Below are 135195 nucleotides of genomic sequence, written 5' to 3'. Positions count from 1 at the left end.
AGCTTGTTGGGTGCATACAGGATAAACAGCGAGTCAGATTTTCTGACTCCAGCCGTCCTGGAAACATATATTTTCAGGGCCCTGACAACGTCTAGCAACTTGGAGTCCTCCAAGTCCCTAGTAGCCGCAGGCACCACAATAGGCTGGTTCAGATGAAACGCTGACACCACCTTAGGGAGAAACTGTGGACGAGTCCTCAATTCTGCCCTATCCATATGGAAAATCAGATAAGGGCTTTTACATGATAAAGCCGCCAATTCTGACACGCGCCTGGCTGAAGCCAAGGCCAATAACATGACCACTTTCCACGTGAGATATTTCAGATCCACGGTTTTTAGTGGCTCAAACCAATGTGATTTTAAGAAACTCAATACCACGTTGAGATCCCAAGGTGCCACAGGAGGCACAAACGGGGGCTGAATATGCAGCACTCCTTTCACAAATGTCTGAACTTCAGGTACTGAAGCTAGTTCTTTTTGAAAGAAAATCGACAGAGCCGAGATCTGTACTTTAATGGAGCCTAGTTTTAGGCCCATATTCACTCCTGCTTGCAGGAAATGCAGAAAACGACCTAGTTGAAATTCCTCTGTTGGGGCCCTTTCGGCCTCGCACCATGCAACATATTTCCGCCATATGCGGTGATAATGATTTGCCGTAACATCTTTCCTGGCTTTAATAAGCGTAGGAATGACTTCCTCCGGAATGCCTTTTTCCTTCAGGATCCGGCGTTCAACCGCCATGCCGTCAAACGCAGCCGCGGTAAGTCTCGGAACAGACAGGGCCCCTGCTGTAGCAGGTCTTGTCTGAGCGGCAGAGGCCACGGGTCCTCTGAGATCATCTCTTGAAGTTCCGGGTACCACGCTCGTCTTGGCCAATCCGGAACCACGAGAATTGTGTTTACTCTTCGCTTTCTTATTATTCTCAATACCTTTGGTATGAGAGGCAGAGGAGGAAACACATAAACCGACTGGTACACCCACGGTGTCACTAGAGCGTCCACAGCTATCGCCTGAGGGTCCCTTGACCTGGCGCAATATCTTTTTAACTTTTTGTTGAGGCGGGACGCCATCATGTCCACCTGTGGTTTTTCCCAACGGTTTACCAGCATCTGGAAGACTTCTGGATGAAGTCCCCACTCTCCCGGGTGGAGGTCGTGTCTGCTGAGGAAGTCTGCTTCCCAGTTGTCCACTCCCGGAATGAACACTGCTGACAGTGCTAGTACATGATTCTCCGCCCATCGGAGAATTCTTGTGGCTTCTGCCATTGCCATCCTGCTTCTTGTGCCGCCCTGTCGATTTACATGGGCGACTGCCGTGATGTTGTCTGACTGGATCAGCACCGGCTGGTGTAGGAGCAGGGATTTTGCTTGACTTAGGGCATTGTAAATGGCCCTTAGTTCCAGAATATTTATGTGAAGGGAAGTCTCCTGACTCGACCATAGTCCTTGGAAGTTTCTTCCCCGTGTGACTGCCCCCCAGCCTCGAAGGCTGGCATCCGTGGTCACCAGGACCCAGTCCTGTATGCCGAACCTGCGGCCCTCTAGAAGATGGGCACTCTGCAGCCACCACAGTAGAGACACCCTGGTTCTTGGAGACAGGGTTATTAAGCGATGCATCTGAAGATGCGATCCGGACCATTTGTCCAACAGGTCCCACTGAAAGATTCTGGCATGGAACCTGCCGAAGGGAATTGCTTCGTAATGATAAAGCTAAATATTTATCGTATATAAAACACTTTAAGAGGTCTAAGAACACTGTACGCTATCTACGTAAGAAGTACCGTAAGGGTACGCAAGTTGTGTAGCGATCGCTCAACCGTAGTCGAGACGCTCAAGCGTCACGTTCGCTTACGGCTCAGTGATCACAGGCAGGCACGCTATTGGCTGCCGACTAACGTAATGATTCGCTATAGCGTAGCGTACGCTCGGGACCACGAGGAGATCACCAGCGGTGCAGATTTGGTGCTTACAACGTTTAAAACCTTTATATCTATACCTTTAACAATGAGATACACAGTATACCTTAGTGTAGAGACAGAGTGTAAGTGCAACCTGGTGTAACCTGATTAACTACAAAGCTGTTTGAGCGTCACCGACGCTCTGAGAATACTTAGCCCTATAAAGAATACACAGATACCTGGGCTTAGGGTCCAAAACCTATTATGTATTATAACTATTATACTTGCAAAAGGAATCACAGTACAAATGATACACTACAATATAACATAAACCAACTAACCAGATAACTACACGGGAAATACAATACAATACAATTAAAGGAAACTACGAGAGAAAGAGTAGGGAGAGAGAGAGAGAGAGATGGCTCACAGTAAGACAATATGATTACGGAGAAAACTTACGCACAAGGGGAACGATCGCATGCGCCTCGATATCCAGCTCCCGATTATCAGCAATGAGAACCGTTGAAGAGAGTGAAGTTGGATATGGTCGGCTCGCCTATTTATGCCCCACACACAATGCAATTCAATGGTCCCTACAATCTTATTGTTCATTGGACACAGGAATTCGGCTTTGCATTATAACAAAAGGTCATAGGTTGATTCATACAGGTGGGCTGTGACTATTTCCAACAGCTCAGGTGGGAGGGAAACTGGGTTTCCCGCCGCATGGGTAATAAAGTGCAAATAAAGTAAATGTTCATAAACTTCTTATGTCCATAACTATTCGCACGAGCGATTGATCTGCTTCAAACCAACACCGGAATATTTCTAATTAAATATTCTTCCGATGGATACCAAACACTACTGTATGACCCCTGTTAGACCCTTCGTACAATACAAAGAGGAATCTCTCCGTTCAGGAACATGCTATGTTAACCAAACTTTCAGAATCTATCAAAGGGACCATGATCTATAAAATACATTATTACTGAAAATATGTTACGATTGAGTCGCACGCTACAACCACATAAACTCTACCGTAAATACGCATACCGTGCGCCTGCGGGTGTCCGCGACTGTGAGTATGCGCACGTACGGGAGAGCGTACGCATGCGCAGCACGGACCTGTGTGAGGTGCAAATATGGTAGTGTGCATAGAGATATTTTTCTGACTTTGACAGTCCACCCTTTGGCAGTCAATAATAACTGCCACTTCCTGAAAACATTTCAAAAAGGAGAAAAATATATGTTAGGGGTTAATTCATTTTCATGGTTGGGTAAGGGAGGAGAGAGGAGTAGGTGTGAAGAGGGTATGACCTAGTGAGATAGCAGAAGCATGTGTGTATGAATCCGTGTTTGGGGGGTCATGTATCATCGTGCCGTACGTGTTGTAAATTAAGCTTCGAGGTATTGCGAAGTATACATTTGAATTCCTTCTTATCCCGTGGTACGGGTCTGTGGATGGGCTGTCAAACTTTACCGAGCTCTTTTCGGATTTTGAACAAAATGGGGAGCACATTTTTAGTTGATGATACATGAATGGGGGAATATGTGATTGCTGATATCTGTGCCTGTATTCCCTATACTATGTGTGTCATTACCTGAGGGTTGTAGAAATGAAGAAAAGACATAATTATGGTAAATGCGGTGGTATTCTATGTCAGGTTAATGTACATCTGTCGGTTGAAGTTTTGTTCGGTATCAGTTGAAAGTCGTCTTCTTTGCGCTGTGTTGCCCATTAGGTGTGAGCAAAAAGCTTTGTCAATGCCATTAGATTTACAAAAAATGTTGGGCTAGCGTAAGTTTAAGAATTCTAGGGAAACTGGGGATCCATGGCAAAGTTCATCAAATGTCCGTATCTACAGTGGTCAAAACTTCTTCTGTGGTCAATCCGTTGTCTGTATAGCGTCTCGTCAACTTCCTCGTCCAAGGGGGTCTTTTTATCTTGGAGAAAAGCAGAAAAACAGGTGAAAGAAACGGACCGTATAATCGCATTTTCATTACATCATTGTTTCTATCATTGGGTCATAAATCAAATCCAGGTTAATTACAGTTTCCTCACTCCTCAAACTCATTACCCTGGTACGATGTTTGCACTCCATTAAAGCCTGACCGCATCTAAATATCAATCCAATCGATATGACAACACCTAAGATACATAGGAGAAACTTCCCAACATCCATTATGACTCCTTGAGCCCAGTCTCCCAAACCGGAGAACCAATTTCGCGGGTTCAACCATGACACCCAACCAGTCAGCTCATTACCTACAGCAGCAAGAGTGAGATTGTGTTTTCGGCGAAATTCCCACTTCAATTGGAGAATATCGTCCATCTTTTGGTCTATGACCTCGACCGGATCCTCGGTGCTATTCGTGATATACGTGCAACACTTCACGCCGTACTGTGTTGCTAATGTAACACAATATCCGCCTGTCACTGCTGTGAGGTAATTAAGAACCATTCTATGCTGCACCAGTTCTGTTTTATAAGCTTGAAGTTCCCTTCCAGTATATCTAAACGTGTCATCATACATTTCAGTGATATTATCTAACAAATTTGCGAGCGCCGATATGTATTTATAATTTAGCACTCCTCTAGCGGTGTGGGTGAAATCTAACGCGATTAAGAATTGAATCCCGGTGGATTCACTTATCAGATCAGAGGCCGGATGCTCTGTCTTCTCTATCAGGTGCCTTTTAACAACGTGCTCGTAATGGGTGTGAGTATAAGGAGCTTGGGCACCACGATGTATGTCTTTCATTTTATCATGTGTTACAGTCATTACTTCAGGCAATACTTTTCCAATATAACACAATCCTTCAGAGTTTGGGGCAAGCCACTTGTACGCCTTTCTCCCGCATATGAAATATGCGTCATCGGGGAGAACATATGGGACGGAGAAGGACATAACCATATTACACACCTTCCAGGTGAACTCTCCTAACCCTAATTCTTCCATCTGCTTAATACACGTATCAGGTTGTATGATATGTGCACAGTATCCTGGTGATACTTCTCCAACTCTCGTAATCCTATTTCCTAAGGTGTACCTATACCGGAAAGATTTTCCTCTACTGGCTATGTGGCGTACAAGCTCTGTATCTGTAGGCATTCTATCTGCTCTATGCGAAAAGGTCATGGTGTGGTTACTCCATGACACTTCCCAATTTCCCGGCTTTCTGGGATTAGAGATGTTGAAACATAATAGGGACCTATCCACATGGTATTGGTGGAGCTTCAAACTAGGAGGGCTGGAGATATTAAACCTCCTGTCCACCGGTCTCCCACCATTTAACTCAAGTACCTCCCCTATCGTTAAAGGAAATGGTACTAGCCCTGATTTGCTATGACCTTGAGGTACTTGAGAGCATACCCAACAATCTGTTTTGTTTAACACATTACCCACTAAGGAGTGATAGTCACTCAATGGATGCCGGTCCATATGGATATTAAAACTGGATTGGCATTTCTTAATGCACCCATCTTCAATGACATTGTTACAGAGCCTACAGATACAGTTTTCCTCAGCTAACAATCCGTCACAATTCCTTCTATGGTCAATGCTATCGGATCGTTTTCTGATACTCGCCTTTGCTTGTTGGTTAGGTTGATCTTGGAAAACTACGCCTCCATCTTTATCATCAGAACTCATTCCAGAACCTCTATCGACCTCCATGGTACTCTCGCCGGAACAGACTGCTCTGGTCAACATCATGGTCAACAGGAAAATCCGGATCACAGTCTCTTGGGGCAAGTCCATCTTATAGGAGGAAACGGAGAAGAATGAGAAGGAGGAAAAAGAAATTTGAGGGAGAGGGGATGGGAAGTGGAGGAAAACAATAAAAGGGAGTGGGGAGTCGACAACAGCTCTCGGTCTTCAAGGCTCAGGTGCCGCCTCAGTCCTCCTGGAACAGACACTCCAGTGATACAACCTCTACCGTCTGTTCCTTATCACGGGACTTCTCTGGATCAGCAACCTTCTTGCAGTGGGATGAATGGACCCAAGTCTCTCTCTCAGCAACCTTCAATGCTGTAGTGCTAGTCAATAAGACCTGGTATGGTCCTTCCCATCTGTCAATAAGGCAACCTGAGCGTAGAAAATTCCGTATCATTACATAATCCCCAGGTTCAATGTCATGACAATTACTATCAGGTAGATCAGGAATCACCAACTTCAGATTATCATTTTGATTCCTTAACTGTTTACTCATGTTAATCAAGTACTTTATAGTTACTTCATTGTTACATTTCAAATCATCCTGAGGGTTAATCATGACATGCGGTTGTCGACCAAACAAGATTTCAAAGGGAGACAGATTAAGGGGGGACCTGGGAGTGGTTCTGATACTGTACAATACAATGGGTAAAGCTTCTGGCCATGTCAATCCTGTCTCTGCCATCACTTTACTCAATTTATTTTTAATAGTGCTGTTCACTCTTTCGACCTTCGCACTCGCCTGTGGACGGTACGGAGTGTGCAGCTTGCTATCAATTCCCATCAAGTTACACATTCCTTGAAAGACATCACCTGTAAAATGGGTACCCCTATCACTTTCGATTATTCTAGGGATACCATATCTACATACAAATTCCTGCACAATTTTCTTAGCAGTAAACATAGCGGTATTTGTAGCCGCAGGAAATGCTTCGACCCAATTTGAGAAAACATCTATACAAACAAGTACATATTTCAAATTCCGACAAGGGGGTAATTGTATAAAGTCAATTTGTATTACCTGGAAAGGGCCGCCGGCAGGTGGGATATGGGATGGTTCTGTAGGTATTGCCTTTCCAATATTCTTTCTCAAACAGGTAAGGCATGACCTTGCTCTTTTACTCGCATGAGAGGAGAATCCTGGGGCGCACCAATATGCTCTCACCAATTTGCACATCCCCTCCTTGCCTAGATGAGTCAGCCCGTGAGCTGCTTCAGCCAGACATGGAAGATATGCTCTGGGGGCCACTGGTTTACCATGTCCATCCGTCCAGAGTCCTGAGGACTCCTGGCCACATCCCTTTGCCTTCCAGACTGCCCTTTCCTGTGTGGAACACAAATTTTGCATTTCACACAACTTCTGTGTGTTAATGGTATTAAATACCATCAATTGTGTGGTGTCTGTCTGTATGGGGGTAGCAGCTGCTAACTTAGCAGCTTCGTCTGCTCGGCTGTTACCAAGTGATACCGGGTCTTGGCTATATGTGTGTGCTTTACATTTGATAACAGCCACTCTGTCGGGTTCCTGTATCGCTGTTAGAAGCCTTTTTATGTGAGCTGCATGCGCTACCGGTGTACCAGCTGCCGTCATGAAATTTCTGAGGCGCCATAGGGCTCCGAAATCATGGACTACCCCGAATGCGTATCTAGAATCGGTGTAGATATTGGCTGACTTACCCTTAGCCAATTCACATGCTCTGGTTAGGGCGACCAGTTCAGCAACCTGGGCTGAGTGAGGTGGGCCTAGCGGTTCCGCTTCTATGGTGTCTTGGTCATCTACGACTGCGTATCCAGTACACAAGTCTCCCGAGTCTGACTGTCTATGACAACTACCGTCCGTGTAGAACGTGAGTTCTGCATCTTCCAGTGGGTTGTCACTGATGTCAGGCCTTGCGGTAAAATTTTGGGTCAAATATTCCATACAATCATGTGTATCTTCCTTTATATTAAATCCTCCTTCCCCATCACTCTCACCTTCCACCCTTTGTGCCTGACCAGGCACACCTGGGAGATACGTTGCAGGATTTAATGCACTGCATCTCCTTATGGTGATGTTTACGGGGGCCATTAGTGCCAATTCCCATCTTGTAAACCTCGCTGATGAGACGTGTCTGGTTTGGGCAGAATTCAATAAGGCTGATACTGCATGTGGCGTATGGATTGTGAGGTTGTGGCCTAGCACGACATCTTCGCTTTTTGTCACTAGCAATGCTATCGCAGCAACGCTTCGCAAGCATGTGGGGAGGGATCGCGCTACCGTGTCTAGCTGAGCGCTGTAGTATGCAACTGGCCTGCTGGCATCACCGTGTTTTTGGGTTAGTACACCTGCCGCGCAACCAGCACTTTCTGTTCCGTATAGTTCAAAGGGTTTCCCATAGTCTGGCATACCTAGTGCTGGTGCCTGTGTTAGGCACTGTTTGAGTCTCTCAAATGCTGTTTCGGACTCGTCTGTATGCGAAATCCTATCAGGTTTGTTTGAGGAGACCATTTCCTGCAAAGGTAACGCCAAAATGGAAAACCCTGGGATCCAATTACGGCAATACCCACACATTCCTAAAAACGTTCTTATCTGTTGCTGGGTTTGTGGCAGAGTCATGTCTCTAATTGCTTGGATTCTATCAGCGGTCAGGTGTCTCAGTCCTTGTGTTAGACAGTGTCCCAAATATTTTACCTTAGTTTGGCATAATTGTAACTTGTCTTTGGACACCTTGTGTCCTGTGTCTGAAAGATGAAACAGGAGCTGTTTCGTATCCTTCAGAGATGCTTCCAGTGAATCTGAACACAGCAGTAAATCGTCCACATACTGTATCAATACTGATCCACTGTCTGGTTGGAAAGACTGTAAACAATCATGCAAAGCCTGAGAAAATATACTTGGACTATCTATGAAACCTTGGGGTAATCGAGTCCACGTGTATTGGACTCCTCTGTATGTAAATGCAAACAAATATTGGCTGTCAGGGTGCAGAGGTACCGAAAAGAAAGCGGAGCAGAGGTCAATAACAGTGAAAAATTTGGCAGTGGGAGGGATTTGCATTAGGATGACAGCTGGATTTGGCACTACGGGGAACTGACTCTCAACTATTTTGTTAATCCCCCTTAGATCCTGCACTAGTCTGTAACCCCTCCCCCCACTCTTTTTCACAGGGAAGATGGGACTATTAGCAGTGCTGGACGTTCTTACCAGAATGCCCTGTTGTAGCAAGCGCTCTATTACTGGGTAAACTCCTAACTCCACCTCTGGCTTCAGAGGGTACTGTGGGATTTTTGGAGCTATCCTACCATCTTTTACTTGTACAACTACTGGAGCTACGTTTGCCATTAATCCAGTGTCTTGTCCGTCTTTTGTCCAAAGTGACTCTGGTATCTGAGATGTCATCTCTTCTATTTGGGATGGATTCCTATTTGTCATAATGGTATGTGACATTAATTTTGATGGGGAGTCTAACATGTCTCGCACTTCCTGAGCGTGTTTCTCAGGTATGTCCAAGAATACACCTTCAGGAGTACAATAAATGACGCACCCCATTTTACACAGTAAGTCTCTTCCCAGGAGATTGGTTGGTGCCGATGCAGCCAGCAAAAAGGAATGCTTGGTATGCAAAGGCCCTATTGTAATCTCGGCTGGTTTGCTAACAGGGTAGTGCTGGACTACTCCTGTTACTCCCATGGCTGGAATTGTCCTACCAGTGGTTCTCATGCCCACTGTCGAATTTATCACTGACTTGGCCGCCCCTGTGTCTACAAGAAAGTTTAAAGTTTTACCAGCTACATTAATTGCGATCTCGGGTTCACTTCCAAGGTTGGCAATTAATTTTACTGGCTGCAGATTACAGGTATGGCCACACCCCTATTGGGTATGGTGACCTTCCTGAATCCCGCTGGCAGCAACTACTTGTGAGGGAGTTAGCTGGGAACTACCAGAGGCATGCCAGTCTCTGTTCGGGGGATATCTTTTTGTTTCCCCTGTATGTGGCTCATAACTCCGTTTCTGTGGACCCCGATCCCAATGTCGTGTGTCGTGTCGTTGTCTAGGGGGTTGGTATGAGTTTCGTGGATTCTTTACTCTACAATCTCGTGCCATGTGTCCCTGTTTGTGACAAGAATAACAGGTAACCATACTTGACTTACCCACAGGATTTGGTGATACAAACAAAGGCTGCCTTGTGGTCAGAGCCTGTATACTTACTGACATTAATTTATCACCTTGTTGTTCCCTGTGTCTGGTGATGTTTCTATCGTGATCAATAGCAGCCTCTCTCAAAGTAGCCACAGACAGACCTCGCCAACATGGTTGTGTGGTCTGTACCCTAGTCTTCAATGACTCTTTTAAACCATCCATCAGTACCGATACTGCTACTTCCCGATGGTTTGTGTCTGTTTTAATGTCCTCTATGCCTGTGTATTTTGCCATTTCTAATAATGCTCTGTGAAAATACTCTGCAGCTGTCTCTGACTCCTTCTGTTTAATGGAGAATATCTTATTCCATTTAGCTACTGCTGGGAAATACTCTTTTAACTGCAAGTTTATTCTTTTCACATTATCTTGGTTGTACACATCTGTAAGAGGTACATGATGATCTAGTCCGCAATCAGCTAAAAATTGAGTTGCGTCGACATTTGAGGGTAAACATGCTCTCAGCAATATCTGCCAGTCTTTATTGTTGGGCTCTACAGTGTTACCTAAGTCTCTGATGTATTTTTGACTGGCAACTAAATCTTTTCTAGGGTCAGGAAATTCAGACACTATGGTCCTTAATTCCATTCGGGAAAATGGAGTGTACATGGCAATGTTCCTAATGGGAGTGGCTCCTGATGTGTCTGTTTTCCCATTTGGCACTGCTATTACTCTAACAGGTGTAATTCTAACAACCTCATTCTGTGTAGATTCTACAGGCTGTGGTGAAATAGTCTCAGCATAATGCATGGTGCCGTACTTACCAGTTGATACGACCTCACCTATCCCTCCGCTAGGGGCCTTTACTAATCTCGTGGGTGGAGCTGTGCCTACTGTGGTCTCTGCTATGGTGGCTGCTAGAGAGAGCGCTGAAATCGTTGCCGATTCGTCCTCTTGATCACACTCCTGAGGAAAGTTCAAAACAGGGTACAACTTGCACGGGTTAATACTTGCATGGGTTAATGGGTTAACATTATCATTAACATTTACACAGTTACTAAGTGATTTTGTGTTACACCTTAGTGCGTCTTTCTCCGCAATCAACTTCTCTCCTGATATGTATGGTGGCGGTGGGGCCGTGGCAATCAGTTTTCTGTTAGAGCCAGATCCCGCCGCCTGAGCCAAACCTCTCTGTATCTCACCTTCCTGTTGCCACAACTGTAAATAATCATAATGCTGGATTCGTCTCTTTGTTGATTTTATGAGACATATCCTCCTCCTTAAATTTTGTAACACTTCTGAGCTGAAGCTCCCTACTCTTGGGAATTTCTCCCCGTCATGTACAGTCATTCTCTCCCATTCATCACATAAAGTTTCTGTGTGACTTCCGTATTTCTCACACATTATATACCTGGCCGACCCAATTGGTCGGACCACTGAATCAACCCGAACCGAGGTTGATCGCCCCCTACCTGAACAAGTGGCCCCCATAGTTCGAAAGTGTTGCTTTATTTAGCCAACTCTTACGCAAAACCAAATGTCCAAAATAGGCTGACGGTGGCGGTTTACCGAGTACCCCACTCACTCGCCCACGCCGACCAATACGACCTGATCACACCGATATGGTGCTGGCGTACTCGACCTAGGGCCCCTGCGACCTGAACCTCTATTTACTGGAACCTGCGAGGGTTATCCGAAGAACACTTACTCTTTCCAGTAACTATTGGTTGCTGGATAGTTCCTGAGTGAGCAGCAAACTTCCCTTAAAATAAAAAAAATTACACAAATCACGTTAGAGTGTACAAATAGCGTTTGTGACCCCTTTACTCTAATGGTATTAGGTCAGATTACTAACTAGTGTACACAATTACGTGCGGTCCAATCGTTCAGTACACAAACAACTAAGCTTATGTACGGAAAGACCAATGGAATCGAAAATTACGGCTGCGAATTCCTTCAGCCAGAGCTTATATGGCCTATATGGGTGTTGCACCAACCCTTTTCGGTGTTGTGCCTGTGAACTGTATAGCGGACTTCCTTGTCGGCTGTACCTGGACCTCCTGGTCTGCTATGACCTCCTGGTCTTGTTACAGTATGACCTCCTGGTCTGCTATACTCTAATGCTCAAAATTGTATATTTAACCAGGGATGCCTCCCTAGCCACCGTGCACGTCACTTACACGCATGTACCTCACGAGTACTCGACTTTTCTTGTGGTTCAACCTTTAAAATTGTAAAAACACTCACTCATCACATGTACACTTTTGTTTCTATTTCTATTTCTGCGCAGAAATTTTTCTTTAGATCAGGTGTGTTACCAATTAGGAGCAGGATCTGTTAATTAAATTTCGGACACCCAAAAATAGACTTGCGTTATTTCTCGCCTCGCGTTATTTATCGCTTTGTGTTAAAAAAATCAACTTATCGTGACTTGAGCTACGTGGGCGTAACCGGACGCTCCGTTGCGTAATATACGCTGCGTGCGTCGGCCTTTGGATTGCGTATGCAAGTCTTTGTTATAGACACGTATACGCAAAGCAAAGATCCACCGTAACACAATTTATACTTTTATCAATGTAGATGATCCTTGATCATCTACCACACAACACACTGACTTCGCCTTATCTCCCAGGCAAAACTGTGTGTTTGTCTATCCTTTAACTATGTTATCTATTCTTAAACTATGAAATAACGGCAACTCTCTTTTAGCACTTTTATCAACTATAAAACTGGCAGACAGGAGAGTGATATACGAAAATGAAAAAGAAAAAGAAATGCAGATATATATATGTGTGCGTGCGTGTGTACGCAAGACAGAAAGATAAACAGTTTTAAAAGGCACTAGCGTTTTGTTCTTACCTCCAGTTCCCGGATTCCTTCAGCACTCTTTACTTAAGCGAAGCAGACGCTTATCCTGTCAGCACTACGAGGGATACAACCTCCCGCCCTTTGCTGAGGGATAATGTCTGCTGATCTACCTAGTGCAGATATGTGAAGGACGGGCGAGCCTCCAATTGATAAAGCTAAATATTTATCGTATATAAAACACTTTAAGAGGTCTAAGAACACTGTACGCTATCTACGTAAGAAGTACCGTAAGGGTACGCAAGTTGTGTAGCGATCGCTCAACCGTAGTCGAGACGCTCAAGCGTCACGTTCGCTTACGGCTCAGTGATCACAGGCAGGCACGCTATTGGCTGCCGACTAACGTAATGATTCGCTATAGCGTAGCGTACGCTCGGGACCACGAGGAGATCACCAGCGGTGCAGACGCTTACAACGTTTAAAACCTTTATATCTATACCTTTAACAATGAGATACACAGTATACCTTAGTGTAGAGACAGAGTGTAAGTGCAACCTGGTGTAACCTGATTAACTACAAAGCTGTTTGAGCGTCACCGACGCTCGGAGAATACTTAACCCTATAAAGAATACACAGATACCTGGGCTTAGGGTCCAAAACCTATTATGTATTATAACTATTATACTTGCAAAAGGAATCACAGTACAAATGATACACTACAATATAACATAAACCAACTAACCAGATAACTACACGGGAAATACAATACAATACAATTAAAGGAAACTATGAGAGAAAGAGTAGGGAGAGAGAGAGAGAGAGATGGCTCACAGTAAGACAATATGATTACGGAGAAAACTTACGCACAAGGGGAATGATCGCATGCGCCTCGATATCCAGCTCCCGATTATCAGCAATGAGAACCGTTGAAGAGAGTGAAGTTGGATATGGTCGGCTCGCCTATTTATGCCCCACACACAATGCAATTCAATGGTCCCTACAATCTTATTGTTCATTGGACACAGGAATTCGGCTTCGCATTATAACAAAAGGTCATAGGTTGATTCATACAGGTGGGCTGTGACTATTTCCAACAGCTCAGGTGGGAGGGAAACTGGGTTTCCCGCCGCATGGGTAATAAAGTGCAAATAAAGTAAATGTTCATAAACTTCTTATGTCCATAACTATTCGCACGAGCGATTGATCTGCTTCAAACCAACACCGGAATATTTCTAATTAAATATTCTTCCGATGGATACCAAACACTACTGTATGACCCCTGTTAGACCCTTCGTACAATACAAAGAGGAATCTCTCCGTTCAGGAACATGCTATGTTAACCAAACTTTCAGAATCTATCAAAGGGACCATGATCTATAAAATACATTATTACTGAAAATATGTTACGATTGAGTCGCACGCTACAACCACATAAACTCTACCGTAAATACGCATACCGTGCGCCTGCGGGTGTCCGCGACTGTGAGTATGCGCACGTACGGGAGAGCGTACGCATGCGCAGCACGGACCTGTGTGAGGTGCAAATATGGTAGTGTGCATAGAGATATTTTTCTGACTTTGACAGTAAGAAGCTACCATCTTTCCCAGGACCCGCGTGCAGTGATGCACCGATACCTGTGTTGGTTTCAGGAGGTCTCTGACTAGAGATGACAACTCCCTGGCTTTCTCCTCCGGGAGAAACACTTTTTTTCTGGACTGTATCCAGAATCATACCCAGGAACAGTAGACGTGTCATCGGAACCAGCTGTGACTTTGGGATATTCAGAATCCAGCCGTGCTGGTGCAGCACTTCCTGAGATAGTGCTACTCCCACCAACAACTGTTCCTTGGACCTCGCCTTTATTAGGAGATCGTCCAAGTACGGGATAATTAAAACTCCCTTTTTTCGAAGGAGTATCATCATTTCCGCCATAACCTTGGTAAATACCCTCGGTGCCGTGGACAGTCCAAACGGCAGCGTCTGGAATTGGTAATGGCAATCCTGTACCACAAATCTGAGGTACTCCTGGTGAGGATGGTAAATGGGGACATGCAAGTAAGCATCCTTGATGTCCAGGGATACCATGTAATCCCCCTCCTCCAGGCTTGCAATAACCGCCCTGAGCGATTCCATCTTGAACTTAAATTTTTTTATGTATGTGTTCAAGGATTTCAAATTTAGAATGGGTCTCACCGAACCGTCCGGTTTCGGTACCACAAATAGTGTGGAATAGTAACCCCGGCCTTGTTGAAGTAGGGGTACCTTGATTATCATCTGCTGGGAATACAGCTTGCGAATTGCCGCTAGCACCGCCTCCCTGTCCGAGGGAGCAATCGGCAAGGCAGATTTTAGGAACCGGTGGGGTGGAGACGCCTCGAATTCCAGTTTGTACCCTTGAGATACTATTTGAAAGATCCAGGGATCCACCTGCGAGCGAGCCCACTGATCGCTGAAATTCTTGAGGCGGCCCCCCACCGTACCTGGCTCCGCCTGTGGAGCCCCACCGTCATGCGGCGGACTTGGAAGAAGAAGCGGGGGAGGACTTTTGCTCCTGGGAACCTGATGTTTGTTGCAGCCTTTTTCCCCTGCCTCTGGACAGAAAAGACCCGCCTTTTCCACGCTTGTTTTTCTGGGTCCGAAAGGACTGAACCTGATAAAACGGCGCCATCTTAGGCTGTGAGGGGACATGGGGTAAAAATGCTGACTTCCCAGACGTTGCTGTGGAAACTAGGTCCGAGAGACCATCCCCAAATAATTCCTCACCCTTATAAGGCAAAACTTCCATGTGCCTTTTAGAATCTGCATCTCCTGTCCACTGGCGAGTCCATAAGCCTCTCCTAGCAGAAATGGACAATGCACTTACTTTTGATGCCAGCCGGCAGATTTCCCTCTGTGCATCTCTCATATATAAGACTGAGTCTTTGATATGGTCTATGGTTAACAGGATCGTGTCTCTGTCTAGTGTGTCAATATTCTCTGACAGTTTATCTGACCACGCAGCGGCAGCACTGCACATCCATGCTGACGCAATAGCTGGCCTAAGTATAATGCCTGAGTGTGTGTATACAGACTTCAGGATCGTCTCCTGCTTTCTATCAGCAGGTTCCTTGAGGGCGGCCGTATCCGGAGACGGTAGTGCCACCTTTTTAGACAAACGTGTGAACGCTTTATCTAACCTAGGGGGTGTTTCCCAACGTGACCTATCCTCTGGCGGGAAAGGGAACGCCATTAGTACCTTCTTAGGAATTACCAATTTTTTATCAGGGAAAGCCCACGCTTCTTCACACACTTCATTTAATTCATCTGATGGGGGAAAAACTACGGGTAGTTTTTTCTCCCCAAACATAATACCCTTTTTAGTGGTACCTGTATTTATATCAGAAATGTGTAACACCTCTTTCATTGCCTCAATCATGCAGTGAATGGCCTTAGTGGGCATCAGGTTAGACTCATCGTCATCGACACTGGTGTCAGTATCAGTGTCGACATCTGCGTCTGCGGTCTGATGTAGCGGGCGTTTCAGAGCCCCCGATGACCTTTGAGACGCCTGGACAGGCACGAGCTGAGAAGTCGGCTGTCCCACATTTGGCATGTCGGCAAATTTCTTATGTAAAGAGTCTATACGTGCACTCATTTCTTTCCATAAGCACATCCACTCAGGTGTCTGCCCCCCAGGGGGTGACATCCCTCCTAAAGGCATCTGCTCCGTCTCCACCTCATTATCCTCATCAAACATGTCGACACAGCCGTACCGACACACCGCACACACACAGGGAATGCTCTAACAGAGGACAGGACCCACAAAAGCCCTTTGGGGGGACAGAGTGAGAGTATGCCAGCACACACCAGAGCGCTATATAATGCAGGGACTAACTGAGTTATGTCCCCTATAGCTGCTTTTTCTATATAATTGTATACTGCGCCTAAATTTAGTGCCCCCCCCCTCTCTTTTTTACCCTTTTCTGTAGTGTAGACTGCAGGGGAGAGCCAGGGAGCTTCCTTCCAGCGGAGCTGTGAGGGAGAAATGGCGCCAGTGTGCTGAAGGAGATAGCTCCGCCCCTTTTCCGCGGCCTATTCTCCCGCTTTTTTCTATATTCTGGCAGGGGTATTTTCCACATATATAGCCTCTGGGGCTATATATTGTGGTATTTTTGCCAGCCAAGGTGTATTTATTGCTTCTCAGGGCGCCCCCCCCCCCCCAGCGCCCTGCACCCTCAGTGACCGGAGTGTGAAGTGTGTGTGAGGAGCAATGGCGCACAGCTGCAGTGCTGTGCGCTACCTTGGTGAAGACTGATGTCTTCTGCCGCCGATTTTCCGGACCTCTTCTTGCTTCTGGCTCTGTAAGGGGGACGGCGGCGCGGCTCCGGGACCGAACACCAAGGACTGGGCCTGCGGTCGATCCCTCTGGAGCTAATGGTGTCCAGTAACCTAAGAAGCCCAAGCTGGCTGCAAGCAGGCAGGTTCGCTTCTTCTCCCCTTAGTCCCTCGCTGCAGTGAGCCTGTTGCCAGCAGGTCTCACTGAAAATAAAAAACCTAATTTCTATACTTTCTCTCTAAAGGCTCAGGAGAGCCCCTAGTGTGCATCCAACCTCGGCCGGGCACAAAATCTAACTGAGGCTTGGAGGAGGGTCATAGTGGGAGGAGCCAGTGCACACCAGGTAGTCATAAATCTTTCTAGAGTGCCCAGCCTCCTTCGGAGCCCGCTATTCCCCATGGTCCTTACGGAGTTACCAGCATCCACTAGGACGTCAGAGAAACAAAAAACAAAAAACAACACAAATGTGTAGTATTGCCTTACATTTTCCAGTCTATTAATTATCATCTACATGGAGGAAGGTCTGTACGCAATGCAATGTTTTGGCAATGGAGGGATTATCCACAGACTGCGAATGTGCCAAGTTACTTTAGAGATGATTAGCAATTCCGTAGCGTAAAAATCTGCAGCTGCGTAGGCAAGTGAGTGCAAACATCAATTAGGCCACTGCCTCCGGATCAATAGGGCAATGCATCGGGGTAATTTCAGCACTTTGGGGGACATTTACTAAGCAGTGATAAGAGTGGATAAGTGAGCCAGTGGAGTTGTTTCCCCATCAACCAATCAGCAGCTCTGTATAATTTTATACTATGCAAATTATAGATGTTACTTCAGTGCTGATTGGTTGCCATGGGCAACTTCTCCACTGGCTCACTTCTCCGCTCTTATCACTGCTTAGTAAATGTCCCCCTTAGTGCTTAAAATAAATTTGCATCCATCGTGGCCACGCATTGCAGATTTGGCCACCAAGCCAAACCAGACCAAAGGTGGCAATCCTACCTTGGCCCGGTCACTCAAGTTCCCTGTAGGCAGAAAAGGAGGGACAGCGTCAGAGGAGGGGGAGGGGCTTCCCATTACAGGGTACAGTACTGCCCCCTGCAGTGCACCATGGAAGGTGAAAGGGATCATGGAGCTGCCGCCACAGTCCCCTCTCAGAGAGAACTACCCAGCCTGTGAGGTATGGGGGCATTATGATGTATTGCCCCATACAGTGTGTCTTGTGTAGCTGTATATGAGTCGGTGTATATGTGTGTGTCCATGTATATACAAGTGTCTGTGTAACTGTACCTGTATATGCGTTTGTGTATACAGGGGCATAGAGCGCCACGCTGGGTCATGGTAATGAATGTGGGTCGTGGCCTAAAAAGGGGTTGTGCCCATGCCCCTTAAAAATAATAGAGTTTTAAAAATAATCGGCTGATGCTCCACAGGGGGCGCCATTCTATTGCAGATTGGACAGGAGGGCGCACAGGAGAGGGCACCCACTTCCTAGCTTGCTTGTGGAAAGCGGGTCCATCCTCCTTGGCCGTCGTCATCTTCCCAGTGATATCCGGGAAGATGACGCATGTGCACTAGAGCAAAGACTCTTGCACAGTGCCTGTATAGGCTGACTCAGGAGCAAGGGGGTGGGGCAGCGGACCTGCTCCGCCCCTCCTGGTGCCACAGTGTGTATAGGTGTGTGTGTATATACAAGTTTCTGTGTAAATACAATACTGTGCAAAAGTTTTAGGCAGGTGTGGAAAATATGCTGAAAAGAATACTTTCAAAAATAGAAGTATTAATACTGTAGTTTATTTTTAACAATTAACAAAATGCAAAGTGAATGAACAGAAGAGAAATCTAAATCAAATCATTATTTGGTGTGACCTCCCTTTCTCTTCAAAACAGCATCAATTCTTCTAGGTACACTCGCACGCAGATTCTGAAGGAACCCGGCAGGGAGGTTGTTCCAAACATCTTGGAGAAGTATCCACAGACCTTCTGTGGATGTAGGCTTGCTCAAATCCTTCTCTATATATGAATTACATATGAATACTACTCATTCATACCGGCCAACTTTTAATGTTTCTAAATCGGGACACTCGGCGTGGCGTAGCCGCGTGCGTCCCGAAAAGGGGGCGTGACCTCTTATGGGAAGGGGTGTGGCTATGACCGAGTGGGCGTGGCCATGCACAGAGGGTCAATTTTAGTCATTTTGGGGGCGTGCCCAGCGCTCCTTGAGCAGCCCCCCGCTCACTCCCTGCACTGTGGGAGTGTGTGCTCACTCCCTGATGCTGTGCGTTGTAGGTCCTGTAGAAAGTCTGTTATTCCCTGGGGTATCCAGATGATAGGTTGAACATTAATAGTCGACAGGTGCAAATGGTCGACACAGCTTCTTTTCCCCCCCAACTTTGTCATACTTTACCATCCACATAGACTACAATTGGGAATAGTAACATATGCTGAGCGCAGCGGTAGAGGAGTGAGGCGCCTTGCCGGAAGCTCGCTCGCCATGTGAGGGGATGCGGTGCACTAATTGGGGTTCCATGTGCTGTGACGGTGAAAACGTCACCAACAAAAATGGAAAAAAGCTGTGCGGACCATTTGTCATGTTGACCGTTTCCAGTGTCGACCTTTGCCATTTCGACCAATAGTGGTTGATCTAATACATAAAAGGAAACGGTCGGTGTAATGGGAATGGATTAGAATGGTTATGTGTAAATCCCTCCGGGATAAGGGACCCCTGACGTCACAAGCACATGACACACAACAGGGGGAAGAGCAGGGTCCGAACATGGGAGCCCAAATGTTTCCCCCGTGGGCTCACTAAGCTCGCCACGCTTCAGGAACGGTGGCTCATTCCGCTCCGCACGCCACCTGGTGTACTTCCCTTTCCCCAATGCCCGTCCTTCCCGCAGCCTAAACCTAACCCTCCTCGGTGGTGCCTAAGCCTAATGGGTGACTGCCGGCCGGGATCCTGGTGATGAGCAACCCTACGCCGGGATCCCGGCCACAGAATGCCGGTGTGGGCTCGGTGCGCTTGCCACAGATTCTATTCCCACTCTATTTGGGTTGTAGACACCCACGAGTGGGAATAGTCCCTGTTAGATGATAACCGCTAGAGCTCCACTGGCCGCACATGGTGGGGGTTACCCAGGCGTCGGCCCAAAAGTAGGGACACTGTGTCAGCCCATAAAGACAAAGGAGATTCCTGACACGGGATACGGTCATTAGGTCGACCACACTTTGGTCGACAGTCTTTTTTATGTCGACATAATGACCATGTCGACCAATAGTGGTCGCCCTTAAGACTCATACCCCCTGACACCAGGGGACGAGACTCTATAGCAACAGGAAGCAAACAGCAGCTATCAGGGAACAACAGGGCTCTGCCAGGCAAGGCATGCTGGTACTTGCAGTGCCACTCTATGTACACAATCATCATACCGGCCAGGTGTCTCTGCTCTCTGGCTCAGCCACTGCTGCTGCTGTGAACTCAGTTCCCGCCAGGACCTGCTCAGCAGCCTCAACTTTCCCGAGCACACTACAAGTGTCTGACCCGGTGCCGCCCCCTAGTGCACACAGCATGCGTTCCACCGCCCGCCGCCATCTTTTCCTCCTGCATCCCACCATGACTTGTACTGTTCAGCCGCTTCAGCGCCGGTGATTGGATCGGGTTAGACGCCGCTGGGGCCGGGCCAATAGGATCAGTTATTTTCTGAAGGAGGCGGGAGCTAGCCGATTCCAGGCCAATAGGAGCAGAAAGGGGCGTTTTCGGCCAGCGCCATTGGGTGCCTGCGTCGTAGGTTTGGGAATACCAAATACAAACTGTAGTGGGCGGGGCTGGCGCCAGAGCGGGGCTTGCTGGGCGGGGCTGGGTGCCTGATGTCACCCGCGGTCCGCAGTGATGAGGCTGCGGAGATCCTCGCGGTCTGTGCCGCTGCTGCCTGCAATGTCACCAGTGCGCAGTACAGAGCACACTGACTGAGAGAACAGCTGACATGTGACTGACTCTGACTGAAGTGCTGGTGTTGCCCGTAGCAACCAATCAGCTTCTGTCATTTTCTAGGATGCAATAGAGGAATGATAGAATATGATTGGTTGCTATGGGCAACGTCGTCACTTTTTCATTTTTAGAAGTTGTAGTAAATGTACCCCTCTGTCTCCAGTTACAGACCATAGGGCGCTGTATCTGTGCAACACACTCACCTGCATTTCCCATAGGCCTGGACCAGCTGTTACACGCTTCAAGTGTATATTAAAAAAACGAAACCATCCTGCGCTAGTCTTCATGCGCCGTACGAAAAGCTTAGCAAATGCCGGTCAGCTGCAAAGCCGTTCACAACTCACTCACCATCTAATGATTATTCCAGTCTGTGCGCAGCCCAGGACTTACTCCTACACTGCGATCGGGGCCAGAGCTAACGTCACACACCTGCCCTGAAAACGCTTGAGCACGTCTGCGTTTTTCCTGACACGCCTAGAAAATGGCTAGTTACCACCCCCCCAAACGCCCGCTTTCTGTCACTCAGCCTGCGTACGCCTAGCGATAGAAAAAAAGTGCAGGATGTTTTTGCAGTTTGGCCTCACGTCTGCGCATTACGATCCATACGCATGCGCAGTCCCAAGATAATCAGCCGCTGTGCAATTTCGCAGCGGTGTGTTCTTAGTTTTCCATAGACATAGGCGTGTCACTTCAGACGTCCCCCCTCCACCGCATTATGGTCTACTCTCTTCCTCCCCGTTCAGGTCATAAGACTGCTCACCTGTGCGGCCTAGGTGAGCAGGGATGTCCGGAGTGGCACCCCCGTGTCGGCATCTGCGTACGCCTATGTCCATAGACTATTTCAGGGTATCCAACTTCGAGTTCCAGGAATTATTGCAGTATGGTTTAGTACTAAGAAAGATTTTAGTTACACAAAACCATGTGTGAGTGGAATTACCTATAAGCCTGTTGCAGCGGCTGCAGAGTGATAATACCTGTGTTCACCTTCATATGTAGATGACAGAGCAGACAAGAGGCAACGATACCACAAGCCGAGGGCTCCTGGACAGCTTGGCTGCATAGGACTTTTCCCCTACCACCTAGATTCTGCTCTCAGTCACCACAAGCATCAGGCCCCAGAGACACCGGAAGGTGACTATACACACGGGAGCGGGGATAATGTCGCTGTCACTGTGTATTGTGAGAACGTGTCCATGGTGCTTTCTGTGTTGGAATGATGTGTAGTATTTCTAAGCATGAGTCTGACTTTCTGTAGCTGTACACATGAATGCACACCCACCGTGGAGGCCGCCATTGTGTGACAGGAAGTAATATTCATGAGAATACAGCCGTCCGCTCACTAGAAGCCAGTAGCGTTATAGATAGTTTGGCACGACGATGATATAGACCAAAAATCAAAACCAAGACTGCGCACATCTCTCCTTACAGCTAGGATGGCGTTATCTCTGTGGGGTATTTGGTGTAGTCATGGCCACGAATGGCTGTGCACCGCACATGTCTAGATCTCGGCCTTAGGACCAGCAATGCCCATGTTTTCTTACCATGGTGCGCCATCAATGGCACAAGCACTTTCCATCGATCACAAAACATTGATGGTTGCAAAACCATCGATGGCAGATTGCCATCCCTGTTATGGCGTCCTCCTCTCTCATCCTCGTATACTGGGTACTATTGTTATACTATGGGGCAGATACAATGAGCTGCGGGGTTTCCATCTCCCCCTCTGTGCGGCTTCTGAAGTGTATGTAACAGGTAATTTGGTGGCACTATATATACAGTAATAGGAGCTCTCAGGTGCTTTTTTGCTTGCCATTTTGCTGTTTGAGGCAGAGTGCTTTGTACGTCGAGTGCTATGTATTTTGCGTACAGTGATCTTGAGTTTGCAACTCAGTACTTGTGATGACCCTCAGTAATAGTCTTTGTACAGTCCTCAGCAGTTCTGTTTCCTTTGTGTTTATCCAATGCCGCAGTTGTGACCAGTGTCCATATTGCTTTGCACAAAATAGGTTGTGATTTTGAATAGAACAGGCATATATAAACCAGTCTTCTTTTTTTATTTTTTTTATTTCCTTGCTTGTTAATAGTAGGTCTTAATTGTCTTCGGGCAATAGTACCACAAATGGCTGCGAGTAGTACACCTACTCTGTTTACTGTATTTCCTCACTGAATAAATTACCATGCAGTCTTAAATCTCCTTATTCTACCTTGTACCTATTTATACATCTCAATATTAAATAACCTTATACCAGTTTAACCCATATAAAGGCGTTTCCTATCCTACCTATATTTTGACTAATAATGCTATTTAAAATGATTTGACATGTCTATGGCAACATCCTATCAATACAATAAATGAATACAATTTTGCTTCAAACAGATATTAATTATCATTTAGGAATGGCTTTGACTATATCTAATTCCATCCAGTATCATTTTATATGCTGCCATGTGCATATACAGTGACCCTGTTATGCTACAAATAATTCTCTTTGACTTGTTACAGTCTTTACTAAGATAATTATTCATCCCACTTAATAATCTGTACCATCCTGTATTAGATATTTAATTACTTTTGAAGCTTTGACGAAGGAAGCATAGGTAGTATCTACTGTGTAATATAAAAAAAACACCAAAATATTTACAAGGTATATAATACAATGATATAAAAAAAAATATATATATATCAGACAAATGTTTACATATATTTGATTAAGGTATATAAAGGGATGAGACAGTTCTGTATAATCACAGTGATGAGATGTGTTGTACACTGTTGTGGGTGTGTACATGTAGTTTGAAAGACAAGTAATGATTACTGTGATGAGAAGGTTAATGAAAACCATCCCCTTTCTTGTGAAACTGGAAAAATTTCATCTGTCCATATATCAGTCTTTAGGGATGTTACGTAGATTCTGCTGGATTGCAGCGATGAAAGGGTTAATGGAGACATTTTCCCTTGTAAATTGGAGTCTTTTATCCTTCATCATACAGGTTGCCGGGTTTACTACGATTCAAACAAAAAGACATGCAATGAATATCATGGCTATTTACATACTGATTCAGTATTGCTTGCTATGCATTCTGTCCTGTCTGCCGTTTTGTTATCAGGTACAGAATTTACAGATCTATGGTGGTCATTCCGAGTTGTTCGCTCGGTAAATTTAATCGCATCGCAGCGATTTTCCGCTTAGTGCGCATGCGCAATGTCCGCACTGCGACTGCGCCAACTAAATTTGCTAAGAAGTTAGGATTTTTACTCACGGCTCTTTCTTCGCTCAGGCGATCGTAGTGTGATTGACAGGAAGTGGGTGTTTCTGGGCGGAAACAGGCCGTTTTATGGGCGTGTGGGAAAAAACGATACAGTTTCTGGGAAAAACGCGGGAGTGGCTGGAGAAACGGAGGAGTGTCTGGGCGAACTCTGGGTGTGTTTATGACGTCAAACCAGGAACGACAAGCACTGAACTGATCGCAGATGCCGAGTAAGTCTCGAGCTACTCAGAAACTGCACAGAGATGTCTTATCGCAATATTGCGAATCTTTCGTTCGCAATTTTACTATGCTAAGATTCACTTCCAGTAGGCGGCGGCTTAGCGTGTGCAATGCTGCTAAAAGCAGCTTGCGAGCGAACAACTCGGAATGAGGGCCCATGTTATAAAGATTTAATAGCTAGCAATTCTTTCCTTTCTGTAGTATTGTCTGTCATTGACAGCACAATTGTAGCTGCCGATATGATGCAGGTTCAAGTTGGAAACTGTGGCTGTTGGAACATCAAATCAAACAATGGCTACATTCATACTTGCCTACTTTTGAATAGGCATTTCAGGGTGATTGTGAAAGTAACACCTATCAGTGCGGGCGTGCGCTGCTACATCTGAGAGGCGTGTCATGAAAATGACTTACATCCAAATGTAAATGAGCCCCAAAGTTTGTATACTGTATATGTATATACTGTAAGTGGCCATGAGAAACTTTATATAAAATGCATGTTGCCATAAAGATCAGTGGGGCAGATGTATTAACCTGGAGAAGGCATAAGGAAGTGATAAACCAGTGATAAGTGCAAGGTGATAAACGCACCAGCCAATCAGATCCTAACTGCTAATTTACATGTGGGAGCTGATTGACTGGTGCCTTTACCACCTTGCACTTATCACTGGTTTATCACTTCCTTATGCCTTCTCCAGGTTAATACATCTGCCCCATTATATTGTGCCTTATAACAAATACAGGGAAAGGGCACTGATGATCCCATTTGAATGTATGGGGTATGGGTCGTTGGGTCGACAGTCATTAGGTTGACAGGTCAAAAGGTCGACATGAGTTTTTTTTTACTTTTTTGGGTGTCGTTTTCTTTGTAAAGTGATGGGGAACCCCAATAAGTGCACCGTGTCCCCTCGCTTCGCTCGCCGTACTTCAGGTACGGTTCCTCGCTCCGCTACCGCTGCGCTTGGCACAGTTTACCATTCACAATTGTAGTCCACGTGGATCAGAAAGAATGAAAAAGTCCCCCCCAAAAAAACTCATGTCGACCTTTTGAACTGTTGACCTATTACATGTCGCCCTAATGCATGTCGACCAATAGTGGTTGACTGAATGACTGTCGACCTAAGTGGTGTCGCCCTAATGACTGTATCCCAATGCATGTATCTCTGATTTATTCCCCCCGCCCCCATAGAATATAACAGCTGTATAATGGGGATAAGGTGCAATCAGGGAGATTGCTGGTCTAGTCAGGGAGTGAGGGAGATTGCTGATATTTCAGGGAGTCTCCTGCAGAATGAGGGAGGGTAGGTAACTATGCTACATTGGATCTAACAAGTAAAGGAATTATACTACCATATTCACTTGTGACCATACTCCCTTGTGACGCAGCCTGGGCCCAGACTGTTTCCAACCATAGCGTTTGCTGCTTGGCGTGGCTCCTTAGTCTGGAAGAATCTTGGAGCTTCTGAAAAATATTCTTGTGGGGGGAGAAACTTGTTAGACTTTGCCAAATATGTTTTGTAGGTCCCAGGGCCTTCTGTTTGTCCATACTTTTGATAAAATGGTTCTGGCACCAGTGCATAAAAACATTCTCATCCTGGTGATCCTTTTTGTCATCGTTAATTGGTGTGTGGTTTGCAGAATGACATTCTGCATGCGGTCTCTCTGAGAGCCTGCAAACATTTGCACCATCACTAGATGTCTCTGAGTGTTGTGTGGGGGTTACAAAAGTTTGGGAACTTTGTTTGTAAACATGCATTCCTGAATTAATTTTATGGATTTTCCCTTTAAACATGTTTCCAGGTGAATACATATCAGGGTTTCAACTCTGGTTACCATTGGATTTTTCACCATGGAGAACTCTTCCACCGCTGTGTGCACTGTACTGCTGCTATCAGTGTTTAAGTCTGCTGACAATTCACCTTTGCCTAAGGGCATAACAAATTCTTTATTTACATTGGGAACTCTGAGAGTGTATTCAGCAGAATACTCATAATCTGAGTTACAATGATCTTCCCCCTTGCTAGAAACAGTATAGGGGACATCTCCTATTGCTCCTACATTTGTTGCATTGATGTGCTGTTTGTTGATAGACACATCCTGCACATTGCTACTTTCTTCATTTACCACAGAGGCTGTTCTGCTTGTGGTCTGTGTGGCCATAACAGACTCCATGCGCTGCACATTGATGCAGTCCTGCAACATGTAACTTTTATTCATTTTAGGAATCCTGTAGACAGTGTCTCACATACTACACTATTTCTGTTAGGTGGTTCCATAACCTCAGCTTGCTTGCTGGATGTTATCTCTTCATGAGAGATCTTGACAATTTGATTACAAACTGCCAGACTTTTTGCTTTTGACTTAATCTTTTTCTGTTTATTTTCCTGTTTAAGGGACTTAAATAATGAATGCATTTTTGCATTAATGGTCAGGCACGCCTTACGAAGACGTGAACCTGATTCTTCTATACATTTCTGTTTGGCTTCTAAAGCCGCAGTTCTGCGCATTTTTCCTAATGCTGCTGCAACTTTTTGCATATTTAACATTGCAATGCTAAATTTATATATTCTTTGTTTTTAGTACTGAAGGTATCCTCTCCTTAAGATTGACCGGTGTCTTAAGGTTAAACTCTAATACCTGGTACATTTATACATTTATTTGGAAATACCGGTACTGATTTCCACTGTGCACATTTTCTATTCTAGGCCTTTAAATTCTTTACTTGTAACCTATTCCACTGTGATCTTGTAAACTGCCAGCAGGCTTACAGCCATTGGTGCTGCTTCCTAATAGATATTATGTTAGTTAAAATAACGTATATTGCACTAACACATTTATCCTAGGTTATACAGAATACAAAATGACATTACACAATGGTAATAAATTTTCATAGATACATCCCCACCGTGATTCTGCAGATTTGGTAGCCAGCTTATAGCATTTGCTACTCCTCATAAATATTATAATCAGATAATCAGATTCAGTAATAACAAGTCCAATTCGTGGTCGCCAATATTGATTTATTGATTTATTTATTTACAGGCAGATCAAATCGTACAGAATAAGATATACACAGTAGTGATATATATATTTCTCTAACGTCCTAAGTGGATGCTGGGGACTCCGTAAGGACCATGGGGAATAGCGGCTCCGCAGGAGACTGGGCACATCTAAAGAAAGCTTTAGGACTAACTGGTGTGCACTGGCTCCTCCCCCTATGACCCTCCTCCAAGCCTCAGTTAGATTTCTGTGCCCGACGAGAAGGGTGCACACTAGGGGCTCTCCTGAGCTTCTTAGTGAAAGTTTTAGTTTAGGTTTGTTATTTTCAGTGAGACCTGCTGGCAACAGGCTCACTGCATCGAGGGACTAAGGGGAGAAGAAGCGAACTCACCTGAGTGCAGAGTGGATTGGGCTTCTTGGCTACTGGACATTAGCTCCAGAGGGACGATCACAGGCCCAGCCTGGATGGGTCCCGGAGCCGCGCCGCCGGCCCCCTTACAGAGCCAGAAGAGCGAAGAGGTCCGGAAAAATCGGCGGCAGAAGACGTTCCTGTCTTCAATAAGGTAGCGCACAGCACTGCAGCTGTGCGCCATTGCTCTCAGCACACTTCATACTCCGGTCACTGAGGGTGCAGGGCGCTGGGGGGGGCGCCCTGAGACGCAATAAAACATGATAAAAATACCTTACATGGCAAAAAATACATCACATATAGCTCCTGGGCTATATGGATGCATTTAACCCCTGCCAGAATATACAGAAAAACGGGAGATAAGGCCGCCGAAAAGGGGGCGGAGCCTATCTCCTCAGCACACTGGCGCCATTTTCCCTCACAGCTCAGTTGGAGGGAAGCTCCCTGGCTCTTCCCTGCAGTCACTACACTACAGAAAGGGTTAAAAAAAGAGAGGGGGGCACTAATTAGGCGCAGTATTAAAACATACAGCAGCTATAAGGGGAAAAACACTTATATAAGGTTATCCCTGTATATATATATAGCGCTCTGGTGTGTGCTGGCATACTCTCCCTCTGTCTCCCCAAAGGGCTAGTGGGGTCCTGTCCTCTATCAGAGCATTCCCTGTGTGTGTGCTGTGTGTCGGTACGTTTGTGTCGACATGTATGAGGAGAAAAATGATGTGGAGACGGAGCAGAGTGTCTGTAACAGTGATGTCACCACCTAGGGGGTCGACACCTGAGTGGATGTACTGTTGAAAATTACGTGACAGTGTCAGCTCTGGTTAAAAAAAAAAAACAGTGGTTGACATGAGACAGCCGGCTACTCAGTTTGTGCCTGTCCAGACGTCTCATAGGCCGTCAGGGGCTCTAAAGCGCCCGTTACCTCAGATGGCAGATACAGACGCCGACACGGATACTGACTCCTGTGTCGACGGTGAAGAGACAACCGTGATTTCCAGTAGGGCCACACGTTACATGATTGAGACAATGGAAAATGTTTTATACATTTCTGATAATACGAGTACCACCAAAAAGGGGTATTATGTTCGGTGAGGGAAAAACTACCTGTAGTTTTCCTGAATCTGAGAAATAAAATGAGGTGTGTGATGATGCGTGGGTTTCCCCCCGATAACAATTGATAATTTCTTAAAAAGTATTGGCTGTAGACCCTTTCCCGCCAGAGGTTAGGGTGCGTTGGGAAACACCCCCTAGGGGGGATAAGGCGCTCACACGCTTGTAAGAACAAGGGCTCTACCCTCTCATGAGATGGCCGCCCTTAAGGATCCTGCTGATAGAAAGCAGGAGGGTATCCAAAAATGTATTCACACACATACTGGTGTTATACTGCGACCAGCAATCGCCTCAGCCTGGAGGTGCAGTGCTGGGTTGGCATGGTCGGATTCCCTGACTGGAAATATTGATATCCTAGATAAGGATAGTATATTATTGCCTATAGAGCATTTAAAAGATGCATTTCTATATATGCATGATGCACAGCGGAATATTTGCCGACTGGCATCAAGTATAAGTGCGTTGTCCAATTCTACCAGTAAAATGGTCAGGTGATGCGGATTCCAAACGGCATTTGGAAGTATTGCCTTTGAAAGGGGACATTTGGGGTCGGTCTTTTAGACCTGGTGGCCACGGCAACAACTGGGAAATCCACGTTTGTACCCCAGGTCGCCTCTCAAAATAAGACGCCGTATTATCAGGCGCAGTCCTTTGTTGGCAAGCGGACAAAAGGTTCCTCTTTTCTGCTCGTGACAGAGGGAGAGGAAAAAGGCTGAAGAGATTACCCAGTTCCCAGGAACAGAAATCCTTTCCCGCCTCTGCAAAAGCCCTCAGTATGACGCTAGGGCCTTACAAGCTCAGGCACGGTGGGGGCCCGTTCTCAATGAATTTCAGTGCGCAGTGGGCTCACTCGCAAGTAGACCCCTGGATCCTTCAGGTAATATCTCAAGGGTACATATTGAAATTCGAGACGTCTCCCCCTCGCCGTTTCCAAAAGTCGGCTTTACCGACGTCTCCTTCTGACAGGGAGGCAGTTTTGGAAGCCATTCACAAGCTGTATTCCCAGCAGGTGATAATCAAGGTACCCCTCCTGCAATAGGGAACGGGGTATTATTCCACACTATTGTGGTACCGAAGCCAGACGGCCCGGTGAGACCGATTCTAAATCTAAAATCTTTGAACACTTACATACAGAGGTTCAAATTCAAGATTGAGTCACTCAGAGCAGTGATTGCGAACCTGGAAGAAGGGGACTACATGATGTCTCGGGACATCAAGGATGCTTACCTTCATGTCAAAATTTACCCTTCTCACCAAGGGTACCTCAGGTTATGGTACAGAACTGTCACTATCAGTTCAGACGCTGCCGTAGGGATGGTCCACGGCACCCCGGGTCTTTACCAAGGTAATGGCCGAAATGATATCCCTTCGAAGGAAGGGAATTTTAGTTATCCCTTACTTGGACGATTCCCTGATAAGGGTAAGATCCAGGGAACAGTTGGAAGTCGGTGTAGCACTATCTCAGGTAGTGTTGCGGCAGCACGATTGGATTCTCAATATTCCAAAATCGCAGCTGGTTCCGACGACTTGTCTTCTGTTTCCTAGGGATGTTCCTGGACACAGTCCAGAAAAAAGGTGTTTCTCCCGGAAGAGAAAGCCAGGGAGTTATCCGAGCTAGTCAGGAACCTCCTAAAACCGAACCAAGTCTCAGTGCATCAATGCACAAGGGTTCTGGGTAAAAATGGTGGCTTCCTACGAAGCAATCCCATTCGTTAGATTCCACGCAAGAACTTTCCAGTGGAACCTACTGGACAAATGGTCCGGGTCGCATTTTCAGATGCATCAGCGGATAACCCTGTCACCAAGGACAAGGGTATCCATCATGTGGTGGTTGCAGAGTGCTCATCTTCTAGAGGGCCGCAGATTCGGCATTCAGGACTGGGTCCTGGTGACCACGGATGCCAGCCTGCGAGGCTGGGGAGCAGTCACACAGGGAAGGAATATCCAGGGCTTAGGGTCAAGCCTGGATACATCACTTCACATAAATATCCTGAAGCTAAGGGGGCATTTACAATGCTCTAAGCTTAGCAAGACCTCTGCTTCAAGGTCAGCCGGTGTTGATCCAGTCGGACAACATCATGGCAGTCACCCACGTAAACAGACAGGGTGGCACAAGACGCAGGAGGGCAATGGCAGAAGCTGCAGGGATTCTTCGCTGGGCGGAAAATCATGTGATAGCACTGTCAACAGTATTCATTCCGGGAGTGGACAACTGGGAATCAGACTTCCTCAGCACGACCTCCACCCGGGAGAGTGGGGACTTCACCCAGAAGTCGTCCACATGATTAAAAAACTCGACAGGTATTGCGCCAGGTCAAGAGACCCTCAGGCAATAGTTGTAGACGCTCTGGTAACACCGTGGGTGTACCAGTCAGTGTATGTGTTCCCTCCTCTGCCTCTCATACCCAAGGTACTGAGATTGATAAGATGGAGAGGAGTAAGCTCTATATTCGTGGCTCCGGATTGGCCAAGAAGGACTTGGTAACCGGAACTTCAAGAGATGCTCACGGAGGATCCGTGGCCTCTACCTCTAAGAAGGGACCTGCTCCAGCAAGGACCCTGTCTGTTCCAAGACTTACCGCGGCTGCGTTTGACGGCATGGCGGTTGAACGCCGGATCCTGAAGGAAAAAAGGCATTCCGGATGAAGTCATCCCTATCCTGATCAAAGCCAGGAAGGATGTAACCGCAAAAACATTATCACCGCAATTGGCGAAAATATGTTGCGTGGTGCGAGGCCAGTAAGGCCCGACGGAGGAAATTCAACTGGGTCGATTCCTACATTTCCTGCAAACAGGAGTGTCTATGGGCCTGAAATTGGGGTCCATTAAGGTTCAAATTTTCGGCCCTGTCAATTTTCTTCCAAAAAGAACTAGCTTCAGTCCCTGAAGTTCAGACGTTTGTAAAAGGGGTACTGCATATACAGCCTCCTTTTGTGCCTCCAGTGGCACTTTGGGATCTCAATGTAGTTTTGGGTTCCAAAAGTCACATTGGTTTGAACCACTTAAATCTGTGGAGTTAAAATATCTCACATGGAAAGTGGTCATGCTGTTGGCCCTGGCCTGGGCCAGGCGCGTGTCAGAATTGGCGGCTTTATCCTGAAAAAGCCCTTATCTGATTTTCCATTCGGACAGGGCGGAATTGAGGACTCGTACTCAGTTTCTCCCCAAGGTGGTTTCAGCGTCTCACCTGAACCAGCCTATTGGTGGTGCCTGCGGCTACTAGGGACTTGGAGGCCTCCAAGTTGCTAGACATTGTCAGTGCCCTGAAAATATATGTTTCCAGGACGGCTGGAGTCAGGAAATCTGACTCGCTGTTTATCCTGTGTGCACCCAACAAGCTGGGTGCTCCTGCTTCTAAGCAGACTATTGCTCGTTGGATTTGTAGTACAATTCAGCTTGCACATTCTGTGGCAGGCCTGCCACAGCCAAAAATCTGTAAATGCCCACTCCACAAGGAAGGTGGGCTCATCTTGGGCGGCTGCCCGAGGGGTCTCGGCTTTACAACTTTGCCGAGCAGCTACTTGGTCAGGAGCAAATACGTTTGTAAAATTCTACAAAATTGATATCCTGGCTGAGGAGGACCTGGAGTTCTCTCATTTGGTGCTGCAGAGTCATCCGCACTCTCCCGCCCGTTTGGGAGCTTTGGTATAATCCCCATGGTCCTTACGGAGTCCCCAGCATCCACTTAGGACGTTAGAGAAAATAAGAATTTACTTACCGATAATTCTATTTCTTATAGTCCGTAGTGGATGCTGGGCGCCCATCCCAAGTGCGGATTGTCTGCAATACTTGTACATAGTTATTGTTACAAAAATCGGGTTATTATTGTTGTGAGCCATCTTTCAGAGGCTCCTCTGTTATCATGCTGTTAACTGGGTTCAGATCACAGGTTATACGGTGTGATTGGTGTGGCTGGTATGAGTCTTACCCGGGATTCAAAATCCTTCCTTATTGTGTACGCTCGTCCGGGCACAGTATCCTAACTGAGGCTTGGAGGAGGGTCATAGGGGGAGGAGCCAGTGCACACCAGTTAGTCCTAAAGCTTTCTTTAGATGTGCCCAGTCTCCTACGGAGCCGCTATTCCCCATGGTCCTTACGGAGTCCCCAGCATCCACTACGGACTATGAGAAATAGAATTATCGGTAAGTAAATTCTTATTATATACTAATTATTTATCTAATGCTTCCTTCGTTATATAACATAAAACAACATGACATAAGTTTCACAAACAGTTTAAATTGCTAACATAAAGTGTATACTTGCAAGTTAAAGATTGCCATCCCAAGAATCATTCCTTCTGCATCTTCTCCATGACTTCTCCTCCTCCTGACTGACTTCCTTCCTTCTCTCCTTCTCCTTCTAACCCCTAACTATCAGACCTACCTCTTTTTATCCTATATTTTACCAATTCAAATTATCATATTCTCACAGTTTCCAATGGAATAGATAATTATAGGTTTGTCAGATTCCAAGGTGTAATAACACGTTCTCTGCTCCAAGTTGGATATTCTGCTCAAGCAGGTATGGTGCCATAAAACGTGTCCTTTCTTTATACTGTACATCAAAGACCTTCCTTTGGTTATTTGAAGTGTAACAATATTTGTTTGCCTGAAGCATGTTTTATCAATGGATGTGATATCTTTTCGTAGTAGTTAATTTATGGTCCCTAGCTTTAACCTCTACTGGACAATTGACCAGCTAGTTTTATAATTGCCAGAGGTATTACAAATCTTGATTCTGATCTAAATGTACACCTGTGGATTCCAGTGTCCATTTGATTGTAAATGCATTCTTTGTTATACGGTGACCTCTCTAGCCTTATTTATGGCTAGAGCAGAATAAACCTGTTCCCTACACTATGTTTTACCATCTTGCAGTAAAACACAAATATACAGTTAAATATATAAACACATATACAAACCTAATTTCTTAAATCAGCTACACATTACCTCATACATTCAAACTTATTTCATATCTATTCCTTACTATATATATCCAGTATACTGTTCACTATGGTTATATCGCCTATTTATAATGAATTATATTTTGATTCAGACAACATCCATTACCCATACATTATATTGAGTGCGGACAATTACCTATATGTCAACAAGTGCCATATACTGTGACTGGGAATACCCATATGTACTATGTAGCGTTACTATACTCACAGCACTAGATCAGGGTCTGGCCGCAGCCTCGCACCATAATCCTCTCTCTGGGTGATTCACATTTCCCCAAATTATTCCTGAGGCTGATTACAGACATGAGGCGCATTCCCTAACACTGCGCATAGAAGTATTTCATCCATACTGATATTTTGGGGCCATAAAAGGAACTAGAAATACTACTGGCTGATTTTCATGTCATATATAGTAAATTGGAGACTATACTGCTACCTTTATTATGTATAATTGTATAAGAAAAATCTAGTGCTATTTTGACACTGATAGTAGTGATGAGCGGGTTCGGTTTTACTCGGTTTTACTCGGTTCTCAAAACGGCATCTTATTGGCTCACGGATGTCACGTGTTTTGAATAGCCAATAAGATTCGGTTTTGAGAACCGAGTAAAACCGAATCCGCTCATCACTAGTAATACTACCTACTTTTACATGAGCTGAGTAACATTTTCAAAGAAACGCGGGTACTTGAGTACTGATATTACTATGAGATCTGAGGGACATCCTGACACCCCGATTTATGACACATTACGCCATGAAATGTGTGGTCCTCTCTGACTGTTCAGGTGGATAGAAAATAACCATGTGACACAGCCAGTACCAGCGATGTAATAATCACATATATCATAGAGAAACACAACGGCACATATTGTTCTTTATTTAATTTTTTTTCTGTGACAATTCTCCACCATCACTTTGGGGATCCTGGCGTCGGCATGGTGACCGCTGGGATCCCGAGCAGTGGTCACGTGACCGCATCCCCTTCTTACACAGTCTAGTTTATAAGGATTACAGTGATAGATCCTATGTGCTAATGGGGAAGCCGCCTCCTACGAAGCGCCCAAATTCCTTACCAACCCATTTGCAGTTAGGAGGGGGCATTTCCTGACTTTATGGGACAGGACCCAGGCATATGACCAGGACTTGCACAATACAGGCATCATTTCTCTCGGAAGCCGCTCTCATGTTCTTCCGGGGTGAGGCGGGAGCGGAATCTGAAAGACTTTTGCTATCAGCACTAACACTAATGTATCATATCTGTGTGTATGCAGCAAATAAAATAAGAGGGGATTTTGTCATGTTTTGATCAAAATATTTAAGCTTGCAGCCCACGTCAAAGGACCCCAATTTTCAGTAAGTCACTACCCTAGCATGTATGCTCAGCACCCCATTACATTGCAGTTACTTGTACTCACCTCCCAGATACAGAGGGGAACATCTATACAGGGCTGGCCTGTGAGCTACATCCAACTCGGCCTATTATAACCATCACTGACAGCTGCCATGACAGCACTGTGCAAAACATCGGTGTTACCCATATTGTACATGGCACCAGCTATGTGCCAATATTAATGCTCTATATGGCTACATAACAGACTTCTGCTTTTGGCACTGACACTAATATACTGCAAATCTTTCTGTATGTAGTGAATAAAATAGAGGGGGCTCTGTTATATTTTGATCAAAACATTTAAGCTTGCAGCCCACGTCAAGGGACCCCAATTTTCTGCAAGTCCCTCCCCTCCTCCCCTAGCATGACACCGAGATGGAAACGGCCACCAGTGTTCTACTTGGCGCGTGCCTTCCGCGCTTTCTTCACAGGTGTGCGAGCAGCCGTATCGCCAGGTGCACCAGCATCGGTCTGCGGTCTTTTAGTTCCTATAATACACAAGTATCAGTTAGAAACGCAGCAAGTGTACTGTGCGAGGTGATCCTCCTATGCAGGGATGTTCTGTGTTTTATCACTGCTCAGTACATACGGTGATATATTATATATAATCATGCAGTCAGGCCACTGGTGTCTGATTGTTAGGGTTGCTCACACCAAGCACTGTCTATATGTAACGTTATAATGTGATGTAATGACAAATGGGTGTATGCCGCCTGTCCCCACTCCCTCACCCAACGTCAGTGGTGTGATGTGTACAGGGCGCTTCCTGTGCTGATTGGGGCCTGTGTGCATTATTTGGATTCCCTCCCCCGGCAGTGTATCAGGATATTGCGGGTGGGCGGAGCATATGAAGAAGCGCTATTTTCCTTACCTTGGCGGGGCGGCTCCATCACTTTGTGGATTTCTCCACCGCACACCTGTTCATGTAGCGCCCACCATTCAGAAGTCATAGATGGGGCGCGGTTCACCATCTTCTTGCGGTATAGAAGACAGCGATCACACTGCCACCAGTGGGTCTTCAGCGCATCCTCTTCCTCATAGAAGTCGAGGTAGATCTAATCAGATAGTAGAAATATAATAATGTATAATCCCAGAAGCTAGCGTTCCCTCCTCTCCTCCCACAAAACTGGCCCCTTAATGGCTGATTATATACTTACAGTAACATTAGCGCCGGTCAGGTAGTTGATCCGCTCCATCTCCTTCACAAATTCCTCGCCGTGCGCAGAGGTGTCCTGTATCTCTGACACATACAGGTACGCATGGATCATCTCATGCAGCAGACACTGTAACACACACAGCAATGAGCCGGTTATAGTAACACTGACACACACATCACACACAGTTACTGTGTTACACTGACTGAGGTTTATGTCTCCAGGTGTGAGCTGCACCAGATCAGCAGAGACAAACCCTGCACCATGTACTGCTACATCATTGCTGGAAAAGTACCTTCTGCTCCCATTATATCATTCCGCTACTTCCTCAGTCTCAGTGTTATTAGTCACACTGGTTCCAAATGTTGGGACCCCTAGATATTGTCCCCCCCGGAGACATTTCCTCATGTCCCTCGGTGCACGCAGGGTGCAGGAATAACCCTGTTTCACACTGCTACATATATTGCTGCAATAACTGCACTCAGGCGCACACGCCATCACCTCATCACACGTTCTTCTAGCAACAGGTTGGCGCACAGACACAGCCTATAGTACCTCTACTGTTGTCCTCCTGGGCATCTGCTCCAGGATGGGTCTGCTCAACCTGATGCGGCACGGGCCCCCGAACTGCTTCTGCTTCTTGCAGACTCCGGCCATCCTGGTGAGAAAACACAGATCACACATGAGGAACATCCCTGGTCTGATACAGTTCCATACAAGGAGGTGAGACGCCCCAATTAAGGGAAGGCGCTTCCATTAGTGGGAACATGTCCGTTATACACACCCTAAATAGGTGTCACTGACTGTGGCTCAAAGAATAATTGCCCCATCCTGCACCCACTATAGATACGCCAGTGAGTTTTAGTTTTTAATAATACATCCAAATGTTGATTAAGTGCTGTCATTGATTAGATGTAACTAACGTTCTGAAGACCATCTAAATAAATTGTTATCTGGACTGTGACCGTAAGCTTATTATACTATAAATGTCATCACAGTGTCAGGTGATAATAGTGTATATCTTAGCAGGAATATCATAATAAATTGATCTGACAGTCGCCATACTCACGTCTTCAGCTTATTGCTCCACTCAACGGGTACGTCAGCCAACTTCCCTTGGAAGAAAGCGTCATTGTACTCCGTGAAGAGCTCTTGGATGTCGGGGTTGGGATCGATGGTCTCCCAAGCTTCATCCACAATAGATAAATTCTCTGTGAAATCACTGAAATCATCAGTACTCTCATCAGTGCAATCCTGCACTCCCAGTCTATCGCAGGCCTCCATCTTCCTCCGTTGCCTAGAACTGAGTGCTTGGTAACTGTCAGGTGCTGGGCATGTAAGCCACAGCGCACGTGTCACAATGGCGCCTGTCTATGTGTCACAATGGCTGGGTGCATGGTGCTTGTGTCACAATGGCTGGCTGCATGATGGCTGGGATGTTACTAATAACATACAGAGAGGGGATAGGTGCAAGTAAGGTAATTCCTATCCAGATACAGGATGATTTGCCACCAGCGGTCATCTGACGTGTAAGGATAGGAATTAGCTAATGTTCTTATATGGGGGAAGATTTATTGAACCTTGGAGAGAGATAAAGTACCAACTAATCAGCTCCTAACTGTCATTTCTCTGACGTCCTAGTGGATGCTGGGAACTCCGTAAGGACCATGGGGAATAGCGGCTCCGCAGGAGACTGGGCACAAAAGTAAAAGCTTTAGGACTACCTGGTGTGCACTGGCTCCTCCCCCTATGACCCTCCTCCAAGCCTCAGTTAGATTTTTGTGCCCGAACGAGAAGGGTGCACACTAGGTGGCTCTCCTGAGCTGCTTAGTGAAAAAGTTTTAGTATAGTTTTTTTATTTTCAGTGAGTCCTGCTGGCAACAGGTTCACTGCACCGAGGGACTAAGGGGAGAAGAAGCGAACTCACCTGCGTGCAGAGTGGATTGGGCTTCTTAGGCTACTGGACATTAGCTCCAGAGGGACGATCACAGGCCCAGCCATGGATGGGTCCCAGAGCCGCGCCGCCGGCCCCCTTACAGAGCCAGAAGACAGAAGAGGTCCGGGAAATCGGCGGCAGAAGACGTCCTGACTTCAATAAGGTAGCGCACAGCACCGCAGCTGTGCGCCATTGCTCTCAGCACACTTCACACTCCGGTCACTGAGGGTGCAGGGCGCTGGGGGGGGCGCCCTGAGACGCAATAAAAACACCTTAGATGGCGAAAAATACATCACATATAGCTCCTGGGCTATATGGATGCATTTAACCCCTGCCAGTTTTTCCTTAAAAAAGCGGGAGAAAGGCCGCCGAGAAGGTGGCGGAGCCTATCTCCTCAGCACACTGGCGCCATTTTCCCTCACAGCTCCGCTGGAAGGACGTCTCCCTGACTCTCCCCTGCAGTCCTGCACTACAGAAACAGGGTAAAACAAGAGAGGGGGGGCACTAATTTGGCAGATTAATCAATACAGCAGCTATATAAGGGAAAAACACTTATATAAGGTTATCCCTGTATATATATAGCGCTCTGGTGTGTGCTGGCAAACTCTCCCTCTGTCTCCTCAAAGGGCTAGTGGGGTCCTGTCCTCTATCAGAGCATTCCCTGTGTGTGTGCTGTGTGTCGGTACGTTGTGTCGACATGTATGAGGAGGAAAATGGTATGGAGACGGAGCAATTGCCTGTAATAGTGATGTCACCCCCTAGGGAGTCGACACCTGACTGGATGGTTTTATGGAAGGAAGTACGTGATAGCGTCAGCACTTTACAAAAGACTGTTGACGACATGAGACAGCCGGCAAATCAGTTAGTACCTGCCCAGGCGTCTCAAACACCGTCAGGGGCTCTAAAGCGCCCGTTACCTCAGACACGGACACTGACTCCAGTGTCGACGGTGAGGAAACAAACGTATTTTCCAGTAGGGCCACACGTTACATGATCACGGCAATGAAGGAGGTTTTGAACATTTCTGATACTACAAGTACCACAAAAAAGGGTATTATGTGGGGTGTGAAAAAACTACCTGTAGTTTTTCCAGAATCAGATGAATTAAATGAGGTGTGTGATGAAGCGTGGGTTTCCCCCGATAAAAAACTGCTAATTTCTAAAAAATTATTGGCATTATACCCTTTCCCGCCAGAGGTTAGGGCGCGTTGGGAAACACCCCCTAGGGTAGATAAGGCGCTCACACGCTTATCAAAACAAGTGGCGTTACCGTCTCCTGATACGGCCGCCCTCAAGGAGCCAGCTGGAAAATATCCCAAAAAAGTATATACACAGATACTGGTGTTATACTGCGACCAGCAATCGCCTCAGCCTGGATGTGCAGTGCTGGGGTGGCTTGGTCGGATTCCCTGACTGAAAATATTGATACCCTGGACAGGGACAGTATATTATTGACTATAGAGCATTTAAAGGATGCATTTCTATATATGCGAGATGCACAGAGGGATATTTGCACTCTGGCATCAAGAGTAAGTGCGCTGTCCATTTCTGCCAGAAGAGGGTTATGGACGCGACAGTGGTCAGGTGATGCGGATTCCAAACGGCATATGGAAGTATTGCCGTATAAAGGGGAGGAGTTATTTGGGGTCGGTCTATCGGACCTGGTGGCCACGGCAACGGCTGGGAAATCCACCTTGTTTTTACCCCAGGTCACCTCTCAGCAAAAAAAGACACCGTCTTTTCAGGCTCAGTCCTTTCGTCCCCATAAGGGCAAGCGGGCAAACGGCCACTCATATCTGCCCCGGGGCAGAGGAAGGGGAAAAAGACTGCAGCAGGCAGCCTCTTCCCAGGAACAGAAGCCCTCCCCCGCTTCTGCCAAGTCCTCAGCATGACGCTGGGGCCTTACAAGCGGACTCAGGTACGGTGGGGGGTCGTCTCAAGAATTTCAGCGCGCAGTGGGCTCACTCGCAAGTGGACCCCTGGATCCTGCAGGTAGTATCTCAGGGGTACAAATTGGAATTCGAGACGTCTCCCCCTCGCCGGTTCCTGAAGTCTGCTTTACCAACGTCTCCCTCCGACAGGGAGGCGGTATTGGAAGCCATTCACAAGCTGTATTCCCAGCAGGTGATAATCAAGGTACCCCTCCTACAACAGGGAAAGGGGTATCATTCCACGCTGTTTGTGGTACCGAAGCCGGACGGCTCGGTGAGACCTATTTTAAATCTGAAATCCTTGAACACTTACATACAAAGGTTCAAATTCAAGATGGAGTCACTCAGAGCAGTGATAGCGAACCTGGAAGAAGGGGACTATATGGTGTCTCTGGACATCAAGGATGCTTACCTCCATGTCCCAATTTGCCCTTCTCACCAAGGGTACCTCAGGTTTGTGGTACAGAACTGTCACTATCAGTTTCAGACGCTGCCGTTTGGATTGTCCATGGCACCCCGGGTCTTTACCAAGGTAATGGCCGAAATGATGATTCTTCTTCGAAGAAAAGGCGTCTTAATTATCCCTTACTTGGACGATCTCCTGATAAGGGCAAGGTCCAGGGAACAGTTAGAGGTCGGAGTAGCACTATCTCAAGTAGTACTACGACAGCACGGGTGGATTCTAAATATTCCAAAATCGCAGCTGATTCCGACGACACGTCTGCTGTTCCTAGGGATGATTCTGGACACAGTCCAGAAAAAGGTGTTTCTCCCGGAGGAGAAAGCCAGGGAGTTATCCGAGCTAGTCAGGAACCTCCTAAAACCAGGCCAAGTGTCAGTGCATCAATGCACAAGGGTCCTGGGAAAAATGGTGGCTTCTTACGAAGCGATTCCATTCGGCAGATTCCACGCAAGAACTTTTCAGTGGGATCTGCTGGACAAATGGTCCGGATTGCATCTTCAGATGCATCAGCGGATAACCCTGTCTCCAAGGACAAGGGTGTCTCTCCTGTGGTGGTTGCAGAGTGCTCATCTTCTAGAGGGCCGCAGATTCGGCATTCAGGACTGGGTCCTGGTGACCACGGATGCCAGCCTGAGAGGCTGGGGAGCAGTCACACAGGGAAAAAATTTCCAGGGCTTGTGGTCAAGCATGGAAACGTCATTTCACATAAATATTCTGGAACTAAGGGCCATTTACAATGCCCTAAGTCAAGCAAGGCCTCTGCTTCAGGGTCAGCCGGTCAGGAGCGGCTCTTGCCCCGGGCAAGCAGTACTTTTGCCCGGGGCGCCGCATCTACGAGGGCGCTGCCGCATCCTAACGGGCGCCATGTTATTTTCTGATCAGTGACTGAGCACAGCGCAATCAGCGCTGACCGATCCTCCCTCCCGCCCACTTTCCCATGATGCATTGCGCACGGTGCGCGATGACGTCAGCGCGCACCGCATCGAGGAACAAAGGAAGGAGCGCTGATAAAAGCATGCTGCGGCTGGCTTGAGGTGAGAGGCAGGCGGCACAGCACGGCACGATCAGGGAGGCACAGTGACAGCACGGCACGATCAGGGAGGCGGGCGGTGGCGGGCTTTGCAGCGTCAGCGGGCTTTGTCAGCGGTCTTTGCAGCACTAATCAGCGGCAGGCGGAACAGCACTGGCACAGCATGATCAGGGCGGCTTGTTCATTCACTGCCCCCGGCCCCTGACTTTTAACAAGTTCCAGATTATGATGCATGATCATTTATGGCAAAACTGCAAGCCAGGTGAGGAAACAGTGATAATATGAAGTACTTTTCTTCTATTAAATCTCATCTTTGTGTGAGCTATATATTTATTTACCTCTGCCACCACCACTGGGACTCTGTTCCATGTAACAACTACTACTTTGAGCTCCTAATTTCTACTGTACAACACAACATACCCATATTATCTTTACATTTCTCATTGTCTCTGCTCTCTGCTCAGTTAATATGGGGGGACCTGGTGTTTATAGCAACAGGAACAACTGAGAGGGGCTGTTGAGGAGGTAATACAATGCCAGCCGCCCTCTGACACTGTCTGGCTAGTGTGACATAAGGCACAGGTGTAATAGGAAACTGCAGCGAGAGTAACTGCAAGCATGATGCTGCAGGGCGGCGATGCCAGCATTCACAATGATAGGGCACCCTTACTATGGAGAAGTCACTCTGCACTAGGGAGGCCAATCCCGGGATTGGGAGGATCCCAGGATTTGGGCCCAAAAATGCAGCGATTTGACTTTGATTCTCACTGGATTACATTGCTCATGTGCGGGATGCTAGGTGATACTACTTACTAATATTAGGCGGGCTCTGGTTGGCTGGCGGCCGGTGCTTCATTTGAAATGCCGCCGCGTTTAGTGTGTCTATGGTTGCCGCCCGCCTAATAGTAAGTATTATTACTTACACCCAGTCAGTGCTCCCTACAGCCTTTCTCCCGCACCGCGACCTACACCCACCCTCCCTCTGTGCAGTCAGTGCTCCCTACAGCCTTCCTACCAATTCTCCCGCACTGCTACCTACCCACTCCCTCCCGAGGCCCCCGCCGCTACCTACACCCTCCCTCCCGAGGCCCGTACTGCTACCTACATCCTCCCTCCCAATGCCCGCACTGCTACCTACACCCTCCCTCCCGAGGCCCGCACTGCTACCTACACCCTCCCTCCAGCGCTGCTCCCTACAACCTTCACTGATCCCTACTGCAATCCCGAATCCCAGGATTGGAAAAACGGCCTGGGATTGGCCTCCCTACTCGGCACCAGGGGCAGATGAAACAGCTGGGACTGGGTGGCACCAGTGGTGTACACTACAGGCATCCTCGTCATGGGATGCGCTGCTCTCACCCCCGCAGCATGAGCACAGAACTGGTCCATAGTGTCACTGAGGGAGTGGCCCCGGGGCCCCTGTGCTGCCGGTATCAGGGTTACCTTCGGTTGTCCCTCCTTGTACGAGCCTGCCCTGCTCTGGAGTCCTCCTTATCGTAGGAGCCCCCACTGAGGGGTCTGGGTGGCAGCCGTGAGCATTGCGGGTACAGGACAGCTGACTGCACACTGCCAGGGCAGGCAGCCACGGAGGCACACACAGAGCTGCAGTTGTAATATACTTTCTACTGAGCCAAACAGGAGCTGCCGGTCCGTGAGCTCCAATTGTCTCACGTCCAGCTTACTAGAAAGTATATTACAACTGCAGCTCTGTGTGTGCCTCCGTGGCTGCCTGCCCTGCCGACGCGCAGGCAGCTGGCCTGTACCTGCGATCCTCACTGCTGCCACGCAGGCCCCATCTCACTCAGGGCCTGGGACTGGAGTCCCCACCGTCCCCCCTTGATGGTAGACCTGGGTGGAAATGTTCCCTATTTTATTGTAGAAGTTAATAGATAATTAGAATCTGGTTGCTATGGGCAACATCTCCACTTTTTAAAAAGTGCACTTTAGTAAATATATCCCCTAGAATGTTGTAAAACAAACACATTTTTCACATCTTTTAGTAAATCAGAAGCCTTCACAATTCCTGTTGATTTCTCTTATGTCCTAGAGCAGGCATGTCCAAACTGCGGACCTCCAGCTGTTGTGAAACTACATATCTCAGCATGCCTTGACACAGTTTTGCTGTCAGAGAATGCTAAAGCTGTGTCAGGGCATGCTGGCATGTTTAGTTTCTCAACAGCTAGAGGGCTGCATTTTTCGAAATGCCTGTCCTAGAGGATGCTGGGGTCCATTTTAGTACCATGGGGTATAGACGGTTCCACAGGAGCCTTTGGCACTTTAAGACTTTTCAACAGTGTGAACTGGCTCCTTCCTCTATGCCCCTCCTCCAGACCTCAGTTTAGAAAATGTGCCCAGGAGACTGGATGCACACCAGTGGAGCTCTACAGAGTTCTGCTGGAAAATACTTTGTTAGGTTTTTTATTTTACAGGGAGAAATGCTGGCAACAGCTTCCCTGCTTCGTGGGACTTAGTAGGAACCAACTTCTCAATTAGTGAATGGTTCTTCTGCTGATAGGACACTATTAGCCCCTGAAGGGTACTGAACACAGCCAAAGCATGGCCAGCGTTCACTCCCTTAGCACTGCCGCCACCCCCTAACAGAGCCAGAAGTCAGAAGGCTGGTGAGTATTTTACTGGAGTCCTGCAGAGAGGGGTTCTCCAGTCATTGATGGTGTAACACAGGTATAAGCGCAGCCGCGGGATGCTGCGCAGCATGTCTCTCAGCACAAAGCTGCAGAGTGTGGGTGGCGCGCGCTCTGAGCGGCATGTTAAAAATCCTTACTCTCACTGGCCATAATGTACATACATGGTAGCCGCTGATGTACATACCCCGGTCAGTATACATATTTCACTTTGCTGAGGCTGAATTGTGCCATTACAGGGTGGTGGGGCTTCTCGTCAGACTTGCCAGAACACTCACTGGGCGCTATTTTCTCCTGCAGAATCGCCAGTGATGCTCCTGAACGCTGTTTCTCATCGTGACAACGCTGATACAAGTAACAGTGTGTTATAGAAGGGGAGTGGAGTGTTTATTACAGTAGGTCTGCGGACCTAATATCGAAAAAAGCGCTGTAGTTGTGTAATTCTTATACAATTTACATATAGGGCACAGTGTGTGGACTGGCAAATCCCTCTGTGTTTCTCTGACAGACATTAGTGTGAGTCTGTCCAGGGCCGGTGCTAGGGTGTTCGGCGCCCTCCTGCAAAATATAAATTTGCGCCCTCCCATACTTTACATGCAGGGCCGGGGGGTTACCATGGCCTCTTGCGCTCCCGAGCTGCAGGAGATCCGTGCAAGCCTATGGATGTGAACTCTCTGCCCACACACACTCTGTGCAGCACTAGTTACGGCCCTGCACACAGACAGTGCCGTAACTAGACATGTTAGTGCAGTGTGCAAGAGAGGGCATCGGCTCCCCCCCCTTCCCACACACCTGATTGTAAAACAGGGGCAGTGCGTGGCGCAGGCGTGCACAAAAAATATTGGGGCGTGGCTTCATGGGGAAAAGGTGTGGCCACAAAATAATACCAATTCATATTACATATTATAGTAGTCTCCATTATTCAAACTACGCCGCACAGTAGCGCCACTACACCAGGTAGAGCCCCTTTTAAACATTACAGCGGACAGATTCCTCTTTTTACACATTACGGCAGACAGCGTCTCCTCTTTACACATTACGGCAAGCAGCGTCCCCCTTTTTACACATTACGGCAGACAGCGTCCCCCTTTTTACACATTACGGCAGACAGCGTCCCCCTTTTTACACATTATGGCAGCCATAGTCTGGCAGTTTCCAGGCTGTCTAAGGAAATCATTTTGCCTGACCAAGGGTCGGCTTCATTAAAGGGACCTGCTGACCGTAAGTTAGAGACTACCTTAAAGTCCATTTATATGGCTACCGGAATGTTACTCAGGCCCACAATTGCTTGTGCGTGTGGGTGGGTAACGCTGTTGAAAAATGGTCAGACAACTTGCTAGTTAATATAGACACAGTTGATAAAGATGAAATGGTCCTAATTCTCGGGCATATCAAAGATTCTGCAGGTTATTTGGTTGAGGCTATGAAGGATGTTGGTTTGCTGGGTTCAAGATCCTCCACTATGGCTATTTCAGCCCGCAGGGCACTATGGATACGCAAATGGAATGCTGATGCGGAATCAGAGGAATATTGAGGCGCTCCCCTACAATGGTGAGGCCCTACTGGCGTAGCTTTAAGGCCTACTATTGCTTGTGCGTGGATTTCTAAGGCCATATTTGGCCATTATTGAAAGGGGTTCTGCACATCCAGCCTCCCATTGTGCCTCCTACGGCACCTTGGGAACTTAATGTGGTGCTGCATTTCCTGCAATCTGATTGGTTTGAACCTTTACAATGAGGTTCATGTCAAGTTCCTTACTTGGAAGGCGGTCACACTATTGGCATTAGCATCTGCTAGGCGTGTGTTGTAATTGGGGACATTGTCCTGCAAGAGCCCCTACTTGATTTTCCATGATAGAGCTGAGCTCATGACGCGTCGGCAATTTCTTCCGAAGGTTGTGTTGGCTTTTCATATCAACCAACCTATTGTGGTGCCAGTGGCTACGGACTCGTCAATGGGAGTGGTTTCAGGTGGATGCATGACATTACATGCAGCTGCTCCAATTAAGCAAATGGCAGCAAGCCTATTGCACTGTCGAGGGTTAACCTTATGTGATGCAGCCGCAATTACATTGTGAGACGGCACTACACAGGCTGGGCAGCCTTGCCCTGTGCTATGCTGCCCCCAGCATGTGAGGAGATGGAGATCTGCGCCCATCTCTGAATAAGGTCCTACATCCTCATCCTGAAGATTGTTTTTATGGAGTGGACAGTATGTTGAAAGAGCACACAGTGATATACTTTGTTTTTGTTTTTTTCCCCCCAGGTAGGAGTTCTTTTCCAAATCCTTCTGACCTGCAGGAAACCCAACACTGATCAGCCATGAGAAAAAACTGCAGCACAGGCCTCCAGCATCTTGGACGTGTCAGAAGTTGAACTGTGCAGGTGAGTGTCTGTGCCTTGGTTTTTGCCATTATATCTAAGAATAATCACACAAAGAAGGCAACCAAGAAGCTGTCTGGCACGTAAAGCGGAGAGACTTTTTCCTGTTTTTTTCTTTCTGTTTTTTTTATGGAGTGGACAGTACGTTGAAGGAGCACACAGTGATATACTTTGGTTTTTTTTTCCCCCTAGGTAGGAGCTCTTTTCCAAATCCTTCTGACCTGCAGTTAACCCAACACTGATCAGCCATGAGAAAAAACTGCAGCACAGGCCTCCAGCATCTTGGACGTGTCAGAAGTTGAACTGTGCAGGTGAGTGTCTGTGCCTTGGTTTTTGCCATTATATCTAAGAATGATCACACAAAGAAGGCAACCAAGAAGCTGTCTGGCACGTAAAGCAGAGAGACTTCCTCCTGTTTTTTTTTTTTTTTTTTTTTTTATTGTTTTGTTTTTTATGGAGTGGACAGTATGTTTAAGGAGCACACAGTGATATACTTTGTTTTTTTCCCCCCTAGGTAGGAGCTCTTTTCCAAATCCATCTGACCTGCAGGAAACCCAACACTGATCAGCGAGGAGAAAAAACAGCAGCACAGGCCGCCAGCATCTTGGAAGTGGCAGAAGTTGAACTAAGCAGGTCTGTGACTGTTCCCTGGTTTTTGCCACTGCAATTAAACAATGACCTCTAATACTGAATACCCAAAAAAGGCCACCAAGAAACTTTCTGGTGCTGAAAACAGAAAAAGAAGACTACAACGTGACTTAGAAAATCAAAAATCAGCCAAAACTTTTGCTAGATTTTTTACATCTCAAAAGGATTCTCCTTCAACATCTGCTTCTGTGACTGATCATGCAATTCCTATTGCAGTTAATCCTGATCTGTGTATCTCAGAACCTGATGTTGAATGTACCAGTTTAGGAGGTGATACTCCAGTTGCTGTTGGTCCTGATCTGTGTGTCTTAGAACCTGATGTTGAATGTACCAGTTTAGGAGGTGATACTCCAGTTGCTGTTGGTCCTGATCTGTGTGTCTTAGAACCTGATGTTGAATGTACCAGTTTAGGAGGTGATACTCCAGTTGCTGTTGATCCTGATCTGTGTATCTCAGAACCTGATGTTGAATGTACCAGTTTAGGAGGTGATACTCCAGTTGCTGTTGATCCTGATCTGTGTATCTCAGAACCTGATGTTGAATGTACCAGTTTAGGAGGTGATACTCCAGTTGCTGTTGATCCTGATCTGTGTATCTCAGAACCTGATGTTGAATGTACCAGTTTAGGAGGTGATACTCCAGTTGCTGTTGATCCTGATCTGTGTGTCTCAGAACCTGATGTTGAATGTACCAGTTTAGGAGGTGATACTCCAGTTGCTGTTGATCCTGATCTGTGTATCTCAGAACCTGATGTTGAATGTACCAGTTTAGGAGGTGATACTCCAGTTGCTGTTGATCCTGATCTGTGTGTCTCAGAACCTGATGTTGAATGTACCAGTTTAGGAGGTGATACTCCAGTTGCTGTTGATCCTGATCTGTGTGTCTCAGAACCTGATGTTGAATGTACCAGTTTAGGAGGTGATACTCCAGTTGCTGTTGGTCCTGATCTGTGTGTCTTAGAACCTGATGTTGAATGTACCAGTTTAGGAGGTGATACTCCAGTTGCTGTTGATCCTGATCTGTGTGTCTCAGAACCTGATGTTGAATGTACCAGTTTAGGAGGTGATACTCCAGTTGCTGTTGATCCTGATCTGTGTGTCTCAGAACCTGATGTTGAATGTACCAGTTTAGGAGGTGATACTCCAGTTGCTGTTGATCCTGATCTGTGTGTCTCAGAACCTGATGTTGAATGTACCAGTTTAGGAGGTGATACTCCAGTTGCTGTTGATCCTGATCTGTGTGTCTCAGAACCTGATGTTGAATGTACCAGTTTAGGAGGTGATACTCCAGTTGCTGTTGGTCCTGATCTGTGTGTCTTAGAACCTGATGTTGAATGTACCAGTTTAGGAGGTGATACTCCAGTTGCTGTTGATCCTGATCTGTGTGTCTCAGAACCTGATGTTGAATGTACCAGTTTAGGAGGTGATACTCCAGTTGCTGTTGATCCTGATCTGTGTGTCTCAGAACCTGATGTTGAATGTACCAGTTTAGGAGGTGATACTCCAGTTGCTGTTGATCCTGATCTGTGTATCTCAGAACCTGATGTTGAATGTACCAGTTTAGGAGGTGATACTCCAGTTGCTGTTGATCCTGATCTGTGTATCTCAGAACCTGATGTTGAATGTACCAGTTTAGGAGGTGATACTCCAGTTGCTGTTGATCCTGATCTGTGTGTCTCAGAACCTGATGTTGAATGTACCAGTTTAGGAGGTGATACTCCAGTTGCTGTTGGTCCTGATCTGTGTGTCTTAGAACCTGATGTTGAATGTACCAGTTTAGGAGGTGATACTCCAGTTGCTGTTGATCCTGATCTGTGTGTCTCAGAACCTGATGTTGAATGTACCAGTTTAGGAGGTGATACTCCAGTTGCTGTTGATCCTGATCTGTGTGTCTCAGAACCTGATGTTGAATGTACCAGTTTAGGAGGTGATACTCCAGTTGCTGTTGATCCTGATCTGTGTATCTCAGAACCTGATGTTGAATGTACCAGTTTAGGAGGTGATACTCCAGTTGCTGTTGGTCCTGATCTGTGTGTCTTAGAACCTGATGTTGAATGTACCAGTTTAGGAGATGATACTCCAGTTGCTGTTGATCCTGATCTGTGTATCTCAGAACCTGATGTTGAATGTACCAGTTTAGGAGGTGATACTCCAGTTGCTGTTGGTCCTGATCTGTGTGTCTTAGAACCTGATGTTGAATGTACCAGTTTAGGAGGTGATACTCCAGTTGCTGTTGATCCTGATCTGTGTGTCTCAGAACTTGATGTTGAATGTACCAGTTTAGGAGATGATACTCCAGTTGCTGTTGATCCTGATCTGTGTATCTCAGAACCTGATGTTGAATGTACCAGTTTAGGAGGTGATACTCCAGTTGCTGTTGGTCCTGATCTGTGTATCTCAGAACTTGATGTTGAATGTACCAGTTTAGGAGATGATACTCCAGTTGCTGTTGATCCTGATCTGTGTATCTCAGAACCTGATGTTGAATGTACCAGTTTAGGAGGTGATACTCCAGTTGCTGTTGATCCTGATCTGTGTATCTCAGAACCTGATGTTGAATGTACCAGTTTAGGAGGTGATACTCCAGTTGCTGTTGGTCCTGATCTGTGTGTCTTAGAACCTGATGTTGAATGTACCAGTTTAGGAGGTGATACTCCAGTTGCTGTTGATCCTGATCTGTGTATCTCAGAACCTGATGTTGAATGTACCAGTTTAGGAGGTGATACTCCAGTTGCTGTTGATCCTGATCTGTGTATCTCAGAACCTGATGTTGAATGTACCAGTTTAGGAGGTGATACTCCAGTTGCTGTTGGTCCTGATCTGTGTATCTCAGAACCTGATGTTGAATGTACCAGTTTAGGAGGTGATACTCCAGTTGCTGTTGATCCTGATCTGTGTATCTCAGAACCTGATGTTGAATGTACCAGTTTAGGAGGTGATACTCCAGTTGCTGTTGGTCCTGATCTGTGTGTCTTAGAACCTGATGTTGAATGTACCAGTTTAGGAGGTGATACTCCAGTTGCTGTTGATCCTGATCTGTGTATCTCAGAACCTGATGTTGAATGTACCAGTTTAGGAGGTGATACTCCAGTTGCTGTTGATCCTGATCTGTGTATCTCAGAACCTGATGTTGAATGTACCAGTTTAGGAGGTGATACTCCAGTTGCTGTTGATCCTGATCTGTGTATCTCAGAACTTGATGTTGAATGTACCAGTTTAGGAGGTGATACTCCAGTTGCTGTTGGTCCTGATCTGTGTGTCTTAGAACCTGATGTTGAATGTACCAGTTTAGGAGGTGATACTCCAGTTGCTGTTGATCCTGATCTGTGTGTCTCAGAACCTGATGTTGAATGTACCAGTTTAGGAGGTGATACTCCAGTTGCTGTTGGTCCTGATCTGTGTGTCTTAGAACCTGATGTTGAATGTACCAGTTTAGGAGGTGATACTCCAGTTGCTGTTGGTCCTGATCTGTGTGTCTTAGAACCTGATGTTGAATGTACCAGTTTAGGAGGTGATACTCCAGTTGCTGTTGGTCCTGATCTGTGTATCTCAGAACCTGATGTTGAATGTACCAGTTTAGGAGGTGATACTCCAGTTGCTGTTGATCCTGATCTGTGTATCTCAGAACCTGATGTTGAATGTACCAGTTTAGGAGGTGATACTCCAGTTGCTGTTGATCCTGATCTGTGTATCTCAGAACCTGATGTTGAATGTACCAGTTTAGGAGGTGATACTCCAGTTGCTGTTGATCCTGATCTGTGTATCTCAGAACTTGATGTTGAATGTACCAGTTTAGGAGGTGATACTCCAGTTGCTGTTGGTCCTGATCTGTGTGTCTTAGAACCTGATGTTGAATGTACCAGTTTAGGAGGTGATACTCCAGTTGATGCTCATCTGTGTATCTCAGAACCTGTGGATGAAAGAGCCACTTTTGGAGAAGGTGCACTAGTATCAGAGGACAGTTGTCCAGCATTATACACATCTTGTGAAGATTTTAGTATAGAATCTTGTGTACTAAAATACAATGATCCAGCTTTATGGCCCAGTCCTCTAACAGCAGCCACCCGCGATCATATAATTGCTACAGGTCTAAATGCCACAGTTAATGAGGATTTTGTTTACCCTCGCAACTTTGAAAAACGTTGTTTTAAAAATGCAATGTATTATAGGAAGACTAGTAATGGGGAAAGTTACTTGCGAGACTGGCTTATGTATTCAGAGAGCTCAGACAAAGTGTTCTGTATTTGTTGCAAACTGTTTTATTTAGATCATGCAAAATCATCATTGGCAACAACTGGCAATAATAACTGGAGACATATGTCTGATTATTTAAAATCACATGACAATTCCAGTGAGCATTTTAAGAGCTACAACAAATGGTTTGAGGCTAGAAATAGGTTTAAACACAAAAAAACAATAGACCAAGAATTTCAGTCTGCTGTAATTAAAGAACGTGACCATTGGCGACAGGTGTTAGATCGTTTGTGCAACATCACTTTGTATTTAGCAAAGCATAACTTGGCTTTTAGAGGTTCCTCAGATCGTCTCTTTACCCCACACAATGGGAATTTCTTGGGTCTTGTTGAATTGCTCAGTAAATATGATGTAACTATGCATGAACATGTACGGCGTATAATTTCTAATGAGAGTAACGTAACTTACTGCAGCAAATCCATTCAAAATGAAATCCTTTCTTTATTGGGTTCTGCAGTTCAAGATAATATACTGACACGTGCCAGAGAGGCAAAGTACTTCAGTTTAATTCTTGACTGTACTCCTGATGTAAGTCACTTAGAGCAACTTTCCTTCACTTTACGGTTTGTTGACATATCTAACACAACTGTAAATGTGAAAGAACATTTTCTTTGTTTCAAATCAGTTGAAGAATCGACAGGCCAGTCTTTGTTTGATGTTACACAAAAGTTACTAGACTATTTCAAATTGGACCTTAATAACTGTAGAGGACAGGGCTACGATAATGGCTCAAATATGAAGGGGAGAAACAAAGGAGTACAGTCACGTATTCGGAAAATTAATCCACGGGCATTTTTTATGCCTTTTGGCTGCCACTCTTTAAATTTAGTAATTAGTGACTGTGCAGCTTCTTGTTCACAGGCAATTTCATTTTTTGGATTAGTGCAAAGACTGTATACTCTATTTGCAGGTTCTGTTGGAAGGTGGAAAATATTAGTTGATCATGTGCCATCCCTTACAGTTAAGCCGCTTTGCAAGACCCGTTGGGAGAGTCGTTTAGATTGCTTAAAACCTTTAAAATATCAAATAGTTGAAATTCATGATGCATTAGTGACTGTCAGTGAAATTGGCTCATCTGATCCTGCTATTAAACATGAAGCTCAGACTCTATCTATTCAGATATGTGATTTCTCTTTCTTGGTGCTGCTTGTGACTTGGTATGACCTTTTACACCACATAAATATTGTCAGCAAGTCTATGCAGTCAAGTGCAATGGATCTGAGTTCAGTAGTCCAGCTTTTAAAAGCGTGCACTGAATATGTGTCAGAATTTCGTTCTAATGGTTTTGAAAAATCTCTGGTAGACGCTAAAGAACTAGCTAGTGCTCTTGAAATTGAACCTATTTTTGTCACGAAAAGGGTGCGGCGCAAAAAAAGACTGTTTGAATATGAGAGCCAGGAGTTGCCTGAAACTGATCCAACTATTAACTTCAAATCGCATGTGTTCAATGTAATATTAGATAATGCAGTGTCCTCTCTTACTGAGCGATTTGAACAAATCAACGAATATCAGGAATTATGGGGATTTTTATTTAATATAAAAAAACTAGATGATTCAGAAGAAGCTAAAAAATATTGCAAAAATTTGGAAATTAAGCTTCAAGATGGAGATAATTCGGATATAGATGGCAGAGAATTATTTGAAGAATTACTTTCAGCAAAAAGCCTTCTTCCAGATGATGTTCATAACCCATTGAATATATTAAGTTTTTTAAAACTAAATGGGTTGCACAATGTTCTCCCAAATCTGTGGATTTCTTTACGGTTACTGTTAACAATCCCAGTAACTGTAGCAAGTGGTGAGTGAAGCTTCAGCAAATTAAAATTAATTAAAACATATCTGCGGTCAACAATGACTAATGAGCGACTAAATTATTTAGCACTTCTCTCAATTGAAAATGACATTGCTCAAGAGATCGATATGGCAGAAATAATTAAAAAGTTTGCCGACTTAAAAACTAGGAAAAAAAATATTTGATGTTTAAATATGCTTTTTACATATTTTGTTTAACAACATTCATCATTAACGTATTAATGGGGTAGTGCCAAGCGCTCACCTAGATGCATTGTAACGTCTGTGGAATCTTTATTTAGTCTCTCTGGGTTTGTGGAATATACTGTAGATATTGTCCATTGTGTAAGTATATCTCTCTGGTTCTTTAAAATATGCTTTATTAAGCAACAGGCTTCTCTGATCAGGCACAATGCTATTAATGTCATAAAGGTTAATGTTAAGGTGTGTGTACACACGGTGAGATAAATCTGTAAGATTTCGACTATATAGTCAAAATCTTAAGGAAAGTTAGTGCATATCTCAAGGTGTTAGGCAGCTTGCGATACCATTTCAATACCAATGCGCACTCCAGCAGGGTCCGTATCGCACGGCTAGATAGACTGTGCAGGCACAGTCTTGACTATCTAGTACAAGGTATAGTCAAAAATTTGTCACTTAGTCAATATCATACATAGAAAAAATTGAAAGTACAGATAGTAAATTTGTGCTATATGGGCTCTGTGGGAGTTCAAGGGAAATCGTATAGTCAAAATGGTGCATAACGAGGATCTCAACGTGTGTACACACCTTTACTGTTAGAAATCTGGGCAGTTTCACTCTCACTGATACCTCCTAGTGAGTGGTCAGATGATGGTCAAGGCAATGTCAATCTCCAGTGTTTGCCCTATTGTGAAAATCAGATGATTCTTAAAGGAACCTCTTTATGTAATAGGCTCCAGGAGTTAGGAGCCTATGTTCCACTGTGTTGATTGCTAAACCCTTTACACTTCTAATCTTTAATGGTTAGTTTGATCATAGTCTCAGAACAGTAGGTGTAAGTAAGCGGCATCCTGCACTTGCACTCTCTAATAAACCATTTCTCTGTGTCCTGGACTTGCATGCATGCATGCCGCCCTTGCCTCCAGGATGTTAGTGCTGGCCTGGAATGGATGGTCTAGATGGTTTAGACTTCCTCTGCAGCAGATGTCCTCTGTGTATTGCCAGAACTCCGGTGGCTTCCAGATAGCTGTGGGTTGGCAGTAGCAGCATCCTCAGAGCTTGCGTCCTCCTGTTTCTGGGTACTACGGTCACGTGATGCTGCTCGCAGGACTGGACAGGAAATCTAGTCTTCACTGGCAGGGGAGGCAGTGTGCTCTAGCAGCAATCAACTCAGGTGGTGAAATCAGCTGGGATGCGGTCAGCATCCCGGCTAGCAGGATACCAACGGTCAGGTGACCAACACCAGAATTCCGTAAAGGTATCAGATCAGGAGACTGGTGCAGTAGGACCGACGGACAACATCCGGTAGGTGAGTATTGGGGTCAGGGTTGGGTTAGGCACTAAGGGGGGAGGTTAGGGCCCTGGGGGGATGGTTATGGTTAGGCACTGGGGGGGGGATTAGGGTGTGGAGGGGTGGCGGGTTAGAATAATTAACCACATAGGACAGTGATGGCTAACCATGACCCTCCAGCTGTTGAACTACATATCCCAGCTTGCCCTTCTACCGTTTTGTTGCTTGGCCATGCTAAAACTTATGCAGGGCATGCTGCGATGTGTAGTTTAACAGCTGGAGTGTCAAGGTTAGCCATCACTGACATAGGTATTGGGATCCTCCCTCACGATTCTGGTGTTGGTCACCTGACCGATGGCATCCTGCTAGCCTGGACGCTGATTTCACCACCTGAGTTGATTGCTGCTAGAGCACACTGCCTCCCCTGCCAGTAAAGACTGGATTTCCTGTCTAGTCCTGCGAGCAGCATCACGTGACCGTAGTTTAACCAGAAACAGGAGGGCGCAAGCTTTAGGAGGATGCTGCTACTGCCATCCCACAGCTATCTGGAAGCCACCAGAGCTCTGGCAATACACTGAGGACATCTGCTGCAGAGGACGCCTAACAATCTAGCCCATCCATTCCAGGCCAGCGCTAACATCCTGGAGGCAAGGGCGGCATGCATGCAAGTCCATGACACAGACATTGTTTATTAAGAGTGCAAGTGCAGGATGCTCCTTACTTATACCTACTGTTCTGAGATTCGATGATCAAACTAACCATTAAAGATTACAAGTGTAAAGGCTTTGACAATCAACTCCGTTATACATAGACTCTTGGATTAGGAACCAATGATAGAAAGAGGTCCCTAAAGGATCATCTGACCAGTGACCACTCACTAGGAGTAATCACTGAGAGTGACACTGCACAGATTTTCTAACACTAACCTATATGACATTAACTTTGTATTGTACCTGATCAGGGAAACCTGTTGCTTAATTAAGCAAATTTAGTTTAAAGAACCAGAGATACTTATATTCTTACACAATACACTGTATATTTGACAAACCCATTGAGTGATTAAAGAAAATTCTACAGACATTACACTGCATCTAGGTCAGCGCTTGGCACTACCCCATTAATACCTGATTCTATTCTTTTAAGAATAATGTGGATTGCTTATGTGCATAGCAGCTCTCAAAAGATCAGTTGGCTAAACAAGATTAGTGCCATTGGCAATATATTGTTTGTGGCATAGAAGATAATTGCATGAAGAACTATTTTTAGGACTATGGTTAATTCCGTGCTGTATTACCTTTATTTTTCTTTCATTACTGGTTGACGACATTTGCTAGCTTTATGGTAGCTAAAATTAGTATTTGCTCATGTCACAATCATTGTGTGATGCATTTATCATTTGAGTATTTTTATTGGAAAGTTGGCAGCAGATTTCTTATTGCGTGTTTGAGAAGGAGGCCCAGTAAGGAAACCAAAATCTATGGAGATTTTCATCCGTATCATTATGCCACTTCTGTTGCGCAATCAAAGTGTCAATTACTTTAAAGAACGGGCTTTGGAAAACCAGCTCTGTGTTCATATTGCAATCCATCATCATTGTCCAGTCTTTTTTTCTTTGTCTCTTCATAGGAAATTCTTTGGTAGATCCATTAAGTGAGCAATGATTCTTGCTTTTTTTTCATTAATGTATCAGCCCCTTCTTCACGCATTTGCTGTAGTTGGTTCCAAAGTCCAGGATTGCAGCTTGGCCAAATCATAATCCCTTCTATTGCAATGCTTGGTTGACGGAGTCATAATTTTGCATCCGTATCATTATGCCACTTCTGTTGCGCAATCAAAGTGTCAATTACTTTAAAGAACGGGCTTTGGAAAACCAGCTCTGTGTTCATATTGCAATCCATCATCATTGTCCAGTCTTTTTTTTTCTTTGTCTCTTCATAGGAAATTCTTTGGTAGATCCATTAAGTGAGCAATGATTCTTGCTTTTTTTTCATTAATGTATCAGCCCCTTCTTCACGCATTTGCTGTAGTTGGTTCCAAAGTCCAGGATTGCAGCTTGGCCAAATCATAATCCCTTCTATTGCAATGCTTGGTTGACGGAGTCAAAATTTTGCATCCGTATCATTATGCCACTTCTGTTGCGCAATCAAAGTGTCAATTACTTTAAAGAACGGGCTTTGGAAAACCAGCTCTGTGTTCATATTGCAATCCATCATCATTGTCCAGTCGTTTTTTCTTTGTCTCTTCATAGGAAATTCTTTGGTAGATCCATTAAGTGAGCAATGATTCTTGCTTTTTTTTCATTAATGTATCAGCCCCTTCTTCACGCATTTGCTGTAGTTGGTTCCAAAGTCCAGGATTGCAGCTTGGCCAAATCATAATCCCTTCTATTGCAATGCTTGGTTGACGGAGTCAAAATTTTGCATCCGTATCATTATGCCACTTCTGTTGCGCAATCAAAGTGTCAATTACTTTAAAGAACGGGCTTTGGAAAACCAGCTCTGTGTTCATATTGCAATCCATCATCATTGTCCAGTCTTTTTTTTTTCTTTGTCTCTTCATAGGAAATTCTTTGGTAGATCCATTAAGTGAGCAATGATTCTTGCTTTTTTTTCATTAATGTATCAGCCCCTTCTTCACGCATTTGCTGTAGTTGGTTCCAAAGTCCAGGATTGCAGCTTGGCCAAATCATAATCCCTTCTATTGCAATGCTTGGTTGACGGAGTCAAAATTTTGCATCCGTATCATTATGCCACTTCTGTTGCGCAATCAAAGTGTCAATTACTTTAAAGAACGGGCTTTGGAAAACCAGCTCTGTGTTCATATTGCAATCCATCATCATTGTCCAGTCTTTTTTTTTTTCTTTGTCTCTTCATAGGAAATTCTTTGGTAGATCCATTAAGTGAGCAATGATTCTTGCTTTTTTTTCATTAATGTATCAGCCCCTTCTTCACGCATTTGCTGTAGTTGGTTCCAAAGTCCAGGATTGCAGCTTGGCCAAATCATAATCCCTTCTATTGCAATGCTTGGTTGACGGAGTCAAAATTTTGCATCCGTATCATTATGCCACTTCTGTTGCGCAATCAAAGTGTCAATTACTTTAAAGAACGGGCTTTGGAAAACCAGCTCTGTGTTCATATTGCAATCCATCATCATTGTCCAGTCTTTTTTTTTTCTTTGTCTCTTCATAGGAAATTCTTTGGTAGATCCATTAAGTGAGCAATGATTCTTGCTTTTTTTTTCATTAATGTATCAGCCCCTTCTTCACGTATTTGCTGTAGTTGGTTCCAAAGTCCAGGATTGCAGCTTGGCCAAATCATAATCCCTTCTATTGCAATGCTTGGTTGACGGAGTCAAAATTTTGCATCCGTATCATTATGCCACTTCTGTTGCGCAATCAAAGTGTCAATTACTTTAAAGAACGGGCTTTGGAAAACCAGCTCTGTGTTCATATTGCAATCCATCATCATTGTCCAGTCTTTTTTTTTCTTTGTCTCTTCATAGGAAATTCTTTGGTAGATCCATTAAGTGAGCAATGATTCTTGCTTTTTTTTCATTAATGTATCAGCCCCTTCTTCACGCATTTGCTGTAGTTGGTTCCAAAGTCCAGGATTGCAGCTTGGCCAAATTATAATTGGTTGACTGAGTCAAAATTTTACCCCAAATAATAAGAAGGCAAACTAATTTAAAATAAATAAGCTGTATCAGGCTCTCGACTATCTATTTGCAGACGTGCTATCACTTGGTGCAGTGCCTCAAGTACCTCTGGCAATTGGGTGCTTAATGTCTTGACAGCAGAAGCTCTTGATGACCATATGGTGGTACTATAACATTTGGTAGTGACTTTAAGAATATTGGTCATTGTGTCCCATTTGACTGATAAAAACAAACAAAACAAAAAAATCAGTACAGTTGTAAAGATTAACAACACCATTACCCACAAAGGAACTGGCTGCATGCACAGTGCACTCCTAGTAGATTGAACAAAGGTGCAGCATATGGAACAAATCTAGCCACATTGTTCACTTGATTTAGTCATGCTTGTACACCATTATAATTTCCTGTCAGATTTACTCCATTGTAATAACCCCTGCACACTAATATTACTTGGATCTAAACCATCCTTGTGAAGCTTCTATTCTATTTTAGCAGCAGACCACTGCCTGTGTTCTATAAATAAAGTCTATGAAGCTCTCTTCCACACTGCATTTTGATCTGAAATCCTAATATACCAGTTTTTTTGGGTTTTTTTTTTTTGAGGGGAAGGGTGGGTGGTGGGGGGTTATTTATTATATTGAACAACAATTGGATATTGTATGTATATCTCACATAAGTGATGTAGAACTGTTTTTCAAATACTGGTTGACACACTTGCTACATGTTGTATCCTGCAGCATGTCTATGGTTCATTTACTGTATGTACAACAAATGGATATTTTGTATGTATATCTCACATAAGTGATGTAGAACTGTTTTTCAAATACTGGTTGACACACTTGCTACATGTTGTATCCTGCAGCATGTCTATGGTTCATTTACTGTATGTACAACAAATGGATATTTTGTATGTATATCTCACATAAGTGATGTAGAACTGTTTTTCAAATACTGGTTGACACACTTGCTAAATGTTGTATCCTGCAGCATGTCTATGGTTCATTTACTGTATGTACAACAAATGGATATTATATGTAGATCTCATATGATGTATACTCTTATATTTTTTAATTTTTTTTTATTTCTGTGTCCTCCAATAAAACTGATATAAAGTGTTATGTACATGATGTGTAGTATCAATATCTCTGATTTTCTCTACCTGGTGCAATATGTATAATGTGCTCTGCTGCACTGTGGAGTAATGTGTGCAAAGGGCTCTAACATGGCATAATGTGTGTAAGGGGTACTACTCTGTGGTAATGGGACTGTTGGACACCACTGTGCGGTGTAATGTGAATTGGTGCAATTCCGTGGCCACGCCCCTTCATCATTAAGTTACGCCCCTATTTGGCATGCCCTGTCCCTGTTTTGAATGGGGGGGGGGGGGGGGGGCGGCGCTGGGGGGGGGGGGGGGGGGGGGGGGGGGCGCCAGAGGAAAAGTTCGCACTGGGAGCCACAAGGTCTAGAACCGGCCCTGCAGCCGGTGTTGATCCAGTCGGACAACATCACGGCAGTCGCCCACGTAAACAGACAGGGCGGCACAAGAAGCAGGAGGGCAATGGCAGAAGTTGCAAGGATTCTTCGCTGGGCGGAAAATCATGTGATAGCACTGTCAGCAGTGTTCATTCCGGGAGTGGACAACTGGGAAGCAGACTTCCTCAGCAGACACGACCTCCACCCGGGGGAGTGGGGACTTCACCCAGAAGTCTTCCACATGATTGTGAACCGTTGGGAAAAACCAAAGGTGGACATGATGGCGTCCCGCCTCAACAAAAAACTAGACAGATATTGCGCCAGGTCAAGGGACCCTCAGGCAATAGCTGTGGACACTCTGGTAACACCGTGGGTGTACCAGTCAGTGTATGTGTTCCCTCCTCTGCCTCTCATACCCAAGGTACTGAGAATCATAAGAAGGAGAGGAGTAAGGACTATACTCGTGGCTCCGGATTGGCCAAGAAGGACTTGGTACCCGGAACTTCAAGAGATGCTCACGGAGGACCCGTGGCCTCTACCTCTAAGAAAGGACCTGCTCCAGCAGGGACCCTGTCTGTTCCAAGACTTACCGCGGCTGCGTTTGACGGCATGACGGTTGAACGCCGGATCCTGAAGGAAAAAGGCATTCCGGATGAAGTCATCCCTACCCTGATCAAAGCCAGGAAGGATGTAACCGTGCAACATTATCACCGTATTTGGCGTAAATATGTTGCGTGGTGTGAGGCCAGGAAGGCCCCTACAGAGGAATTTCAACTGGGTCGTTTCCTGCATTTCCTGCAAACAGGACTGTCTATGGGCCTAAAATTAGGGTCCATTAAGGTTCAAATTTCGGCCCTGTCGATTTTCTTCCAGAAAGAACTGGCTTCAGTTCCTGAAGTTCAGACGTTTGTCAAGGGGGTACTGCATATACAGCCTCCTTTTGTGCCTCCAGTGGCACCTTGGGATCTCAATGTAGTTTTGGGGTTCCTAAAATCACATTGGTTTGAACCACTCACCACTGTGGACTTAAAATATCTCACATGGAAAGTGGTAATGCTGTTAGCCCTGGCTTCAGCCAGGCGTGTCTCAGAATTGGCGGCTTTATCCTATAAAAGCCCTTACCTAATTTTTCATACGGACAGGGCAGAATTGAGGACTCGTCCTCAATTTCTCCCTAAGGTGGTTTCAGCGTTTCACTTGAACCAGCCTATTGTGGTACCTGCGGCTACTAGGGACTTGGAGGACTCCAAGTTGCTGGACGTAGTCATGGCCCTGAAAATATATGTTTCCAGGACGGCTGGAGTCAGAAAATCTGACTCGCTGTTTATCCTGTATGCACCCAACAAGCTGGGTGCTCCTGCTTCTAAGCAGACTATTGCTCGTTGGATTTGTAGTACAATTCAGCTTGCACATTCTGTGGCAGGCCTGCCACAGCCAAAATCTGTAAAAGCCCATTCCACAAGGAAAGTGGGCTCATCTTGGGCGGCTGCCCGAGGGGTCTCGGCTTTACAACTTTGCCGAGCAGCTACTTGGTCAGGGGCAAACACGTTTGCTAAATTCTACAAATTTGATACCCTGGCTGAGGAGGACCTGGAGTTCTCTCATTCGGTGCTGCAGAGTCATCTGCACTCTCCCGCCCGTTTGGGAGCTTTGGTATAATCCCCATGGTCCTTACGGAGTTCCCAGCATCCACTAGGACGTCAGAGAAAATAAGAATTTACTTACCGATAATTCTATTTCTCGTAGTCCGTAGTGGATGCTGGGCGCCCATCCCAAGTGCGGATTGTCTGCAATACTTGTACATAGTTATTGTTACAAAAATCGGGTTATTATTGTTGTGAGCCATCTTTTCAGAGGCTCCTCTGTTATCATGCTGTTAACTGGGTTCAGATCACAGGTTGTACGGTGTGATTGGTGTGGCTGGTATGAGTCTTACCCGGGATTCAAAATCCTTCCTTATTGTGTACGCTCGTCCGGGCACAGTATCCTAACTGAGGCTTGGAGGAGGGTCATAGGGGGAGGAGCCAGTGCACACCAGGTAGTCCAAAAGCTTTTACTTTTGTGCCCAGTCTCCTGCGGAGCCGCTATTCCCCATGGTCCTTACGGAGTTCCCAGCATCCACTACGGACTACGAGAAATAGAATTATCGGTAAGAAAATTCTTATTTTTTCACACCCAACCTGTACAATGATTGTTTGGTACTTTATCTCTCAGCTTTGATAAATCTCCCCAGTATTCACCACAAGATCAGCAATCACTCATCATACTGACGTCCTCTGAGTGCAGGATAATCTGAGGGCTGCACACATACGTCTGGTTACCTTGCAAGAGTTTCTAGTGTGATACCATTGGATTTAAGCGAATGAATCCGCCTCACTTGCTTTTACCTAATCCATTTATATATCGTATATCAGAACAGCCATTATGGGCCAACTGAAGAATTATCAGAGGATTAATAAATTTCCCCCTTTAAAAAAATAAATATATATATATATATATATACTAGGTGCTTTATTGCGCCCTACGGGCGCTCTTCACGCCGTTGCAAGGGGCTGCGCCCCGTTAACCCCTGCATGCCTTTCTGGGGTTCAATATTTGTATTATATGGAGTTTTACCGGCATTCCTTTGTAGTGGTTAAATATTGCACAATGAAAGGGCGTGCGATGATGAAGGAGGCGCAGCCCCTTGCGACGGCGTGAACAGCACCTGCAGGGCACAACGTACAGAATGTAGTGGGTGCGGGGGGGACTGTGGATGGGGGAGGGTGTCTGTAGATGCTGCGGGTGGAGGGGGGGGGGGCGGAAGCGGGGGGGGGGGGGGCGGATGGGGAAGGGTCGGGAGGTGCTGAGGGTGGGGGAGGGGAAGAGGAGTGGGGGCTGCAGATGGGGGAGGGGTCCAGAGGCACTGCAGGTGGGGGAGGGGCAGGGGTGCCACGGGTGGGGGAGGGGCAGGTGCAGGGATGTTGCGGATGGGTGAAGGGTTCCGGAGGTGCTGTGGGATGGAAAGGGGTGCCGGGGGTTGGGTAGGGGGTCCGGAGGCGCCGATGGGTGGGGGAGGGGCAGGTGCAGGTGGTGCGGCGGATGGGGAAGGGGGTCCGGAGGCGCTGCAGGTGGTGGAGGGGCAGGTGCAGGGGTGCCGTGGATGGGGGAGGGGTGGGTGAGGGGGGGACTGCGAATAGAGGAGGGTGTCTGCGGGGGGAGGGGGGCAGGTGTGGGGGGAGACATATATGAGGGGTGGATGGTGGAGGGGGTCTGGAGGTGCTGTGGGTGGTGGAGGGGCGGCGGAGTGGGAGCCGCCGGTGGTGTAGGGGGTCTGGAGGCACAGCATGTGGGGGAGGGGTGGAGTGCCGCATGTGGTGGTGGGGAAGGTGCGGAGGTGTGGTGCATTGGGGAGGGTTCTGGAGGCGCTGTGGGTAATGTACCTGCCAAAAAGGTAGTTGGGGGGTATGCAGTAACAGGGCCAGGACAGGGGTGACAGGGTCATAAAAGGGGTGACAGGGTCAGGACAGGGGTGACGGGGCCAGGACTGGGGTGACGGGTCCAGGACAGGGGTGACGGGTCCAGGACAGGGGTGACGGGGCAAGGACAGGGGTGATGGGGCCAGGACAGGGGCGACGGGGCCAGGACAGAAATGACAGGGACAGGATAGGGGTGACAGGGCTAGGGTAGGGGCGGCAGGACCAGGACAGGGGTGACAGGGCCAGGATAGGGTTGACAGGGCAAGCACAGGGGTGACAGGGCCAGGATAAGAGTGACAGGGCCAGGATAAGGGTGAAAGGACCAGGATAAGGGTGACAGGGCAAGGCCAGGGGTGACAGGGCCAGGATAGGGGTAACAGGGCCAGGATAAGGGTGAAAGGGCCAGGATAAGGGTGAAAGGGCCAGGATAAGGGTGACAGGGCAAGGCCAGGGGTGACAGGGACATGACAGAACACAGGACACGGGAGAGATTGGTATTAGGGACAGAACAGTGGTGACAGACAGATGTGTCTTACCGGAGTCACTGCTGCTGGCTGCTGCTGTTCCACTCCAACCTGTTGGGATCTGCTGCTAGTGGAGACTTGGCATGGCTGACTCTCTCATGCTGGAGTCCTGCTTCCTCTGCCCATCAGCGTCCCTCTCCCACTCCTCAGTCACACACCGCGGACATCGCGCGGCTGCTGGGCACTGTGGTAAGGGGAGACTGGGAGTGACTGGTTAGCCCCCAGGAGACGCTGTGGCTGGAGGGAGGAGGGGGTCGGAGCCTGCAAGCAGCGCGGACTTCTGCAGCGTTGCCGGCTAAAGTGTGTGAAGGAGCTGGGCGCACCTCACTGTGGGCGGCAGTGCTGCAGCTAGCGGTGGGGTTGCCGGGGCTGGAGATAACAGAGGCAGTACGGAACCTGCACAGCGGCAGGTGCCCCACAAAACTGCAGCCAAGAAGCGTGGAGTGTGCCAGAAAGTGACGCTCAGCGTCTATTTAGTGGAGACAGAGGGAGAGGGGGCATCGGGGTACGGATTAAGAGGGGGTTCCGGCAGCAGAGCCGTATTAGGAGGCCCCCCGGCTGGAGTAGCTCTGTCCCAGCTCTGAAGCTCCCCCGTCCTGCCAGTAACAGCAGCAGCATTGTCCTAGAGTCAGCACACGCTGCTGCGTGTTGGCAGGTCTGTGGTGCTGCTTTCTTCTGCCTGTGCGGGTGTGTAGGGGGCGTGCGATTAGTCCACGCCCCAAACCCACAGCAGGCACTTTTGGGCGTGTCTAGCACCATCTATTGATGGTCAACGCAATATAAAATATCCACCCTTGTACCAATACTAATAAAGCAGATACATTGTCAGATGTTGTGATGTGCACCAAACAAACACCCCTGATGGCACTCACTGCAATTACAGTGCTCCTCCTCAGCCTGGTCTGGCTCCCCCTCTCTTTCCCCTGCAAGCTGCAGCAGCTTACTTACAAGTCAGTCACTCACTGACACTGACAGTCGCAGACTAGTTCTGCTGCTGCTGCTGGAAAAATGAGTGACGTGTCAAGGCTGCTGCCGGCCGCCTGCCAGTATTGAATTTGTCTTCCTAAGAGGAACGCTGGCTGCATGCTGCTCCTCATCAGTGGCTGGCATAGGCATAGCATAGAAGGAGAGAGGTGGGCATGTATCGGGTGTGACGGGTGGGCGTGCGAGCAGCATTACGTCACATCACGCTGTTTTTGTACATGGAGGTGGAGCTGGGAGTTTGAAAGCCGGTGGCAGTGGCACCCTTGATTAACCCAGGCATCCGGCAGTAATGCAGTCCTGCAGGGTGCAGCGCAGAGGGGACAGTATTCAGCTTGCTCGGCGATCGCTGCATCAGGCATGTGAGATCGGGGTGCCAGACATTAGGGGGTGCCTGTGCGCACCAGGCACCCCCCCTGCGCACACCTATGTATATAACGAGGGAACCCTCTTCTGTATCACTAGGATCTATGTACAGCATAAACATACTGTCACCCAGATCTATAACGAATGCTCCATAATACTCTCTGGGCTAATCCCAGATACCTAATAATACTGCTCCCTACACCGCTCTGCATGTTATATGTGACCAGCGCCATATACTGTGACTGGGAATACCCATATGTACTATGTAGGGTTACTATACTCACAGCACTAGATCAGGGTCTGGCCGCAGCCTCGCACCATAATCCTCTCTCTGGATGATTCACATTTCCCCAAATTATTCCTGAGGCTGATTACAGACAGGAGGCGCATTCCCTAACACTGCGCATAGAAGTATTTCATCCATACTGATATTTTGGGGCCATAAAAGGAACCAGAAATACTACTGGCTGATTTTCATGTGAGATATAGTAAATTGGAGACTATACTGCTACCTTTATTATGTATAATTCTATAAGAAAAATCTAGTGGTACTTTGACACTGATAGTATTAATACTACCTACTTTTACATGAGCTGAGTAACATTTTCAAAGAAACGCGGGTACTTGAGTACTGATATTACTATGAGATCTGGGGGACATCCTGACACCCCGATTTATAACACATTACGCCATGAAATGTGTGGTCTTCTCTGACTGGTCAGGTGGATAGAAAATAACCATGTGACACAGCCAGTACCAGCGATGTAATAATCACATATATCATAGAGCACAGGTTCTCAAACTCGGTCCTCAGGACCCCACACAGTGCATGTTTTGCAGGTCTCTTCACAGAATCGCAAGTGAAATAATTTGCTCCACCTGTGCACCTTTTAAAATGTGTCAGTGAATAATGAATACATCTGTGCACTTGCTGGGTTACCTACAAAACATGCACTGTGTGGGGTCCTGAGGACCGAGTTTGAGAACCACTGTCATAGAGAAACACAACGGGACGTTTTATAATCACATTGTTCTTTATTTAATTTTTTCTGTGACAATTCTCCACCATCACTTTGGGGATCCTGGCGTCGGCATGGTGACCGCTGGGATCCCGAGCAGTGGTCACATGACCGCATCCCCTTCTTACACAGTCTAGTTTATAAGGATCACAGGGATAGATCCTAGGTGCTAATGGGGAAGCCGCCTCCTGCGAAGCGCCCAAATTCCTTACCAACCCATGTGCAGTTAGGAGGAGGCGTGTCCTGACTTTATGGGACAGGACCCAGGCATATGACCAGGACTGGCACAATACAGGCATCATTTCTCTCGGAAGCTGCTCTCATGTTCTTCCGGGGTGAGGCGGGAACGGAATCTGAAAGACTTTTGCTATCAGCACTAACACTAATGTACTGCATATCTGTGTGTATGCAGCAAATAAAATAAGAGGGGATTTTGTCATGTTTTGATCAAAATATTTAAGCTTGCAGCCCACGTCAAAGGACCCCAATTTTCAGTAAGTCACTACCCTAGCATGTATGCTCAGCACCCCATTACATTGCAGTTACGTGTACTCACCTCCCATATACAGAGGGGAACATCTATACAGGGCTGGCCTGTGAGCTACATCCAACTCGGCCTATTATAGCCGTCACTGACAGCTGCCATGATAGCACTAGGCAAAACATCGGTGTTACCCATATTGTACATGGCACCAGCTATGTGCCAGTATTAATGCCCTATATGGCTACATAACAGACTTCTGCTATCGGCACTGACACTAATATACTGCAAATCTTTCTGTATGTAGTGAATAAAATAGAGGGGGCTCTGTTATATTTTGATCAAAACATTTAAGCTTGCAGCCCACGTCAAGGGACCCCAATTTTCTGCAAGTCCCTCCCCTCCTCCCCTAGCATGACACCGAGATGGAAACGGCCACCAGTGTTCTACTTGGCGTGTGCCTTCCGCGCTTTCTTCACGGGTGTGCGAGCAGCCGTATCGCCAGGTGCACCAGCATCGGTCCGCGGTCTTTTAGTTCCTATAATATACAAGTATCAGTTAGAAACGCAGCAAGTGTACTGTGCGAGGTGATCCTCCTATGCAGGGATGTTCTGTGTTTTATCACTGCTCAGTACATACGGTGATATATTATATATAATCATGCAGTCAGGCCACTGGTGTCTGATTGTTAGGGTTGCTCACACCAAGCACTGTCTATGTGTAACGTTATAATGTGATGTAATGACAAATGGGTGTATGCCGCCTGTCCCCACTCCCTCACCCAACGTCAGTGGTGTGATGTGTACAGGGCGCTTCCTGTGCTGATTGGGGCCTGTGTGCATTATTTGGATTCCCTCCCCCGGCAGTGTATCAGGATATTGCGGGTGGGCGGAGCATATGAAGAAGCGCTATTTTCTTTACCTTGGCGGGGCGGCTCCATCACTTTGTGGATTTCTCCACCGCACACCTGTTCATGTAGCGCCCACCATTTAGAAGTCATAGATGGGGCGCGGTTCACCATCTTCTTGCGGTATAGAAGACAGCGGTCACACTGCCACCAGTGGGTCTTCAGCGCATCCTCTTCCTCATAGAAGTCGAGGTAGATCTAATCAGATAGTAGAAATATAATAATGTATAATCCCAGAAGCTAGCGTTCCCTCCTCTCCTCCCACATAAATGGCCCGTTAATGGCTGACTATATACTTACAGTAACATTAGCGCCGGTCAGGTAGTTGATCCGCTCCATCTCCTTCACAAATTCCTCGCCGTGCGCAGAGGTGTCCTGTATCTCTGACACATACAGGTACGCATGGATCATCTCATGCAGCAGACACTGTAACACACACAGCAATGAGCCGGTTATAGTAACATTGACACACACATCACACACAGTTACTGTGTTACACTGACTGAGGTTTATGTCTCCAGGTGTGAGCTGCACCAGATCAACAGAGACAAACCCTGCACCATGTACTGCTACATAATTGCTGGAAAAGTACCTTCAGCTCCCATTATATCATTCCGCTACTTCCTCAATCTCACTGTTATTAGTCACACTGATTCCAAATGTTGGGACCCCTGGATATTGTCCCCCCCGGAGACATTTCCTCACGTCCCTCGGTGCACGCAGGGTGCAGGAATAACCCTGTTTCACACTGCTACATATATTGCTGCAATAACTGCACTCAGGCGCACACGCCATCACCTCATCACACGTTCTTCTAGCCACAGGTTGGCGCACAGACACAGCCTATAGTACCTCTACTGTTGTCCTCCTGGGCATCTGCTCCAGGATGGGTCTGCTCAACCTGATGCGGCACGGGCCCCCGAACTGCTTCTGTTTCTTGCAGACACCGGCCATCCTGGTGAGAAAACACAGATCACACATGAGGAACATCCCTGGTCTGATGCAGTTCCATACAAGGAGGTGAGACGCCCCAATTAAGGGAAGGCGCTTCCATTAGTGGGAACATGTCCGTTATACACACCCTAAATAGGTGTCACTGACTGTGGCCCAAAGAATAATTGCCCCATCCTGCACCCACTATAGATACGCCAATGAGTTTTGGTTTTTAATAATACATCCAAATGTTGATTAAGTGCTGTCATTGCTTAGATGTAACTAACGTTCTGAAGACCATCTAAATAAATAGTTATCTGGACTGTGACAGTAAGCTTATTATACTATAAATGCCATCACAGTGTCAGGTGCTAATAAATAGTGTATATCTTAGCAGGAATATCATAATAAATTGATCTGACAGTCGCCATACTCACGTCTTCAGCCTATTGCTCCACTCAACGGGTACGTCAGCCAACTTCCCTTGGAAGAAAGCGTCATTGTACTCCGTGAAGAGCTCTTGGATGTCGGGGTTGGGGTCGATGGTCTCCCAAGCTTCATCCACAATAGATAAATTCTCTGTGAAATCACTGAAATCATCAGTACTCTCATCAGTGCAATCCTGCACTCCCAGTCTATCGCAGGCCTCCATCTTCCTCCGTTGCCTAGAACTGAGTGCTTGGTAACTGTCAGGTGCTGGGCATGTAAGCCACAGCGCACGTGTCACAATGGCGCCTGTCTATGTGTCACAATGGCTGGGTGCATGGTGCTTGTGTCACAATGGCTGGCTGCATGATGGCTGGGATGTTACTAATAACATACAGAGAGGGGATAGGTGCAAGTAAGGTAATTCCTATCCAGATACAGGATGATTTGCCACCAGCGGTCATCTGACGTGTAAGGATAGGAATTAGCTAATGTTCTTATATGGGGGAATATTTATTGAACCTTGGAGAGAGATAAAGTACCAACTAATCAGCTCCTAACTGTCATTTTTCACACCCAACCTGTACAATGATTGTTTGGTACTTTATCTCTCAGCTTTGATAAATCTCCCCAGTATTCACCACAAGATCAGCAATCACTCATCATACTGACGTCCTCTGAGTGGAGGATAATCTGAGGGCTGCACACATACGTCTGGTTACCTTGCAAGAGTTTCTAGTGTGATACGATTGGATTTAAGCGAATGAAGCTGCCTCACTTGCTATTACCTAATCCATTTATATATCGTATATATCAGAACAACCATTATGGGCCAATTGAAGAATTATCAGAGGATTAATAAATTTCCCCCTTTAAAAATAAAAATAAAATATATATATATATATATACTAGGTGCTTCATTGCGCCCTACGGGCGCTCTTCACACCGTCGCAAGGGGCTGCGCCCCGTTAACCCCTGCATGCCTTTCTGGGGTTCAATATTTGTATTATATGGAGTTTTACCGGCATTCCTTTGTAGTGGTTAAATATTGCACAATGAAAGGGCGTGCGATGATGAAGGAGGCGCAGCCCCTTGCGACGGCGTGAACAGCACCTGCAGGGCACGACGTACAGAATGTAGTGGGTGCGGGGGGGACTGTGGATGGGGGAGGGTGTCTGTAGATGCTGCGGGTGGAGGTGGGGCGGAAGCGGGGGGGGGGGCGGATGGGGAAGGGTCGGGAGGTGCTAAGGGTGGGGGAGGGGAAGAGGAGTGGGGGCTGCAGATGGGGGAGGGGTCCGGAGGCACTGCAGGTGGGGGAGGGGCAGGGGTGCCATGGGTGGGGGAGGGGCAGGTGCAGGGATGTTGTGGATGGGTGAAGGGTTCCAGAGGTGCTGTGGGATGGGAAGGGGTGGAGGTGCCAGGGGTGGGGTAGGGGGTACGGAGGCGCCGTGGGTGGGGGAGGGGCAGGTGCAGGTGGTGCGGCGGATGGTGAAGGGGGTCCGAGGCGCTGCAGGTGGTGGAGGGGCAGGTGCAGGGGTGCCGTGGATGGGGGAGGGGTGGGTGAGGGGGGGACTGTGAATGGAGGAGGGTGTCTGTGGGGGGAGGGGGGCAGGTGTGGGGGAAAACATATATGAGGGGTGGATGGTGGAGGGGGTCTGGAGGTGCTGTGGGTGGTGGAGGGGCGGCGGAGTGGGAGCCGCCGGTGGTGTAGGGGGTCTGGAGGCACAGCGTGTGGGGGAGGGGTGGAGTGCCACATGTGGTGGTGGGGAAGGTGCGGAGGTGTGGTGCATTGGGGAGGGTTCTGGAGGCGCTGCGGGTACTATACCTGCCAAAATGGTAGTTGGGGGGTATGCAGTGACAGGGTCAGGACAGGGGTGACAGGGTCAGAACCGGGGTGATGGGGTCAGGACAGGGGTGACGGGGCCAGGACTGGGGTGATGGGTCCAGGACAGGGGTGACGGGGTAAGAACAGGGGTGATGGGGCCAGGACAGGGGCGACGGGGCCAGGACAGAAATGACAGGGACAGGATAGGGGTGACAGGGCTAGGCTAGGGGCGGCAGGACCAGGACAGGGGTGACAGGGCCAGGATAAGGGTGACAGGGCAAGGCCAGGGGTGACAGGGCCAGGATAGGGGTAACAGGGCCAGGATAAGGGTGAAAGGGCCAGGATAAGGGTGAAAGGGCCAGGATAAGGGTGACAGGGCAAGGCCAGGGGTGACAGGGACATGACAGAACACAGGGCACGGGAGAGATTGGTATTAGGGACAGAACAGTGGTGATAGACAGATGTGTCTTACCGGAGTCACTGCTGCTGGCTGCTGCTGTTCCACTCCAACCTGTTGGGATCTGCTGCTAGTGGAGACTTGGCATGGCTGACTCTCTCATGCTGGAGTCCTGCTTCCTCTGCCCATCAGCGTCCCTCTCCCACTCCTCAGTCACACACCGCGGACATCGCGCGGCTGCCGGGCACTGTGCTAAGGGGAGACTGGGAGTGACTGGTTAGCCCCCAGGAGACGCTGTGGCTGGAGGGAGGAGGGGGTCGGAGCCTGCAAGCAGCGCGGACTCCTGCTGCGCTGCCGGCCGGCTAAAGTGTGTGAAGGAGCTGGGCGCACCTCACTGTGGGTGGCAGTGCTGCAGCTAGAGGTGGGGTTGCCGGGGCTGGAGATAACAGAGGCAGTACGGAACTGGCACAGCGGCAGGTGCCCCACAAAACTGCAGCCAAGAAGCGTGGAGTGTGCCAGAAAGTGACGCTCGTCCGTGCCAGAGAGCCCCTGCTGAGTGAGCCGGTGCCTGTCTGTCTGTATGGCATACCCCCTCACTCACCCCCATACCTCCCAACTGTCCCGATTTTCGTGGGACAGTCCAATTTTTGGGGGTCTGTCCCGCTGTCCCACCCGCGGGCCGCAGTGTCCCACGGTGGGGAAGGGGGGGCAGTTGGGAAGCTCCTGTACTCGCTGTTCTGCTTAGCAGAGCAGCGGTGAATAGACGCTGTGCGCATGCGCACAGCGTCTATTTAGTGGAGACAGAGGGAGAGGGGGCATCAGGGGGTACGGATTAAGAGGGGGTTCCGGCAGCAGAGCCGTATTAGGAGGCCCCCCGGCTGGAGTAGCTCTGTCCCAGCTCTGAAGCTCCCCCGTCCTGCCAGTAACAGCAGCAGCATTGTCCTAGAGTCAGCACACGCTGCTGCGTGTTGGCAGGTCTGTGGTGTTGCAGGGAAGCAGAAGCCTCCCTGCTTTCTTCTGCCTGTGCGGGTGTGTAGGGGGCGTGCGATTAGTCCACGCCCCAAACCCACAGCAGGCACAGTAATGAGATGACTCAAGTGCCCTGGGCCCCCAGACTATAATCCGCCCCTGGGGGCATGCCAGCAGCTCACAAGCGGCTCCTACCCCTGAAGAAGTCTGGGTTGGACGAAACGCATAGGGTGTATCAACTCTTATTCACCATCCAATTGTATAAGCAGTTGTAGAGCTCACACATTTTTAAGGTGAGGGGGAAATTTGTGAACATCTCTTTTACATAGGGTTATGTGCATGAGATTACTAATCTGTGACATTTGTGTACAAACACTGTACTGTCAATCATGTTTTATATATATATTTTTTTTAAAGTATAACATTTTTATTTAAACATTGCTTCATTGTTACAAAATCAGTTGCATTGACATTGAACAAGTACATATGAATAGCGTTATAACATGGTATAAAAACACTAAATGTTCATCATCCAATTTTCTTGTATACATTGTATAATTTCAAGAATAGCATGTGAAAGAAATACTGTTTAATAGTTTGCACTATAGACCTGCCATTCTAAGTATAGTGGAGACACGAGGAGGCCGAGGCCCCGCGACACCCCCAACCCCTAATCCATCATCAACACTGGGGGATCACCGACCGCCATTCTTGTTTCGTACCATTCAGTGTGTTTTAGTGAGGACTGAATTCTAGTTCGGAAATCTATCGGAAGAGTGGCCACATAGCTTTCCCAGGATTCAAAAAATTGTTCTACTAATTTGTCCTTTTGCAAAGATGTTTCTATCCAGTGCATCTGAAATATATGATGCAACTTCCCCTTAAATAATGACAGAGTAGGAGGATTCTTGTCTATCCAGGATTGTAGGATTGCTTTACGTGCTGCTGCACTAATTGCCAATAATAATCGTCTACCCCCCTTCGTCACTCTCTGTCCAGCCGGAAGTATTCCAAACAATGCCCATTCTGCTGTAAAAGGGATAAAGTTTACCAGGTGTTCCATAGCGTATTGGCGTATTAGGAGCCAAAAGCGACGAAGAAGCGGGCATGACCAGAAACAATGTAATAGGTCTGCTTTTGGGGCGCCACATTTCAAGCATTTGTCCGAATCCGTCATTCCCGCCCTATATTGCCTATAAGGGCAGAAATAAGCTCTGTGTGTTATATTATAAAACATTTCTTGGTATTGTGCTGAGGACAGGAGTTTGCAGGAGTGTAGTAAGTTTTTTAGTAGTATGTCACATGTCAGATTAGGAAAGTCTGATATCCACTTGTTCATTCCCGAATTCGAGTGAGAATAATCTATCTGAGTGCTTAAATGTTTATAGTGTATTGAGAGGGCTCTCTTTGTAGCTGGAGGTGTGCGCAATAGGGCGTCTAGTGTGTTATTTAAGTCCTCTTTTGACAATGTCCTAAGAACCGAGCAGGTGTAATGTTGCAACTGGAGAAAGGCCAGCGGATAATCCCGTAGGAATGGGAATTTTTCCTGTGCTTGGGTTGACGTGAGATGTTTCCCTGTGTCTATGCTAACTAATTTTCCTATGTCTTGCAGACCCTCATCATGGAACGTCTTAAAGGGGAACCCCGCCTCCCCATGCTGGAAATCAGGATTACCCAGACACCGTAGAAACAGAGAATTGTGTCTCCCTAAATTTCTGGACCTTCTCAAGGAGTGCCAGAGGCGATATACCGACCATAGAAGAGGATTATCTTGTAGGTCCCGATCACAATCCCCCTCCAGGCAGTGGAGAAAGTTTGTTAAGTTTTTAGATTTTAGGAACTGTGTCTCAAGTTGTGTGTTTGCATATGTGTCTGTGTCATTTAACCAATCTCTCAAAAACCTCAATAAAGATGCTTGGTTATACAATAAAATGTTGGGGAAGTTAATTCCACCGTTAGATTTTGGTTGCTGTAACTTAAGCATGGCAATACGAGCTCTTTTGCCCTTCCAAATAAACTGTCGGAACAATTTAGTTATATGGGATAGGTCTGATCTACTAAGCAATATTGGGAGGGACTGTAAAACGTATAGTAATCGTGGGAATGTGCACATTTTTATCAATGCTGCTCTCCCTAGATATGAGAGCATTAAATGATTCCAACTTTCAAGCTCCTTTGTAATGAGAGTTATTGTCGTCTTAACATTCAGCCTATACAGTTCCGAGGGATATTTCGGAAGGTTAATGCCTAAATATGTTATGGATGTGTTAGCCCATTTTATAGGGATTCGTTTCCCCCATCTCGGGCACTTTATCCCATGTTTCAAGTATAGTCCTATTGATTTTGAAAGATTAACCTGAAAGCCCGATATTTGTCCAAAGTTGTCTAATAAAGCTAATATATTCTGCAAAGAATCTTTAGGGTTCCCAACATAAACCAACACATCATCCGCGAATGCCGACAGTTTAATTTCTTTATCCCCAATTGGAATACCTTTATAGGTCATTGTATTCTGCAGTATTCGGAATAGGGGGTCTATAGATAAGTTAAATAAAAGGGGCGACAGGGGGCACCCCGTCTTGTACCCCTCTGCATCGAAATCCGTGGGCCCCGTTTGCCATTGACCAGTAAAGAGGTCGTTGGAGCGGTATAGAGATATCTAATAATGTTTACAAAATTCTCTGTAAATCCTCTGTGATGCAATACTGTGAACAGGTGTTGCCATGACACAGTGTCAAAGGCCTTATGTGTGTCTAGGCTTAAAAGCATGTAGTCTGAATCAGGGGCATTTCTGGACGCCACCGTCGCCGCAATGGCCGTCCGAATTGCCTTAACTGACTGGCGGCCACGTACAAATCCGTATTGGTGCTCCGTCAGTAAATCTGGGAGGATTATTTGCAATCTGTTTGCCAATATTTTTGTGAAAATTTTGAAGTCGGAATTTAAAAGGGAGATGGGTCTATAGGAATCCGCTAACATAGAATCTTTGTCTGGTTTAAGAATAAGGGTGGTGTATGCTTGAGAGAATGTCGGATATACTGGATGTTCCCTATAGATCTTATTATAGAGTTCCAATAGTGTCGGTATGAGTTCTTGTTGCATTAGTTTATAATAAGACCCAGTAAACCCATCGGGTCCCGGTGATTTATTTGGTTGTAGTGTCTTTATAACTGCTTTAATTTCGTCTTCCCGGATGTCTCCCTCTAATGTTTCTTTCTGCTCTGTGCTAAGTGTCGGTAAATTTGCCTGTGCCAACAAAGTCCTTTGCAGTTCTTCCCGTGGGGCGATAGGATTATATAATTCTGTGTAAAATTCACTGAGGTGTGCCAAGATATCAGAAGTTTTAGTGTGTGTTACATTCCTAGTGTCATCTTTTAAAGCCGCAATGAAGGAACGTTTCCTCCTAGCTTTTGACATAGTGGCCAGCAACTTCCCAGTTTTATTTCCCCATTTATAATAGTGGAACTTGGTAAAGTCTAGACGCTGTTGTGCCTGGGCTGTTAAGAAGGCATCTAATAATTTTCTATCCCGTATATATGTCTCTAAGAGTGTCTCAGAGGGGTTAGTTTTGTAGGCGTTAAAGCTTTGTGACATAGCTGCGTACAATGCATGGTATTGTTTAGTACTTTCTTTCCGTTTTTTAGCCACGTATCCGATTATGTGACCTCGTAGTACCGCCTTCGACGTTTCCCAGAACAGCACTGAGTTGTCCCAGTGCTCTATATTGTCATCCACGAAATTATTCCAAGAGTGCAAGAGAAATTTCCTGAATTCCTCCGAGGTGCACAAATAGTCCGGGAAACACCAAAGGCAGTCCACATCTGCTCGTGAACCAGCATATATTTCCAACCTCACCGGCGCATGATCTGAGATGACTATGTCCTCTAAAGCTGTGTCTTTGACTTGGTTTAAAAAATGGTCTGCCAGGAGGATATAATCTATCCTTGACCGTGAACCATGTACTCTGGATAAATGGCTATATGATCTGTCTGTCTGGTGCAACAGACGCCACGGATCACTCAAATGTAGAGCCTCCCTCATCTCCCGTATGTATTGCCAGCATGGGGAGGATGGTCTCGAGATGGGAGACGACTTATCCACTACAGGATCATCTACTGCATTAAAATCCCCACCCACCACTAGGGTAAAGTTATCCCTGCTAGCCAAGACCTGAGTAAGATGTCGTAGAAACTCTCCAGTTGCAACGTTGGGTGCGTATAGGTTTACTAGTGTAAATTTGTTGCCCTCGATCAGTGTGTCTATTATTAAGTAGCGACCCTCAGGATCCCCCACGGAGTGTAGGATTTCATATCTTAGATGTTTGTGAAATAAAATCGCTACCCCCCTGGATTTAGTAGAGTAAGAGGCCTGTACACACTCCGCTATCCACGGGGCCCGTAGCGTACAACCATCCCCCAATCTCCAGTGTGTCTCCTGTAAGAAGGTTATAGAGGGGCGTTTCCTACGTAGGTGAGTAAGGATCTTTTTTCTTTTAATTGGGGTATTCAATCCCCCCACATTCCAGGATAATATGGAGCAGTGAGAGTTATCCCCAGTGCCAGGGATGTCAAGTGTGTTATCTGCCATAGTTATCCAAGGGGGTAGAAAAATCGCTACCATCCAACCACCCTCCCGTAGTTGCGGGAAGAGAAAAAGAAAAAAAACCCTCCACTCCCAAGGGGGACTTCGTGTCGCACCGAAGTGTCAGGGGGCGCGGGCCCCGGCCTCCCCCCCCCACCTCATATCTCCAGGTCATTGGTACAGAAAAAAGGCAGGTCAGTACAATTCTGCAATGAAAGTGAAGCAATGCATTAACTTTTTTTTCATAAACATTTGAAACTGGGTCAACTAACAGGCCCAGGTTAAACCACTGAGGATCCCCAACTCCATTGGAGGGGATGCTCCGATCTGTTAATAACTTTACTATAAGTGAGAAAAACTGTGTCAACTTGTGTAGGACGTAATGATATAGCATCATATTAGAGAGATAATGAAAAATAAAAAAAATTAAAAAACCGAGTTATTAAGCATAAACATTCAAGGTCATATATTAAGATTTAAGTGTGTTGTAAGAATCAAAAAATAGGGGTCTGAGGATCCACTAGGAAGCCCCCCCGGGGCCCCTTTAGAGGTATTGGTTGGTCATACCTAGGTGTAGTTACAATAATATGTCACCCCGGAAAGTTAGTCCCAACGTCCCCAGACCTCCTTCTAGTGTAGCATTCCCATATATTATAGAAATCCTGTGCAATCAATTGTCAGCATCAGAACGAGCCGGAGAAGGCGGGCCGCCTCTGAAGAAGTGTGATTTCGCTTGTTGGGGGTCAGTGAACAATTGTGCACGCCCATTTTCAATAACCCTTAGCTTGGCCGGGTATAGTAAAGCGAACTTAATCTTTTTGTTCACTAGGAACTTACATACCTCCGAGAAGGCCTTGCGTTTTTGAGAGACTAGGACTGAAAAGTCTTGGAACATCAAGATTCTTTTGCCCTCCACCCTAAGTTCAGAGGTCGCACGATATGCCTGCAGCAGTCGTTCTTTGTCTCTATAGTCGAGGAATTTAGCAATAGCCGGTCTGGGTTGTGTACCCCTATCTCTGCGATGTGCACCCAGTCTGTGTGCTCTCTCTACCGGTATCGGAGGGTCCGTATCTGGAAACCCCAGTGCCACCGGGACAAGAGTGCTGATATAAGCCTGCAGTTGTGAATCTGATACCGATTCCGGGATACCTATAAAACGTAGGTTACATCTTCTTTTTCTAAATCATCAAGCTTTTCCGTCAGATCGTGTATAGCCTGAGATCTAGTGGCAAGTTCCTGTTGCAGAGCATGTAACGAGTCCTCTGTGTCACTGGTTCTCTGTTCCAGAGTGTCTATCCTAGCTGTGTTTGCTTCTATCTTAGCCAAAGAAGTATCCAGTCTAGCATGTAAATCCTCAAATTTTTTTATCTATAAGGGGCATTAGCATGTTGATAACCTCCTTAGCATTCTCAGCTGGTGATGGAAAGGTAATATTGTGGGGGTATGACTGAGAAATACTGTCCTCCCCCCCAGACACCGGTGAGGGAGGGTTAGGTACATTGGATGCATTTCCCTTTTGGGTATTTTGACGCTTATAGGTTGATTTCGCATTAGACGCAGGCATGTCTGTCAGTTTTTGATGTTTTTCTAGAAATTTGTCCATAACACTATGGACTCGAATGAAAAAGAAGTCGTGGGGCAGGCCCACACGTTCAGTTATGTGGAAAAGCCCTAGGGAATGTGTTATAGTCGTATTGCACTGTGCAGAATGGACCTTGTTGTTTCACATCAGCTTCTACATCTCACTCAAAGAGACAAGTTAGCAGCGAATAATACCTCCCAATATAGCAAAATAGGAGACAAATTACTCACTATACACCGGGATCCCCTAAGAGTCCCGGACAATTCAATACAATATCAGTTATAACTTAGTAATGTATCTGTTATTTAAACATTGGGCTAAAATTGAAGTAGTTATAAGAATGTAAGAGGTAATGTAGAATATATTCAATTTAACCACAAGATGGCAGTAGTACCCTCTATGTATAGCTTTTGATTTTCCAAGATGGTTTGTATGCATCAAGGGACAAGCCAATAAGGGTAAATTTAAAGTATAAACAATACAAATAGATTTGTCCTAGAAGAGAGGCGTTCGGACAAGTATTTAAGAAGGCAGTCCCCATATAATTTATCCCCAGCTGACCCACTGAGAGATATGGGGCGATCTCTCCCAAGGAGAAATAGCTCAGGGGTTAGTCTGTTGTTTAGAGTTGAGCCAGTCTTATAAATGTAGTTGCTCAGAGGGGTATAGGGGGGAGAAGTAAAGGGAGGGCTGAGAAAGGATAAACGGAGTGGGTAGGGAGGAGGGCTGGCAAGGTAATGGGAGACACACTAGGAGGGAACGGGTTTAAGTGAGGGAGAGAGAGTGGAAATCAGAAGTGGCTCGTTAGTTAAGAAAATGAGAGGGGGGGTCAACTCACAGTGTTAGTGCTCAGGGGAGAACATTCAGCATCCTATGGAGACATGCTGCAGCTATAGGTGTGGAGAATTGTTCAGGTCTCTGGTATGTCTTTACTCCAGTAATCGCTCCGGCCGCACAGGAGGCGATGGACTCGTTATGCAGTCGTCCAGCGCTGTGCCTGCAGCATCAAGCCAGAAGGGAATGTTCCATCTGTTCCCGAACTCCACTCGTAGACTGAGCTCCCCGCAGCCACAAGTAGCCCCAGAGGCAGCGTCACGCAGCGGGTCCTCTCGTTCCGATCCGTCCGGCAAATGCGTAGGCACTGTTGCAGCCTGAGCACCCGGCGTCTTCCTGGTTCCTCCACTCCTCTCAGGTCAGGATGACTTTCCGCCGCACCGTGCGTGTCAGGTCGGCGGTCAGCTCTCTCGGTCTCCGCAGGAGGAAGGCGAGCCCCGGGCGAAGTCAGTCACGGGCAGTCCGCGACTCGTCTCATCAGCGTCGTCCGTAGGCAAGGGCGCGCGCCTCCGCAGCCGCACACCACGCTCTCTCAAGGGCCCCTCCTGATGCTCCACAGGTGAGAGTATGCTCCGGGGGTATAATATATGAGCCTGACGGTAGTGGCAGCAGTTTCATTCACAGCGGCCTCAGCGCATCATAGGTAATGAGGGTAAAGTTAAATTCGCGCCAACTCCATGTTAGCGTTCATGCCGGCCATCCAGCCCGATGGCCCGACTCCGGGGCAATCTTCCACCGTTCTCCCCAATGTAAGGTTCCCTGTCGACAGGGGAGCTTTTGCAGCAAGAGGAGATCACTTTTATGAGGTTTAAATCCCCTATAAAGGTGGATGTTTGGGGATTTTGCATGAGTTGTGGAGGAGCAGTGCTAAAAAGCAGCCATGCTAGCTGGCCACGCCCCCGGAAGTCCCATGTTTTATATTTTTAACATTTTAAAATAAAATGTCCGGTATCTCCTACTAATGTATTGTTTCAATTTCTCTGGGTGATTTTTTGGTGAGAGGTATTATTACAGGCCTGAAAATCGAGTAATTTATTCAAGTTAAAGAAACAGAAGAGAATTCTCTACTCAAAAATTACCGGTAATATTTGGTCACACCACACTTTGAAATTTTTAGTTTGTATCTATGTCTAATGGCTCCCACCGACAGGGGTTCCTCCTGTGGTGCTGCTGAAACTTCAGTGCAAAATAAGGATTTTTTTGGTATTGAGCATATATATATATTAGTGATGAGCGGGTTCGGATCCTCGGGATCCGAACCCGCCCGAAATTCACTTTTTTTTTCACGGGTCCGAGCGACTCGGATCCTCCCGCCTTGCTCGGTTAACCCGAGCGCGCCCGAACGTCATCATCCCGCTGTCGGATTCTCGCGAGATTCGGATTCTATATAAGGAGCCGCGCGTCGCCGCCATTTTCACACGTGCATTAAGATTGATAGGGAGAGGACGTGGCTGGCTTCCTCTCCGTTATAGTAGAAAAGAGTAAAGACTGAGTGACTTAGTTATAATTGTGGGGAGGATTGGGGACGGGGAGCAGCTGTTAGGGAGTACAGTGCAGGGTTTTGATTATACCACCAGTGAGTTTAATCCTTTTGTTTGTTTCTCTGCCTGAAAAAAACGCTCCACCATATCTGTGCTCACTCAGTGTGCTGCACTGCTGCATGATATATCTGTGCTGAGTGCACTGCTCACACTGCCTAATTGTGGGGACTGGGGAGCAGTTATAGCAGGAGTAAAGTGCACAGTTTTGCTGACAGTGACCACCAGTCCAGTATACGTTTGTCTGCCTGAAAAACACTCCTGTGGTGGCTTTTTTTTCCTTCATACTAGTTTAGCAGTCTGCTGACAGTGTCCACCAGGTCCATTATTATTATATAGTATATTATATTTATTATATGTATATAGCAGTACGGTAGGCCACGGCTGTACCTACCTCTGTGTCGTCAGTGCACTCGTCGTCCATAAGTAATATAATACTATACTATAGTATATCCATCCATCTACATTGTATACCTGTGGTGGCTTTTTTTTTCTTCATACTAGTTTAGCAGTCTGCTGACAGTGTCCACCAGGTCCGTTATTATTATTATACAGTATATTATATATATATAAGCAGTACGGTAGGCCACGGCTGTACCTACCTCTGTGTCGTCAGTGCACTCATCGTCCATAAGTAATATAATACTATACTATCCATCCATCTACATTGTATACCTGTGGTGGCTTTTTTTTTCTTCATACTAGTTTAGCAGTCTGCTGACAGTGTCCACCAGGTCCGTTATTATTATTATACAGTATATTATATGTATAAGCAGTACGGTAGGCCACGGCTGTACCTACATCTGTGTCGTCAGTGCACTCGTCATCCATAAGTAATATAATACTATACTATCCATCCATCTACATTGTATACCTGTGGTGGCTTTTTTTTTCTTCATACTAGTTTAGCAGTCTGCTGACAGTGTCCACCAGGTCCGTTATTATTATTATACAGTATATTATATATATAAGCAGTACGGTAGGCCACGGCTGTACCTACCTCTGTGTCGTCAGTGCACTCGTCGTCCATAAGTAATATAATACTATACTATCCATCCATCTACATTGTATACCTGTGGTGGCTTTTTTTTTCTTCATACTAGTTTAGCAGTCTGCTGACAGTGTCCACCAGGTCCGTTATTATTATTATACAGTATATTATATATATAAGCAGTAAGGTAGGCCACGGCTGTACCTACCTCTGTGTCGTCAGTGCACTCGTCGTCCATAAGTAATATAATACTATACTATAGTATATCCATCCATCTACATTGTATACCTGTGGTGGCTTTTTTTTCCTTCATACTAGTTTAGCAGTCTGCTGACAGTGTCCACCAGGTCCGTTATTATTATTATACAATATATTATATATATAAGCAGTACGGTAGGCCACGGCTGTACCTACCTCTGTGTCATCAGTGCACTCGCCGTCCATAAGTAATATAATACTATACTATCCATCCATCTACATTGTGTACCTGTGGTGGCTTTTTTTTTCTTCATACTAGTTTAGCAGTCTGCTGACAGTGTCCACCAGGTCCGTTATTATTATTATACAGTATATTATATATATATAAGCAGTACGGTAGGCCACGGCTGTACCTACCTCTGTGTCGTCAGTGCACTCATCGTCCATAAGTAATATAATACTATACTATCCATCCATCTACATTGTATACCTGTGGTGGCTTTTTTTTTCTTCATACTAGTTTAGCAGTCTGCTGACAGTGTCCACCAGGTCCGTTATTATTATTATACAGTATATTATATATATAAGCAGTACGGTAGGCCACGGCTGTACCTACCTCTGTGTCGTCAGTGCACTCGTCGTCCATAAGTAATATAATACTATACTATAGTATATCCATCCATCTACATTGTATACCTGTGGTGGCTTTTTTTTCTTCATACTAGTTTAGCAGTCTGCTGACAATGTCCACCAGGTCCGTTATTATTATTATACAGTATATTATATATATAAGCAGTACGGTAGGCCACGGCTGTACCTACCTCTGTGTCGTCAGTGCACTTGTCGTCCATAAGTAATATAATACTATACTATCCATCCATCTACATTGTATACCTGTGGTGGCTTTTTTTTTCTTCATACTAGTTTAGCAGTCTGCTGACAGTGTCCACCAGGTCCGTTATTATTATTATACAGTATATTATATATATAAGCAGTACGGTAGGCCACGGCTGTACCTACCTCTGTGTCGTCAGTGCACTCGTCGTCCATAAGTAATATAATACTATACTATCCATCCATCTACATTGTATACCTGTGGTGGCTTTTAGTTGTGCGCATTAAAATATGGAGAACAAAAATGTGGAGGGTAAAAAAATAGGGAAAGATCAAGATCCACTTCCACCTCGTGCTGAAGCTGCTGCCACTAGTCATGGCCGAGACGATGAAATGCCATCAACGTCGTCTGCCAAGGCCGATGCCCAATGTCATAGTACAGAGCATGTAAAATCCAAAACACAAAAGATCAGTAAAATGACCCAAAAATCAAAATGAAAAGCGTCTGAGGAGAAGCGTAAACTTGCCAATATGCCATTTACGACACGGAGTGGCAAGGAACGGCTGAGGCCCTGGCCTATGTTCATGGCTAGTGGTTCAGCTTCACATGAGGATGGAAGCACTCATTCTCTCGCTAGAAAAAAGAAAAGACTTAAGCTGGCAAAAGCACAGCAAAGAACTGTGCGTTCTTCGAAATCCCAAATCCCAAAGGAGAGTCCAATTGTGTCGGTTACGATGCCTGACCTTCCCAACACTGGACGGGAAGAGCTTGCGCCTTCCACCATTTGCACGCCCCCTGCAAGTGCTGGAAGGAGCACCCGCAGTCCAGTTCCTGATAGTCAAATTGAAGATGTCAGTGTTGAAGTACACCAGGATGAGGATATGGGTGTTGCTGGCGCTAGGGAGGAAATTGACAAGGAGGATTCTGATGGTGAGGTGGTTTGTTTAAGTCAGGCACCCGGGGAGACACCTGTTGTCCGTGGGAGGAATATGGCCGTTGACATGCCTGGTGAAAATACCAAAAAAATCAGCTCTTCGGTGTGGAGGTATTTCAACAGAAATGCGGACAACAGGTGTGAAGCCGTGTGTTCCCTTTGTCAAGCTGTAATAAGTAGGGGTAAGGACGTTAACCACCTCGGAACATCCTCCCTTATACGTCACCTGCAGCGCATTCATAATAAGTCAGTGACAAGTTCAAAAACTTTGGGCGACAGCGGAAGCAGTCCACTGACCAGTAAATCCCTTCCTCTTGTAACCAAGCTCGCGCAAACCACACCACCAACTCCCTCAGTGTCAATTTCCTCCTTACCCAGGAAAGCCAATAGTCCTGCAGGCCATGTCACTGGCAAAAAAAGATTGAGAGTGTTTAACCACCCCAACTCCTGGCGCAAATGATGAATTAAATTTAAGTTGGCTATACAGCAGCTGCAAGCACTGAGGGACTGCTACCTCCCCCAAACAACAAAAATATATACACAAGAGTGCTGCGCTTGATGTATGCTTATTGATAATTGATTAAAAATTAATAGATACACAGGTGTCTGCTTAAATCAATTTAAAACACATATGGAACTTGCTGATAAAATTTAAACAAATTTATTTACACACACAATATAGTACAATAAAAACCATTGATAAAAGAAAGCTCAAGCACACTGATAGACGTTCTAAATATGTCACTTTGTTGAAATGATTTGTAACAATGTAACTTCAATGCTGCCACATAGACCTAGTTTTGGTCTCTTTGTATCAATAAAACTGAATTGCAACAGTTAATACAGCCTGTATAAGAATGATTGTAGCTCCCGTCCTCTATGCTACTGGCGTCCCAGTGCAGAGGAAATGCCGCTGATAATATTTACCCGACCTGCGGGAAGATTCAGTCTCGCAGCGCAGGAGGTACCGGGATAACTTCCAAGCGTCCGCCGCCGGCACTATCACGGTGCAGTTGATTCTGTCCTGGCGGGCGGGTATGGACGCTGCAGTGGTATGCTGACCTGGCGTACCGGTACAGATTCTCTGAGGCTGATTATCAAATTCAAATTCACCGCTGCAAAGGAATGTGGCTGGCAGCGGTCAGTGCGTCTGTGGGCTGAGCAAAAGGAGTGACGTCAACGCGTTTCGTCCCGTCTCCCGGGACTTCCTCAAGACGATGGGCCCCCGCTGCCAGCCACATTCCTGTATTAACTGTTGCAATTCAGTTTTATTGATACAAAGAGACCAAAACTAGGTCTATGTGGCAGCATTGAAGTTACATTGTTACAAATCATTTCAACAAAGTGACATATTTAGAACGTCTATCAGTGTGCTTGAGCTTTCTTTTATCAATGGTTTTTATTGTACTATATTGTGTGTGTAAATAAATTTGTTTAAATTTTATCAGCAAGTTCCATATGTGTTTTAAATTGATTTAAGCAGACACCTGTGTATCTATTAATTTTTAATCAATTATCAATAAGCATACATCAAGCGCAGCACTCTTGTGTATATATTCATGTCACTGGCAAGTCTGACGAGTCCTCTCCTGCCTGGGATTCCTCCGATGCATCCTTGAGTGTAACGCCTACTGCTGCTGGCGCTGCTGTTGTTGCTGCTGGAAGTCGATCGTCATCCCAGAGGGGAAGTCGGAAGACCACTTGTACTACTTCCAGTAAGCAATTGACTGTCCAACAGTCCTTTGCGAGGAAGATGAAATATCACAGCAGTCATCCTGTTGCAAAGCGGATAACTCAGGCCTTGACAACTATGTTGGTGTTAGACGTGTGTCCAGTATCCGCCGTTAGTTCACGGGGAACTAGACAATTGCTTGAGGTAGTGTGCCCCCGTTACCAAATACCATCTAGGTTCCACTTCTCTAGGCAGACGATACCGAAAATGTACACGGACGTCAGAAAAAGACTCACCAGTGTCCTAAAAAATGCAGTTGTACCCAATGTCCACTTAACCACGGACATGTGGACAAGTGGAGCAGGGCAGACTCAGGACTACATGACTGTGACAGCCCACTGGGTAGATGTATTGCCTCCCGCTGCAAGAACAGCAGCGGCAGCACCAGTAGCAGCATCTCGCAAACGCCAACTCGTTCCTAGGCAGGCTACGCTTTGTATCACCGCTTTCCAGAATACGCACACAGCTGACAACCTCTTACGGCAACTGAGGAAGATCATCGCGGAATGGCTTACCCCAATTGGACTCTCCCGGGGATTTGTGGCATCGGACAACGCCAGCAATATTGTGCGTGCATTACATCTGGGCAAATTCCAGCACGTCCCATGTTTTGCACATACCTTGAATTTGGTGGTGCAGAATTATTTAAAAAACGACAGGGGCGTGCAAGAGATGCTGTCGGTGGCCAGAAGAATTGCGGGCCACTTTCGGCGTACAGGCACCGCGTACAGAAGACTGGAGCACCACCAAAAACACCTGAACCTGCCCTGCCATCATCTGAAGCAAGAGGTGGTAACGAGGTGGAATTCAAACCTCTATATGCTTCAGAGGATGGAGGAGCAGCAAAAGGCCATTCAAGCCTATACATCTGCCCACGATATAGGCAAAGGAGGTGGAATGCACCTGTCTCAAGCGCAGTGGAGAATGATTTCAACGTTGTGCAAGGTTCTGCAACCTTTTGAACTTGCCACACGTGAAGTCAGTTCAGACACTGCCAGCCTGAGTCAGGTCATTCCCCTCATCAGGCTTTTGCAGAAGAAGCTGGAGGCATTGAAGGAGGAGCTAAAACAGAGCGATTCCGCTAGGCATGTGGGACTTGTGGATGGAGCCCTTCATTCGCTTAACCAGGATTCATGGGTGGTCAATCTGTTGAAATCAGAGCACTACACTTTGGCCACCGTGCTCGATCCTAGATTTAAAACCTACGTTGGATCTCTCTTTCCGGCAGACACAAGTCTGCAGAGGTTCAAAGACCTGCTGGTGAGAAAATTGTCAAGTCAGGCGGAACGCGACCCGTCAACATCTCCTCCTTCACATTCTCCCGCAACTGGGGGTGTGAGGAAAAGGCTACGAATTCCGAGCCCACCCACTGGCGGTGATGCAGGGCAGTCTGGAGCGACTGCTGATGCTGACATCTGGTCCGGACTGAAGGACCTGCCAACGATTACTGACATGTCGTCTACTGTCACTGCATATGATTCTCTCACCATTGAAAGAATGGTGGAGGATTATATGAGTGACCGCATCCAAGTAGGCACGTCAGACAGTCCGTACGTATACTGGCAGGAAAAAGAGGCAATTTGGAGGCCCTTGCACAAACTGGCTTTATTCTACCTAAGTTGCCCTCCCTCCAGTGTGTACTCCGAAAGAGTGTTTAGTGCCGCCGCTCACCTTGTCAGCAATCGGCGTACGAGGTTACTTCCAGAAAATGTGGAGAAGATGATGTTCATTAAAATGAATTATAATCAATTCCTCCATGGAGACATTCACCAGCAGCAATTGCCTCCAGAAAGTACACGGGGACCTGAGATGGTGGATTCCAGTGGGGACGAATTAATAATCTGTGAGGAGGGGGATGTACACAGTGAAAGGGGTGATGAATCGGACGATGATGACGAGGTGGACAACTTACCTCCGTAGAGCCAGTGTTAGGGTCTCCTGCCCTGTGCTGCCACGTCGTCATGGCAACCGGGAGACAAGTGCTAGCGGAGTAACCTGAGCGCAGCTGATACTCCGGTTCGGGTCTTTTGCTGTGCAGTGGTTACAGGCTCTGTGCACGGCAGGGGATCCGGTGCTGGTTTTTGTGCTCACAGTCTGTGAGGTCTGAGTGGGGTGTGGACAGCACCTGCTATATAAGGCCTCTTCTCAGGTTAAGCAGATGCTGCTGAATCTTTGTTGGTTAGTCAGTTCCTAAAAGTTAGCCAGTACTGTGTATCTTTGTATTTGTTGTTGCTTACTGCAAATAGGCCTGGGGATTTGGTATTACACTCTGCCAATCCAGACCTAGCAGTAAGACTGGAGTCAGTCGTTTAACTTGCTGGGGTTCTTTTGCTACTCTGTGAACTTAGCAAGTTTGCGGCTGTATTCTCAGAATTGCCTGCCTAAATCCTGTCTCACTGTGCAAGGTGTTCAGGGGTCAGTTTAGTGGCAGTAAACTGAACCTGTGCACTGCAAGTGAGGATTAGGATTGTGGAGACTCTCCTTGTGTCTATCATTCCATCTCTGACCAAGGAGTTTACTGCCACACCCGTTGGTAACCCTTTAGGGTTTTGCTGTTGCCCTTAGCAACAGCATTTTGGGTTCTCTACGTATTAAAACACAACATCTTGCTTTTTCCATCTGAACATTACTAATACTAGGGAGACACCCAGTTTCTTAGCCTCTGGGCTTCTCTGTTCACTTTGTGTTTATTTTGTTACCCTATCACCTTCTGTGTACGTAATGTCATATTCCCCAGTCTGTCTGTGAGTTCATTTGTTTTGCATCCCTGTCTGTTCAGACACCAGTACATTCCTGCAGGCACTGGTGTGCATAACAGTTCAAACACCAGTACATTCCTGCAGGCACTGGTGTGCATAACAGTTCAGACACCAGTACATTCCTGCAGGCACTGGTGTGCATAACATATTCAGCAGCCTAATACTCCTGTTGAAATTTTGTGGGAATATGGAGCATACCCCTCAAAATACGTTGCAACAGGTGGTCGATCAGGTGCAGGTCCTGACTCGACAATTTAATGATTTGTCCATTAAAATGCACACCTCCCAGGCCGCTGGCGGAGCTCCCGCAGCAGCAGCACCTTCAGGGGTTAAGGAGCCGAAAGTAAATCTCCCGGATCGTTTTTCTGGAGGTCGCTCGCAGTTCTTTTGTTTCAAGGAGAGCTGCAAGCTATACTTCCGGCTTAGGCCTCAGTCTTCTGGGTCGGAGATTCAGCGGGTGGGCATAGTGATTTCCTTGCTACAAGGAGACCCACAGGTCTGGGCATATGGGTTGCAGCCTGACTGTCCGTCGCTTAAAAGTGTTGATGCTTTTTTTACGGCACTGGGCATGCTGTATGATGACCCTGACAAGACGGCCTCAGCCGAGGCTCAGATTTCGATCCTTAAGCAAGGGCGAAGGCCAGTTGAGGTTTACTGTACGGAGTTTCGGAGGTTGGCCCATGATACCCAGTGGAATGACCCAGCCTTGAGACACCAGTACCGAAGAGGTCTTTCTAACCAGATAAAAGACCAACTGGTTCAATATCCCTTGCCTGATAGCTTGGATCAGCTCATGCAGTTATCCATCCGGGTGGATAGACGGCTGAGAGAGCGTAGGTTTGAAAGGGAGACCGAGGTTTCCTTCTTTCCCAAGGGAACCTCAGACTCTGAGGAATTTTCCGAGGAGCCTATGCAGATTGGGGCTACCCGCCTCTCCTCGCGAGAGAAGACGCGGAGGAGACAGCAGGGGTTGTGTTTGTACTGTGGGAATAAAGGTCATGTGGTAGTATCATGCCCAGAAAAGCCGGAAAACTTCAGGGCCTGAGGGTGATGGGAAATATCCTGTCAGGCCAGAAGTCAGAATTTCCCAAGAAGACTTTTATCATTCCGGTGACCTTGAAGATCCTCGGTCAAACTGTCAAGACTGAGGCCTTTGTGGATAGTGGGGCCGACGGGGTTTTTATGGACCGCCAATTCGCCCTGAAACACTCTGTTCCCTTAGTACCCTTGGCATCGGAAATTGAGATTTGTGGGTTAAACGGGGAACCATTATCCCAAGGTAAAATTACCTCTTGCACTAGCCAGATTTCTTTGTTTATTGGAGCCACACACTCTGAAAAATTGTCCTTTTATGTGACTGTCTGTACTTTTGCCCCATTGGTGTTGGGGTTACCCTGGTTAAGGGCCCACAATCCTCAATGTGACTGGGTCTCTGGGGAGATTCTTAGTTGGGGTACTGATTGTTTCAGGAGTTGCTTGAGCCTTCCAGTCAGGCTCTCGCAGCTAAGTTTGCCAGGATTGCCAGGGTGTTATGCAGATTTTGCGGACGTGTTCTCCAAAAAAGTTGCAGAGGTACTACCTCCCCATCGCCCCTATGACTGTGCCATTGATTTGTTGCCAAATGCTAAGCTTCCCAAGAGCAGGTTGTACTCCCTGTCACGTCCTGAGACTCAGGCTATGGCAGAGTACATTCAGGAGAACTTGGCTAAGGGATTTATCAGACCTTCACAGTCTCCAGTTGGGTCGGGGTTCTTCTTCGTGGGTAAAAAAGACGGTTCTTTGCGACCCTGCATCGACTTCAGGGAATTGAACCGTATCACGATTAAAAACTCATACCCACTGCCTCTCATTTCGGTCTTGTTTGACCAGCTTCGTACTGCCACCATTTTTTCTAAGATTGACCTACGCGGTGCGTACAATCTAATCCGAATAAGAGAGGGGGATGAATGGAAGACTGCCTTTAATACCCACTCAGGGCATTATGAATATTTGGTGATGCCTTTTGGGCTCTGTAATGCCCCGGCAGTCTTACAGGATTTCATGAATGATGTACTCAGGGAATATTTGGATAGATTCTTAGTTGTTGTCACAACTGAGGGCCTGAGCTGACGGGAGGCAGCCTCAGTTGTAGGGGCTGAGATGTACCGGAACCTGGGAGGTTGTATCAGACCCCTGGACATGTAAGTAACATGAATAATAACTGCCCGAAGGCGTGACCACGACAACTTGGATAAAAGTCAATGATGTTTATTATGACAACTCCGCAACACAGCAGCAGTAAAAGAAAACGTAAAAGTCAGCAAAGAATAAATACAGTTCCTGGGTACTACAGGATGGCAGGAGCCACAGGGCACTGGTAGTGTGAGATAGTTCTTATGATCTTCTAGATGGAAAGTCCTTACCAGGCCCGACTGTAGCAATGGAGATAACCCAGGATTGTGCCAGCTGGTGTTCCAGGAAAAGCTGGGTTGCTGAAGATAAAACAGCTGCTGTGGATACTGGCTGGAACCAGACTGTTGTTAGCACGGAGTGGATACTGGCTGGAACCAGTTAAATAATAAATGAACTTGGGAGCGATGAAATATGAACTGAAATGTAGAACTTGAGAGCGGAGAAATAATAATACCGGTGGAGAGTGGTAAAGTGTAGAAAGGACACCGGCCCTTTAAGGGAAGCTGTACTCTGCTGGAAGCTGAGCTGGAAGCAGGTAATGTTGTAGCTGGAAACAGATGAATCCACAATGGATTGGAGAGTCAGGCTACACCGCAGGTGGAATGCTGGTGCGGGTCTCTATGGTGGAAGTCTTGAGACAGGAGCTGGAACCTGGAAGACAATCACAGGAGAGAGACAAACAGGAACTAGGTTTGACAACCAAAGCACTGACGCCTTCCTTGCTCAGGCACAGTGTATTTATACCTGCAGCAAGGAAGGGATTGGCTAGGCAATTATGCAGATAAACAATACAGACAATGGATTGGTGGAAATGATCAGCTGACAACATCCAAGATGGCTGCGCCCATGCAGACACTTGGAGGGAAGTTTGGTTTGTAATCCATGTGGTAATGAAGACAGTAATGGCGGCGCCAGCCACCGGAGACAGGAGACGCCAGGCTGACAAGTGCACATCCAACCACGCGGACACAGCGGAGGCCGCGGCTGACGTAATCGCCACTCTGACACTCTGCATGCAGAAGCTCAGGGACGGCGGCGGAGGCCGCGGGAGACGCCATGCCAGATGTATTATGGCGCTACTGTGACAGCGTCTCAGAGAGACAGGAGAGGATGCAGGGATGTGAACATCAGGATAACAGATGGGATCCGGTCCTGGAGCGCTGAGCCAGCCTTAGGAGGCATCTGATGGGTAAGAAGTGGCGTCCAGATACCCGGATCGTGACAGCACCCCCCCCTTTAGGAGTGGCCCCAGGACACTTCTTTGGCTTTTGAGGAAACTTGGAATGGAATCTCCGGACCAAGGCAGGAGCATGGACATCAGAAGCATTGGTCCATGAACGTTCCTCAGGGCCATAACCCTTCCAGTCAATAAGATACTGTAGTTGACCGTAACGGTGACGTGAGTCCAGGATCTTGGCCACTTCATACTCAACGCCTCGTTGAGTTTGGACTTTCGGAGTTGGAGGAAGTGAGGAATGAAACCGATTCAAGATCAGCGGTTTCAACAGGGAAACATGGAATGTCCTGGGTATTTTTAAGAAGGGAGGCAACTGGAGTCTGTAAGCAACAGGATTGATGACTTGTTCAATCTTGAAAGGACCGATATAGCGAGGTGCAAACTTCATACTGGGAACTCTTAACCTCAAATTCTTCGTGGATAACCATACCCGATCACCCACCTTGAGAGCAGGAACTGCTCGACGCTTCTTATCCGCAAACTTCTTGTACCTGAACGATGCCTTGAGCAGAGCTGATCGTACGCTCTTCCAGATATTGGCAAACTGATGCAAGGTGATATCCACTGCGGGAACAGAAGTTGCTGGAAGCGGTTGGAACTCAGGGACTTTAGGGTGGAATCCAAAGTTAGTGAAGAATGGTGTTGAAGCAGATGAAGAATGATACTGGTTGTTATGACAGAACTCGGCCCAGGGAAGTAATTGAACCCAGTCATCTTGAGAGGAGGACACATAGATGCGGAGGAAGGCCTCCAAGTCCTGATTCACCCTCTCGGTTTGACCATTGGTCTGAGGATGGTAAGCCGTGGAAAACTTTAGCTTGACTTGGAGGACTTGACATAAACTTCGCCAGAATTTGGCTGTGAATTGAACTCCTCGATCTGAGATAATTTCTTCAGGAAGACCGTGGAGTCGGAAGATCTCTTGTATGAATACTTGAGCCAACTTGGAAGCTGACGGAAGACCGGTGAGAGGAATGAAGTGTGCCATCTTGATGAACCGGTCAACTACCACCCAGATGGTATTGAACTTGTTGCACATGGGTAAGTCTGTAATGAAATCCATCGACAAGTGGGTCCATGGTCGACGGGGAACGGATAGTGGAACCAGTTGCCCCGCAGGCGACTGGCGGGATACTTTATGTTGGGCACACTTTGGGCAAGATGCAATAAACTCCAAGACGTCCTTTTTCAGAGTTGGCCACCAATAGGACCTAGAGATAAACTCCAGGGTTTTTTGGATACCTGTATGTCCGGCAAAACGGGAAGCATGGGCCCAATGCATGAGCTTCTTCCTTAGCATCGGCTTCACAAAACTTTTCCCTGATGGGGGCGTAGAGTCCATCCCTACCGTGGAGAATGCCAACGGATTTATAATAGGATGCTTGTCTGAAGACTCTGACTCATTTTCTTGCTCCCATGAGCGGGAAAGGGCATCGGCCTTGCGATTCTGAGAGCCCGGACAGAACTGGAGTTTAAAGTCGAACCTGGAAAAGAAAAGTGCCCATCTGGCCTGACGAGGGTTGAGACATTGTGCGCCCTTCAGGTATAAAAGGTTCTTGTGGTCTGTAAGTATGGTGATTGAATGAGAAGCTCCCTCCAACAGATACCTCCACTCTTCTAGAGCGAGCTTGATGGCTAGCAACTCCTGGTCGCCAATGGCATAGTTGCGCTCAGCTGGGGAGAACTTCCTGGAGAAGAAACTGCAAGGGTGTAAATGGCCATCTTTAGCCCTCTGAGATAACACCGCTCCTACTCCAACGGAGGAGGCATCCACCTCTAAGATGAAAGGAGAGTCGATGTCAGGCTGTTTCAGAACAGGCGCAGAGATGAACCTTTGTTTTAAAAGATGAAATGCTTGCATGGCTTCTTCAGACCACTTGGACGGGTTAGCACCCTTCTTAGTGAAAGCAGTAATAGGCGCCACAATGGTGGAAAAGTCTCGTATAAACTTTCGGTAATAGTTGGCGAACCCTAAGAACCTCTGGACCCCTTTGAGGGTTAAGGGTACCGGCCAATTTTGGATTGCTTGTAGTTTCTCAGGATCCATCTCTAGTCCGGAACCGGACACAATGTACCCTAGAAACGGAATGGACTTGACTTCAAAGACGCATTTTTCTAATTTGCAATAGAGATGATTGACACGGAGACGGGACAGAACCTCTTTAACCCAAAAACGATGTTCCTCTAAATCGTTGGCAAAAATGAGGATATCGTCTAGATAGACCACGACATGACGGTATAGAATGTCTCTGAAGATCTCATTGACAAAATGCTGGAAGACAGCTGGAGCATTGCTCAATCCGAAGGGCATGACGAGGTACATATAATGTCCGTCACGGGTGTTAAAGGCGGTCTTCCACTCGTCACCCTCACGGATCCGGATGAGATTGTATGCACCTCGCAAGTCCAGCTTTGTAAAGATGGTAGCTCCGCTAACTCTGTCAAAGAGCTCAGTAATCAGGGGTAAAGGATAACGGTTCTTGATGGTAATGTCGTTCAAACCTCTGTAGTCGATGCACGGCCGCAGACCACCATCTTTCTTTTTTACAAAAAAGAAGCCTGCGCCGACTGGAGAAGAAGAAGGTCGAATGAACCCCTTTGCTAGGTTCTCTTTAATATATTCCTCCATAGAATGCGTCTCAGGCAGAGACAACGGATAAGTTCGGCCTCGAGGTGGAACCTTCCCTGGAACGAGATCAATCGGACAGTCCCATTCTCTATGAGGAGGAAGGATATCAGCAGAAGCTTTACTGAACACATCCGTGAAATCTTGATATGGAGGAGGTGGAACATCAGACGACCTGGGGAGGAAGAACAGACAGGCAATACTTTAAACAAACATGTCTCAGCACAGGAGGAACCCCATGCCAGGATTTGCGTAGTCGTCCATTCAATTGTAGGATTGTGAAGACGGAGCCATGGAAGGCCCAGGACCACAGGATGTGTGGCTCTTGGAATCACTAAAAAAGAAATAAGTTCGGAATGAAGAACTCCCACTCTCAGACGAACTGGTAGAGTCCTTAAAGAAATAACTGCATCAAAAATTTTGCTGCCATCCACGGCAGTTAAAGAAATGGACGAAGGAAGTCTCTCGGTGGGTAGGGACCACCGTTTAACATAGACTTCGGTAATAAAGTTCCCAGCTGCTCCGGAATCAAGGAGGGCAATGACGTTCCGATAACGTTGAGCAACTTGAAGCGAGACTGGGAGATTACAATCTTGAGGAGATGGAGAGGAGATCATTACTCCTAGCCGGCCCTCTCCTTGGCGAGCTAGGATTTGGAGTTTCCCGGACGTTTGGGACAGGCATTAATGGTGTGAGACGGAGCTGCACAATAGAGACAGAGAAACTCGGGGAGACGTCTTCGGCGCTCAGCAGGAGTTAAACGGGAACGGCCAAGTTGCATGGGCTCATCTTTAGATGGTGACAGTTGACGAGGAGGAGGAGCAGAAGATTTTGGAGCAGATGATCTTCCACGCTCAGTTGCTCTCTCTCTGAAACGTAAATCAACTTTCGTGCAGAGCGAGATTAGCTCATCTAACTTAGAAGGTAAGTCTCTGGTAGCTAACTCATCTTTAATACGCTCAGATAAGCCATGCCAGAATGCAGCATACAGGGCCTCGTCGTTCCATGCCAGTTCGGATGCCAGGATCTGGAACTGTATCAGATATTGTCCTACAGTACGTGACCCCTGGCGTAAACGGAGAATCTCGGATGAAGCTGAGGTTACCCGGCCTGGCTCGTCGAAGATGCGCCTGAATGTTGACACGAAGGCAGTGTAGGAAGATAGCAGGGTGTCGGACCTCTCCCATAACGGTGATGCCCAATCAAGGGCTGAGCCACTGAGAAGAGAAATAATGTAGGCAATTTTTGTACGGTCACTGGGAAAATTGCCAGGTTGTAGCTCAAACTGAATCTCACACTGGTTGAGAAATCCCCTGCAGAATCTTGGAGATCCGTCAAATTTTGCTGGCGTTGGAAGATGAAGACGTGGAGCAGAAATGGGTAAGGTGGGTGGGGTTATAGCTGGAGTCACTGTGGTTGACGCACCAGACGCGCCTGATCCACGGAGAGTTGTCTGAATCCCATCCAGCCGAGTAGAGAGATCCTGGAGACAGCGGATGATGTGGCCCTGTGCAGCCTCCTGATGTTCTAGTCGGGCTGCCAGTTCTTGCATCGGCCTGGCCGCTTGATCCTGGTCTCCGGCTGGATTCATTAGGTCAGTGCTTACTGTCACAACTGAGGTCCTGAGCTGACGGGAGGCAGCCTCAGTTGTAGGGGCTGAGATGTACCGGAACCTGGGAGGTTGTATCAGACCCCTGGACATGTAAGTAACATGAATAATAACTGCCCGAAGGCGTGACCACGACAACTTGGATAAAAGTCAATGATGTTTATTATGACAACTCCGCAACACAGCAGCAGTAAAAGAAAACGTAAAAGTCAGCAAAGAATAAATACAGTTCCTGGGTACTACAGGATGGCAGGAGCCACAGGGCACTGGTAGTGTGAGATAGTTCTTATGATCTTCTAGATGGAAAGTCCTTACCAGGCCCGACTGTAGCAATGGAGATAACCCAGGATTGTGCCAGCTGGTGTTCCAGGAAAAGCTGGGTTGCTGAAGATAAAACAGCTGCTGTGGATACTGGCTGGAACCAGACTGTTGTTAGCACGGAGTGGATACTGGCTGGAACCAGTTAAATAATAAATGAACTTGGGAGCGATGAAATATGAACTGAAATGTAGAACTTGAGAGCGGAGAAATAATAATACCGGTGGAGAGTGGTAAAGTGTAGAAAGGACACCGGCCCTTTAAGGGAAGCTGTACTCTGCTGGAAGCTGAGCTGGAAGCAGGTAATGTTGTAGCTGGAAACAGATGAATCCACAATGGATTGGAGAGTCAGGCTACACCGCAGGTGGAATGCTGGTGCGGGTCTCTATGGTGGAAGTCTTGAGACAGGAGCTGGAACCTGGAAGACAATCACAGGAGAGAGACAAACAGGAACTAGGTTTGACAACCAAAGCACTGACGCCTTCCTTGCTCAGGCACAGTGTATTTATACCTGCAGCAAGGAAGGGATTGGCTAGGCAATTATGCAGATTAACAATACAGACAATGGATTGGTGGAAATGATCAGCTGACAACATCCAAGATGGCTGCGCCCATGCAGACACTTGGAGGGAAGTTTGGTTTGTAATCCATGTGGTAATGAAGACAGTAATGGCGGCGCCAGCCACCGGAGACAGGAGACGCCAGGCTGACAAGTGCACATCCAACCACGCGGACACAGCGGAGGCCGCGGCTGACGTAATCGCCACTCTGACACTCTGCATGCAGAAGCTCAGGGACGGCGGCGGAGGCCGCGGGAGACGCCATGCCAGATGTATTATGGCGCTACTGTGACAGCGTCTCAGAGAGACAGGAGAGGATGCAGGGATGTGAACATCAGGATAACAGATGGGATCCGGTCCTGGAGCGCTGAGCCAGCCTTAGGAGGCATCTGATGGGTAAGAAGTGGCGTCCAGATACCCGGATCGTGACAGTTGTATACTTAGATGACATCCTAATCTTCTCCCATTCCCTGGAGGAACATCGGAAGCATGTACGCTTAGTCCTCCAGAAACTCAGAGACCACCGGCTTGGGGCGAAGCTGGAGAAGTGCGAATTTGAAGTTCAGCAAATCGCATTTCTAGGATATATTATCTCCCCAGAAGGTTTCCAAATGGAGGGTTCCAAGGTACAGGCAGTCCTGGATTGGGTGCAGCCCACTAGTTTGAAGGCGCTTCAGCGTTTCCTGGGCTTTGCGAATTTTTATAGACGATTTATCGCTGGATTTTCGTCTATAGTGGCGCCCTTGGTGGCACTCACTAAGAAAGGGGCGGATGTTGCTCACTGGTCTTGTGAGGCTAAAGCGGCTTTTGCCCGTCTCAAAAGGGCATTTGTATCGGCCAAGGTGCTGCGACACCCAGATCCAGAGCGTCCTTTTGTGGTGGAGGTGGATGCCTCTGAGATGGGTATTGGGGCAGTGCTCTCTCAGATGGGAGTGTCTGATAATCGCCTTCATCCCTGTGCTTACTTTTCCCGTAAATTTTCGCCTGCCGAGATGAATTATGACGTGGGTAACCGGGAATTGTTGGCTATTAAGGATGCACTCGAGGAGTGGAGACACTGGCTTGAGGGGGCTAAGTTTGTGGTCTCAATTCTCACCGAGCCATAAGAATCTGGCATATTTAGAGTCAGCGAAGCGTCTCAATGCCAGGCAGGCACGATGGGCTTTGTTTTTTGCTCGCTTTAATTTTTTGATAACATATCGCCCTGGGTCAAAAAACATCAAGGCTGATGCGCTCTCGCTGAGTTTTGCTCCAATCCAGGAGACCACCGAGGAGCCGTTGCCCATTGTGTCCCCATCATGTATTAAAGTGGGCATTACCCAGGACCTGTTATCATTAGTCCTTAGAGCACAGGAGCAGGCTCCTCCAGACCTTCCGGTAGGTCTTTTGTTTGTGCCTCCTAGGTTAAGACAGCGAGTGTTCCTGGAATTCCATGCCAAGAAGTCGGCAGGTCACCCGGGTATTGCCAGAACTCGGGAGTTGCTCTCTAGGGCGGTGTGGTGGCCCTCGGTGGCTAAGGATGTGGATCAGTGGGTTCGGGCATGTGACATCTGTGCCCGAAATAAGACTCCTAGAGGGGTTCCTGTTGGCCCATTACATCCACTCTCTATTCCATCTAAGCCATGGACCCACATTTCAATGGATTTTGTGGTGGACTTGCCCAAATCCTCGGGGATGACAGCCATCTGGGTTGTCGTTGACAGGTTTTCGAAGATGGCGCACTTCGTTCCACTGGTTGGGCTGCCATCGGCCAGACGCCTGTCTGAATTATTTATGCTGCATGTTGTGCGTCTCCACGGGTTGCCACTTGATGTGGTCTCTGACCGCGGATCCCAGTTTGTGGCCAAATTCTGGAGGGCATTTTGTTTCGATCTCCAGATTTCTGTCAGCTTGTCGTCAGGCTACCATCCGCAGTCTTATGGGCAGACTGAAAGGGTGAACCAGTCCTTGGAGCAGTTCCTCAGGTGTTATGTCTCCAAGTGTCAGACTGACTGGGTTGCTCATCTGTCCATGGCGGAGTTTGCCTATAACAACGCGGCTCACTCTGCTACAGGGATCTCTCCCTTCCTTTGTGTGTATGGGCATCATCCTAAGGCCAATTCTTTTGACCCCCTGGACTCCACGCCTGGTGGTTCCTCTGTGGTTTCGGTCCTTAGAGGTATTTGGAGGAAAGTGAAGAAAGCCCTTGTGTCTGTGTCATTAGTGACCAAAAGGGTTTTTGATAAGCGGAAAAGACCCTGCAGCTTCAAATTAGGAGACTTCGTCTGGTTGTCTACCAAGAATTTGAAGTTGAGACAGCCATCTCATAAGTTAGGCCCCCGGTTCATCGGCCCTTATAAGATCACCAGGGTAATCAATCCGGTGGCATTTCAGTTAGACCTGCCCCGTTCTTTGGGTATCAATAAAACATTTCATTGTTCCCTTTTAAAACGGGCGATTAGTAATCCTTCTTCCAGTGGAAGACCTTCTCCTCTTCTGATACGTGGCCAGAGGGAGTTTGTTGTTGAAAGGATTCTTGACTCCAAGATGGTTCGGGGTCGGCTGTAATTTTTGGTGCACTGGAAGGGGTATGGCCTGGAGGAGCGGTCGTGGGTGCGCAGTTGTGATCTTCATGCCCCCAGACTGATACGCTCTTTCTTCTCGCAGTTCCCCGATAAACCCGGTGGTAGGGGTTCTTTGACCCCTCGTCAGAGGGGGGGTACTGTTAGGGTCTCCTGCCCTGTGCTGCCACGTCGTCATGGCAACCAGGAGACAAGTGCTAGCGGAGTAACCTGAGCGCAGCTGATACTCCGGTTCGGGTCTTTTGCTGTGCAGTGGTTACAGGCTCTGTGCACGGCAGGGGATCCGGTGCTGGTTTTTGTGCTCACAGTCTGTGAGGTCTGAGTGGGGCGTGGACAGCACCTGCTATATAAGGCCTCTTCTCAGGTTAAGCAGATGCTGCTGAATCTTTGTTGGTTAGTCAGTTCCTAAAAGTTAGCCAGTACTGTGTAGCTTTGTATTTGTTGTTGCTTACTGCAAATAGGCCTGGGGATTTGGTATTACACTCTGCCAATCCAGACCTAGCAGTAAGACTGGAGTCAGTCGTTTAACTTGCTGGGGTTCTTTTGCTACTCTGTGAACTTAGCAAGTTTGCGGCTGTATTCTCAGAATTGCCTGCCTAAATCCTGTCTCACTGTGCAAGGTGTTCAGGGGTCAGTTTAGTGGCAGTAAGCTGAACCTGTGCACTGCAAGTGAGGATTAGGATTGTGGAGACTCTCCTTGTGTCTATCATTCCATCTCTGACCAAGAAGTTTACTGCCACACCCGTTGGTAACCCTTTAGGGTTTTGCTGTTGCCCTTAGCAACAGCATTTTGGGTTCTCTACGTATTAAAACACAACATCTTGCTTTTTCCATCTGAACATTACTAATACTAGGGAGACACCCAGTTTCTTAGCCTCTGGGCTTCTCTGTTCACTTTGTGTTTATTTTGTTACCCTATCACCTTCTGTGTACGTAATGTCATATTCCCCAGTCTGTCTGTGAGTTCATTTGTTTTGGATCCCTGTCTGTTCAGACACCAGTACATTCCTGCAGGCACTGGTGTGCATAACAGTTCAAACACCAGTACATTCCTGCAGGCACTGGTGTGCATAACAGTTCAGACACCAGTACATTCCTGCAGGCACTGGTGTGCATAACAGCCAGTTTGTGCAAGGAGAGATTGATTGCTTCTTTTTTGGTGGGGGCCCAAACCAACCAGTCATTTCAGTCACAGTCGTGTGGCAGACCCTGTCGCTGAAATGATGGGTTTGTTAAAGTGTGCATGTCCTGTTTTTACAACATAAGGGTGGGTGGGAGGGCCCAAGGACAATTCCATCTTGCACCTCTTTTTTCTTTCATTTTTCTTTGCGTCATGTGCTGTTTGGGGAGTATTTTTTTGAAGGGCCATCCTGCGTGACACTGCAGTGCCACTCCTAGATGGGCCAGGTGTTTGTGTCGGCCACTAGGGTCGCTTAGCTTAGTCACACAGCTACCTCATTGCGCCTCTTTTTTTCTTTGCGTCATGTGCTGTTTGGGGAGTATTTTTTTGAAGGGCCATCCTGCCTGACACTGCAGTGCCACTCCTAGATGGGCCAGGTGTTTGTGTCGGCCACTAGGGTCGCTTAGCTTAGTCACACAGCTACCTCATTGCGCCTCTTTTTTTCTTTGCGTCATGTGCTGTTTGGGGAGTATATTTTTGAAGGGCCATCCTGCCTGACACTGCAGTGCCACTCCTAGATGGGTCAGGTGTTTGTGTCGGCCACTAGGGTCGCTTAGCTTAGTCACACAGCTACCTCATTGCGCCTCTTTTTTTCTTTGCGTCATGTGCTGTTTGGGGAGTATTTTTTTGAAGGGCCATCCTGCGTGACACTGCAGTGCCACTCCTAGATGGGCCAGGTGTTTGTGTCGGCCACTAGGGTCGCTTAGCTTAGTCACACAGCTACCTCATTGCGCCTCTTTTTTTCTTTGCGTCATGTGCTGTTTGGGGAGAATTTTTTTGACGGGCCATCCTGCCTGACACTGCAGTGCCACTCCTAGATGGGCCAGGTGTTTGTGTCGGCGACTAGGGTCGCTTAGCTTAGTCACACAGCTACCTCATTGCACCTCTTTTTTTCTTTGCGTCATGTGCTGTTTGGGGAGTATTTTTTTGAAGGGCCATACTGCCTGACACTGCAGTGCCACTCCTAGATGGGCCAGGTGTTTGTGTCGGCCACTTGTGTCGCTTAGCTTAGCCATCCAGCGACCTCGGTGCAAATTTTAGGACTAAAAATAATATTGTGAGGTGTGAGGTGTTCAGAATAGACTGGAAATGATTGTAAATTATGGTTATTGAGGTTAATAATTCTATGGGATCAAAATGACCCCCAAATTCTATGATTTAAGCTGTTTTTTAGGGTTTTTTGAAAAAAACACCCGAATCCAAAACACAACCGAATCCGACAAAAAAAATTCGGTGAGGTTTTGCCAAAACGCTTTCGAACCCAAAACACGGCCGCGGAACCGAACCCAAAACCAAAACACAAAACCCGAAAAATTTCCGGTGCACATCACTAATATATATATATATAGGTTGAGTATCCCATATCCAAATATTCCAAAATACGGAATATTCCGAAATATGGACTTTTTTGAGTGAGAGTGAGATAGTGAAACCTTTGTTTTTTGATGGCACAATGTACACAAACTATGTTTAATACACAAAGTTATTAAAAATATTGTATTAAATGACCTTCAGGCTGTGTGTATAAGGTGTATATGTAACATAAATGCATTATGTGCTTAGATTTAGGTCCCATCACCATGATATCTCATTATGGTATGCAATTATTCCAAAATACGGATAAGGGAGACTCAACCTGTATATATATATATATATATATATATATATATAAAAACAAATATAGAAAACCACAGCACTCGCCACCCGAGAAGCGGGGTGCAGTGTCTGCACTCACCACTCATAAGGTGGGGTGCATGCAGCCCGTGGCCACCTACTCAGCTCCATCACCCCCACTGCAGTGGAGATGCAGGCTTCATCCTAAATGTGAGTCACACACATGCCGCCGTCTCCCGGATCGCGGGGTCGCAGACAAGGGGGATGTAAGGGGCTCCTGTGCCACACTTGGGAGGCGGGCCGCGCGTGCTGGCGTGGACACTGAGTACTGGGCAGCTGCTCCACTAGCCACCAGTGTATTATTTTGGGCACAGGTCAGGTCAGGGGAATTTAGTGCCAATTCCCTGTTTTGTTGTTCTGCCTGCACACCCGGTGGGGATGCCAGCAGGGGGAGCAGGCGAGACCTGAGGCCCCTCCCCCCAGCCCCAGGGCGCCATATATACAGTGTTCCCGCCCTGGAGCAGGGCCGGTTCTAAGATTTATGGCGCCCCGGGCAAAATATGGGGGGGCGTGGCTTCAATTGGGGGCGTGGTCAACGGGCTGAAAGAAAAAATAAAAATAAATAAAAAGTATACTTACCATCCCCGTTCCTGATCCAGACCCCCTCCGCCGGCGGCGGCGCCGCTCTTCTCCTCTCCTCTCTTCTCTTCTCTTCGATTTATGGGAGAGACGTTATTACATCTCTCCCATAGAACAGCATAGACACTAGAGGTCAATTATGACCCCTAGTGTCTGTGCCACTATGCTGTGCGGTGCGCGATGACGTCATTGCGCATCGCACAGCAAAGGTCCTCTAGACGAAGGGAAACTAGACCGTAGCGTCTAGTTTCCCTTCATGGAGAGGACCTTTGCCGTGCGGTGCGCGATGACGTCATCGCGCACCGCACAACTAAGGTCCTCTCAATGAAGGGAAACTAGACGGTATGCGTCTGGTTCCCTTCAAAGCGGGGGGCACAGCAGGGCACTGCGGGGGGCACAGTGGCGGATCTTGCCCTGGTGCGGCGCCCTCCGGATGGCACCGGCGCCCTCCGGAAGGCGGTGCCCCGGGCAAAAGTACCGCTTGCCCGTGGCAAGAACCGCCACTGCCCTGGAGCTGCGTATCTCTCCCTCACTCCTGGCCAGCGGCCATCACAGACGGAGCTGAGCTGTTCCTGGGATTGCTGGGGCAAATCCTCCTCTGTAGAACCGCCTGCCTGCCAGTGCTGTGCTTCCTACAGGACACTTGAGTATTCTACCTGTCACTGGGACTGTGTTAGATAAGAAAGAATGCGTACATTCAGGATTGTGTGGGTACAAACACCCTGTGATATACATCCAGTGCTTACTGCGTTTGTTATATCTATAGTTATCACATATAGCCATACTGAGTATTACTTTGTATTGCTAGTCCAGGCAGTTTTATGGTGCAGAATTTCTGCATGGTACGCTTGTGACTATATATATGTGTGTGTGCATGTAGCTGCTGCGTGGCTACCTTATTGCAGGGTATTTCACTCAGTGGCCTATTCCTATATTGCTGTACCTGAGTTTCAGGTGTTTTCTCTCCAAATAATATAGGATTGTTTCACAAGATATACTAACGGGGTATTTTTACTTGTGATTTATAGTCACCATGTAATCTGTATCTCTTGAACTCACGGTCTGTGCTACCTTAGGCATGCTTTACTGAAGAGTTCTTGATAGGTATAGTGCTGTTACACTTTGTACCTGGTTGCCCAATATTGTGCACATAGTTATGTCTGCTACACGTGGCAACAACGCTGGGGCTTCTCCCACACTGCGTGGTAGTGAGGTCGCAGACGTGATGGAGGAAAATATGGCAGCTGAGAGTTCTGGTTCGGGGGGTTCCTTACCCCCCAGTGGGTCGGTAGCACCTGGGGCATCACAGGGCCCACCTTGGGCTACGTTTTCCACACTGTTAAACATGCTTGTAACTAAATTGGCACCCCCTGTGGGACCACCTGTGCCGATGCAGCAGTTTATGGTCCCTGCTATTAATCCGCCATGGGCAGATCAAATCTCCACTCAGTTACAGCATTTGAACCGGTCATTAAATCTAAGTGTCACTCTCGCCTGCCTAAGACTGTCGTCTTCTAAACGGGCTATTACCTCCTCCCAATCCACTGCTATCACAGACACTTCCTCTGAGGAGGATGGTACATATACTGATTCCACAGACACTGACACAGATGTTTCTGATGGGGTAGGGAAAATGGGGTAGGGAAAATCATTGGTGGATGTCCCGGATTTGATTGAAGCAATTAGGCTCATTCCTCAGGTGTCTGATGTTCCTGAGCCTGAGGCTGTCTCTAAAAAGCCGGATAGGTTTAAATGTAAGAAGGTGGTTAAACAAGTTTTACCCTATTCTCAACTCCTGGCGGACATATGTCAGGATTCATGGGATAATTCGGGAACAGAATCCACACCGCATAAGAGACTGTTGGATCGCTATCCTCTTTCTGTGGAGCTATGTAAAAAATTGGGAAACTCCTCCCCCTGTAGATTCTCATGTGGCGTGTATGGTAGTTTCCTCTACTCTGCCAGTAACTACCGTCACCTCTCTGAAGGAACTGACGGATAGACGCGTGGAGGGTTGTTTGAAAGTGATTTACACCCTACCGGGGGCTGTGCATCGGCCAACCATTGCAGCAACTTGGGCTGTTGAGGCGTGGGCTCGGAAGCTAGAGGCAGGGCAGCCTTCCGACGCATCTGAGCATGCTCGACAATGTCTCTCGTATATTACCACGGCTTCTCTTTACCTTAAGGGGATGGCCTCCGATGCCGGGGTTGCTGGCGGCGAAGCTACTATTATGTCCGTCTTGGCCAGACGTATCCTTTGTTTGAGATCCTGGTCGGTGGATATGGATTCCAAGAAAACCCTGGAGGTGATTCCTTTCAAGGGAGACATTCTCTTTGGAGAAGACCTCAATAAGATTGTGGCTGATCTGGCTACTGCTAAAACAGCTTGCCTACCTAGTACGGCTCCTTCCGCACAGAAGGCTAAACGTGCTTTCCCTCGGCCCTTTCATCCTCCAGGAAAAGCAAAAGGTCAGGAGTACCCAAAGCAAACTCGTGCTTCCAGACCTGCCAAGCCCAGACCGAAGCGTGCCTGGGCCGCCCGTCAGCCAGCTTTCAAAACTGACAAGCCTGCCGCATGACAGGGCGGGCCTCCCTCTGGGGGATCCCAGGGTGAGGGGCCTACTTCTAGGTTTTGCCTAGGAATGGTTGATGACCACTTCAGTTAACTGGGTGAGGGAAGTCGTCGCTCAAGGTTACGCCATACCCTTCAAGAAACGTCCCCCTTCATCGATTTAGCCTGACAGATGTGCCTCTGGATATGGCAAAAGCATGCACTTGGTGGTACATTCCCTCCTGACCAGAGGAGTGGTAGTACAGGTGCCTCTGGCTCAGAGAGGCAAGGGGTACTATTCACCCACCGCTGTTCCTAGTCTCGAAACCAAACGGGTCCTCGCGGCCCCTTCTCAATCTGAAGTCCTTGAACAAGCATGTGCTGATCTCCAAGTTTCGTATGGAAACACTGCGCTCTATTGTTCTGGCCATGGAGCCTGAGGACTAGAAGGTCTCCCTGGACATACAGGATGCCTACCTACCTATTCCTATTGCGGTATATCATCAGCAGTACCTGAGGTTTGCGGTGGGCAACCTTCATTACCAATTTTGTGCGTTACCCCTTGGTTTGACAACGGCTCCCCGCGTTTTTCACCAAAGTTATGGCGGTAATGACGGCTACATCCGCCGTCAAGGGGTCAGGATCTTACCGTACTTGGACGATTTGTTGATCCTGGCAAATTCACCAGAACTTCTCCTATGTCATCTCGATCTGACGGTCCAGTGCATAAAAGCCCGTGGGTGGCTGATCAACTGGAAGAAATCCTCCCTGGTTCCTGCTCTGAGCATATTACATCTGGGAGCGTTATTGGACACTCACAACCAATGGTTGTTCCTGTCTCAGGAGAAAGTCCTGAAGCTTCAGGACAGGATCAATGCTTCCTATCTCGTCCGCAAGTGTCAATACATTCGGCAATACAAGTGCTAAGTCTCATGGTGTCGGCTTTTGACATGGTGGAGTATGCTCAATTCCACTCTCGCCCTCTGCAGAAGTTAATTCTGACCAAGTGGGACAGCCTGCCTCATCGAATCAGTTCTCACATGATCTGTGCGTCTCCAGAGGTCCTCCTGTCACTGAGCTGGTGGCTTCAGGACCAACAATTGAGCAGGGTCCGTCCCTTCTTGATATCCAACTGGGTCCTCCTGATGATGGATGGCAGTCTGAGAGGTTGGGGCGCGGTGTTGGAACAACACTCTCTTCAGGGTCGGTGGACCAAGGAGGAGTCTCTGCTCCCAATCAATATTCTGGAAATGCGGGCAGTGTTCAATGCATTGACAATGGCCCAGCATCTAATACAGTACAGACTTGTTCAAGTACAGTCGGACAACGCCACCACGGTGGCATACATAAATCATCAAGGCGGCACTCAAAGCCGCATAGCAATGAGGGAAGTATCACGGATTCTTCAGTGGGCGGAGAGTCATCTGCCGGCCATATCCGCAGTGTTCATTCCGGGCATCCTGAACTAGGAAGCGGACAATCTCAGTTGTCAGGACGTACACGCCGGAGAGTGGAGCCTCCATCTGGAGGTGTTTCAACTTCTCGTGGACACGTGGGGCCTTCCAGATGTGGATCTGATGGCGTCTCGACACGATCACAAGGTTCTGGTCTTTGGAGCAAGGACAAGGGATCCTCAAGCTGCGTTCATGGACGCTCTGGCAATTCCATGGAACTTTCAGCTACCATATGTGTTCCCTCCGGTGTCACTCCTGCCCAGAGTAACACGGAAGTTCAAACAAGAAGGTGGAAACCTGCTTCTGGTCGCTCCAGCGTGGTCCAGACGGCACTGGTTCTCTGCTTCTGGTCGCTCCAGCGTGGTCCAGACGGCACTGGTTCTCTGATCTACTGGGTCTCTCGTGGGATCGTCCCCTTCTACTTCCACAATGACCAGTCCTCCTCGTTCAGGGCCCTTGTGTTTACCAGGATTTGGCCCGTCTGGCTTTGACGGCATGGCCCTTGAGGCTTCTGTCCTGAGGGCCAAGGGTTTTTCTGAGGCGATCGTTCCAACTATGTTGAAGGCCTGTAAGCCGGCTTCTGCTCGGATCTACCATAGGGTTTGGAATGCTTACTTTACTTGGTGTGCGTCTCACAATCATGACGTTTTCAAGTTTAGTACGGCCAAACTATTGGCCTTTCTACAACAAGGCCTGGACTTAGGCCTGCATCTGGCCTCCCTCAAGGTTCACATCTCTGCCTTGTCGGTTTGGTTTCAGAGAAATAATGCTACCCTACCTGATGTCCATACATTCACTCAGGGTGTGTTGCGGATTCAGCCTCCTTATGTACCACCTGTGGCCCCTTGGGACTTGTCGGTGGTTTTGGAGGCCTTGCAAGAGTCTCCGTTTGAGCCTCTTGCCTCTGCTGATCTTAAGTGGCTTTCCCTTAAGGTCCTTTTCTTGCTGGCGATTGCTTCAGCTAGAGGTGTCTCGGACTTGGGTGCCTTATCCTGTAAGTCTCCCTATTTCATTTTTCACAGTGAATGGGCAGTTCTTAGAACACGACCAGGTTATTTACCTAAGCTGGTGTCTTCCTTCCACCTTACCAGGGAATTGTGGTTCCGGCCTTTCATTCTCCTGAGTTGTCTTCCAAAGAGCGGTCTTTGGATGTGGTACAGGCTCTCCGTATCTATGTTAAGAGAACTTCTTCCATTAGGAAATCTGATTCTCTTTTTATGTCATTTGGTTTTCATAAAGATGGCGGGCCTCCTTCCAAACAGACTTTGGCCACATGGATTAGAATGGTGATTGCACATGCTTATGTACAGGCTGGTCGTCTGGTTCCTGCTACCATTAAAGCCCATTCTACTCGGTCGGTTGTACCTTCTTGGGCGGCCCACCGTGGTGCGACCCTTGAACAATTGTGCAAGGCAGCTACGTGGTCCTCAGTGAACACGTTCATACGGTTTTATGGCTTCGATACTTCCGTCTCCCAGGTTGCTTCCTTTGGATGCCGGGTTCTTATGCCCGCTACAGTGTGTCCCCTCCCATAAGGAACTGCTTTAGGACATCCCCGATGTTATCCTTCTCTACACACCGATGTTATCCCTGTGGAACCCAGTGTACTTCACAGAAAGAGATTTAACAACGGTAAGTTCTTATCATAAATCTCCTTTATAAGAAATCCAAAGCCAAGACTAAAACACGATGATTTAGACCAAAAATCAATACCAAAACTGCGCACATCTCTCCTTACGGGTGGTCTTCCGTTAGCCGGCTGTCGGGATCCCGGCGCACAATATACCGGCGCCGGAATCCCAACACCCGGCATACATGGAGACTATACTGCTACCTTTATTATGTATAATTCCATAATTAAAATCTAGTGGTACTTTGACACTGATAGTATTAATACTACCTACTTTTACATGAGCTGAGTAACATTTTCAAAGAAACGCGGGTACTTGAGTACTGATATTACTATGAGATCTGGGGGACATTCTGACACCCCGATTTATGACACATTACGCCATGAAATGTGTGGTCCTCTCTGACTGTTCTTTATTTAATTTTTTTCTGTGACAATTCTCCACCATAAGTTTGGGGATCCTGACGTCGGCATGGTGACAGCTGGGATCCCGAGCAGTGGTCACATGACCGCATCCCCTTCTTACACAGTCTAGTTTATAAGGATCACAGGGATAGATCCTAGGTGCTAATGGGGCAGCTGCCTCCTGCGAAGCGCCCAAATTCCTTACCAACCCATTTGCAGTTAGGAGGGGGCGTTTCCTGACTTTATGGGACAGGACCCAGGCATATGACCAGGACTGGCACAATACAGGCATCATTTCTCTCGGAAGCTGCTCTCATGTTCTTCCTGGGTGAGGCGGGAACGGAATCTGAAAGACTTTTGCTGTCGGCACTAAGACTAATGTACTGCATATCTGTGTGTATGCAGCAAATAAAATAAAAGGGGATTTTGTCATGTTTTGATCAAAATATTTAAGCTTGCAGCCCACGTCAAAGGACCCCAATTTTCAGCAAGTACCTACCCTAGCATGTATGCTCAGCACCCCATTACATTGCAGTTACTTGTACTCACCTCCCAGATACAGAAGGGAACATCTATACAGGGCTGGCCTGTGAGCTATCCAACTCGGCCTATTATAACCATCACTGACAGCTGCCATGATAGCACTAGGCAAAATATCGGTGTTACCCATATTGTACATGGCACCAGCTATGTGCCAATATTAATGCTCTATATGGCTACATAACAGACTTCTGCTTTTGGCACTGACACTAATATACTGCAAATCTTTCTGTATGTAGTGAATAAAATAGAGGGGGCTCTGTTATATTTTGATCAAAACATTTAAGCTTGCAGCCCACGTCAAGGGACCCCAATTTTCTGCAAGTCCCTCCCCTCCTCCCCTAGCATGACACCGAGATGGAAACGGCCACCAGTGTTCTACTTGGCGTGTGCCTTCCGCGCTTTCTTCACAGGTGTGCGAGCAGCCGTATCGCCAGGTGCACCAGCATCGGTCCGCGGTCTTTTAGTTCCTATAATACACAAGTATCAGTTAGAAACGCAGCAAGTGTACTGTGCGAGGTGATCCTCCTATGCAGGGATGTTCTGTGTTTTATCACTGCTCAGTACATATACGGTGATATATTACATATAATCATGCAGTCAGGCCACTGGTGTCTGATTGTTAGGGTTGCTCACACCAAGCACTGTCTATGTGTAACGTTATAATGTGATGTAATGATAAATGGGTGTCTGCCGCCTGTCCCCACTCCCTCACCCAACGTCAGTGGTGTGATGTGTACAGGGCGCTTCCTGTGCTGATTGGGGCCTGTGTGCATTATTTGGATTCCCTCCCCCCGGCAGTGTATCAGGATATTGCGGCATGTAGTAACACTTAGGTGAGTGCAGAGTGCGTAGTGGGCGGAGTATATGAAGAAGCGCTATTTTCCTTACCTTGGCGGGGCGGCTCCATCACTTTGTGGATTTCTCCACCGCACACCTGTTCATGTAGCGCCCACCATTTAGAAGTCATAGATGGGGCGCGGTTCACCATCTTCTTGCGGTATAGAAGACAGCGGTCACACTGCCACCAGTGGGTCTTCAGCGCATCCTCTTCCTCATAGAAGTCGAGGTAGATCTAATCAGATAGTAGAAATATAATAAAGTATAATCCCAGAAGCTAGCGTTCTCTCCTCTCCTCCCAGGTATTGCTGGCCGGTGTGTCGGCCTCCACTCTCCTCCCACACATTGCTGGTCCCACACATTGCTGGCCGGTGTGTCGGCGTCCCCTCTCCTCCCACACATTGCTGGCCGGCGTGTCGGCCTCCCCTCTCCTCCCACACATTGCTGGCCGGTGTGTCGGCCTCCCCTCTCCTCCCACACATTGCTGCCCGGTGTGTCAGCCTCCCCTCTCCTCCCGCACATTGCTGGCCGGTGTGTCAGCCTCCCCTCTCCTCCCACACATTGCTTGCCGGTGTGTCAGCCTCTCCTCTCCTCCCACACATTGCTGGCCGGTGTGTCAGCCTCTCCTCTCCTCCCACACATTGCTGGCCGGTGTGTCAGCCTCCCCTCTCCTCCCACACATTGCTTGCCGGTGTGTCAGCCTCTCCTCTCCTCCCACACATTGCTGGCCGGTGTGTCAGCCTCTCCTCTCCTCCCACACATTGCTGGCCGGTGTGTCAGCCTCCCCTCTCCTCCCGCACATTGCTGGCCGGTGTGTCAGCCTCCCCTCTCCTCCCCCACATTGCTGGCCGGTGTGTCAGCCTCCCCTCTCCTCCCACACATTGCTGGTTGGTGTGTCGCCCTCCCCTCTCCTCCCACACATTGCTGGCCGGTGTGTCGGCCTCCCCTCTCCTCCCACACATTGCTGGTTGGTGTGTCAGTCTCCCCTCTCCTCCCACACATTGCTGGTTGGTGTGTCAGTCTCCCCTCTCCTCCCACACATTGCTGGCCGGTGTGTCGGCCTCCCCTCTCCTCCCACACATTGCTGGCCGGTGTGTCAGCCTCTCCTCTCCTTCCACACATTGCTGGCCGGTGTGTCGGCCTCCCCTCTCCTCCCACATAAATGGCCCGTTAATGGCTGATTATATACTTACAGTAACATTAGCGCCGGTCAGGTAGTTGATCCGCTCCATCTCCTTCACAAATTCCTCGCCGTGCGCAGAGGTGTCCTGTATCTCTGACACATACAGGTACGCATGGATCATCTCATGCAGCAGACACTGTAACACACACAGCAATGAGCCGGTTATAGTAACACTGACACACACATCACACACAGTTACTGTGTTACACTGACTGAGGTTTATGTCTCCAGGTGTGAGCTGCACCAGATCAGCAGAGACAAACCCTGCACCATGTACTGCTACATCATTGCTGGAAATGTACCTTCTGCTCCCATTATATCATTCCGCTACTTCCTCAGTCTCAGTGTTATTAATCACACTGATTCCCAATGTTGGGACCCCTAGATATTATCCCCCCTGCAGACATTTCCTCACGTCCCTCGGTGCACACAGGGTGCAGGAATAACCCTGTTTCCCACTGCTACATATATTGCTGTAATAACTGCACTCAGGCGCACACGCTATCACCTCATCACACGTTCTTCTAGCAACAGGTTGGCGCACAGACACAACCTATAGTACCTCTACTGTTGTCCTCCTGGGCATCTGCTCCAGGATGGGTCTGCTCAACCTGATGCGGCACGGGCCCCCGAACTGCTTCTGCTTCCGGAAGACTCCGGCCATCCTGGTGAGAAAACACAGATCACACATGAGGAACATCCCTGGTCTGATGCAGTTCCATACAAGGAGGTGAGACGCCCCAATTTAGGGAAGACGCTTTCATTAGTGGGAACATGTTCGGTATACACACCCCAATAGGTGTCACTGACTGTGGCCCAAAGGTGGGAAAGAGAGAAGCCTTTGTTATGGTTTTCCTGAAAATTATAAATGCTAAATTTGTTTCACCATATGCAAAGTATTGCCATGGGGCCCGTGGCCCCTGACCCATTAATAACACAAGTGTAACACTGATAGCTGGGAACCTCGAATTGCATTGTGCCTCTTGATGCCTCAGCCTCACTGTCACAGACAGGAGGAAAATCTGCTCTCCAGCGGTCACATAGGGCTTGTGTTTTATAATTGTTATTCTTACAATAAAAATGGCACCTGAGCGGTGTTCCCGGAGACTTTTCTACTGCACATACGCAAATCACCAGGAAAATATCTGCGTCGCCATTTTCCCTGTGATTTCTGTCTGTAGCTCTGGCTGGTGCAGTAGTCTGGACAGGTAAGAATAATTGTATGGGTGCATAGTGTGCGGTGTGGCCCCCCTGCACCCACTATAGATACGCCAGTGAGTTTTAGTTTTTAATAATACATCCAAATGTTGATTATGAAGTGCTGTCATTGCTTAGTTGTTCTGAAGACCATCTAAATAAATAGTTATCTGGACTGTGACAGTAAGCTTTTTATACTATAAATGCCATCACAGTGTCAGGTGCTAATAAATAGTGTATATCTTAGCAGGAATATCATAATAAATTGATCTGACAGTAGCCATACTCACGTCTTCAGCCTACTGCTCCACTCAACGGGTACGTCAGCCAACTTCCCTTGGAAGAAAGCGTCATTGTACTCCGTGAAGAGCTCTTGGATGTCGGGGTTGGGGTCGATGGTCTCCCAAGCTTCATCCACAATAGATAAATTCTCTGTGAAATCACTGAAATCATCAGTACTCTCATTAGTGCAATCCTGCACTCCCAGTCTATCGCAGGCCTCCATCTTCCTCCGTTGCCTAGAACTGAGTGCTTGGTAACTGTCAGGTGCTGGGCATGTAAGCCACAGCGCACGTGTCACAATGGCGCCTGTCTATGTGTCACAATGGCTGGTTGCATGGTGCTTGTGTCACAATGGCTGGCTGCATGATGGCTGGGATGTTACTAATAACATACAGAGAGGGGATAGGTGCAAGTAAGGTAATTCCTATCCAGATACAGGATGATTTGCCACCAGCGGTCATCTGACGTGTAAGGATAGGAATTAGCTAATGTTCTTATATGGGGGAAGATTTATTGAACCTTGGAGAGAGATAAAGTACCAACTAATCAGCTCCTAACTGTCATTTTTCACACAACCTGTACAATGATTGTTTGGTACTTTATCTCTCAGCTTTGATAGATCTCCCCAGTATTCACCACAAGATTAGCAATCACTCATCATACTGACGTCCTCTGAGTGGAGGATAATCTGAGGGCTGCACACATATGTCTGGTTACCTTGCAGGAGTTTCTAGTGTGATACGATTGGATTTAAGCTTATGAAGCCACCTCGCTTGCTATTACCTAATCCATTTATATATCGTATTGCAGTAGCTCAGAACAGCCATTATGGGAAGAATTATCAGAGGATTAATACATTTCCCCCTTTAAAATAAATAAATAAATATATATATGTATATAGGTCTCATACATTCAACATCACTTATTTAATGCACTGGAAGAATCTCACGCTCTGTAAAATGCGAGAAGCCATTAGGTTTTTTTCTATTACTCTTGGCATAAAAAGTTGGTACCACCTATTACCATACTGGATTCTTGACTCCACTGGATATGAGAAGCTGGATATGAGAAGCTGGATATGAGGAGTTTTTTTTACAACCAATCGGCTCCTACCCCTGAAGAAGTCTGGGTTAGACGAAACGCATAGGGCGTATCAACTCTTATTCACCGTCCAATTGTATAAGCAGTTGTAGAGCTCACACATTTTTAAGGTGAGGGGGAAAATTTGTGAACATCTCTTTTACATAGGGTTATGTGCATGAGATTACTAATCTGTGACATTTGTGTACAAACATCTCCTACTAATGTATTGTTTCAATTTCTCTGGGTGATTTTTTGGTGAGAGGTATTATTACAGGCCTGAAAATCGAGTAATTTATTCAAGTTAAAGAAACAGAAGAGAATTCTCTACTAAAAAATGAAGATTTGGTCACACCACGCTTTGAAATTTTTAATTTGTAACTATGTCTAATGGCTCCCACCGACAGGGGTTCCTCCTGTGGTGCTGCTGAAACTTCAGTGCAAATTAAGGATTTTTCTGGTATTGAGCATATATATATATATATATATATCGAAAAACACAGGCGGCACTCCCAGACTGGTAAAGGTGAAAAACTTTATAACTTTTCACCTTTACCAGTCTGGGAGTGCCGCCTGTGTTTTTCGATATCTATGGGAAATTCTCTCTTGGGTGGCACACCAGCAAGTTTCCAGGAGGTAACACTGTCCTCAGAGTGCCGGATTTGTATATATATATATATATATATATATATAAAAAACAAATATAGGAAACCACAGCACTCGCCACCCGAGAAGCGGGGTGCAGTGTCTGCACTCACCACTCATAGGGTGGGGTGCATGCAGCCCATGGCCACCTACCCAGCTCCATCACCCCCAGCGGCGCTGTATACTCCCGCGCCGGGGTTGCCGGGTCACTGCAGTGGAGATGCAGGCTTCATCCTAAATGTGAGTCACACACATGCCGCCGTCTCCCGGATCGCGGGGCCGCAGACAAGGGGGATGTAAGGGGCTCCTGTGCCACACTTGGGAGGCGGGCCGCGCGCGCTGGCGTGGACACCGAGTACTGGGCAGCTGCTCCACTAGCCACCAGTGTATTATTTTGGGCACAGGTCAGGGGGATTTAGTACCAATTCCACCGTTTTGTTGTTCTGCCTGCACACCCGGTGGGGATGCCAGCAGGGGGAGCAGGCGGGACCTGAGGTCCCTCCCCCCAGCCCCAGGGCGCCATATATACAATGTTCCCGCCCTGGAGCCGCATATCTCTTCCTCACTCCTGACCAGCGGCCATCACAGACGGAGCTGAGCTGTTCCTGGGATTGCTGGGGCAAATCCTCCTCTGTAGAACCGCCTGCCTGCCAGTGCTGTGCTTCCTACAGGACACTTGAGTATTCTACCTGTCACTGGGACAGTGTTAGATAAGAAAGAATGCGTACATTCAGGATTGTGTGGGTACAAACACCCTGTGATATACATCCAGTGCTTACTGCGTTTGTTATATCTATAGTTATCACATATAGCCATACTGAGTATTACTTTGTATTGCTAGTCCAGGCAGTTTTATGGTGCAGAATTTCTGCATGGTACGCTTGTGACTGTATATATGTGTGTGTGCATGTAGCTGCTGCGTGGCTACCTTATTGCAGGGTATTTCCCTCAGTGGCCTATTCCTATATTGCTATACCTGAGTTTCAGGTGTTTTCTCTGCAAATAATATAGGATTGTTTCACAAGATATACTAACGGGGTATTTTTACTTGTGATTTATAGTCACCATGTAATCTGTATCTCTTGAACTCACGGTCTGTGCTACCTTAGGCATGCTTTACTGAAGAGTTCTTGATAGGTATAGTGCTGTTACACTTTGTACCTGGTTGCCCAATATTGTGCACATAGTTATGTCTGCTACACGTGGCAACAACGCTGGGGGCTTCTCCCACACTGCGTGGTAGTGAGGTCGCAGACGTGATGGAGGAAAATATGGCAGCTGAGAGTTCTGGTTCGGGGGGTTCCTTACCCCCCAGTGGGTCGGTAGCACCTGGGGCATCACAGGGCCCACCTTGGGCTACGTTTACCACACTGTTAAACATGCTTGTAACTAAATTGGCACCCCCTGTGGGACCACCTGTGCCGATGCAGCAGTTTATGGTTCCTGCTATTAATCCGCCATGGGCAGATCAAATCTCCACTCAGTTACAGCATTTGAACCGGTCATTAAATCTAAGTGTCAGTCTCGCCTGCCTAAGACTGTCATCTTCTAAACGGGCTATTACATCCTCCCAATCCACTGCTATCACAGACACTTCCTCTGAGGAGGATGGTACATATACTGATTCCACAGACACTGACACAGATGTTTCTGATGGGGTAGGGAAAATGGGGTAGGGAAAATCATTGGTGGATGTCCCGGATTTGATTGAAGCAATTAGGCTCATTCCTCAGGTGTCTGATGTTCCTGAGCCTGAGGCTGTCTCTAAAAAGCCGGATAGGTTTAAACGTAAGAAGGTGGTTAAACAAGTTTTACCCTATTCTCAACTCCTGGCGGACATATGTCAGGACTCATGGGATAATCCGGGAACAGAATCCACACCGCATAAGAGACTGTTGGCTCGCTATCCTCTCTCTGTGGAGCTATGTAAAAAATTGGGAAACTCCTCCCCCTGTAGATTCTCATGTGGCGTGTATGGTAGTTTTCTCTACTCTGCCAGTAACTACCGTCACCTCTCTGAAGGAACTGACGGATAGAAGTGTGGAGGGTTGTTTGAAAGTGATTTACACCCTACCGGGGGCTGTGCATCGGCCAACCATTGCAGCAACTTGGGCTGTTGAGGCGTGGGCTCAGAAGCTAGAGGCAGGGCAGCCTTCTGACGCATCTGAGCATGCTCGACAATGTCTCTCGTATATTACAACGGCTTCTCTTTACCTTAAGGAGATGGCCTCCGATGCCGGGGTTGCTGGCGGCCAAGCTACTATTATGTCCGTCTTGGCCAGACGTATCCTTTGTTTGAGATCCTGGTCGGTGGATATGGATTCCAAAAACACCCTGGAGGTGATTCCTTTCAAGGGAGACAATCTCTTTGGAGAAGACCTCAATAAGATTGTGGCTGATCTGGCTACTGCTAAAACAGCTTGCCTACCTAGTATGGCTCCTTCCGCACAGCAGGCTAAACGTGCTTTCCCTCGGCCCTTTCATCCTCAAGGAAAAGCAAAACGTCAGGAGTACCCAAAGCAAACTCGTGCTTCCAGACCTGCCAAGCCCAGACCGAAGCGTGCCTGGGCCGCCCGTCAGCCAGCTTCCAAAACTGACTAGGTTTTGCCCAGGAATGGTTGATAACCACTTCAGTTACCTGGGTGAGGGAAGTCGTCGCTCAAGGTTACGCCATACCCTTCAAGAAACGTCCCCCTTCATCGATTTAGCCTGACAGATGTGCCTCTGGATATGGCAAAAGCAACACTTTGCACTTGGTGGTACATTCCCTCCTGACCAGAGGAGTGGTAGTACAGGTACCTCTGGCTCAGAGAGGCAAGGGGTACTTTTCACAGCTGTTCATAGTCCCAAAACTGAACGGGTCCTCGCGGCCCATTCTCAATCTGAAGTCCTTGAACAAGCATGTGCTGATATCCAAGTTTCGTATGGAAACACTGCACTCTATTGTTCTGGCCATGGAGCCTGAGGACTAGAAGGTCTCCCTGGACATACAGAATGCCTACCTACGTATTCCTATTGTGGTATCTCATCAGCAGTACCTGAGGTTTGCGGTGGGCAACCTTCATTACCAATTTCGTGCGTTACTCTTTGGTTTGACAACGGCTCCCCGAGTTTTTCACCAAAGTTATGGCGGTAATGACGGCTACGTCCGCCGTCAAGGGGTCAGGATCTTACCGTACTTGAATGATTTGTTGATCCTGGCAAATTCCCCAGAACTTCTCCTGTGTCATCTCGATCTGACGGTCCAGTGCATAAAAGCCCATGGGTGGCTGATCAACTGGAAGAACTCCTCCCTGGTTCCTGCTCTGAGCATATTACATCTGGGAGCGTTATTGGACACTCACAACCAATGGTTGTTCCTGTCTCAGGAAAAAGTCCTGATGTTTCAGGACAGGATCAATGCTTCCTATCTCGTCCGCAAGTGTCAATACATTCGGCAATACAAGTGCTAAGTCTCATGGTGTCGGCTTTCGACATGGTGGAGTATGCTCAATTCCACTCTCGCCCTCTGCAGAAGTTAATTCTGACCAAGTGGGACGGCCTGCCTCATCGAATCAGATCTCACATGATCTGTGCGTCTCCAGAGGTCCTCCTGTCACTGAGCTGGTGGCTTCAGGACCAACAATTGAGCAGGGGCCGTCCCTTCTGGATATCCAACTGGGTCCTCCTGACGATGGATGGCAGTTTGAGAGGTTGGGGAGCGGTGTTGGAACAACACTCTCTTCAGGGTCGGTGGACCAAGGAGGAGTCTCTGCTCTCAATCAATATTCTGGAAAGGCGAGCAGTGTTCAATGCATTGACAATGGCCCAGCATCTAATACAGTACAGACCTGTTCAAGTACAGTCGGACAACGCCACCACGGTGGCATACATAAATCATCAAGGCGGCACTCAAAGCCGCATAGCAATGAGGGAAGTATCACGGATTCTTCAGTGGGCGGAGCGTTTTCTGACGGCCATATCCGCAGTGTTCATTCCGGGCATCCTGAACTAGGAAGCGGACAATCTCAGTTGTCAGGATGTACACGCCGGAGAGTGGAGCCTCCATCTGGAGGTGTTTCTACTTCTTGTGGACACGTGGGGCCTTCCAGATGTGGATCTGATGGCGTCTCGACACGATCGCAAGGTTCTGGTCTTTGGAGCAAGACAAGGGATCCTCAAGCTGCGTTCATGGACGCTCTGGCAATTCCATGGAACTTTCAGCTACCATATGTGTTCCCTCCGGTGTCACTCCTGCCCAGAGTAACACGGAAGTTCAAGCAAGAAGGTGGAAACCTGCTTCTGGTCGCTCCAGCGTGGTCCAGACGGCACTGGTTCTCTGATCTACTGGGTCTCTCGTGGGATCGTCCCCTTCTACTTCCACAATGACCAGTCCTCCTCGTTCAGGACCCTTGTGTTTACCAGGATTTGGCCCATCTGGCTTTGACGGCATGGCCCTTGAGGCTTCTGTCCGGAGGGCCAAGGGTTTTTCTGAGGCGCTCGTTCAAACTATGTTGAAGGCCTGTAAGCCGGCTTCTGCTCGGATCTACCATAGGGTTTGGAATGCTTACTTTACTTGGTGTGCGTCTCACAATCATGACGTTTTCAAGCTTAGTACGGCCAAACTATTGGCCTTTCTACAACAAGGCATCTGGCCTCCCTCAAGGTTCACATCTCTGCCTTGTCGGTTTGGTTTCAGAGAAATATTGCTACCCTACCTGATGTCCATACATTCACTCAGGGTGTGTTGCGGATTCAGCCTCCTTATGTAACACCTGTGGCCCCTTGGGACTTGTCGGTGGTTTTGGAGGCCTTGCAAGAGTCTCCGTTTGAGCCTCTTGCCTCTGCTGATCTTTTCTTGCTGGCGATTGCTTCAGCTAGAAGTGTCTCGGACTTGGGTGCCTTATCCTGTAAGTCTCCCTATTTAATTTTTCACAGTGACCGGGCAGTTCTTAGAACACGACCAGGTTATTTACCTAAGGTGGTGTCTTCCTTCCACCTTACCAGGGAATTCTGGTTCCGGCCTTTAACTCTCCTGAGTTGTCTTCCAAAGAGCGGTCTTTGGATGTGGTACGGGCTCTCCATATCTATGCTAAGAGAACTTCTTCCATTAGGAAATCTGATTCTCTTTTTATGTCGTTTGGTTTTCATAAACATGGCGGGCCTCCTTCCAAACAGACTTTGGCCACATGGATTAGAATGGTGATTGCACATACTTATGTACAGGCTGGTCGTCTGGTTCCTGCTACCATTAAAGCCCATTCTACTCGGTCGGTTGTACCTTCTTGGGCGGCCCACCGTGGTGCGACCCTTGAACAATTGTGCAAGGCAGCTACGTGGTCCTCAGTGAACACGTTCATACGGTTTTATGGCTTCGATACTTCCGCCTCCCAGGATGCTTCCTTTGGATGCCGGGTTCTTATGCCCGCTACAGTGTGTCCCCTCCCATAAGTAACTGCTTTAGGACATCCCCGATGTTATCCCTGTGGAACCCAGTGTACCCCACTGCAGAAAAGGAGATTTATGGTAAGAACTTACCGTTGTTAAATCTCTTTCTGCGAGGTACACTGGGTCCCACAGGGTGCCCACCCTGACGCACTTAGCTTCTTTGGGTTTGTATGGCATTAGCCGCTGATACCTTTTCCTGTCATGAGAATGTGGTGTATGTGGCTACTAACGGTTGTCGTCTCTTTTGCCTGATACTGCATTGGACTGGTTAACGAAACTGAGCTCCTGTGCAAGGAGGCGGGGTTATAGAGGAGGCGGCGCTGTGCATCTTGGGAACAGTCAAAGCTTTAGCCTGTTGGTGCCACGGATCAAGATCCTTCTCTACACCTCGATGTTATCCCTGTGGAACCCAGTGTACCTCACAGAAAGAGATTTAACAATGGTAAGTTCTTACCATAAATCTCCTTTATAAGAAATCCAAAGCCAAGACTAAAACACGATGATTTAGACCAAAAATCAAAACCAAAACTGCGCACATCTCTCCTTACAGCTAAGATCGTGGTGGGTGGCGTAATGTTGGGATCTCTGTGGGGCATTTGGTGTAGTCATGGCCGATGATGATTGAGCACCGCACATGAGTAGATCTCGGCCGTAAGACTGGCAATGCCCATGTTTTCTTGCCATCATGCACCGCCATCAGTGGTGTTCCATCGATGGCAAAAGCACTTTCCATCGGTCACAGACCATCGATAGTTGTAAACCTATCGATGGTATAGTGTTCCAACCAGGAATCTGGGCGGGCAGGGTGCAGGGGCTGCTGGAGCACTGCGTCACTATTGTGGGGTGGGGCGGGCCCCTCTACCACACTATTTTTGTGTGCCCGAGCTGTTGGCGTTACTAATGGGGGCGTGTTCCCCCAAGTGCTCCATTTTATGTGAATAGATTCTGGCGGTGGCACGGAAGGCTGTTTTAGCAGGGCGCTATTAAAGGGGCCTGGAGCATTTTGCCCTTTAAAAATCGGGCAAGGCGTGACACCCTGCTGAAACAGCCTAATGTGAACACTATGGTAGATGTATCCCTATTATGGCGTCCTCCTATCTCATCCTCGTATACTGGGTACTATTGTTATACTATGGGGCAGATACAATGAGCCGCAGGGTTTCCATCTCCCCCTCTGTGCGGCTTCTGAAGTTTATGTAACAGGTAATTTGGTGGCACTATATATACAGTAATAGGAGCTCTCAGGAATCCCAGCTTTAGGGAATGTACAATATATAACGAGGGAACCCTCTTCTGTATCACTAGGATCTATGTACAGCATAAACATACTGTCACCCAGATCTATAAGGAATACTCCATAATACTCTCTGGGCTAATCCCAGATACCTAATAATACTGCTCCCTACACCGCTCTGCATGTTATATGTGACCAGTGCCATATACTGTGACTGGGAATACCCATATGTACTATGTAGGGTTACTATACTCACAGCACTAGATCAGGGTCTGGCCGCAGCCTCGCACCATAATCCTCTCTCTGGGTGATTCACATTTCCCCAAATTATTCCTGAGGCTGATTACAGACAGGAGGCGCATTCCCTAACACTGCGCATAGAAGTATTTCATCCATACTGATATTTTGGGGCCATAAAAGGAACTAGAAATACTACTGGCTGATTTTCATGTGAGATATAGTAAATTGGAGACTATACTGCTACCTTTATTATGTATAATTCCATAATTAAAATATAGTGGTACTTTGACACTGATAGTATTAATACTACCTACTTTTACATGAGCTGAGTAACATTTTCAAATAAACGCGGGTACTTGAGTACTGATATTACTATGAGATCTGGGGGACATTTTGACACCCCGATTTATGACACATTACGCCATGAAATGTGTGGTCCTCTCTGACTGTTCAGGTGGATAGAAAATAACCATGTGACACAGCCAGTACCAGTGATGTAATAATCACATATATCATAGAGAAACACAACGGGACGTTTTATAATCACATTGTTCTTTATTTCATTTTTTTCTGTGACAATTCTCCACCATTAGTTTGGGGATCCTGGCGTCGGCATGATGACCGCTGGGATCCCGAGCAGTGGTCACATGACCGCATCCCCTTCTTACACAGTCTAGTTTATAAGGATCACAGGGATAGATCCTAGGTGCTAATGGGGCAGCCGCCTCCTGCGAAGCGCCCAAATTCCTTACCAACCCATTTGCAGTTAGGAGGAGGCGTGTCCTGACTTTATGGGACAGGACCCAGGCATATGACCAGGACTGTCACAATACAGGCATCATTTCTCTCGGAAGCTGCTCTCATGTTCTTCTGGGGTGAGTCGGGAATGGAATCTGAAAGACTTTTGCTATCAGCACTAACACTAATGTACTGCATATCTGTGTGTATGCAGCAAATAAAATAAGAGGGGATTTTGTTATGTTTTGATCAAAATATTTAAGCTTGCAGCCCACGTCAAAGGACCCCAATTTTCAGCAAGTCCCTACCCTAGCATGTATGCTCAGCACCCCATTACATTGCAGTTACTTGTACTCACCATCCAGATACAGATGGGAACATCTATACAGGGCTGGCCTGTGAGCTACATCCAACACGGCCTATTATAACCATCACTGACAGCTGCCATGATAGCACTAGGCAAAATATCGGTGTTACCCATATTGTACATGGCACCAGCTATGTGCCAATATTAATGCTCTATATGGCTACATAACAGACTTCTGCTTTAGGCACTGACACTAATATACTGCAAATCTTTCTGTATGTAGTGAATAAAATAGAGGGGGCTCTGTTATATTTTGATCAAAACATTTAAGCTTGCAGCCCACGTCAAGGGACCCCAATTTTCTGCAAGTCCCTCCCCTCCTCCCCTAGCATGACACCGAGATGGAAACGGCCACCAGTGTTCTACTTGGCGTGTGCCTTCCGCGCTTTCTTCACAGGTGTGCGAGCAGCCGTATCGCCAGGTGCACCAGCATCGGTCCGCGGTCTTTTAGTTCCTATAATACACAAGTATCAGTTAGAAACGCAGCAAGTGTACTGTGCGAGGTGATCCTCCTATGCAGGGATGTTCTGTGTTTTATCACTGCTCAGTACATATACGGTGATATATTACATATAATCATGCAGTCAGGCCACTGGTGTCTGATTGTTAGGGTTGCTCACACCAAGCACTGTCTATGTGTAACGTTATAATGTGATGTAATGACAAATGGGTGTATGCCGCCTGTCCCCACTCCCTCACCCAACGTCAGTGGTGTGATGTGTACAGGGCGCTTCCTGTGCTGATTGGGGCCTGTGTGCATTATTTGGATTCCCTCCCCCCGGCAGTGTATCAGGATATTGCGGGTGGGCGGAGCATATGAAGAAGCGCTATTTTCCTTACCTTGGCGGGGCGGCTCCCTCACTTTGTGGATTTCTCCACCGCACACCTGTTCATGTAGCGCCCACCATTTAGAAGTCATAGATGGGGCGCGGTTCACCATCTTCTTGCGGAATAGAAGACAGCGGTCACACTGCCACCAGTGGGTCTTCAGCGCATCCTCTTCCTCATAGAAGTCGAGGTAGATCTAATCAGATAGTAGAAATATAATAAAGTATAATCCCAGAAGCTAGCGTTCCCTCCTCTCCTCCCAGGTATTGCTGGCCGGTGTGTCGGCCTCCACTCTCCTCCCACACATTGCTGGCCGGTGTGTCGGCGTCCCCTCTCCTCCCACACATTGCTGGCCGGTGTGTCAGCCTCCCCTCTCCCAGGTATTGCTGGCCGGTGTGTCGGCCTCCCCTCTCCTCCCACACATTGCTGGCCGGTGTGTCGCCCTCCCCTCTCCTCCCACACATTTCTGGCTGGTGTGTCAGCCTCCCCTCTCCTCCCACACATTGCTGGCCGGTGTGTCGGCCTCCCCTCTCCTCCCACACATTGCTGGCCGGTGTGTCGGCATCCCCTCTCCTCCCACACATTGCTGGTCGGTGTGTCGGCCTCCCCTCTCCTCCCACACATTGCTAGCCGGTGTGTCGGCCTCCCCTCTCCTCCCACACGTTGCTGGCCGGTGTGTCGGCCTCTCCTCTCCTCCCACACATTGCTGGCCGGTGTGTCGGCCTCCCCTCTCCTCCCACACATTGCTGGCCGGTGTGTCGGCCTCCCCTCTCCTCCCACACATTGCTGGCCGGTGTGTCAGCCTCCCCTCTCCTCCCACACATTGCTGGCCGGTGTGGCGGCGTCCCCTCTCCTCCCACACATTGCTGGCTGGTGTGTCAGCCTCCCCTTTCCTCCCACACATTTCTGGCTGGTGTGTTGGCCTCCCCTCTCCTCCCACACATTGCTGGCTGGTGTGTCGGCCTCTCCTCTCCTCCCACACATTGCTGGCCGGTGTGTCAGCCTCTCCTCTCCTCCCACACACTGCTGGCCGGTGTGTCGGCCTCCCCTCTCCTCCCACACTTTGCTGGCCGGTGTGTCGGCCTCCCCTCTCCTCCCACACATTGCTGGCCGGTGTGTCGGCCTCCCCTCTCCTCCCACACATTGCTGGCCGGTGTGTCGGCCTCCCCTCTCCTCCCACATAACTGGCCCCTTAATGGCTGACTATATACTTACAGTAACATTAGCGCCGGTCAGGTCGTTGATCCGCTCCATCTCCTTCACAAATTCCTCGCCGTGCGCAGAGGTGTCCTGTATCTCTGACACATACAGGTACGCATGGATCATCTCATGCAGCAGACACTGTAACACACACAGCAATGAGCCGGTTATAGTAACACTGACACACACATCACACACAGTTACTGTGTTACACTGACTGAGGTTTATGTCTCCAGGTGTGAGCTGCACCAGATCAGCAGAGACAAACCCTGCACCATGTACTGCTACATCATTGCTGGAAAAGTACCTTCTGCTCCCATTATATCATTCCGCTTCTTCCTCAGTCTCAGTGTTATTAATCACACTGATTCCCAATGTTGGGACCCCTAGATATTATCACCCCTGTAGACATTTCCTCACGTCCCTCGGTGCACACAGGGTGCAGGAATAACCCTGTTTCCCACTGCTACATATATTGCTGCAATAACTGCACTCAGGCTCACACGCCATCACCTTATCACACGTTCTTCTAGCAACAGGTTGGCGCACAGACACAGCCTATAGTACCTCTACTGTTGTCCTCCTGGGCATCTGCTCCAGGATGGGTCTGCTCAACCTGATGCGGCACGGGCCCCCGAACTGCTTCTGTTTCCTGCAGACTCCGGCCATCCTGGTGAGAAAACACAGATCACACACGAGGAACATCCCTGGTCTGATGCAGTTCCATACAAGGAGGTGAGACGCCCCAATTTAGGGAAGACGCTTCCATTAGTGGGAACATGTCCGTTATACACACCCCAATAGGTGTCACTGACTGTGGCCCAAAGAATAATTGCCCCATCCTGCACCCACTATATAGATACGCCAGTGAGTTTTAGTTTTTATTAATACATCCAAATGTTGATTATTAAGTGCTGTCATTGATTAGATGTAACTAACGTTCTGAAGACCATCTAAATAAATAGTTATCTCATAGGCGTGCGCAGCACATTTTATTAGGGGGTGCACTGTTGGAGGGGTGTGTCTAGCATCGCCTTTTGGGCGTGTCTAGCATCATCTATTGACGGTCAACGCAATATAAAATATCCACCCTTGTACCAGTCCTAATAATGCAGATGCATTGTCAGATGTTGTAATGTGCACCAAACAAACACCCCTGATGGCACTCACTGAAATTACACTGCTCGTCCTCAGCCTGATCTGGCTCCCCCTCTCTTTCCCCTGCAAGCTGACACTGACAGTCGCACACTAGTACTGCTGCTGCTGGAAAAATGTGTGATGTGTTAATGCTGCTGCCGACCGCCTGCCAGTATTGAACACTGGCTGCATGCTGCTCATCAGTGGCTGGTGTTGGCATAGAATAGAAGGAGAGAGGTGGGCGTGTGATGGGTGGGCTTGCAAGTAGCATGACATCATCACTAGAGATGTGCACTTGAAATTTTTCGGGTTTTGTGTTTTGGTTTTGGGTTCGGTTCCGCGGCCGTGTTTTGGGTTCGACCGCGTTTTGGCAAAACCTCACCGAATTTTTTTTGTCGGATTCAAGTGTGTTTTGGATTCGGGTGTTTTTTTTTTAAAAAACACTAAAAAACAGCTTAAATCATAGAATTTGGGGGTCATTTTGATCCCAAAGTATTATTAACCTCAAAAACCATAATTTCCACTCATTTTCAGTCTATTCTGAATACCTCACACCTCACAATATTATTTTTAGTCCTAAAATTTGCACCTAGGTCGCTGGATGACTAAGCTAAGCGACCCTAGTGGCCGACACAAACACCGTGCCCATCTAGGAGTGGCACTGCAGTGTCACGCAGGATGGCCCTTCCAAAAAACACTCCCCAAACAGCACATGACGCAAAGAAAAAAAGAGGCGCAATGAGGTAGCTGTGTGAGTAAGATAAGCGACCCTAGTGGCCGACACAAACACCGGGCCCATCTAGGAGTGGCACTGCAGTGTCACGCAGGATGGCCCTTCCAAAAAACACTCCCCAAACAGCACATGACGCAAAGAAAAAAAGAGGCGCAATGAGGTAGCTGTGTGAGTAAGATAAGCGACCCTAGTGGCCGACACAAACACCGGGCCCATCTAGGAGTGGCACTGCAGTGTCACGCAGGATGGCCCTTCCAAAAAACACTCCCCAAACAGCACATGACGCAAAGAAAAAAAGAGGCGCAATGAGGTAGCTGTGTGAGTAAGATAAGCGACCCTAGTGGCCGACACAAACACCGGGCCCATCTAGGAGTGGCACTGCAGTGTCACGCAGGATGGCCCTTCCAAAAAACCCTCCCCAAACAGCACATGACGCAAAGAAAAAAAGAGGCGCAATGAGGTAGCTGTGTGAGTAAGATAAGCGACCCTAGTGGCCGACACAAACACCGGGCCCATCTAGGAGTGGCACTGCAGTGTCACGCAGGATGGCCCTTCCAAAAAACCCTCCCCAAACAGCACATGACGCAAAGAAAAAAAGAGGCGCAATGAGGTAGCTGTGTGAGTAAGATAAGCGACCCTAGTGGCCGACACAAACACCGGGCCCATCTAGGAGTGGCACTGCAGTGTCACGCAGGATGGCCCTTCCAAAAAACATTCCACAAACAGCACATGACGCAAAGAAAAATTAAAGAAAAAAGAGGTGCAAGATGGAATTGTCCTTGGGCCCTCCCACCCACCCTTATGTTGTATAAACAGGACATGCACACTTTAACCAACCCATCATTTCAGTGACAGGGTCTGCCACACGACTGTGACTGAAATGACGGGTTGGTTTGGACCCCCACCAAAAAAGAAGCAATTAATCTCTCCTTGCACAAACTGGCTCTACAGAGGCAAGATGTCCACCTCATCATCATCCTCCGATATATCACCGTGTACATCCCCCTCCTCACAGATTATCAATTCGTCCCCACTGGAATCCACCATCTCAGCTCCCTGTGTACTTTGTGGAGGCAATTGCTGCTGGTCAATGTCTCCACGGAGGAATTGATTATAATTCATTTTAATGAACATCATCTTCTCCACATTTTCTGGATGTAACCTCGTACGCCGATTGCTGACAAGGTGAGCGGCGGCACTAAACACTCTTTCGGAGTACACACTTGTGGGAGGGCAACTTAGGTAGAATAAAGCCAGTTTGTGCAAGGGCCTCCAAATTGCCTCTTTTTCCTGCCAGTATAAGTACGGACTGTGTGACGTGCCTACTTGGATGCGGTCACTCATATAATCCACCACCATTCTTTCAATGGTGAGAGAATCATATGCAGTGACAGTAGACGACATGTCCGTAATCGTTGTCAGGTCCTTCAGTCCGGACCAGATGTCAGCATCAGCAGTCGCTCCAGACTGCCCTGCATCACCGCCAGCGGGTGGGCTCAGAATTCTGAGCCTTTTCCTCGCACCCCCAGTTGCGGGAGAATGTGAAGGAGGAGATGTTGACAGGTCGCGTTCCGCTTGACTTGACAATTTTGTCACCAGCAGGTCTTTCAACCCCAGCAGACTTGTGTCTGCCGGAAAGAGAGATCCAAGGTAGGCTTTAAATCTAGGATCGAGCACGGTGGCCAAAATGTAGTGCTCTGATTTCAACAGATTGACCACCCGTGAATCCTTGTTAAGCGAATTAAGGGCTCCATCCACAAGTCCCACATGCCTAGCGGAATCGCTCCGTGTTAGCTCCTCCTTCAATGTCTCCAGCTTCTTCTGCAAAAGCCTGATGAGGGGAATGACCTGACTCAGGCTGGCAGTGTCTGAACTGACTTCACGTGTGGCAAGTTCAAAGGGCATCAGAACCTTGCACAACGTTGAAATCATTCTCCACTGCGCTTGAGACAGGTGCATTCCACCTCCTATATCGTGCTCAATTGTATAGGCTTGAATGGCCTTTTGCTGCTCCTCCAACCTCTGAAGCATATAGAGGGTTGAATTCCACCTCGTTACCACTTCTTGCTTCAGATGATGTGAGGGCAGGTTCAGTAGTTTTTGGTGGTGCTCCAGTCTTCTGTACGTGGTGCCTGTACGCCGAAAGTGTCCCGCAATTCTTCTGGCCACCGACAGCATCTCTTGCACGCCCCTGTCGTTTTTTAAAAAATTCTGCACCACCAAATTCAAGGTATGTGCAAAACATGGGACGTGCTGGAATTTGCCCATATTTAATGCACACACAATATTGCTGGCGTTGTCCGATGCCACAAATCCACAGGAGAGTCCAATTGGGGTAAGCCATTCCGCGATGATCTTCCTCAGTTGCCGTAAGAGGTTTTCAGCTGTGTGCGTATTCTGGAAAGCGGTGATACAAAGCGTAGCCTGCCTAGGAAAGAGTTGGCGTTTGCGAGATGCTGCTACTGGTGCCGCCGCTGCTGTTCTTGCGGCGGGAGTCCATACATCTACCCAGTGGGCTGTCACAGTCATATAGTCCTGACCCTGCCCTGCTCCACTTGTCCACATGTCCGTGGTTAAGTGGACATTGGGTACAACTGCATTTTTTAGGACACTGGTGAGTCTTTTTCTGACGTCCGTGTACATTCTCGGTATCGCCTGCCTAGAGAAGTGGAACCTAGATGGTATTTGGTAACGGGGGCACACTGCCTCAATAAATTGTCTAGTTCCCTGTGAACTAACGGCGGATACCGGACGCACGTCTAACACCAACATAGTTGTCAAGGCCTCAGTTATCCGCTTTGCAGCAGGATGACTGCTGTGATATTTCATCTTCCTCGCAAAGGACTGTTGGACAGTCAATTGCTTACTGGAAGTAGTACAAGTGGGCTTACGACTTCCCCTCTGGGATGACGATCGACTCCCAGCAGCAACAACAGCAGCGCCAGCAGCAGTAGGCATTACACTCAAGGATGCATCGGAGGAATCCCAGGCAGGAGAGGACTCGTCAGAATTGCCAGTGACATGGCCTGCAGGACTATTGGCATTCCTGGGTAAGGAGGAAATTGACACTGAGGGAGTTGGTGGGGTGGTTTGTGTGAGCTTGGTTACAAGAGGAAGGGATTTACTGGTCAGTGGACTGCTTCCGCTGTCACCCAAAGTTTTTGAACTTGTCACTGACTTATGATGAATGCGCTGCAGGTGACGTATAAGGGAGGATGTTCCGAGGTGGTTAACGTCCTTACCCCTACTTATTACAGCTTGACAAAGGCAACACACGGCTTGACACCTGTTGTCCGCATTTCTGTTGAAATACTTCCACACCGAAGAGCTGATCTTTTTGGTATTTTCACCAGGCATGTCAATGGCCATATTCCTCCCATGGACAACAGGTGTCTCCCCGGGTGCCTGACTTAAACAAACCACCTCACCATCAGAATCCTCCTTGTCAATTTCCTCCTCAGCGCCAGCAACACCCATATCCTCATCCTGGTGTACTTCAACAATGATATCTTCAATTTGACTATCTGGAACTGGACTGCGAGTGCTCCTTCCAGCACTTGCAGGGGGCGTGCAAATGGTGGAAGGCGCATGCTCTTCACGTCCAGTGTTGGGAAGGTCAGGCATCGCAACCGACACAATTGGACTCTCCTTGTGGATTTGGGATTTCGAAGAACGCACAGTTGTTTGCTGTGCTTTTGCCAGCTTGAGTCTTTTCTTTTTTCTAGCGAGAGGCTGAGTGCTTCCATCCTCATGTGAAGCTGAACCACTAGCCATGAACATAGGCCAGGGCCTCAGCCGTTCCTTGCCACTCCGTGTGGTAAATGGCATATTGGCAAGTTTACGCTTCTCCTCCGACAATTTTATTTTAGATTTTTGAGTCCTTTTTTTACTGATATTTGGTGTTTTGGATTTGACATGCTCTGTACTATGACATTGGGCATCGGCCTTGGCAGACGACGTTGCTGGCATTTCATCGTCTCGGCCATGACTAGTGGCAGCAGCTTCAGCACGAGGTGGAAGTGGATCTTGATCTTTCCCTAATTTTGGAACCTCAACATTTTTGTTCTCCATATTTTAATAGGCACAACTAAAAGGCACCTCAGGTAAACAATGGAGATGGATGGATACTAGTATACTTATGGATGGACTGCCGAGTGCCGACACAGAGGTAGCTACAGCCGTGGACTACCGTACTGTGTCTGCTGCTAATATAGACTGGATGATAATGAGATGAAATCAATATATATATATGTATGTATATATAATATCACTAGTACTGCAGCCGGACAGGTAGATAATATATTTATTAGGTAATGATGACTGATGACGGACCTGCTGGACACTGTCAGCTCAGCAGCACCGCAGACTGCTACAGTAAGCTACTGTACTATAGTAGTATGTACAAAGAAGAAAGAAAAAAAAAAAAACCACGGGTAGGTGGTATACAATTATGGATGGACTGCCGAGTGCCGACACAGAGGTAGCTACAGCCGTGGACTACCGTACTGTGTCTGCTGCTAATATAGACTGGATGATTGATAATGAGATGAAATCAATATATATATATGTATGTATATATAATATCACTAGTACTGCAGCCGGACAGGTAGATAATATATTTATTAGGTAATGATGACTGATGACGGACCTGCTGGACACTGTCAGCTCAGCAGCACCGCAGACTGCTACAGTAAGCTACTATACTATAGTAGTATGTACAAAGAAGAAAGAAAAAAAAACCACGGGTAGGTGGTATACAATTATGGATGGACTGCCGAGTGCCGACACAGAGGTAGCTACAGCCGTGGACTACCGTACTGTGTCTGCTGCTAATATAGACTGGATGATAATGAGATGAAATCAATATATATATATATGTATGTATATATAATATCACTAGTACTGCAGCCGGACAGGTAGATAATATATTTATTAGGTAATGATGACTGATGACGGACCTGCTGGACACTGTCAGCTCAGCAGCACCGCAGACTGCTACAGTAAGCTACTATACTATAGTAGTATGTACAAAGAAGAAAAAAAAAAAAAAAAAAACACGGGTAGGTGGTATACAATTATGGATGGACTGCCGAGTGCCGACACAGAGGTAGCTACAGCCGTGGACTAACGTACTGTGTCTGCTGCTAATATAGAGTCTAGACTGGATGATAAATTATTGATAATGAGATGAAATCAATATAATATCACTAGTACTGCAGCCGGACAGGTACTATATATATTTATTATGTAATGACTGATGACGGACCTGCTGGACACTGTCAGGTCAGCACAGCACCGCAGACTGCTACAGTAAGCTACTATAGTAGTATGTATAAAGAAGAATGAAAAAAAAAAAACCACGGGTAGGTGGTATACAATATTATATATATATATATATATATTATATACAATTATATATATATATATATATATATATATTAAACTGGTGGTGATTGATTATTAAACTGGTGGTCACTTCAGGTCACGTTGCAACTTGCAACTAGTACTCCGAGGCCTAAGCAGACAATCACAAAATATATTATTATACTGGTGGTCAGTGTGGTCACAACAATGGCAGTGTGGCACTGACTCTGGCAGCAAAAGTGTGCACTGTACGTTATATGTACTCCTGAGTCCTGCTCTCAGACTCTAACTGCTCCCCACTGTCAGTGTCTCCCCCACAAGTCAGATAATACACTTAGGGGTATATTTACTAAGCTCCCGATTTTGACCGAGATGCCGTTTTTTCTTCAAAGTGTCATCTCGGTTAATCTCGGTCATTTACTAAACACTAATCACGGCAGTGATGAGGGCATTCGTAATTTTTTGCAAGTTCAGGTAAAAAATTACGAATGAATACACCATCGGTCAAAACGCGGCTGTTTAAGTATGAATCTCGGTCATTTACTAAGAAGTGCAAAGCAAAAAAAGAACAAACACTGCCGTGAAAAATTACAACTCGTAAAAAAGTGCTAAAAAAAAACAGAACTTTTTTTTTTATTCGTGTTTGGATAGGCATGCACGGATCCATGAGATCCGTGCATGTATATCAGTGGGAAGGGGTGGGAAAGTGCTTATTTTTTTTAAAAAAATTGCGTGGGGTCCCCCCTCCTAAGCATAACCAGCCTCGGGCTCTTTGAGCCGATCCTGGTTGCAGAAATATGGTGAAAAAAATGACAGGGGTTCCCCCATATTTAAGCAACCAGCATCGGGCTCTGCGCCTGGTCCTGGTCCCAAAAATACGGGGGACAAAAAGAGTAGGGGTCCCCCGTATTTTTAAAACCAGCACCGGGCTCCACTAGCTGGACAGATAATGCCACAGCCGGGGGTCACTTTTATACAGCGCCCTGCGGCCGTGGCATCAAAAATCCAACTAGTCACCTCTGGCCGGGGTACCCTGGGGGAGTGGGAACCCCTTCAATCAAGGGGTCCCCCCCCCCCCCAGCCACCCAAGGGCCAGGGGTGAAGCCCGAGGCTGTCCCCCCCCCATCCAATGGGCTGCGGATGGGAGGGCTGATAGCCTTTGTTGTAAAATAAAAGATATTGTTTTTAGTAGCAGTACTACAAGTCCCAGCAAGCCTCCCCCGCATGCTGGTACTTGGAGAACCACAAGTACCAGCATGCGGCGGAAAAACGGGCCCGCTGGTACCTGTAGTACTACCACTAAAAAAATACCCAAAAAAACACAAGACACACACACCGTGAAAGTATAATTTTATTACATACATACACACATACATACATACATACTTACCTTATGTTCCCACGCAGGTCGGTCCTCTTCTCCAGTAGAATCCAAGGGGTACCTGTTGAAGAAATTATACTCACGAGATCCAGGGGTCCAGGCTCCTCGGCAAATCCAGGGATAATCCACGTACTTGAATAAAACAAAAAAACGGTTGCCCGACCACGAACTGAAAGGTGACCCATGTTTGCACATGGGTCACCTTTCCACGAATGCCAGAAACCCACTTTGCCTTCTGGCTAAGTGGGTTTCTTCAGCCAATCAGGGAGTGCCACGTTGTAGCACTCTCCTGATCAGCTGTGTGCTCCTGTCCTCACTGACAGGCGGCACACGGCAGTGTTACAATGTAGCGCCTATGCGCTACATTGTAACCAATGATGGGAACTTTCTGCCCTGCGGTTGACCTAAAGTGACGTCACCGCTGAGCAGAAAGTTCCCATCATTGGTTACAATGTAGCGCATAGGCGCTACATTGTAACACTGCCGTGTGCCGCCTGTCAGTGAGGACAGGAGCACACAGCTGATCAGGAGAGTGCTACAACGTGGCACTCCCTGATTGGCTGAAGAAACCCACTTAGCCAGAAGGCAAAGTGGGTTTCTGGCATTCGTGGAAAGGTGACCCATGTGCAAACATGGGTCACCTTTCAGTTCGTGGTCGGGCAACCGTTTTTTTTGTTTTATTCAAGTACGTGGATTATCCCTGGATTTGCCGAGGAGCCTGGACCCCTGGATCTCGTGAGTATAATTTCTTCAACAGGTACCCCTTGGATTCTACTGGAGAAGAGGACCGACCTGCGTGGGAACATAAGGTAAGTATGTATGTATGTATGTGTGTATGTATGTAATAAAATTATACTTTCACGGTGTGTGTGTCTTGTGTTTTTTTGGGTATTTTTTTAGTGGTAGTACTACAGGTACCAGCGGGCCCATTTTTCCGCCGCATGCTGGTACTTGTGGTTCTCCAAGTACCAGCATGCGGGGGAGGCTTGCTGGGACTTGTAGTACTGCTACTAAAAACAATATCTTTTATTTTACAACAAAGGCTATCAGCCCTCCCATCCGCAGCCCATTGGATGGGGGGGGACAGCCTCGGGCTTCACCCCTGGCCCTTGGGTGGCTGGGGGGGGGGACCCCTTGATTGAAGGGGTCCCCACTCCCCCAGGGTACCCCGGCCAGGGGTGACTAGTTGGATTTTTGATGCCACGGCCGCAGGGCACTATATAAAAGTGACCCCCGGCTGTGGCATTATCTGTCCAGCTAGTGGAGCCCGGTGCTGGTTTTAAAAATACGGGGGACCCCTACTCTTTTTGTCCCCCGTATTTTTGGGACCAGGACCAGGCGCAGAGCCCGATGCTGGTTGCTTAAATATGGGGGAACCCCTGTCATTTTTTCCCCCATATTTCTGCAACCAGGATCGGCTCAAAGAGCCTGAGGCTGGTTATGCTTAGGAGGGGGGACCCCACGCATTTTTTTTGGGGATTTTACATTGTTTAATTAAAAAAAAAAAAAAAAAAGAACCCCAGCACGGATCACACAGATCCGGCCGAGATTGATTGTAAAAAAAAAAGGCAGTGTTTTGCTAATCACTGCCGTAAAATTAGGTAAAAAAAAACGAATGACATCGACATCGGAAGAAAAGAAAAACACGAATACGACAGCTTAGTAAATCCATCGTAATAAATTCAAAAAGTTGCAGTTTTACACTGTCGATGTCATTCGTGATTGAACTTTGACCTATTTTCGGGAATTACGAATGTTAGTAAATGTACCCCTTACAGTCACACTATCTATTATCTAATCTATAAATATCACTTCAGCAAGTAGTATAGTAGTATACAGTATAGTAGTACTCCTCCTAATAATGCTCCCCAAAATACTGTGTCTCTCTCTTCTCTAAACGGAGAGGA

The 135195-nt window shown here is 47.3% G+C and overlaps 2 protein-coding genes and 1 long non-coding RNA gene across 3 annotated transcripts; 1 reads left to right on the top strand and 2 right to left on the bottom strand.

Annotated features, from left to right (window-relative positions):
- The first annotated feature begins 20703 nt into the window (after positions 1-20703).
- On the top strand, positions 20704-74264 carry LOC134947449 (uncharacterized). Its single transcript, XR_010182557.1, has 6 exons — positions 20704-20793; positions 21835-21969; positions 46620-46738; positions 46928-47046; positions 47250-47368; positions 73945-74264. It is a non-coding gene; the product is annotated as an uncharacterized LOC134947449 (long non-coding RNA).
- On the bottom strand, positions 35984-37636 carry LOC134948001 (DNA-dependent metalloprotease SPRTN-like). The gene is made up of 4 exons (XM_063935778.1): positions 37422-37636; positions 36908-37010; positions 36356-36481; positions 35984-36253 (listed from the first exon to the last, which is right to left on the bottom strand). The coding sequence occupies exons 1-4, from the start codon at positions 37634-37636 to the stop codon at positions 35990-35992; spliced, it is 708 nt and encodes a 235-aa protein (XP_063791848.1). The 3' UTR covers positions 35984-35989.
- Positions 67322-69367, bottom strand: LOC134948000 (DNA-dependent metalloprotease SPRTN-like). Its single transcript, XM_063935777.1, has 5 exons — positions 69153-69367; positions 68635-68737; positions 68083-68208; positions 67797-67980; positions 67322-67413 (listed from the first exon to the last, which is right to left on the bottom strand). Exons 1-5 carry the CDS (start codon positions 69365-69367, stop codon positions 67322-67324), a joined length of 720 nt encoding a protein of 239 aa, XP_063791847.1.
- Positions 74265-135195: the final 60931 nt, after the last annotated feature.

The sequence above is a fragment of the Pseudophryne corroboree genome, chromosome 8 (assembly GCF_028390025.1).
Source record: "Pseudophryne corroboree isolate aPseCor3 chromosome 8, aPseCor3.hap2, whole genome shotgun sequence".
NCBI classification, from domain to species: domain Eukaryota; kingdom Metazoa; phylum Chordata; class Amphibia; order Anura; family Myobatrachidae; genus Pseudophryne; species Pseudophryne corroboree.
This window is presented reverse-complemented; position numbering and strand designations above follow the sequence as displayed.

What these genes read in the sequence shown, in the direction of transcription:
- LOC134948001 (XM_063935778.1), bottom strand. Translation starts at nt 37,636, where the DNA reads ATGGAGGCCTGCGATAGACTGGGAGTGCAGGATTGCACTGATGAGAGT. An exon ending in CCAGGAGGACAACAGTAGAG is followed by an intron (nt 36,482 to 36,907) that starts GTACTATAGGCT and finishes TGTGTGTTACAG; the next exon opens with TGTCTGCTGCATGAGATGAT. An exon ending in TGACCGGCGCTAATGTTACT is followed by an intron (nt 36,254 to 36,355) that starts GTAAGTATATAA and finishes CTATCTGATTAG; the next exon opens with ATCTACCTCGACTTCTATGA.
- LOC134948000 (XM_063935777.1), bottom strand. Translation starts at nt 69,367, where the DNA reads ATGGAGGCCTGCGATAGACTGGGAGTGCAGGATTGCACTGATGAGAGT. An exon ending in TGGAGCAATAGGCTGAAGAC is followed by an intron (nt 68,738 to 69,152) that starts GTGAGTATGGCG and finishes TTTTCTCACCAG; the next exon opens with GATGGCCGGTGTCTGCAAGA. An exon ending in CCAGGAGGACAACAGTAGAG is followed by an intron (nt 68,209 to 68,634) that starts GTACTATAGGCT and finishes TGTGTGTTACAG; the next exon opens with TGTCTGCTGCATGAGATGAT.